We start from the raw sequence: 141,963 nt of genomic DNA on the forward strand, positions 1-141,963 counted from the left end.
TTTGCCAGCCCTTTCTTCTCACTCTGTCTTAGTCTGGAAGCTCTGCTGAAACCTGGACAGCATCACAGCAATACGCAAGCCTCCACTGACAGATGGATGATGGTCGTTCATGAGGTGCATTTGCTGGGACTTGAACCCAGGTCTCCCACATGGAAGGCAAGAATTCTAACACTGAACCACCAATGCCCTCTTCCAATATAGGGCTCCAGTATATGGATGAGTTCTCACACAGTGGAAGCACTGGGGTCACAAGAGGACATACAGGATGTGACCCAATTCTCTCATGAAACAATGACTTTACTGCCTGTATCCTTGGCTAAAGGCTATAATCTGTAAATTAGCACGCGAGTCTTGGATCTAGTGGCCGCCTCGCCCAGGATACTAGCTTAGGTGCTGAAGTCTCAGACCCCTGTCTCTTAGGTGCGGATGGATGATCTGCAATGAATTTTCTGCCCTTACTACTCTTCACACTAGCTCATATGCTACGTTTAAAATCTGTTTTTCCAGTTTGATAAATTTTTCTTGCAGGGGAAGCTTCATGTAAGTGACTTGTTAGTTTATTCGTTCAGTAGAAGTGCAACAATTTGTGGCAGATCCGTCAACAGACACGAGGATCCGCGGGCATGCCGTGGTGGAGGGCTGGCCCGGTGAGAGCTGCCCTACGGAGCCTCTCATCCAGGCATTCTGATGGGAGGCTAGGACTTTAAAGACCATTATTTGTTACATCACCTTTCCTTAAGTAACACTCAAAATATCATCTCGATTTTATAGAAAATTCATGTGAAGCCTGACAAGATCTTCAAATGAGTTTCTTGTCTTGGTAGTTTCATAGGTTGCAGAACTACTTTGATGGTATAATGATTTTGAACTAAAAAAAAAAAAAAAAAGTAATGAAAAATTAACCAAGAGGCATTCTGCTGTATGGTAGTCACTGTTACATGTTTATGAGAACAGAAATTCCTAGATTTAAGTATAATTTTACACCAGGTTACCAGTATAATAAGGAGTCCTTGGGTAGTGCAAATGGTTAAGTGTGCTCAACTACTAGCCAAAAGGTTGGCAGTTCAAACCCACCCAGAGGTGTCTCAGAAGACAGGGCTGGCGATCTGCTTCTGAAAGGTCACAGCCTCCAAGACCCTGTGGAGTGGTTCTACTCTGCACACATAGGACCACCACGAGTCGGAATCACCTCAACGGCAATTGACAACAGGTTGCAGAATTCCTAGGTGGTATAATGACCAGCGGAAACCCTGGTGGCTAGTGGTTAAGTGCTACGGCTGCTAACCGAAGGGTCAGCATTTTGAATCTGCCAGGCGCTCCTTGGAAACTCTATGGGGCAGTTCTACTCTGTCCTATAGGGTCGCTATGCGTCAGAATCGACTCGACGGCACTGGTTTTGGTTTTTTGGTTTATAATGACCAACACCTTGAACTAAAAAAAGAAAATCAACAAAGAAACATTCTCCTGTGTAGTAGTCACTATTATAGGTTTATGACAACAAACTTTCTAGATTTAAGGATAATTTTTGTACCAAACTACCAATAGAACATACATTTGTGTAATCACATATGTAAATTTGGGTACCCTTTTTTTCTCGGTGCCCTCAGTTCAAACACAAAGGGTATTTTTAGTTCGTATTTTTCCATCTTACCAAGCTTGATCAGTGAATGGGAAAGTCTTATCAATCATCTACTGTTGGAAAACATGGAGTTTTTGAACCACATAGTTCGTTTTAAAATTAGAAACACCCCACACTTAGGGACCCGTATCGAGACTTTCGGGAGGCCAGTTGTCACTAGATCTTAGGTTTGATGTGTGTGTTTGGGTAAAAGCAGCTAAGAATTGTTCCCGGAGATGTCGTGGGTGGAGAAAGCAATAGAAATAGTATTTCTATTTTTTTTTTTAACAAGTAAATTCCCGTTCCTATTTGCTAGAAAGCTATATAGCTGTTTCTCACTTGAAGCATTCCTCTTAAAATGTTCGCAAAACAAATCATACTTCCCCCACTGACAAATTCTAAAAGTACATCCTCAGGGGAAATGTTCTGTTGGCAGAAAACTATTTTTTTGCTAACATTGGTGCAGGGTTTTACTATCTGCTGGACACTGTGCTGAGGCCTTCACACAATTCTCTCATTCCATCCCCACAATGATTCTAAGAAGTAGTAATCCACTTTCACAGATAAGCAATCTCAGGAAACAGAGAGTTAAAATAACCAGCCTAAGGTCTTATGGTTGGGGTGGAGAATAGACACGGACTCAAGACCACCCTCTTAACCATTGCACTGTCTCTCCTAGGGGCAGGGACTGTGTAGTTTGGTAGTCTGTCGGACATTGAGATGAAAACCCACTATAAGTTGGATCAAGGGTTCTCCATCCTCATCCTTGGTATCAGCCTAGGAGCTTATTCACAATGGCCCTACTGTTTCTCTTGGCTTTAGACTCGAACATGGTAATCAGGGAATGTTAATTGCATGATAGAGATTTACTCATTAGTAGGGGTTATGCGTTAACATGCTCCCTCCCAGGAGCATTTGTAGAAATGGTAATTTAATATTAGTTTAATTGAGTTGAAAGCAGATATTATGGTTTTACCAGTGCTACTGAGGAACAGTTGCAGAGCTCAGTCAAATCAAGATTTTTTTAAAAATCTATTCCGTTAATGATAAAGCTGGATTAAAGAGGATGGCTTAATTGTGGCCACAGTCAGACTCCTAATGCTGTCCCCAAGTCTAAAGATTGTACATCTCACCCATCGAAGGGTTGGTTCTGCAGAACACATGCACTTACAAAACGGCCACATCTGCTGTGTCCCTACAGTGGAGCAAAGTGAGAGCTAGGCCTTGACACCTGCCCCCAGCAGCAGGTCTGGCCCTGGCCCCCTCATGATAGACACCCACAAGGAAAGGGTGAGCAAAACACACCCATCCTGTGACGTAGAGATTCAAAAAGAAAGGAGAAGAAAGGGCTGCATTAAACATGCTCAGTCCTTCCAATTTCTCCAAGCAGGTAGGCCACCACTTGTCCTTCAGGGAAGGGTAAACAGGGCTGAGAGAGGGGCTGGAGCTACTTTTCCCAATGCTTTCCGAAAGACTGAGTTTCTATTTGATGGTCCAAGGCAGAAACTCTAGGAAGGAGAGAGAAGATTCCTTCAAATGCCAGAAGTTGTATTGAACACACTGACATGTTGGTTGCTGCTTTGGCAGATAGTTCTGTTGCTGAACAGGAACACAGGTCTAATGCACGTGGCGTCTGAGTTCCTGCCTGAGTGGCTTCCTGTTCTTTGGAGCTTGACATTTGACCCCTTGTGAAGTAGAAGGAGATACGAATCCAGCTGGCAGCAGTGAGATGGCTGGGTATGCACCCACGATGGCATCCTGAGAACACTGCTGTCAAGGGGAGCAGCTTCCCATGTCTGAGAGGCAGCAGCAGCCTGTCTGAAAAAAGGATGCATCCCAGGTTTAGGGAGCCTTTAACTGATTCTGTATTATTCCCAATATTACTTTGGAAATTCAATAATGGAGTAACCCAACCAAGGACAACCAGTTGAAGATTAATTAGATTTGATTTTCCAAGTGTAAGGACAAAAATATATTAATGTAGGATTTACAACCATACTAAGAAAGATTGTTTCGGTTGCTCAGTTCCTACACCTTTGGTATGCCAGTCAAGGAAATGGGTAGAAAAGGGAATTGGGAAACAGTGAAGACAAGCAACTTGATCTCCATAGGAAAAGGTGCAGAGCCACCTGAGGTAGCCAAGAAAACACCCAGGATCTGAGAAGGGTGGCAGGAGAGAGGGCAGAAGGGAGTGACAGGAGAGGCAGCCTGCGCTGGAGGTTTTGGAAGAGAGGAGAGAGACTGCAGTGCCTGCCAAGAACTGAGGGCTATGAGAGTGAGAGGAATGGAAATGGGGGTTTGTAGCATGTTTACCAGAGGCATTTCTGAGTAACTCTCTTTTACTCACACTCAAGCAAAGCTTTATTAAAGATTTTCATCGCTCTCCAAGATTTTAGAGTGGGATTTATTTTTCTTTTGGATACATTATCATGAGGTGACATGCTTTAAGAAAGGGTGAGGAAGTGCAGATTTATTTGAATATATCTATGGATCTTTCTGGAGTCCTTGGGTGGTGCAAACAGTTAAAGTGCTTGGGTGCTACCCGAAAGGTTAGAGGTTCGAGTCCACCCAGAGGCACCTGAGGAGAAAGGCCTAATAATCTATTTCAAGAAAGTCAGCCAATGAAAACTCTAAGGAGCACTGTTCTACTCTGACACGTATTGTGTTGCCATGAGCCAGAGGCACTGGCACTGTTGTGTTATTGTTGTCATGTGTCATTGAGTTGGTTCTGACTCATAGTGACCCCACGTACAACAGAACGAAACACCTGCCCGGTCCTGCACCACCCTCACAATCATTGCTATGTTTGAGCCCATTGTTGCAGCCACTGTGCCAACCCATCTCACTGAGGGTCATCTTCTCTTTGTCTGATCTTCCACTTTACCAGGAATGATGTCCTTCCCCAGGGACTGTTCCCTCCTGATAACATGTCCAAAATGACGTGGGACGAAGTCTCACCATTCTGACTTCTAAGGAGCATTCTGGCTGCATTTCTTTCAAGACAGATTCATTTGTTTTTCTGGCAGTCCATGGTATATTCAGTGTTCTTCACCAACACCATAATTCAAAGGCATCAATTTTTCTTTCTTCCGTATTCATCGTCCAGCTTTCACATGTATATGAGGCGTTGGAAAATACCATGGCTTGGGTCAGGTACACCTTAGTCCTCAAAGTGACATCTTCACTTTTGAACATTTTAGAGAAGTCTTTTGAAGCAGATTTCCCCAATACAATATGTCATCTGCTTTGTTAACTACTGCTTCTATGGGCTTTGATTGTGAATCCAGGTAAAAAGAAATCCTTGACGACTTCAGTTTTTCTCCATTTATTGTGATGCTACTTATTGGCCCGGTTGTGAGGACTTTTTTTTTTTTTTTAATGTTGAGATGTAATCCACACTGCAGGCTATGGTCTTTGACCTTCATCAGTAAGTGCTTCAAGTCCTCTTTACTTTCAGCAAGCAAGGTTGTGTGATCTGCATATTGCAGATTGTTAACTAATCTTTCTCCAATCCTGATGCTGCATTCTTCGTCATATAGTCCAGTTTCAATATTTGCTCAGCATACAGACTGAATAAGTACGGTGAAAGGATACGACTCTGACACACACCGTTCCTGATCTTAAAGCATACAGTATCCCCTCCTTCTGTGTGAACGACTGCCTTTCGATCTATGTACAGATTCCTCATGAGCACAATTAAGTGCTTTGGAATTTCCATTCTTTGCAATGCTATCCATAATTTGTTACACTTCACACAGTCAAATGCCTTTGCATAGTCAATAAAACACAGGTAAACACCTTTCTGCTATTCTCCACTTTCAGCCAGGATCCACCTGACATCAGCAATGACAAACTCCTCATTCCACATTGTCTTCTGAATCTGGCTCGAATTTCTGGCAGTTCCCTCTTGATGTACTGCTGTAGCCCCACTGAAAGAGTTGCAGCAGTACTGGTGCTGTGCTTGCCCATAAAACATAAAGTGGTGACTGTAAAAAGATATGCTTGGGAGTTGGCCAGAGTGCATGGCAGGATGTGACAATGGCTCAAGAGCAGAGTGGTGACAGGGATATGTGACAGGGTGGCCCTCAACAGAAGCCAGAAACCCAAGGTGCAATCCATCAGTCACTCTTCTCCAACACTGCGTATCACTTAGAGGAGACAAAATTGTGAATGGTCTTTAACACGTTGTCTCTGGCCCTTCTATTGTGAAGGACGCTTGCTAGAGGATGGCCCTTCGTTGAGGTGAGACTCCAGCTGCTGGGCAGTGGGTCATGGGATGGCCCTGCCCTGGGAGTCAGAAGTGCAGGGCTCCAGGCTCAGTGCTGGTGCTGGCTAACTCTTCACCTGCTGGGCCTCAGTTCGCTTAGCTATAAGACAACCATCTTGGGAAGATGATATCAAAGATCCCTTCCAGCTCTAAAACTCCACGACACCTTCCCAGGAACTCCTTCCTCACCGCAGCTATTGGTGCCACTTTGTCCTGCCCTAGGAATGAGGCTAGCTCCCCTTCCCTACCCAGACGCTTACTGCATTCAGTCATGTCCCTCACAGTGGTTCCTAGCTGCGAGTGAGCAGGGACAGGGGGCCAGGGCCACAGCATCGAAGCTGCAGTTTTGGAATTATGAGCTCTGGCTGGCTGAAAGGAGCCCTAATGGTGCAATGGTTAAGAATTCGGCTGTTAACTGAATGGTTGGCAGTTGAAACCCACAGGTGGCTTTGTGGGAAAAAAGATCTGGTGATCAGCTCCTGTAAAGATTACAGCCTAGGAAACCCTATAGGGCAGTTTAACTCTCCTGCAGGGTTGCTATGCATTGGAATTGGTACACAACAACTGGCTGGCTGGAAGAAGGAGTGACCCAGGCCTTCTGAGAAGCACGGCTCCCACACACACACACACACACACACACACACACACAGACTGAGACAGTGCAACCTGTCCCTGGAGCACAGACAGCTTGCGTAGCAGAAGGTAGAGGCTTTGTTTTTCTCCAGACACTTCTCAGAGGCACTGAAACAGTGACTGGATAAAAATAGTAGGAGGATGACACATCAGCTCTGAGTGGATGTGTGTGCGTGAGCGTGTGTGCACAAAGGAGCCTGAAAGCTGCAGCCCGACACATGGCTCTCAACCTCCAGGAATCGACATGTAGGCTCCCAAAGCCAGAACATCCGAGCACGATGTGGTATCATCAAAGAAGCCTGGCAGGAGGGTGGGCTGAGACAGTAAGCTCAGCCATGTCCTCTTCTCCTCTGGGCATTCTAGGAGGCGCTGGCTGGGTTATATACATGCCGATTCACTGCAGTACACATGCGATCTTTCTGAATGAAATACTATCCCTGAAATCCTCCCAGGCTCTGTGGAAGCATCAGCTAAGTGGCATTTGAAGGTCCTACAAAATGAGTAGGGGAAACAGAGCAGGTGTTTTGCTCATTGTGAAAGGCAAAAGCTGATTTGGAAGATTTTGAGAAAGGGAACAAGAGCCAAACTCAGCACTGCCAATTTTTAATTACCAGCACAATTAGCAGCCTGGCTTAACAACGAGCCTGTTTTGTCAAGCTCTGTTTAAGGACCAGCAAATTGCAGCGATGGCACCAAACAGGTGAAGGCTAACCCTCTTCCAGTGGCAGTCACCATATCCCACTCTCTGCAAGCCGTGCTCTGCCAAGGCAGTCTTGGACTGAGAGCAGAATTGAGTCCTATCTTTCCAACCCCTGCCACCAGCAAATATCTGACACCCTCTTCTTGGTCTTGATTAAATTTTCATAAGGGCAGGGACTGCGTCTTGATAAGGCCATCTGCCCCGTGGTTGATCAACCCATATTAAGTGAAGAATATTAAATCATGTGATATGTATCAATCAACACTAACCTAATCTCTCTGTCCTCTTGTTTTCACCCCTAGTCATTACCGTCATTTGAAATATTTAATGTAAATGTATATGGCTCCTAAAGGTTGCTAAGTAGCGTCTCCCTGGGGACAGGATTTCTGTGCAAAGCCCCCTGTCGAAGCGTGTCCATCAGGCCTTAGAATGCTTTGGCATGAATCCCCTGGTAGACCTTGTGGCCTGGTTTAAGTTGTTACTCAGAACAGGCCTAAGAGATTCAGACAGGTCCAAAATGCTCCTCTGGGGTGTGCAAATTCTCTGAGGAAAAAGAAGAGCCCAGAAACAACAGCAGTGGACATTTGCAAGGGAAGGGGACTATGATGCTTTGGGCCTGAGTCAGAGAAGCAGAAACCACAGACTCTCATCAGCTCTCATTGAGTGTGCAGCCCTTTCATTCCTGGGGCAAGACAGGTGGTGACTGATTCTTCACCAGACCTAACCTTCGAGCAACAAAGGAACAAGATTCCTTTATGCAAGAAGGAACTTCAGACTCTTGAAGGAAGACCTGGGACACTCCCCACCTACTTTACGATTCTGAATTCAGTGCAGTATGCTCTGCCAGAGGACTGAAAATGGACTAGGTAGTGGTAGCTGCAGAATCCTAACTCCTTGCCCCAAAATACCATCTCCAAACAAAAATGAAACATATTGCCGTCGGGTCAACTCTAGTTCATGTCATACCCACATGTTTCAGAGTAAAACCACACTCCATAGGCTTTTCAATGGTTATAATTTATGGAAGTAGATAGCCAGGCTTTTCTTTCATGGCACCAAAGGGTGGATTAGAACCACCAACCTTCTGGTTAGTAGCAGAGCACATTAACCATTTGTACCTCTCAGGCACCTTAATATTGCCTCACCTGATGCCTAACTCTACCATTATAAATCCATTCATTAGAGAAAAGTGTTGCTGTTTGCCCTTCCCAGTTTTCTTTAACAACTGGCTTCTAGTTAGGCTAGGCCAAAGGAAGGCAATAACAGGATATCAGGGGGCAGGGCAAGGGAAGAAGTAGGGTATTTCCATCCCTCTCTCTGCTTTGGCCAGTGGCTCTGGCAGTATCCACATTCCCTCTGTGGTCCCAGCTGCCACCAGGCAGCCTCCTCCAGCATCCTCTGGGGGGTCCATGCTCCTTGCCTTTGGATATTCCAGCTCTAGCTGTTGCTAATCTGTGCCTGACCATCTCCTGTTGTCTCTTCAGCTCTTCCAACCTAGTTCTAGCTTGTTCCCTGTTAATTCTCTTTGTCAGACTACTTGACTTGAGCTCTGTTTTCTGATCTGGACCCTGACTTATTCAGACTGTTAGCACATAAGCATATTATAAATAAACTTAATGCTTATTTTTCTCTCTGGAAGACCTGCAGTAGCAAGGAAGCCCTGGGAAACTCAAGAAAGAAGGACTGAAAGGGGAGGAAAGGTGAAGAATTTTTCCCAGGACTTCTCTGCCCTACAAGAGGCCCCTCTGACTCTGAAGCTATGTGAGAAGGCAGAACCAAGCATCCCCGTTCCACCAGGCTGACTTGTTACTCTCTCTGGCTGTACACCGTGGAATCTGCCCCAGCTGAAATCTGTCTGCAGGTGCTCATGACCATGAGCTGTCAACTGCAGACCTTGGCACACCCATCCTCCTCCCCAGCAAGAGCATCTCTCCCACTCACCTCTCTGTCTACATGGCTCTCCCTCTCTGGCAGCTCTGCTCAAAGCCAGAAACCTGAGCTCCCTGTTACTGTTATATGTCCTTTCTGCAAGTTATGGATGCAATCTGAGCTTTCATGCCCTTGCACCATTTTATGTTTTTGGTTGTTTTGTTTGTTTGTTTGCCAGAGATCCTGTAGCTTTTATTACATGTGCTTTTCTATTTGACCAATAGGATTTTAAGATCTATATAGGTATGACATCATGTCTACAATTCGTTTTGTTGCCTGTTCCTACCCATCCCTTAGCCCCTCCAACATCCGGCAATTATAACATCTAGTACTGTTCCAGCATGTTCGACAAATATCGGTATGCCTCATAAACAGGCTCCCTCAATCTGTCCTTATTACTCCCTCAGCTAGGAAGATTAGGCTAAGATCTAAGATCAGGACAGCGTGCTTTCTGTGGGAACAACTCTGGTCTGAAAAACGTCAGGCCTGTTCTCCCTTTGACAGAACATCCCAAGCAGAACGCACAGGGTTTGCTCAGTCATTATTTTCATTCCTCCACGGGCCTTGTGTGTTTAAACTACATCTGCAATGTTGTTGTTTTTCCACCAGCACGAACCTCCTGAAGGGGATTCTAGCTGATGGCATCTGTGGCAGAGACGAGCTCATGCCTGGAGAGATAAATTATTTATGGTGAATGGCGCCTTAATGGATTGTGTGATTAATAATGCTTATAATAGTACAGCAGTGGACAAATTGCAAAGGGTTCAGACACGTGTCTACATCATTCGGAGAAGGCAGGGTCCACCAGATAGCAAGAGGGGAAAAGGGGGTCTCATGACGTCAGCCTCAAAACCGTTGTGAATGAGAAAGAAAATGCAGTATGCTTTTTTTAATTTACAGGGAAAAATCATGGAAGCACTGCACCAAAATGCCCCCAACATTATCCACTTACCAAAGGCCAGTTTAGCTGCTCTAATCTAATGCAGAGTTTCCAGGTATTTCAAAGCTTTCCCCAGTTGTTTTGCAGAGAAAAAGCTTGAATTTTTCCCTTGAGCTGGTAATACGGCCTGCCTGCAAGTAATGAAGACGCTAGTATCTGTTGCTTAGAGTGTTAATTGCTTCGTTGTAGCGCTTAGCTCCAGTTCTTAGGCAACACCCAGTGTCTCAACAGGCCTCTTTGTGCTGATATATGATCCCAAGTTTAAACTTTCTCCAGACTCGGCTCTTTTTGCCTGCTGGCAAACTCTTCTAGGATGTCCAACCAACTAGAATTTCAAACTCAACATGTCCAGGACCAGTTGCGTTATCTCCGTATCTCTCCTCCACTTCCTACCTGCTACCTCCCTCCTCCTCAAACAAAACTCTTTTCTTTCTTTCTTTTTAATAATATTTTATTGAGTTTTTGGTGAAAGTTTACACAGCAAGTTAGGTTCCCATGTGACAATTTCCACAGTGACATTAGTTACATATTTCACATTGTGTCAACATTCTCTAGTTTCCCTGCCCCCTTATCTTCTCATCTTTGCTTTTGAGTAATTGCTGACCTTTTGGTCTTACACTGATGGTTTTTAGGTAGGACATCAATCTTAGGGGTAATACCCTTTATTTTGCGTGCCACTCTGCTATTTTGCTACAAGGTGACCTCAGAGGATAGGCTCGGTTCCAGGTTTAAAGAGTATCTCAGGGCGATAGTCTCAGGAAGTCCTGTGTTCTCTACTGCTCCAGTTTGTCTGGCTTTTTCTTTTTTCTTTCTTAATAAGAATTTGAGTTCTGCTCCATATTTTTTACCGCATTCTATCTGGGACCAGCTGCTGTGACCCTGGTCAGAACGGGCAGTGGTGGTAGCTGGGCACTATCCAGTTTTTCTGTTCTCAGAGTTGGTGAAGTTGTGGCTCCTATACACTTCTTTCTTCTCTGAGCTTTTGATGACCTTCTTAATGTTTTGCTGCTGGAGAGTAGAGGCCCATAGTTGTGTCTTTATGCAAGCTTTTAAGACCCTCTAGACATTTTTTTTTTTTTTTGTGGACACTACCGACTTCACGAGGATGCAGATCACGATTTTTGCGAACTGTTAGGCCAGTTGGCTGCGTCGTCCCGGAGACTGTGGCGCTCGTCGGCTGCGTCGTCCCGGAGACTGTGGTGCTGAGCCTTTGACCCAGAAGGCCACCCTGGCCTGCTGTTTGTTTGTCTGAGGACTCTTCATATTTGTGTCTGCAATTAACATATATGCTTGCACCACGTGTTTCTTTGGAGCCCTGGTGGCGCAGTGGTTAAAGAGCTGGGCTGCTAACCAAAAAGTTGGCAGTTCGAACTCACCATCTGCTCCTTGGAAACCCTATGGGGCAGTTCTACTCTGCCCTACAGGGTCACTGTTAATCGGAATAGGCTTGACGGCAATAGGTTTGGTTTTGGTACAGATATTCCTACCTGTTCTCACCTATGTACACACCTGTATCTACCTGTATACCAATATGCCTATACCCATCCATATGTGCTCAAACACTCAAAAATATCTGCTTTTCCACTTGATCTACTGTCATCCTATCAATGGCCCGAGCGTCTATGGTTATCCACACCAGGAAGCCATACTCTTCCCTTAGAAGGCCCAGTTCAAATGCTACTTGCTCAGGAAGCCTCCTCTGAAGTCTGGACCCCCATGGCACTCGGTTTTCTCCCACAGTCCTCATCACATTCTAGTTATTTTTGTACATGTGCCATTTTTTCAAAATACAGAATGCATCCCTTTAGGGTATGAAACCAGTTAAGTAGCTGCTGTTAAGTCGATTCCAAGACTCATGACAACCTCATGTGTGTCAGAGTAGAACTGTACTCCATAGGGTTTTCAATGTCTGATTTTTTGGAAGTCGATCTCCAGGGTTTTCTTTCAAAGTACCTCTGGGTGGACTTGAACCTCCAACCTTTTGGTTAGTGTTGAACACGTAAACCATTTGCATCACTCAGGGACTCCTTAAGGTATGGACCATGTCTTAATCATATAGAACAGCACCTGGCCCATAGTCAATGCTCAATTAGTGTTTGATGAATGAAAGAATCAGTGAGTAAATGAATAAATGAATGGAAAGATCTACAAATGACAGGAGAGGTGGCACAGGCATTGTTTGTTTTGTTTCTCTGCTATACCCTTAAAGTGTGCAACAGAGAAGCATGGAAAGGGATTAAGCCAAATCCAAGGAATTCTAGATAAAGAGCCCCTAAACTCTGTTTCACTGGGCTGAGCTCCACTTTCGTTTTTTCTAGATTCTCTTAAAGATTTTATAAAGGCAGTAAGTAGCATTGCCCTTATTGCTTCTATCACTCTAGTTGAACTGTGGAACTTAGGAGACACACCTGTAGAAAGGGATAGGAATCTGGGGGTCTTGCAGGCTGGTTTAGATCTGGAGAAACTGTGCTGGACATTCCCAAGCCTCTAAAAGGCTGCAAAGGAAAGAAACAGATAGGGATCCCAGCCACAGGTACTGGGAAGCACTGAGGATCACTGTGACCAGCACATCTCTAGTCACACTTGGGCTCCAGGAGTCAGGCATGGTTAGTTGGCAGGACCATGCGGCCTGCATTTTCACTTCCACATATTCACATAGGCTGTGTTTTGTCTTTCTGAGTTTGTGGGGTTATCTTGGTAGAGACGAGTGTTGTTGCTGTTGTTGGGTGCCATTGAGTTGATTTTCGACTCCTGGCGATCCCATGCGATAGAGTAGAACTGCCCTGTAGGGTTTTCTTGGCTATAATCTTTATAGAAGCAAATTACCAGGTCTTTCTCCTGCAGAGCCACTGGGTGGGTTCAAACCGTCAACCTATCAGCAGCCGAGTGCTTAACTGTTGTGCCATGAGGGCTCCTTAGACAAGGGATAGGAGACAAAGAAAGACAAAATTGTTTTTAGATAAAATGTGTACACTTGCCTAGTAAGTAGTAGTACTGGCACATAGTAGACACTCGGTAAGTGGTAATTTCGCTCTTTCAGCACCTTGCACTGGACAATGCGCCCCTGGGAGTAGCTCTTAAGGTGAAGACTCTTTGCAAGATCTCTGAGGACCACTTTTCCTCAGGTTTTGGGAAAGAGGCAGTAATAGATTTGCCAGCAGCCCCCCAGTCTAGGTGTCAGGATCCTAGTCATATTTAATTCCAACACGTGTGGCATAATCTCTGCTTGTCACTAGGCACCGTAAGACTCAATTGTCGTTGCAGTGAGAACTTTAATTTTGTATTTTCTCACTTGGGTGCATTAAGTTTTCAAACATAAAATTGAGCTAATTTCATCTTTGAACATTCATTTACTTTTTTTTTCTTATAAAGGAAACCACCCTTGAATATATTTGCACAGTCAAATAAGGACAGATTTAAATATTCAACTGGGTGACTGCATCTACAATCTACTTTCATTACTGGCTTCCAACGCTATACATGGATAGGAACACCTACCTTGATAACCTCTCTTAATATTCACTTTGGGCTCTTGTCAATGACATAGGCATTACTTAGCTGATTTGTTTCCTTTTCCAGTCCTAGCAAATCACCTCATTATCATTGAGGACAATGTCCATTCTGGAGATACTATTCAGGATGACTTCAGGACTAGAAGTAGTATCCGGCTTATTTTTAGTACATTTTACCTAAGGGTTTTACTTACAAATGGAAGAATGAAAACCTGGGATAATCAACTGGCTTTGCATAGTCTTACATTGGTTCTATGCCCTTGTCAAACACCAAATCCATAATTCCTGATTATTCCTTCAATTCCTTCACTTCTTTGAAGGCAAGAACCAAAGAGGATCTAATTTCCTCAGTAACTTTTGACAGTGAGGATCTTCTGTATAGTTCATTTCCCGGGACATAGTAGGTCTCCACAATAACTCATTGTTGAAGGCAGTAAGGAATGAAATAAAATGAAGTGACAAAGACTCCTTTGACCTTCTTCTGTGGTCAGGAGGTACAATGACCTAGTCTCAATTTTGTAACCTAAAAAAAAAGGCAGCTGATTCAAACCATTATTTGAGAAATAAAAAGCATATTCCTTGTGCTTTCAGTAATTAGGCTGCTTTTTAGAAGCACAAATCTTCAGAAAAAGAATGATTATATAATTCCATGGCAGGTTGACAGCTTCCAGGAAAAAGTGTTTTGCATGTGCAGTTCAGTTATAACTATAACTTCACAATTGAGGCCTAGCTCTCATCTGATTTTCTAAAGTAGGGAGAATTAAGCTAGGATCCTACCAGAAGAAAGATTTTTCAAACCCCAGCCTGACTCCTGCAGGAAATAGTGTTGGTGACAGACTTCTGGGAGACACCTCAGTGTGGGAGCAACGTCCTGCATAATTGCCATCTCTGAGGCAAAAGCTACGATGAAGAGCTTGACCCTGTATGGTGAGTAAAAGGGTTTATGAGATTATATGGAGCAGTGAAGAGTTTGTTTGATCTAATATTTGTGAAGCCTATGAGTATAGAAGTGTCAGAGAGAAGACACTTCCGAATTTCATATACTGCATTCCCCTGACTCTGCAGAGATGAATTGAAGATGGATTATTTCTTAGCTGGAAGGCCCTAAGAAGGAAAATTCAATGCTTTACTGTTTTAGGACTTATTAGAAGTAAAACTAGAAGAACAACAGAGTTGCTGTTTCTACTGTTCATTTCTCATCAGATGCATTCATCCTTCTCTCCTAAAACTTCAGCTGTGCCCCCATCTGAAGATCCTAGGTAGGTTCTCTATCATTCTCCATGCTCAACTACTGCTCTTTGTTGAGGACTACCTTTCACCCTGAACCATGACGTAAATGCTCTTGCCTCTTTCCTGTAAGCTCATCTCATTGTGGCAAATGTCCCTTCTTCAGGCCCCCATGTTTAGAGGCATGTGTAATGTCAGAGGAGGACTGCCTAAATCAACCAGCTCCTCGAGCTTGGCCCATTGGTACAAACGTCATGTGGAAGAGGAGCCAGCCAGCTGTCCTAAGGTGGTGGTTCATTCCAGCAGAAGGCTGCTTGTATATACACACATGCATTTCAAGACAGGAAGTGAAGAGTATTTTATCTGAAATCACCAAGTTAATCCATTTTCTTAAAACCTCTGAGATGCTGAAGAGCAAAAGCAGAATTCCCACAAGAGCTGTTGACATTTTCTGCCTCGGAACAGCTTCTTTTAAATCAACAAAGTGAGTGCTTTACAGGACCTGTGCTTGGCTTGAGCAGTACATGAGAGACCAAAATACCTTCCATCAGAACCCTCCTGGCACAGATAGCCCTCCAGCCACACACTCAGTAGGTTTTAGTTCCTTCCCCGGACCATGTACCCAGCACAGCCACTCTGCTTTCTCTCCAGCACCATTCAGAGCCTTCTGTCAACACCCAGTGATGAGGCCGACATTCATTAGTGCTCGTTATTCATGTTAGTGCTTTCTGAGCTGGGGGTGGCGGCGCTGGGGAGCACCTGGAGGAGAAGCTAGGTTCTGCGAAGGCCTGTGCTTTTAAAGAAGCCTGTGAGCCTACCAGGGAATGTGCAGATGCAGGCTCCAGCCTTGCCTATCCATGCTTCCAAGGAGGGTGGACAAGACGAGGAAGGGGGAGCAGGAAGGAAGGAAAGATGAAGTTAGGAAGGCCAGGGAGAAGTGCAGTATCTCCCGGACACTCTGGTTCTTTGCTAAATAAAGCCTTAGTCACTTGGAGTCTCAAACAATTAGAGAATTTTGTTCACTAATACGGAACAGGGAGCCCTGGTGGTTCATTGGTTAAGAGCTCAGCTACTAACAAAAATGTCGGCAGTTCGAATCCACCAGCCACTCCTCAGAAACCGCATGGGGCAGTTCCACCCTGTCCTATAGGGTTGTTATAAGTCAGAAGCAACTTGACAGCAATGGGTTTGGATTTTTTGGTTTAACATGGCAGAGAGGCTGCTATGTGCTCACCAAACCTATTGCCTTTTCCTCCTGGAGGCGCAGTTGGATATGTGCCCCCTGCAAAAAAAAAAAAAAAAAACCATTGCCACCAAGTTGATTCCGACTCATAGCAATTCTATACGACAGAGCAGAACTGCTCCACAGAGTTTCCAAGGAGCATCTGGTGGATTCAAACTGCCGACCTTTTGGTTAGCAGCTGTAGCACTTAACCACTACACCACCAGGGTTTCTGGATATGTCCCAGCCCACTTTAATTTGATGGAGCCATGTGACTGAGTTCTAGCCAGTGAAAAATGAGAAGGAATGATGTGTCTTACCTCTAAGCCAAGCCCATAAGACCTCCTGCATGATCCTACACTCTCTCTTTTTCTTATTAGTGGGTTCGGTGTCAACACGAAGGGTGAACTTGGGAGCAATGCGTTCAAGACAGAGGCTGGGTGCCCAGATGGCTGTGGAGAACACTGGACTGTGGAGTGAGTGAGAAATAACCCTCTTTGTGTTAAGACACTGAGACTTTGAAGTTGCTGATGTAACAGCTAGCCTTACTTGCCCTGACTAATACAACCAGCTCCTTCCACACCAGTCCACAAATTGTGTGGCTGTTGCTCTAAATTTTTATATTAGAAATAAAGGCTCCAAACACAATAGATCTTAAAAGGCAAATGACGTTACAGTTCTAAGGGGGAGTGTCCAGATCCCCTAGCTGTCTTAAAATTCATTTGTATGCAATACTGCTCAAAGTAAGTAAACTCCACGATAAAGCTTTGCTATTTCTAGTTTAATCACAGATTTGAGCTGTCGTAACATTTGTTGATATAGACTCTGGCCAGTATTTTATTTAGCTTCTAACTTTAAGAAATTCTCACTGGCAGTTGAAGAGTCCTGATTCCTTGAAAGGAGAAAAGAAAAGAAAATATACATATATATAAAAGAATGTGGAAGTGATTATGAGCTATTTTTTCCCTTTGTAAATTCATATGACCCCTGACTTGGTATTTGTTCTTGTTGGGTGCCATCAAGCCGGTTCCGACTCCCAGCAGCCCCAGGTGACAGAGGAGAACTGCCCCATAGGATTTCCTAGGCTGTGATCTTGATTTCTAATCTTGAAGGATGCAGATCGCCAGGTCTTTCTTCTGTGGAGCTGCTGGGTGTATTCAAACCCCCAACCTTTCAGTTAGTGCTGAGCTCTTAACCTTTGCACCCCCAGGGCTCCTTAGTGTTTAGCATTATTACATTTATGGATATACGTCTCTTTTAGGCAGGGACTATGCTTTAGAGTATTTTACAGGAAAGTGCTTTATAGTGTTTTATAGTATTTCTCACAATGGCTAGCCGAGTGTTGTCAGTTTGCTGGATATTTTAAAATAAAAATCAACCCTTGCCTACCTTTTTCTTGCATACCTTGCATCATCCCTCTATTCACTCATTCTGCATTTTTGGCCTCAAGAAAAGAATGACACAGCAAAAATTAGAGAAAGGAAAGGAGTAGATGCTTGTCCATGGGGAGAAGGGGCATTGGAAGGAAGCCCCAAGAGTTTAGGGGCTGGCTGGTCCCTGAGAAAGGTTCCATCATCTTCGCTGCCCCTTTCCAGTGGCTGAGCTTGATGCAGGAGCGGGGAGGAGGGACAGGCCCCTGCCTGCTGAAGGAAAAAAAAAATAAGAGACCTGCAAATCAGTTCCCAGGCAGAATCCTGGGAAGCAACATGACCCCACAAAATATGGGCTGTTCTCATGCCCCAGCATTGTGTGGGGACACAGGCATGATTCATGAGAGTGGCAAGGAAGGGGGGAAGGTTTTTAGACAGCCTCTCAGAATTTTCTGAGGCCCAGAATTTTGTGGCAGAAACAGGTGACACTCATGTGCCCAACAGCGTCCTGGAAGTAGCTGAGAGAGAGCTGGATGAGAAGGAGTCTTGTGCTCAGGAACAAGGGATGACTCAGCAGCCACCTGGTGAACCAATAACTGAGGACCAGATGGCAAGGTGGACACCTCAGGGGATGCCAGCATGGATGTCGCATGATCCTGAGCACCATATGTCCCCTCCCAATACCTGACACTGTGTAAACCTCCAAAAATTAGATGCAATCCCAGGGAAAGGGGGAAGGGGAGAAGCCAAATTAATTGAAATTAAATTTCTGCAACCCCAGAGGAGCAGAAGCTTGAAAAAGAAAACAAACAAAAAATTCTATTTCTGGCACATTTGGATATGTGGAATGAAATTGATACCTATTATATGTGATCTAAGAAGTAAGGATTTCTATTAATGCAAAGAAAAGGATATTAAATTTGTAAATTCCATCATATTTGTATGTACTTGTGATAAGGAGCCCTGGTGGTACAGTGATTAAGTACTCAACTATTACCCAAAAGATTGGCGGTTCGAACCCACCAGTTGCTCCTCAGGAGAAAGATGTGGCAGCCTCTTCCCATAAAGATTATAACCTTGGAAACTCTATGGGGCAGTTCTACTTTGTCCTTAGGGTAACTAATTTGTTTGGTTTTTGTATGGTGACTTCAGGAACAATGAAAAGCCTCTCTCTCCCAGCTTCTCCATCACCTCTGTGCTGGGATATGAATTTCCACTATTTTAATGTATTTCTTTTGATTTGAGATTATCCTTTGAAAATGCATATGCTATTGAGGAGTGTTAAACTTATTAGTTACTTATTCCTTAATGTGAATCATTGTATCCCTCTTTTTTCTGACAGTAATTTTATTATAGAGAAGGGAGTAAGCAAAGAATGTTTCCTGGGTAAGAGAAGGAGGGAGAAAGAGGGGACAGGCAGGGAGACAGACAGACAGAGAATCGAGGGAGGGAGGGAAGGAGGGAGACAGGAGGAGAGAGAGAGAATGAATGAATCAAGGAACAAAATGTCCAAAAAAAAAAAGAGAGAGAGAGAGAGAGAAGGGTGGTACCTATGAATACAAACTTTGCCCACCTGCTAATTTTGAGTAGGAGCAGTCATAAGGATGAACTGTTGTTGTTTTGGTCAGTTGATTCCAACTCACAGAGACACCATATGACAGAGTAGAACTGCTCCATAGGGTTTCCTGTGGGGCAGTCTACTCTGTCCTATAGGGCCACTGTGAGTCGAAGTCAACTCGATGGCATACAACAACAGTCTTTATGGAAGCAGATCACTGGATCTTTCTCCCTTGGAGTCGCTGGGTGGGTTTGAACTGCTGGCCTTTTGGTTAGCAGCCAGGTGCTTTAACCATTGCACCCCCAGGGCTCCTTTAAGGACAGAACTACCCACTGCCGTCAAGTCGATTCCAACTCAGAGTGACAATATGACAGAGTAGAAGCGCCCCACAGGGTTTCCAAAGCTGTAAATCTGCACAGAGGCAGACTGCCGCATCTTTCTCCTGCGGAGCGGCTGGCAAGTTCGAACCACCACTGCACCACCTGGGCTTCTAAGGATGGAACTACCACTGTGTTATTAAAAGCTGCTCTGCGTCTCCTCACAGTGGCTGCCCTTCCCGGGAGGGCAGTGCCGTGTGTGACTCACCTCCAAGTGCTGCACGGGCTGTCAGCAGACTGACCACAGGGCCTCTGCACAGCCACCAGACCTCCTCCTCTGCAGCCGTTCCTTCGGACATTCTCCAAGAGCCTCACATGCGGTACTGAATTCATTACGCCCAGTACTGCACCTGTGGGCAGATACCTATTAAATGAATTAGGCACTGATGAGCACGATTCCTACACAGACGGTGCTCCTAACGGGCAGAAAATATGACTCAGAAAAGTCCCAGGGCTTGTGAGAGAATGGCTTTCCTTGAGGGGTTAACTCAGCTTTGTGCAGCGCGCTGCCGCAGGACAGGGCATAGAAAGCACGTGTTCGCTGTGACAGGAATCGGAAAAGCTAAGCCGGGGGAGAAACAGGTAAATAAACACGAGTGTGAGACCTAAATCCCACCCCAGGGCAGGGCAGGGAGAGTCACTCGGCGGCCACAGAAAGCTACACTTAGGGAGGAAAACAGTGTCCAGGCCTCTGTGTACAAGGAGAGGGAATTATCGTTGTTGTTTTTCTCGCCATGACCTTGTGATATTGAGCAGCCTCCCTTCAGACAATCAGTGTTGACAACAGCTACACGTTCAGATCAGTAGACATTTCGGAGGATGTCGAGAACCTGTGTTCTTAGAGGCAAAACAGGCAGCCTGCGCACCCTGCTCGCCCGCCGTGTCACCTGCTTACAGGGAGATTAGGGTGTGGATATGGGTCAGCGTCCTTCAGTGGTGTCTGTGCAGGAGGCTTTTCCCTGGCGCTTCAGGGATGAGCCAGCCTGCGGGTTACTTTCCACTAACCCAGGCACATGGCCATTCATTAAACCTGGAAATAAATCATGCACAGGGCCCCGGGGGAACTGTATTTGTTTTGCGTGGTTTTAATTCAGCACATCCAGCCAGAAAAGACAGCCACTCCACCCTCACCAGTTCTAAGAAAATAAATTGTTGCTGATGTTCAGCCGTTCTGCCGGTCTGGGATTTCTTAACAGCGTTTCTCAGAAAGAACATGCTCATTAGACCCATTTTGGATTTGGTCCTTGTGAATACAGATGCCAGTGGAGATTGTGAAGAGGCCCCACCATGCGCCTGCCACACTCAGGTACTGATTCACACCTTGGTGTGTGGAAACCCCTTCTCCTGTCGGAGGGTGAAGCCATGTGCCCAGGGCAGTGAGTTTGAAATTCTCATTTGCCTGAGAATCGCCCAGGGAACACGTTACAATGCATTTTCCTGGGCCTTACTCTCAAGGGCTCTGTTTAAATAGGCCGGTGGCAGGGACCCAGGAATGTGCATTTTTATAAGATCCTCAGGTGATTTTTACACAGGTGGTATTGGGATCACACTTTGAGAAATCTTGTCCTGAGCCACGTTCAGTCAGCAGGCAGGGCAACACGGAGGACAGGGCAGCACCTCCCCTCCCCTTTGGTCTCCTGTTCTCCCTGCTGTTCTTGCTGACTGTCAGCCCTTGCCCTCAGGATCCTTCCTGCCTGGACTTACTCTGCTTACACTTTGGCCTTGGACAGGCTGACTCTGATCATTGACTTTTTCTGGAGAACATGTGATTGTATGGTGGTAGTTAGGCCTTCGGTGATTTTTCTTTTCATAGCTCAGGCAACCAGGGTTTCCGTTTTCTAGTAATTCACCCTTACCTGCTGACTAAAGGTATCAGATATTTAAAAAAATAGTTGCTGTCGAGTCGATTCCAACTCATGACCATCCCACGTGTGTCAGAGTGGAACTGTGCTCCATAGGGTTTTTGAAGGGTAATTTTTCAGAATTAGATCACCAGGCTTTTCTTTCAAAGTGTCTCTGAGTCGACTTGAACCTCTAACCTTTTGGTTAGCAGGTGAGGGCATTAATTATTTGCATTACCCAGGGACTTCATATCAGATATAAGCTATTTCAAACTCCCATCCAATGTAAACCCACAAGGGAGGGATCATCATCATTACATTATAAGCATCTTTTTCAAGTAAGAAGGAAATATACTACTAAAATCTCCCAATTACCTGCACTAATGAAGAAAGCCAAGGCACGGATAATCCAATTATTTTTTACTTTGAAATTAATTGCATGGTTTCTTGACAGCAGAGATGCTTCCTAACCCTGCCTTGTTTTTACTGGTGTGTGGCTTATGTTTCCTAAGCCATATGTCTGCTGACTGCATGGCGAGGTGGGGTGTGTGGGATGACTGGGGGAAGTGAGTACGGGAACTGATTTCAAAGTTATTATGATAGCTACACTTAGGCAGTGTGTAACTCCTCAAGTCACAGGGCTTAGAAAATAGTACAGAGAAAACCTGAGACAACAAGTAAAGTGTGAGAGTCAAAGCAGGGCCAGTAACTACTCCTGGTTGTATCTAGATCACCAGAAAGGGAAGCAAATGTGATACCAGAATTGATATTGACAGCGTCACCAGGTCTGCATGCCTACACCACCATCGTCAACATTTCAGGTCATGTGGAGTTGGGTGAGCTGGCTTGTATAACCCCTTCTAACCTTGAAATTCCATGAATCTAGAACTTGGAACCAAGTCGTCGGATATGGACCTGGAGATGAAGGTGATCCTTCCTTAACGGCCTTCACTAGCCCAAAGAACAAGTCTGTCTCAGAAGAAGTACAGCCAGAGTGCTCCTTGGAAGCAAGGATGGTGAAACTTCACCTCACATACTTCGAAAATGTTGTCAGGAGGGACCAGACCCTGGAGAAGGACTGACTTCATGCTTGGTAAGGTAGAGGGTCAGCGAAAAAGAGGAAGACCCTTGATGAGATGAATTGACACAGTGTCTACAACAATGGGCTCAAACATAGCAATGATTGTGAGGATGGCACAGGACTGGGCAGTGTTTTGTTCTGTTGTACATAGGCTCACTATGAGTCAGAACTGACTCGATGGCACCTAACAACAACGACAAGCCCAAGAAACAGAACACAGGCCAATAAAACTTCGTGCTGTCAGTATTTGAAATCATTTCCTCCAAGTCTTTGACCAGGAGAATGCAACCAGTCAGTCAGTTAATTATCTTATACTCAGATAACCTCCAGAGCCCAACTCCCTTCCTGGCAATAGGTTTAGTAATTAGATAAAGAGGTGCATTCAGACATACAGGAAACTTTTATGTCTAGTCACACCCTGAAGCAATAATGTCTTAAATCAAGAATCACTTACTTTTCATCATGGGGCTTCCATGGGAGGGTAAGCTGATACTGACACTGCCCTCTTCAGGTTTTATTCTCCTTCCACACCCTCCTGCTCAGAGATGGAGCGAGTCACTAGGAAGTTAGGGAGAAACGAACAGTTCAAGTGAGGTCCGAAATACGTGTCTCAGACTGCCACTCTTAGCATTGCTTAGTGCTTTGCGAGCCATGGTAGTTACCACACCTGCCAGTGTGGGTTTTAGGCCCTGGTTATAGATGCCTCTGTTTTTAAGTATTTTGGACCCTAAATGGTCCTCTTTAAATTCTTTGCAACTTAACCAAAGGGGTAGAAGCTTATGACTGGATAGAAAAAGCTAAGTTAGGAACTAGCTTCTGGGGACTCTCACCCTAACTTTTCTACTGCTGGACTAGCTCTCCTTTCCTTCCTAAAGAGCTTCCAGAAGCTGGCCCTGATTTACTCTCCTCTTGGCGGCTGTGTCCATCAGCTGTCTGAGTGGGGTTGTTCTCCTGTTGTGGTGGCCATGGAGGTACTTTGTTTGCATACGTAGGACCTGCAGAGTTGATCGATAGCCTTTAGCTGCAGCACCTTTGAATTGACTGTGGCTTTCATGCCAGCCCATGTGTCCTCTGGGCTGCTTCCAGCCGATGACAGAGAGTGGTGCGAGTACTAGAGCCAGCTCATTCCTGCCTGATGTGGAATTTCCCTAAGGAAAAACTTTTGCTCAGAGCCCTCCCAGTGAATGGCCTGGCCAAGACTTTACAAGGACTGCCCTGTGGTCCACAGCTCTTCTATTTAATCCTTCTTTCCTTCTCTTCTTTCATAGATTTCAGACTTGCATTACAGCCTAAAGGCTCTCCTTGTCTACTTGTGCTCCTTCACCCTTTATTCTTTACAGACATTTACCCCAATAAATATCTTGCACATCTAAGCCTGTCTTGGTGTCTGCTGCTTGCTAGATTTGGGAGGTGCTGGATGGTCTGAGAAAACAGGTACTAACGTGAGGTTTTGGGACTGAGTTTCTCAGCATCTGGCTGACAAGGAGGACCCCATTCTGTGTGGTCTGCGGACAAGGAAATTGCCTGGTGCAAGGTGGTAGCCCGATTGTTGATGATTCCATGTGTGGTTATCTGTCTGGGAAAGCGTTCTAGTGGAGGGGAATGTCTTGCCTGTGCAATCATCCAGACATCTGAAATATATGGGGGGAATGATGCCTATAAGACAGTGGAGTTTGCTGACTGATATTAACTTATATTAATGGGCTACAGAGGAATAATGAGAAGAACCTGAGAGCAGTTAACATACAGATACAAACTAAATGTGGCAGTCAGAGAACCTCTTTGGTAGTTTACAAAGAGGCCCTTATCTCCTGCAGCAGAAGAACAGACAGAGCTGAGGAACAAACTCAGAATCTGATAGGGTTGTATAGATCAGCCAAGGCAGATCTGTTATGCTAAGATCAGAGCCCTGGCTGGGAAAACACGTGACCCTAAAAACTAGGATGGGGACATCTGGGTAGGTGTTCCCAATAATTCTGGTTCTCAGACTTCCCTGAACTCTCAGACCTTTCAGAGATGGCCCTACAGAATAAGAGCTAGCATCCCTCAGGAGCTTCCCCTATCTCCTAATATGTCAGGCCAATAACTAGGATTAAATTCCAGCATAATCCAGCTAGAGCTTTGTTGGACTTGTTAAGGAAAGAAAGAAATTACACCCCAAAGGAGCCACAAGAATCATCTAGCCTGAACCAGCAGGAGCCAGGGGAGTGCCCGTGGAATTAGATTTTGAGCACATTTGATCAAGGAGGTAGGACATAAGACTGTGGGCAAAACAGATGGTCAGCCAGTGAGGGTGTTGCTTAATATCTGCAGTCAGCAGAAGGTGGGAATGGAGGAGCAAGAGGCAGAAGACAGTCACTCCAATAAAAGCTCATGATCAGTCATTTAGTTCCCAGACCTGAGACAATGTTCAGATCTGGACCCCATTAACTGAAGAGGTGGTTAGATCCCTAGACGGAATGACCCTGCAAACCATGGCGAGCATGTACTTTAAGGATTACCCCAGTCCTTCCCCAAAGGAACTTGCTTACACTGAGGAAAGGAGACTATCCAGATATTTGGAGGACTATTGAAGCCAAGGCCTGAGTTGGCATTTATACCTGGAGACCCAAAGTGTCATCACAAACCTCCTATTAGAGCTGGAGCTCACAGGGCTAGATAATGAAGGGAATCCTGGCTGAAGCATGTTTTCTGGGTCCGTGGATCCACCCAGTAGTCATATCTCCAGTCCTGAGTGTATCACTGGAATTAATGCACTTGGCATTTGGCATAGCTGCCATATTAGGTCCTTGGCCTGTGGCTTAAGAGCTATCACAGTGGGAAAGGCCTGGTGAGAATTTGCATTCCCACCCCACCCCCAGTCAAGATAGTAGATCAAAAACAATATTGTATTCCAGAGGTGAAGAGTAGTGCCACCATTAAAGTCCTAAAGGATGCAGGAGTGGTGGTCTCCAACACATCTCTGCACAGTTTTCCAGTCTGGCCCCTGCCAGGTGGATCCTGAAGAATGGCTGTAGTCTATCACAGACATAACCACTTAATAATCCTGATCAAAGCAGCTGTGCAGACAAGCTTTCATTGCTAGAATAGATTAATAAACCTCAGGTACGCGATACGTGGCCATTGATTTGATGACTAAAAAACAGTATTCATTACAATTCAATTTTGCTCTAAGGCTTTGTTAATTTACTCACTCTGTCATAACATAGTCCCCCTGGACCATCTGTACGTCCTACAGAACATCACATTGATCCATTACGTTGATGACATCATGCTGGTTGGGCAGGATGTGTAAGAGGTTGCTGCACAGTGGAGACCTTGAGAAGACAAATGCACTCCAAAGGATGAGGTACATGGAGAATCATGGAGCTGCCACTGCTGTGAACTCTTTAGGTGTTCAGGGTAACCCCTTCTAAAGTAAAAGACATACGTCTTACATCCCCTACCACAAAGAACAAAGCACAGCACCCAATAGACTTCTTTGGCCTTTTTTGGAGACAACACGTTCCACACCCAGAAGACTGTTTTAGCCCATATACTGGATGACATGGAAGGCTGCCAGCTTTCAGTGGGGCCTGGGGCAAGAGTGGGCTCTGCAGCAGGTCCAGGCTTTAGGGCAAGCTGCCTTTTCTTTTGGCCATATAATCTGCAGACTTTATGGTGCTGGAAGTGTCAGTAATGGAAAAAGATCCAGTGTGGAGTTTATGGCAGGCACTGGTAAGAAAACCACAATCCAGGCTTCTGGGGCTCTGGAGCAAGGCTTCGCCGTATACGGCAAAATGAAATGCCTTTGAGAAAGCTCCTGCCAAGTTTATGGCCTTTTTTTTTTTTTTTTTTTAGTCCTTTTCTTTAAAAAGTAAGTTTTGTTGTTGTTGAGGATGTACATAGCAGAACATACACCAATTCAGCTGTTTCCTCATGTATAATTCAATGATATTCATTACATCCTTCAAGTTGTGCAACCATATGGGCATGTTTCTGATGGAATGCTTGACCATGGGATATCAAGTGACCATATACCCAGACTATCCACCGTGATCTGGGCTCCCTTGGAACTGCCAACTCATGAAGTCAGACAGGCTCAGCAGTAGTCTGTTGTAGGATGTAAATAAGTTGAGCTCAAGCAGGACCGGAATCTTTCCAGTGGGCAGAGCAGTGAGCAGTGCACTCGGTCATTTACTTTGTGACTCGAGGTGAGAGTCTATAGAGATTCCTGAGCTATGGCCAATGGCTTGGTAGGCTGGTCAGAGGCCTTGGAGTCAAAGAGCTGGAATAATGGTGAGGAGTTCTGAGACATAGGCTTGTAGATGGACGTACATGGGTTTGAACATGAAGTGTCAAGATTTTTGTATCACATTTTAATTAACATCTACTAAAAAGCATCCTTCAAGGAAGAGGTTTCCTTGGGCTGCCATGATAAAGTATCACAAACTGAGTGGCTTAAAACAACAAACATTTATTCTTTCACAGTTCTGAAGGCTAGTCTGAAACCAAAGTGTTGGAAGGGTTGATTCCTTCTGAAGGGTTCTGAGGGAGGGTCAGTTCCATGCCTCTCTCCTAGCTTCCAGTGGCTTCCCATAATCCTTGGTATTCCTTGGCTGGTAAATCCGTCATTCCAATCTCGCCTCCATCATCACATGGCAGTCTTTCCTGTGTGTCTTTCTCACTCTGAGTCTCTTCTTATAAAGACACCAGTCATATTGGATTAGGCTCCACCATATTCTAGCAAGACCTCATGTTGATGTAATTAATCACATCTGCAACCCCCTATTTCCAAATAAGGTCACATTCACAGGCACTGAGGATTAGACTTCAACATATCTTTTTGAAGAACATAATTCAACTCACAACAGAGCTGACCAACCAACTAGACAAAATGGCTCAGCCAGTTGACATTAACCAGCCTTTGTCATCTGCCATCTTAGAACTGTCATAATGAACACATGAATGAGGTGGCCACAGGGATAGAGAAAGTATGTATGGGCCCAACAGTATTGGCTTCCATTTAATAAGGCTGATCTAGCTACCACTGCCTTTGAATGTCCAGCAACGAAGATTAATATTGAGCCCCTGATATGGCACTATTATTCAAGGAGACCAACAGAGCGTTTGGTTTTAAGTCAACTACATCAGGACCCTACATCCTGGAAGGGTCAGCAGATTGTCCTCACGGGAATAGATACCTATTCTCAAAATGAATTTGTCATTACGTGCTGCCCACAAGTCTCAGCCAGCACCACTAGCCAGGGTTTATGGTGTGCTTGATCCACATTCTCAGAATCCCAAACAACATAGCATCCAACAGGGGACCAACTTCACAGTGAAGGAAGTGTGGGAGTGGACCCATTGGACTCACTCCATTGTCTACTGCACCATTCAAAAGCTGCCAGCCTCAGACTTCTGTAACTGCTTTTTAAAACTGCAGCTGATGTGTCATCTTTGAGGCAATACTCTGCAAAAAGGGGGTGCCATCCTTCAGAAGGTAGTATGTGCATTATTTCAGAGGTCCCTATATAGTTCCAGGTTCCTAACCAGAAAAATACATAGTTCTGGGAACCAAGGGATGGAAGGAGGAGTAATCCCACTTGCCATCACTCCCAGTGACTCACTGATCAGTTCTTGCATCCCATACCCACAATTCTGGGCTCCGCAAGTTCAGAGTCCTGGTCCCCAAAGGGGTTGCTCTCTTGCCAGGGGGCCCACCAAGCCACATGCTGTGTGTGCATGTTATGTGTGTGGTTTATGGAATGCGTGTGAGGCTATGCATGTGTGTGGTGTGTGTGTATGTGTGTGTGATGTGTATAGAGGTGTGAGGGATTTGCTACGTGTGTGGTATGTGAAATGTGTATGTGGTGTGTGCTGATGTGTGTGGTATGTGTTATGCATTTGTACATGGGGTATGTATACATGGTGGGGGTATATATGCATGTGGTGTGGGGTGGGTCTTTACATGAGGGGTGTGTACATGTGTGTGATGTTTGTATGTGTGTGTGCCATGAGTGCACATGTGGAACATGTGTGCATGAGTGTAATTGTGTGAGGTCTGTAATATGTGGTGTATGTATGTACGTAGGGTATATATTGTGTATATGTTACGGGTAAGCATATGTGGGTGTTGGGTTGTGTTTTGTGTGTGATGTGTGCTGTGTCTATATCTGGTATATATGCAATTGTGTGTGCTGTGTGTAGGGTGTATATAGTGTGTGTGTGGTGTACGTGTGTGGCATGTATATGTGTGTGTGAGTGTGGGAGAACTTATGTATGTGTGCGTTGTGTTTGTATTGTGAGCATAGTGTACGTGTAGTATATGGGAGTGTGTTTTTGAGTGTCTAGTGTCTGTGGTATGTTATGTGTGCTGTGCGTCTGGTGTATGCATGAGTGTAGTGTGGGTGTAGTGTGGACATTTGTGTGATGTGATATGTGGTGTATGTGTATATATGTGTGATATGTGTGGTGCGTTTGTGGTATCTATGTCCATATGTGGAATCTATGTCTACATTATGGTGTGTATAGAATAAGTGGGGGTATAGCGCATGTATGTTCATGCAGTGTAGTAGAGTGTGTGGGTGTGTATACATGTCTGTACATGTATATGAGGTGTGTGTAAGATGTGGGGAGATTTGTGTATATATGTGTGGTGTTTATGTATATCATGTGTGTATAAGGGTGTGCTATGTGTGGTATACATGTGGGTGGCATGTGAATGTGTGTGATGTGTGTCCATGAGTGTGATGTGTGTTTTGTGTGATATGAGGTGTATTTGTGTGTGTAGGTGTGGTTTCTGTGTGGTATGCATGTGTAACACGTATACATGCATGTGATATGCCTATACGTGAGATTTGTAGTATATTTATGTGTGTGGTGTGTGTATGATGTGTACATGTGTGTAGTGCGTATACATGTGTGCAGTGTGTGGTGTGTGCATGTATGTGGTGTATGATTGTGTGTGGTATATGCAGTGTGTGGTGTATGTACATGTATATGGTATTTGTATGTGTGTGATAGGTGGTTTATTTGTGTCCTGTGTGTGTGTGTGTTGCATGAACATCGTTGTGGGTATGTCGTGTGTGTGTGTGATCTTCGAGCTGAGCAGTAAGCTCTTTGGGGGAGCAGCTCATGTCTCTTCTTTCTCTCCCTTTCTCCCGAGAGTACCTCTTCACAAGTAAGATCTGAAGAGTCCTGTTGACTGAGGAGAGCCCATTTCCCAAGTAGGTGGAAGGCTGCGTGACTCCCATAGTCATCCTTGACAGCCGGCTCCACTGCGCTGCCTCCTGCATACATCACACCGCTCAGTGTTAGGCCCGGAACTAACCAACCGTGATATTGGCAGTCATGCTCGTGTGCTCAAACCACCCATGTGCACGTGAGGAGGGCCACGCGGGCACACACCACCCAATCTGGACTCTAAACAGCACTGCAATCTAAATGAGCAGGCTGGCTCATTAGATGGAAACGCAGTCTATAATTCCATGTTACGTCGCCTCTTGGCTCTGTTTTGTCTTTGCAGATAGCCGATCTCATCTGTTGGAAGCTGCATATGGCTTGTTAAAAGGACAGAGTTAGGGAAGGGCAGCAGCAGGGCTCACAGGCCAGATGCCACTGTCCCTTTCCACCCTCTTTTTTTTTTTTTTAGCTTCTCTCGGGTTAGCCTTTGCCCACCCACCCAGTAAAACCTGTGGACCTATAATAATGGCCATTTATCAAGCATCTACTCTGTGTCACGGAGTCCCTGGTTGGTGCAAATGGTTAAGCTCTTGGTGACTAGCTGAAAAGTTGGCAGTTTGAACCCAACCAGACGTGCCTCAGAAGACAGACCTGGTGATCTGCTTCCAAAAGGTCACAGCCCTGAAAACACTACAGAGTTCAGTTTCACTCTGCACGCAGAGAGTCGGCGTCAGGATGGACTCGAAGGCAACTAATGACAAGTCTGCGCCAAGTATAATTGTACATATTCTCTGATCCTCAGAACAATGCTGCAAGGTAAGCATTATTACCCCATCTCACAGATGAGGAGACTAAGTCTGGGGAGGCTAAAAGCCCTGCCTGTGGGGAGGAGCACGGGTGGAGACCCAGGTCTGTCTGACTCTTGCCATCGTGTCACTTAACCGTGAGGCTGCCTACATTTATTCTTGGTGCTTGCTGCTTAGTACTTTCTTGGCTCTTTGAATAGGGGAAGGGGTTTCTTCCCTACCTAACTTTTGAAGCAAGGGAAATGCTTCATTTTCACCTAAATTTCTCCTGAAATTTTGAAAATTTCTTTTCTTGCGTTAGCTGCTGTGGAGTCAGCCCCCGATGGTTGGAGACCCCATGTGTTACAGGGTAGAACTGCTCCATGGGCTTTTCTTGGCTGCAATCTTTATAGAAGCAGATAATCAGGCCTTTTCTTCCACAGAGCTGCTGGGTGGGTTTGCAACACCAACTTTTTGGTTAGTAGCTGATTGCAAATTGCTTGTACCACCCAGGCTCCTTTGAAAACCCCAATTCCATATTACTTCTCCTGGCATCACCATAGAAGCCCTTGTGGCACAGTGTTAAAAGAGCTTGGCTGCTAACCAAAAGGTCATCAGTTCAAATCCACCAGCTGCTCCTTGGGAACCCCGTTTGGCAGCTCTACTTTGTCCTGTAGAGTTGCTAATATTGACTAGATGGTAATGGTTTTTCTTTTTTTTTTTTCTTTTGGTTTGGTATCTCCTTAAGCCCAATGGCAAAAATAAAAATCTAGAGACACTCACGATATACCCCAGCTTTCTGCTACCCTAACCAAGAGTGCAGTGACCAAGAGCTGCTTTCCTGCCAGCTGCGCCATCATCAGCCTGTGTATTTGAGGAACTGGCCCCTTGGCCATTACTGAGCCACTGTAGCAGTAAGCCATGCCCCACATCAAATAAGTATACGCTCTCCATTTATTTCGCTTCCATCATCTGGGATTTTCAAAGACCTGTTTGTGGCAGAGGCGTGCTCTGTCACAATTTCCCTCCTATCATCTAAATTGGCTCATCTCTCCTTTGGCTCTTTAAGAAAAACCCATTTCCTGCTTGCAAGAAAGCCTGTGTTGTGAGGAGGCCAGGGAAGAAAAATAACGTAATGGCTAGGAACACAACTTTGGAGTAAGACCTCCAGGATTCAAATTCTGTTCACACCACCTAGAGACTTTGAGGCCTAGGCTAGTCGATTCAGCCCCCTGAGCCTCGGTTTCTTCATCTGTTGTCGTGAGGAAATTAATGTATGCAGAGCTCTCAACAGGATGTTTGGCGCACTGCGAAAGCGAAAGACGAAAGACGTTAACTATCATCGTTAGAGTCTTCAACTGGGCTGGATAGGAGGCTATGTTACATTTGCATGATTGTACTTTTACAGTAAGCCACTAATGATGTACTCATTTAGTTTCCTACTCTGAAAGAACATAGATTTGATTAATTAAAAACAAGAATTTAAAGTATTTCCATTATTCAGAAATAACCTACAGAGTCTGAGCTTGTCCCTCTTTCCTTCCTCCCTTTATTCCCAGGCTTTCCAGCCCGCCCCCCCAACCTTAGAGAGAAAGAGCAATTACATAGTCTGATTCATTGGCTCTTCCTCTCCCTGGTAACAGACTAAGGCTTAACCTTGATTAAGCAGCATTGTATCTGATCTAAGCGCTCTCCACTCTTCAACCAAGCCCCTACTTCCCCAGACTCAAGGTCATAGCCCTGCACTGGCCTTTCCCCCATTGCTTGGCATTTGAGCATTGCCTAGAGTAAAAAAAAAAAAAAAAATTAACCCCCCGTTGCCATCAAGTCGATTGTGACTCATGGCGACCCCAGGTATTACAGAATAGAACTGTGCTCCATAGGGTTTCCTTGGCTATGATCTTTATGGAAGCAGATTGCCATTCTTCTGCGATGCCACTGGGTGAGTTCGAACCACCAACCTTTATGTTAACAGTGGAGTGCAAACCGTTTGCACTACCCAGGGACCATAAGCTCCCAGAAAACTATTCTTTTAAAAATCCTCCTAGGCAAACATTGGACCATTTAATCTCTGCTGCAGGATTGTCCGGCACCTCAGGAAATGCTTGGCTTGGTAAGCTGTTTTAAAATGCATTTTAGTAGCAGGGTCCTGAATCCAGAGCCTGCCGGCCAATATCCCAGGCTGATCCCACTGACACCCCTTCACGGCTGGAAGTGATTCCCACCTGGGCTTGCTGTGAATGCAAGTAAAGCAACATGTCTTGACAGAGCAAATGAGGAGTAGTAGGTGGTTTTTTGGCACTTCCTGTGACTCATATCAAACCTATTTCTAGACTGTAAAGTACAAACAGAGAGAGAGATCAGGTTGACAAAATAGAAAATTGAGCATTGATAAATGGACGGCTTTCACCCAGTCTCTCCGCTTCTCTCTCTCTCTGTTTCTCTCTTACACACACACACACACACACACACACACACACACGCAAATCCCTTTAAAGTGTACCTATTTCCTGTTGATCATGCTTATGTTAATCTCAGTTCAAACACAGATACACTGAAGCATTCACAAAGCTTCAGATTCCACTAAATTATTAAACCAGACAATGGACTTCCAATTTTGTGCCCAGACCTAATCATTAATTGTGTGACCTCCTTGTCATGGCTGAGGATATATCTGATGCTAAATATGCTGCAAATGTTAACAGCATTCGATCACGAGACTGTAAATCACTGCATCCTACGTATATGAATAGCCTACTTTGGCTAAAAATGAGTTATGTCAGAGACAGATGCCTTTCACCCAAGGCCACACTCCTTTCACGTGAAGGTCATTTAGGTACAAATTGAATGAAATATAAACCTTTTTTTTCACACTCAGTTGTAGGTCCTGAACTGTCTTATGTCAAGAAATCTCAGGGTGTCCAACCTGTGTGATCAAGGTTGGTTTGATTCACCAATGATTTCCTTCAATCATAAGTGATATTAAATGGAATTCCAAAATTAAAGACTGGAAGGTTCAGAGGGACTTAAAAAAAAAAAAAAAAAAGCTTATAGTGTTATAGGAAAAAGCAATGGGAACCTTGACTCCATTTGCTTTCCTGTATCATAGAAATTTTGAGAACGGGAGAAATATGACTCACAGTGGGAACATTTGTCATGTCTACCCTAGGAGAGGTGATGTGGACAAACTTCTGTCATTTGGATCAATTGAGCAGCAGGTCTCTTCTCCTTTAGGATTCTTTGGCCTGGTCTCTATTGCCTACAAAGTTTAGAAAATTTGTCTTAATAAAATGGGTGGATCCCGTTTATAGTTTTCTTCTTAAATATTGATTTTACAGATTTTGCTAAAAATCGTGTTAGGATAGTTTTCGTTCCAAGATGCCCACTCCCTAACTTAGAAAAAAAAAAAAAAATTGGACGTGCTCAAAGGGAGAGAAAGTATTCAAAATTGTTTCCTGAACACTGGGCCCAATATAGAGGGGCTTGGAAAGAAGCTGACTTTTTCCACCCTCAGTTTTCCATTTCCCAAAACACAGGTGCCTCCAAATCAGGGTTGCCAGATAAAATATAGGATACCCGGTTAACCTTGAATTTCAGAAAAAGAGAAATAATTTTTAGTATAAGTACCCCCCAAATATTGCATATACTTTTTCTTTTGCTAAATCTGGCCACCTTAACCCAGAAGCCTTTAAGCAAACGTTCCACAGCTGTTCTGGGGAGTAGGCGCTTAAAACACTGATACGCTCCCAGCACCAAGAGCGGAGGCATTTAAAGGTCATTAAATCAGCCTTTCATTTCACAGGTGATGAAACAGAGGTCAAAGAGATTCAAATGCTTTTCTAAGAACGCACGAGGTGGCATTGGTGGTTCAGTGGTCTAATTCTCGCCTTCCACGCCAGAGACCCAGGTTCTAGCCCCAGCGAATGCACGTAATGTGCAGCCACCTCCCGTCTGTCAGCCGAGGCTTGTGTGTTGCTTTGATGCAGAATAGGTTTCAGCAGAGCTTCCAGACTAAGATGGACTAGGAAGAAAGGCTTAGGCATCTACTTCCAAAAATCAGCCAAGGAAAACTCTGTGGATCACAACAGTCCCATCCCATTGTGCAAGGGGCGCCAGTGGGAGAGGGGTGGGTCACAGCTCCACGCCACGTCAGCTAATAACGGCAACAACAACAACACACAGCTAACTACTGAGGAACCAGGAGCAAAGCTCAGCCCGTGTCCCAGGGCAGTGCTGCTCCCACTACGGTGCGCTTGAGGAGCTCAACTTTGATTTCAGAATTAGCACATAGGAACATATACCTCATTGCTATGTGCTTCTGTCAAATGAAGCAAGTACGCAGCACCAGTTCGTTCTATTGCCTCCCAGAGAAGAGAATAGGAACTGGCTACCTTCATGGAATGAGGGGTGGGAGGAGGCAGATTACAGAAAACAGAGCACAGATTAGCATCTCAATAAATTATCCTGCCACATAGGCTTTCACATGTCATGCTTTCTGAAAGCGGGACGGCACTCCTTTCAGTAATTTGTGATTACTGTGGTTGGCTCCGGAATCTTCCCCTGGAGACCTTTCAGAATTGTCCTTGTTAGCCACATTGCCGCCCTACCTGGAGGCCTGCAGGAGAATGCATTTGAGTGACTTCTCTAGAACTCTTCTGAACTTTGGACTCTGAAAACTTAAACGACGAATATTATAATGTTCAAATCTTAGACTGGAATAAATGCAAAAGTGGCTTGGTGTTATTATGAGTTTCAGTATTACTCAAGGCTTTACAGAATCAAGGAAAACCCCTCTAAAGGCCATTGGCATACCCTGGTTGCTCCCCTCAAACATCACAAGAAGGGCATAGCGTGTTTGGTTGAAGCATACTATTTATATGTATAGAGAACGCCCAATTTCCTTATCATTTGCAAGAGATCCTTCTAGAGAGCCCTCAGAACAGGAAAATGCACTGTTCACCTACGAGTGGGGATAACTAAGGTAAGCAATGAGGCACCGAGGCCGTGGTGGTTCAGGAGTAGAATTCTCGCCTTCCATGCAGGAGACCCGGGTTCCATTCCCAGCCAACGCACCTCCTGTGCAGCCACCTCGCATCCATCAGCAGAAGCTTGCGTGTTGCTATGATGCTAAACAGGTTTCAGCAGAGCTTCCAGATTCAGAAGGACTAGGAAGAAAGGCCTAGCCATCTACTTCCGAAAATCAGGCCTCCCAGTTTCCCAGAGATTCTCCACTTGGTTGGCTTCATTTCCTGCCCTCCCATTTCCCACTTCTCTCGCCTTCTGTAAGTAAGCTGATGAGGGAGGCAAATGAGGCTCTCCAGGTGCCCCCCTGCCCAAGTGGCCCTACGGTGGAGGCATGGGGAAGGCCATCAGCTCTCCAGCACCGGCTAGCAGAAGCTGTCTCTAGGATGAAGGGAAGGGGCAAGTTCTTGGGGACCCAGGGTGATAAAGAATAGGAATCAAAAGCAGGAAATAAAGCACTGCCTATGGAAGCTTCCCACATGACCCATACAACCAACAGTTGAAGCCATGAATGTTATAACTGGAATGGTTTCACAGAATACTGAATATGGGAGCTGGGAAGGGTTTGGGAGCTCAGCTTACCTAGTTTCACATTTTCATTTTACCAGTGAAGAAACCAGGGACTCATTACTAGAAATAATTTTTCAGCCTTTACTTTTAGGGGAGAACTCTTCTTCACCAGTCCCAATGAATCCCTCCAGGTAGAGGGAATCACATTAGCATAACAGTGCCCCAGGGAAAAAAGAGGGACTTGATATGGCCGTGGTGTTTGGAAGAAGCAGCTGCGTAAGTTGCTTAGCCTCTTCCTCCTCTCCTTTTCTTGGGAACAAGCTGTTCACGAGAAGCTTGCTCTGCTCACCCCCTCAGGGAAGGCTCCCTCCTTGCAGGGAGGGGACAGGCTTAGTGCTGTTAAGTGAGTAATTTAGTATAGGACCCCCGGTGGCTCAAGGGTTAAGACCTCAGCTGCTAACCAAAAGGTCAGTGGTTTGAACCCACCCGGCAACTCTGCAAGAGAAAAGACCAGACAATCTGCTCCAGTATTATAGCCTACGAAACACTATGAGGTAGTTCTGCCCTGTCACCTGGGGTCACTATGAGTCACACTTGACTCGATGTCACCTAACAACAATGGTGCTTAGTATTAGGAAGACCACTTGCCAAAAACTATAAGCCACATTCTTGAATATTAGCTTTTATAGTAATAAAGCTGCTAATCAAAGGGTCAGCAGTTTGAATCCGCCAGGCGCTCCTTGAAAACTCTACGGGGCAGTTCTACTCTGTCCTGTAGAGTCGCTATAAGTCAGAATTGACTCGACAGCACTGGGTCTGGTCTGGTCAGTAATAAAGGTGAAAACAGCCTCCATCTGGCTTAGTCTTTGGCGGTATTTCTCAATTGGTTCTGAATTCCAACAGATCTACTTTGTTGTTGTTGTTAGGTACCAAAGAGGCAGTTCTAACTCATAGTGACCATGTGTACAACAGAACGAAACACTGCCGGGTCCTGCACCATCTTCACAATTGTTGCTATGCTTCAGCACATTGTTGCAGCCACTGTGTCAATTCATCTCATTAAGGCTCTTCCTCTTTTCCACCAATCCTCTACTTTAGTAAGCATGATGCCCTTCTCCAGGGACTGGTCCCTCCTGACAACATGTCCAAATTATGTGAGACATAGTCTTGCCAGAATGCTTCTAAGGAGCATTCTGGCTATACTTCTTTCAAGACACACTTGTTTCTTCTTTTGGCAGTCTGTGGTATATTCAGTGTTCTTCACCAACACCAGAATTCAAAGGCATCAATTCTTCTTCGGTTTTCCTTATTCATTATCCAGCTTTTGTGTGCATATGAGCCGATTGAAAACACCACGGCTTGGATCAGATGCACCTTAGTCTTCAAGGTGACATCTTTGCTTTTTAACACTTTAAAGAGGTCTTTTGCAGCACATTTGCCCAATGCAGTGCAATCTACTGGGACCCCACACACCCTCTCATTGATGTCAGGGCTCCTTAAACATTCTCAGATCACAAACCACTTTGATGCTGTCACGTCTCCTGTCCCCAGAAAAATACATTCCCTGAAGCCCATATTTGGATCTCAGTTTAAACCCCTGATCCATTTTCATAATGAATTATATAAGTTAATATAGAGAGCAAATTAGAAAGACTTAATAAACTCTTTCTAGGAGTTTATAAAAACATTGGCATTTGACAATCGTCTGCCATCCCAACATTTAGTTATTTTGGACACACATGAATTTGACTTATTCCATTCATTAAATAAGCAATCACTGAGGGACTGCTATGTAGCAGGCTCTAGGCTAAACAGTAACGGGGACACAAGGAGGGGTAAGATAATATTCTTGACCCCAAGAATCCCAAAATCTAATGGGAAAACACAGTGGTAACTTCTGAAATACAATACAATGCAACTTGGTTGTTAGGTGCCGTCGAGTCGATTCCAGCTCATAGCAGCGCCGTGTGGCGGAGTCAGCTGCCCTCCAGGATTTCCTGGGCTATAACCTTCACAGAGAAGATCGCCAGGCGTCTGTCCCATGGGGCAGCTGGCTGGTGGGTTTAAACCGCCAACTTTCATTTAGCAACTAAGCGCTTAACAGTTGCATCACCAAGCCTTCTTCCTTGCAACTAGGTGTGGCCGTATGATTTAGTTCTTGCCAACAAAGTGAAATTGGAAGTGGTATGTGCAACTTCAAGGAGCCCTGTTGGCACAGTGGTTAAGCACTTGGCTGCTAACAGAAAGGTCAACAGTTTGAACCCACCAGCTGTTCTGAGGGAGAAGATGTGGCAGTCTGCTCCCAAAAAGATTAGAAACCCTATGAGGCAGTTCTACTCTCTCCTTATAGAGTCACTATGAGTTGGAATCCACTCTACAGCAATGGGTTTGGGTTTTCTTTGTTTTTTTTTTTTTTTACTGTGCAACATCTAGTTCATGTCCTTAAAGGAAACAACAAGCTCTCCCCTTCTCCTGGAGTCCCCGGGTGGTGCAAACAGTGAATATACTCAGCTGCTAACTGAAAGGTTGGAAGTTTGAGTCCACCGAGAGGCACCTCAGGAGAAAGGCCTGGTGATCTACTTTCAAAAAATGAGCCATTAAAAACCCTCTGGAGCACAGTTCTACTCTGACACGGATGGGGTCGCTATGAGCTGGAGTTGGCTCAGGGGCAGCTAGTCTGGTCTGGCCCCCTTCAACTCATTTCCTTCCCAGTGGTTAGAATGTGGTTGTATGGTGAAAGTGGGAACATCCACCTTGGACCCCAAAATGGAAGCTGTATGTTGAGAATGATAGAGCAAGAAGACAAGAAACCTGGGTTGCTGACATTGAGCTCACACGTCAGCCACAGAATGCTTACCTGGACGTTTCTGTGAGGGAAAAATAAGATTCTATCTTGTTTAGCACTGTATTTCTAGGTTTCTTTGTTACAGCAGCCAAGTTAATATCTAAAGTTTAAACTAATACAACCTGCAGAAGCACTGAATCATCAGAGAATGGCACTCAGTAGATGCGATCAGCCTGGTGGCAGCAGGTATTTCTATTTCGTGTTACAGACCTAGAAACCAAGGCAAATAAAATATATCTTCCATCAAATCAGAAAAGTATAGTTTTTCTCTTGTGTTTCCAAGTCTAATGCTTGCTCTACTTAGTGTGTCCAGCTTAAAAGGATAGTACCCTGAACCGCCAACCTTTCTGTTAGTACTCAAGTGCTTAGGTGTTTGTGCCTCTCAGGACTCCCACCTTAAACAAATCCATTAAAGAAATTCCAAGCTGTTGACCAGTGGCTACCGCATGCCAATCACTTTGCTGAGCACTGGGTATGAAATGCCAAGGAAAAATAAATTCCTGTTTTCATAGCCCGTATAGCTGGTGATAGATGGATGGATGGATGGATGGATGAATAGACAGGCAGATAGATGAACAAAAACAAACAAACAACAAAGAAAATCCATTGCCATCAAGTCGATTTCGACTCATAGCGACCCTATAGGACAGAGTAGAACTGTCCCATAGTTTCCAAGGAGCACATGGTAGATTTGAACTGCCAACCTTTTGGTTAGCAACAATAGCACTTAACCACTATGCCACCAGGGTTTCTGATAGGTAGGTAGGTAGATAGGTAGGTAGGTAGGCAGATAGGTAGGCAGGCAGGTAGGCAGGCAGGTAGGCTGGCAGGTAGGCTGGCAGGTAGGCTGGCAGGTAGGCTGGCAGGTAGATTGGTAGGCAGGTAAATAGATAGATAGACAGATAGCTGTCTTCAAGTTGATTCTGATTCTTGGCAGCCTTATATACAAGAAAATGAAATGTTGCCCAGTCCTGCATTATCCTCACAATTGCCATCATGTTTGAGTCTGTCATTGTGGCTATTGTGCCAGTTCATCTCACTAAGGTCTCCCTCACCCTTGCTGACTCTCTCTTTCACCAAACATCATGTCCTCCTCCAACGATTGATCCCACCTGATGATGTGTCCGTAGCAAGCAAGTCAGACAACGCTCTGTTGTGATCATAAAGTCTTCGTTGGTTAATTTTTGGAAGTAGATCCCCAGGCCTTTCTTCCTAGTCTATCTAGTCTAGAAGCTTCACTGAAACCTGTTCACTATGGGTGACCCTACTGGCATTTAAAAAACCAGTAGCGTAGCTTCTAGCTTCACAGAAACCTGAAAGCCACCACGGTATGACAAATTGACAGATGGGTGGTGGATAGTCGGTGATAGAGGTTACCAAAAATGAGTGTATTGTTACACAATCACATACATTCTCTTAAGGGAAGGAACATGAACTTAAAAGAGCATATCACAAAGGGGTCTGATCTGGAGGGCAGTCCCTGGGAAGACTTTCCTGAGGACATGATGTTTGAGCTGACTCTGAAGGAATAGAAGAATTTAACCAAGTGGAGAATGGGAGAGATGGAAATAATGTTCCAGATAGTACTAACAGCATGTGCAAAGGCCCTGTGGTGGGAGGAAGCATGGCAACTATGAGGACCTGGATGAAAACCTTGCCAAAGTGCAGAGAAACAGAGAAAAAGTGGTGTCATGAGGTGAAAAGGTGGACAGAGGCCAAACTACATGGGGTCTTAAGGATCATGTTAGGGATCTTGATCTTCAAACTCAGAGCACTTCATTCCCAGGGAAGGATTTAAGCAGAGAGTAGAGAGAAGAGAGTATTTGTGACATGGTCACATATGCAAGCTGAACACTGGCTCTGTCTGTATTTCGAAGAGCAGATGGGAACTGGGGTGCAAGGAGATCCTTGCAGTCAGTCGCCCAAGTAAGAAATGATGATCACTAGGACCAGTTATGTCAGGGAGTGGAGATGGTTGTTAGCTGGAGGTTAATTTCTTAGCATAAAGGAGAATTGATCACACCTTAGCCAACTAGACTTAGTTCACACAGATATCTCAAAAGAAATGAAAATGAAACCACAGAATTATGTAAACTGTGTGAATTGCAAACATGTCGAAGTTCCAGAAGCCCCTATGGCTTTTGTTAGAAGTTTTGTCACCTTTGCTTATTTACTTCTGTACTTGTTTTACCTTCTCCCTCTCCTTGGTAGTGAAAAAGCCAACAATTCTGTAATCATATAAGCTATATCCAGGATAATTCCCACTTGGGCCTTTCCCTGGAAACCAACACGCATTCTCTGTGTGTATAATATTTGTTCAATAACTAACACAGAAATCAGTGGCCATATACTCTCTAGATATGTCTCTACTGTTTCATTTTGTTTTAGGTTTTTTTTTTGTTTTGTTTTTATTCTGCTTTTCTACTAAAAATGGGGAAATAATGATCTCTTTGTCTGTCTAAAAATATCCCTTTGTAAATATTCTTCAAAAGCTCGTAAGCTACCTGAGTGAAACTATTTCCCTCTGTCTTCCACCAAAAGCACAAAGATAAGTTATTCCTGATGAAATGACCAACTACATGTCCCACGTGACTCCCTTCCATAGTAAGTAAATATTCCCTCAGTAACAATGGATGTGGAAGGCAAGGAAAGTGGAATAGCATGGAGAATGTGAATATTCTCAAAGATTTCATTAAAGATTTCCAAGAGGACCCAAGGAAGCTAGTTTTATGCAAAAGGCACTTGGTGACTCCCAACAGTCCCCCCAACCCTGTCCCCACAGTGGGAGGGGTCTGCAACCTAGTGGGGTGAGGACTCTGCCTAAAGATAACAGTTGCCGTCCAGTCGATCCCAACTTGTGGTGACCCCACATGTGTCAGAGTAAAACGATGCTCCACAGGGTTTCCGATGGCTAATTTTTAGAAGTAGATCGCAAGGCCTTTCTTCCAAGGTGCCTCTGGGTGGACTCGAACCTCTGATCTTTCGGTTAGCAGCCAAGTGCATTAGCCATTGGCACTGCCCAGGGACTCCTGCCTGCTTAGCCAGATAGTCATAGGCCAGAGACTGTGCCGAACTGTCTCTCTTTACATTCCAAAAATAGAAACCCTACTCTGAGAACTACAACCTTCAAGTTGCATTTCAAAATCTTATTAATTTAGACTAGCGGAAATAATACATTTTATAAAAGCTTAAGTGTAAAGAATCTGCATTTTAGACTAATCTTCAAGAAACATCTTTACAGTCGCGTTCGTATATCCAAAATCTCAAGCTAAGTTCACAAAAGTGGTCCTTAAAAGGCTTTAAAGAGGGGGAGAATGATAGTAATTAATATTTTTTGTTGTTGGTCTTTACGTGAGACTTCTAACTAGGCTGACCAATTGCCCTAGTTTGCCTGGGACTGAGGGGAATTCCTGGACACTGAACTTCCTGTTTTAAAACTGGGACAGTTCTGAGCAAACTGGGACAAGTCACCCTACCTCATATGTCTGGTTCTTTAACCTTCTGAAGGAGTTTAAACATCAATTGATCCATAAGTATTTATTAAGGTTGGTTTATTTCTGCACAGTGCTGTTCTGGGCACTGTCAGAGATACAGAAGGAAATTGCCTAAAATCCTGTGACTCTTTCATTGTTCCCTGAGAGTTTATAATCTAATTTCCCTAAAATCCTCCATGACTGCTTACAAAACATTACTGTGTTCCACTCTTGGGATGCAGAGATGAATGAGGGACTGAGTGTGGCCTCAGGAATGTATTGTCTTTTGGGGAAGAGGGACAAAGATAAAATACATCACAACTTGGTAAGGGTTACTGCGGAGCTGTTGACAAAGCACTGGGTGTGCACAACATAGCAGGACACAACCAACTGTGCCTGCAGGTGCGGGCAGGCACAACTATTGGACAAGGCAGCATGTGATAGGCTTCATGCAAGTAGCCTAGACTCAACAAGGGAGGAGAGCTTTATGTAGAAGATAAGAATGGGAAAAATAGATTAAGGTCAAATTACGAAGGGTCATGAATTGCTGCGAAGAGTGGAGTTCCTTCTATAAGCACTGGGGAGCCATTGGAGGCAGTCGAGCAAAGAAGTGGTATGGTGACCGGTATTTTAGGAAGCTTCATCTAATAAAAATCGTAAACCAGGGCTTGCATGATGTAGAGGAGATTCTGAATTAATGAATTAAAACCAAGGACGTTTCAGCACATATGGAAGAGAATATTAGAGACGGTCCTCCCCTTTTACTGCAGAATACACATACTGGCTGGAGGGGGCAGGCGCAGACCCTTGGCAGCGCGTTGAGAGGGTTGGGAAGTCGATGCACCTGCAGAGACAGGAAGTGGCGCCTCTTCTACGTGGAGAATCATGGCAGCCACGAACGAAAGGATTTGTAAGCTTTTTTTATCCATTAAGAGCCATTCTATGATGGAGGAAGTCGCCTGTAAGGAGGAACTGAGAAGACAAGATCTCACAGTTCCAATTTCAAAATTTAAACAAACAGCTAGGAAAACGGTTGCGCCCATGCCGTGTCTAGACTGAATCAAAACAAAGTTAACGAGAAAAAGCCTCTATATCATTCCATTGCATAGACTTTCCAATTCCTTTCTCATAATCTATTTCCATTTCCAATTCTACCTCTACAAAAGATAACCGTGTCTGCTTGTTCATATATTTACAAAGACAGTAGGATACATAGTAGCTTAGGAATTGCTTCTTTTCCCCATGATTTTAAATGTGCAACGAGGTTCTTTCTAAAACACATATTTGCAGATGTCACTTTAAACACTATTTTCTGAGATTATATTTTCCATAGAAAACAGATGTCTGCAATTATCCCTTTTTTGACCTCTGAGACTTATCAAAGTCAAATAGGTAATCATCCAATCAGACGGGCTATCATTATCAGAAGAAAAGTAATTATAATCTGAATATGTTTGAACATGATTATTACAAGCTTTAAACTGTTGCACTTCTGATTGGGGCAGAACTGGAAGACATTATCACTTCATAATTCAAATGATGTAACCTCGCTTGTTTTTGTCATTTAGAATGTGGAGAGCTAAATTTATTTAACAATATAATTCTTTAAACACGAACAAATTATGCAATAATCTCTTTAAAACCATGAGAATGCTTCTCAAAATCTTGACAGCAAAATTAGGGAAATTTTTTTTAACTAGAGCGAATCAGAGCTCAAAGCCGAGTCCCATCAGAGCAGAAAGCTTTAGGCAGACATGTTCATTTGACAGACATTTTGTGATCTGCTTGGTTCTTTTAAAGGGACCAGCTGTCTTCCTGCCTACCTGCAGGGGCCCTTACCTGGTAAGCCCCAAAACAAAAAGAGAACCAGGCCAAATACGGAAATGATGAGAGAGAGAGTGAAAAAAAAGAAAAAAGAGAGAGAGAGAAAAGGTACAAAGAAGAGGTGTAAATAGAAAAGTGAATTCAATTCCAAACCAGAACTGAGAATTCAGATTTAGGGAAAAAGGTGTTAAAAACCTAACAACTGATAAGTATGGAGTGAAACATCATTTTCCAACGAAAATCTTATAAACGCTTGATGATACAATTCTCTAGTCCAAATGTTTGGTTAGGTGCTTGCTTAATTTGGTTAGATGTCCTGATTTTTCTCCATCTTTTTCAAGATTCGTTCCTTTCATACTGTGTTTTCCAGGTGGCTGCTCACCTGCTCAGGAAGGAGGGGTGGAGATGGCAGGGCATTCCTGGGGCTGCTGCTGGGACCTAAGTTAGCACTGAACTGGGGAATGTGCACAAAAGTCGGCACATTGAGCCCCACTGGAGAATTCCTGTAGCTAAGGTGTGGTATGGTTAAGTGTTCTGCTGCTAACCGAAAGGTTGGCGATTCAAACCCACCCGGAGGCTCTGCGGAAGAAAGAGCTGGCAATCTGCTCCCGTACAGATTACAGCCTAGAACACCTGATAGGGCATTTCTACTCTGTCACATGGGGTCGGTATGAGTCAAAAATTGTCTTGACGGCACCAGGTAACAACAACTAGGAGTGTTTGGTATTTGTGTTCTCTGAATGCAGCATGGGCTAAGAGTTAGTAATAGCAAGAGAAGAGCCTTTACAGGATTTGAAAGGTGCTGAATGGTTATTTTTCCATAAGCACAGCGTTTCTTAGAACAGTGGTTTAAGAGCTGCCATTCAACGTATAATTCTAGCACATCAGAGTGAAGACCTGAGGCTGCCCCGCAAATATAGCAGACTTGGTAAAAGCCAAGTATGCACTTAATGCCTCTTATTGCAGTGCCTCCCTTGCTTAAATGCCTCTTTCTTTCTGTTGACTCATCTCCCTGTACTTCTTCCCTTCTCCTGCCTCTTCCATGCCTATGTGTACAATTTATTCATTCAGCAAAAAGTTTAATAAATGCCTAACATGGGCCAGACACTGTGAATATGTTGTTGTTAGGTGTCCTCCAGTCGACTTTTGACTCAGCAACCCCATGTGACAGGATTGCCCCATAGGGTTTTCTAGGCTGTATTTTTTTATGGGAGCAGATTGCCAGGTCTTTCTTTTGTGGAGCTGCTAGGTGAGTTTGAACCACAAACCTTTTTCTTAACAGCCAAGCACTTAACCTTTGCACCACCAACCCCAAGGCCGTTGCAGTCGAATCGATTCCAACTCATTGTGACCCTACAGGACAGAGTAGAACTGCCCCACAGGATTGCCAAGAAGAGGCTGGTGGATTCAAACTGCCGACCTTTTGGTAAGCAGCCTTAGCTCTTAACAACAGCACCACTAGGGCTCCATTGCACCACCAGGGCTCCTTAAACCTATTGCTGACGAGTCAATTCCAGCTCCGAGTGACCCTATAGAACAGAGTGGAACTGTCCCACAGGATTCCCAAGGCTGTAATCTTTATGGAAGCAGGCTGCCACATTTTTCTCCTTGGAGTGGCTGGTGGATTCCACCGCCGACCTTTCAGTTAGCAGCTGAGTGCTTTAACCACTGTGCAGCAGGGCTCCTTTTAGGGTGGTGCAGTGGTTAAGAGATATGGTTACTAACCAAAAAAGTCAGCAGTTTGAATCCATCAGCTGCTCCTTGGAAACTCTATGGGGCGGTTCTACTCTATCCTACAGGATCCCTATGAGTTGGAATCAACTCAACAGCAACGGGTTTTACTGTGGATATAGCAATGAAAAAAATATCTTTGCCCCTCCAGTGCTGACATTCTAGTTAAATTCTTGCTAACTCTGGCTGCTTAACTGTTAACCTATAACAAAGATATTAATGCAAATATCAAGGACTTAATATTTTTAAAAAAGAAAAAAACAAGCCCACTGCCCTAGAGTCGATTCCGACTCATAGCAACCCTGTAAGATAGAGTAGAACTGGCTCTCAGGGTTTCCAAGGCTATAAATTTTGCAGAAGCAGACTGCCACATCTTTCTGCAGCGGGGTCGCTGGGGGGTTTGCACCAACAACCTTTTGGTTATCAGCCAAGCACTTAACCACTGTGCCACCAGGACTTAAGATATAAACCAAAAAAAACCAAACCAAACCCATTGCAGTCAAGTCGATTCTGACGCATAGCAACCCTATAGGACAGAGTACAACTGCCCCATAGAGTTTCCCAGGAGCAGCTGGTAGATTCGAACTGCCAACCTTTTGGTCAGCAGTCGTAGCTCTTAACCACTGTGCCACCAGGACTTAAGATGGTGTTCTTTTAGCACCCAGAGAATCAGCATCTCTGGGGGTAGTGCCCAGGAATGTGAATATTAAACTCCCCTGGTGATCGGGACCCTCCCGAAGTGTGAGAACGATGATGTAAGCTGTGATAAGATGGTGGAGACTTGCAGACTGAGCCATAGGAGGGTTGATCTGTGCTTCCAGGATCTTTGTTGATGCCACCTGGAACTTCACCACATAGATGCGTGCCCATTCGTCACGCACCTCCCACCCCCAGCACCAAGGCTGGGCTGTGCAGAAGCCTCCTCCGCTGTCTAGTGCTGTGGACACTGAGCTCACTATTTTGTTAGTCCTTCAAAGGCAGAGATTGTTTGTTTAACATGATTAATGGTTTATAACTCATGTCATCAACACAAGGGCAGCGGTGGTTCAGTGATAGAATTACCACCTTCCATGAAGGAGACCCGGGTTTGGTTCCTGATAAACGCACCTCGAGCGCGGCCACCACTTGTCTGTCAGTGAAGGTCTGTGTATTCCACTGATGTGCTGAGCGGATTTCATCAGAGTCTTCCAGACTAAGACAATCTAACAAGAAAGGCCTGGTGACCTCCTTCCGAAAAATCAGCCAGTGAAAACCCTGTGGATCACAAAGGTCTGATCCAGTTGTGCACGGGGTTGCCATGAGTCCAAGGCTGACGCAACGGCAGCTGACGGCAGTGGCTTAGCACAGTGCCCGGCACGGTCTGGGCACTCAGGGACACCTCCGTGAATGAATGGATGGCCGTCAGTTTCAGTTACCAAGATCTTTGAGGCTCTGTTCAGTCTGAGCAGAAAGGATCTCTGTTTTCATGGTCCCTGCTGATCACAGGCTTTCTCAGACTAGTATATTATTTCACAAGATATTATATTAGAAATTTCCACCTTGATTCTTCCTCTAAATTTCATCCAGCATAGGCATTTAGGCTATGGTACTACTTTTAGATGGAGATTTTTTTTTTCCTTGATACTTAGCCCATCATGCCTAGTATTTTGTACATTTATGCTCTACTTCTGATGGATTTAGCTTATCAAAGTGGTTGGCATCCAGCTGCCTCCCCATTTTTTTCTCCTTTCTTCTAATCTATTTTGAAGTGATTAAACAAACAAAGAAACAAAACAACCAAACCCCAAAACTCAGTGGCTTAAAATAACAACCATTTTATTATAGTTCATGATTCTGTAGGTCAGGAATTCAGGCAGAGTTCAACTGGGTAGTCTTCTGTTTCAGGAGGCATTGGTGGCGGTTACTCAATGGCGTGAAGCTGGTGGATGGGCTTGCTTGGAGGACCTAAGACAGATTCATTCACGTGTCAGACACCTTGTTGGAGATAACTTGACGGTTGAGCTCAGCTGGGACTGTCAGCTGGAGCTCCTCCATCTGGTCTTTCCAGCACAGTGACCTTAGGGTAGTCAGACCCCTTACACGGCAGCTTAGGGCTCTAAGAAAGAGTGTTGCAGCTAACAAGGCAGAAGCAGCATGGCCTTTTATGGCCTGGCCCCAGAAGTCCCATTTTGTCCCTCTGTGGTACATGGAAACACTCACAAGCTCACCCAGACACCAGGGTAGGAGATATGGATCACACATCTCGATGGGAGGAGTGTCAAGGAATTTGTGGGCCACGTTTTAAACTGCCACAGACTATTCGGTCACAGCCCTGTTTCTAGGGAAGGGGGTTAAAACAAATGAGCAAATGGCCCTGGGACTTGATTATTTCACTCCGTGATTCTCCACTACTCTCTTCATCATACGATAGTGACTTGGAATAAGTACGCATATAAATGTCAGAGTGGCCTAATGTAGTAAAACTCTCAATGGAATGCCTTTCTCTATTGCAAGTTCATTACACAGTATGAAAATTGGCATCCCCCAAGGACACAATCCCTAAAGGCATTTCTCTCTCCCGTTGTAATCAGCAGTGCCTGTGATACAAGCATGCTCCTTGTCCCTGTCCCCAGGCCCCCAGAGTGGGGACGGGACCCTGTTCAGCTAGACTGAAGCGTGATGCCCTGTGTCTCTGAGTGGAGGCACCGGCCATCTGAACGACATCTCCTCTCGTGCCTCCAGGGCTGTTCTCCCTCTGAGCTCCCGGGCTCTCTGACCGGCTCATTGTGTCAGCAGGAGCAGCAGTCAAGGTTTATTTTGGTTGCATTCCTCTATGCAATTATCCAAAAAGGAAAACACAAAGGCGTTGAAAAATGCAGCTTGTGCTCTTCCAGAACGACAAGCGTTCTCCTGGAAATCTTTTATTTTAAAAATGACATTATACTGCTATGTTTTTGCTCAGTTTTCATTACTTTTATCAAAATTTCTTAGCAGAGGCCCAAGTGGCTTGGCTAAGGTAAGGCGGGAAAGTTACGACGATTCATTTGTATACATTTGTCCTGGTGGGAATTTGATGAGGTGGAAAAATTATAGAAATATTAAATTAGAAGTGCCTATGACATTATTTTCTGTTCTATTTGGAGCCAGACACAAGGTACAAATATTAAACGGCAATTCAGTGAGTCATGAGCCCCCACCGAAGCACCTTGGTTATTTGTAAACTGAGGTGACATAAGCTTTCTCTTGCCTCTGGTATCCTTGGTACCTCAATTTTGACGAATTCCTTAGCTCACCCCCCAATCCTGTTCTTCCATTAAAATCCCTCCCTTAAAGCAACAGTGCATATGGCTCCGGAAAGGAAGGGGCCAGACAAGCCACACACTCGACTGTCCTGAAGGCCCCTTGCTTTCCAACAAACCTCTTCCAGCAAGATGCCCCCCAGCCTGGGCCCTTAGCAGCACTCGCCCTGAATCAGAGCTGGTGAGGCCAGTTTATCAGTAAGGATCTAACCAGGAAACAGAAACCACTGGAGTACTGAAAACAGAAGGGCTTTGATGCAGGGATCGATTACACAAGGGATGGAAGAGCTAAGAGGCCAGCCAGGAGGCAGTGAGGAATCCAGGAACTACAGAGACAGGAAGCTGACTCTGCCGGAGGGCAGAAGGAAGAGGAGCGGGGTTCCTGGGGCTCAGGACCGGTGTCACCTGGTGGAGGCTGGGATGGACCTGCCTGGCAACAACTGGAGCCAGAGAAGATGTGCAGCTGCTGAAGCGGAAGGGAAGAAGTACCTGATTTCTTTCTCCCTGTCCCCGCCCTCCAATTTCCCAGCCGTGCCTCCTCTTGGCCAGCTGACACCCGAGCCTGGGGAAGCACCCCACGGGGCCACCACCACCACCACCGGCTGCCATTGAGTCGATTCCAATTCATGGTGACCCCATGTGTGTCAGAGTAGAACTGAGCTCCATAAGGCTTTCAGCAGCTGATTTTTCTAAAAGTAGCCAGGACTTTCTTCCAAAGTACCTCTGGGTAGACTATAACCTTCAACCTTTTGGGTAACAGCTGAGAACATTAATTGTTTGCACCACCCACGGATTCCTCTACAGATGTCAGACCCCTTCCATTCAGAACAGGGTAGGAAAGGGTAAGAAACAGATCCAGGATACACACCAGTAACCCCACCAAACTATTCTCATTCAGGTCTCTGTGGTTGCTCCAGGAACTTGTACATGTCCACCATGTAGCCCAAGGTCACTGTCAGCTGCGCAAAGGTCTCATCCACTGACATCAATTCTGACAACCTTGATGTGAACTTGTCCAGTAACAGCCTTTCTCATTAAAGCCTCATCCCTGGTCAAATTTCTAACCTTGGTCTACCTGTTCCTTCAGTCTCCCACCCAGAGCTTTTTCTCCTTACTTATACCTTGCTGCCTTCTAGCTCACTGTTGTTCTCACTGACTCTCCAGTATCTTGACCAATTAGACATGCTCACAGGTCCATTTTTGTAAGCTGACTCCAGCTCTAGTGGCTATGGCCTGAGTTTTGTATCAACTAATCCTCTTTCTCACCATAGAAATAGTCTAGCTTTTTCTCTGCTCCAGGAGAAGAAAGAATAGGCCATCACAGAATTTCGCTCTCAAGAAGAGCCCAGATTCAAGGGGAAGGGAGTTAGACCTTACCTCCTGGGTGAAATGTGCCGAGGTCACACTGCGGAAGGGCTTCTAGGGTGGGAGATACTGTTGGGGCCAACTTTTGAAATACAACCAGCCCAGGCAGGGACTCTATAGACTCCTCAATCCTAATTAATGATGTTTCTCAAAGATCTCTTCCTTTCCTTCCTCCCTTCCTGTTCTTTCCTTCCTTCCCTCCATGCATCCCAGTCTTCCTTCTCTTTTATTTTCTTATACTACCTAGAGACCAAACCCACTAAACCAAACCCACTGCTGTTGAGTTAATTCCTACTCTTGTTCTTGTTGTTGTTAGGTGCCATCAAGTCGGTTCTGACTCATAGTGACCCTATGCACAACAGAACGAAACACTGCCTGGTCCTGTGCCATCCTTACAATCGTTGTTATGCTTGAGCTCATTGTTGCAGCCACTGTGTCAATCCACCTTGTTGAGGGTCTTCCTCTTTTCCACTGACCCTGTGCTCTGCCAAGCAAGATGTCCTTCTCCCGGGACTGATCCCTCCTGACAACATGTCTAAAGTATGTAAGACACAGTCTTGCCATCCTTGCCTCTAAGGAGCATTCTGGCCGCACTTCTTCCAAGACAGATTTGTTCGTTCTTTTTGCAGTCCATTCAATATCCTTCGCCAACACCACAACTCAAAGGTGTCAGCTCTTCTTCGGTCTTCCTTATTCATTGTCCAGCTTTCACATGCATATGATGTGATTGAAAATACCATGGCTTGGGTCAGGCTCACCTTAGTCTTCAGGGTGACATCTTTGCTCTTCAACACTTTGAAGAGGTCCTTTGCAGCAGATTTGCCCAATGCAATGCGTCTTTTGATTTCTTGACTGCTGCTTCCATGGCTGTTGATGTGGATCCAAGGAAAATGAAACCCTCGGCAACTTCAATCTTTTCTCCGTTTATCATGATGTTGCTCATTGGTCCAGTTGTGAGGATTTTTGTTTTCTTTATGTTGAGGTGTAATCCATACTGAAGGCTGTGGTCTTTGATCTTCATTAGTAAGTGCTTCAAGTCCTCTTCACTTTCAGCAAGCAAGGTTGTGTCATCTGCATAACACAGGTTGTTAATGAGTCTTCCTCCAATCCTGATGCCCCGTTCTTCTTCATATAGTCCAGCTTCTCGTATTATTTGTTCAGCATACAGATTAAATAGGTATGGTGAAAGAATACAACCCTGATGCACACCTTTCCTGACTTTAAACCAATCAGTTTCCCCTTGTTCTGTCTGAACAACTGCCTCTTGATCTATGTAAAGGTTCCTCATGAGCACAATTAAGTGTTCTGGAATTCCCATTCTTCGCAGTGTTATCCATAGTTTGTTATGATCCACACAGTCGAATGCCTTTGCATAATCAATAAAACACAGGTAAACATCGTTCTGGTATTCTCTGCTTTCAGCCAGGATCCATCTGACATCAGCAATGATATCCCTGGCTCCACGTCCTCTTCTGAAACTGGCCTGAATTTCTGGCAGTTCCCTGTTGATATATTGCTGCAGCCGTTTTTGAATGATCTTTAGCAAAATTTTGCTTGCGTGTGATATTAATGATATTGTTCTATAATTTCCACATTTGGTTGGATCACCTTTCTTGGGATAGGCATAAATATGGATCTCTTCCAGTTAGTTGGCCAGGAAGCTGTCTTCCATATTTCTTGGTATAGACGAGTGAGCACCTCCAGTGCTGCATCTGTTCGTTGAAACACCTCAACTGATATTCCATCAATTCCTGGAGCCTTGTTTTTTGCCAATGCCTTCAGAGCAGCTTGGACTTCTTCCTTCAGTACCATCGGTTCCTGATCATATGCTACTTCTTGAAATGGTTGGACATTGACTAATTCTTTTTGGTATAATGACTCTGTGTATTCCTTCCATCTTCTTTTGATGCTTCCTGCGTCATTTAATATTTTCCCCCATGGAATCCTTCACTATTGGAACTCGAGGCTTGAATTTTTTCTTCAGTTCTTTCAGCTTGAGAAACGCCGAGCGTGTTCTTCCCTTTTGGTTTCCCATCTCCAGCTCTTTGCACATGTCATTATAATACTTTGTCTTCTCGAATTCCTACTCTTAGCGACCGTATAAGACAGAGTAGAACTGCTCCATAGGGTTTGCAAGGCTGTAATCTTTACAGGAGCAGACTGCCACGTTTTTTTCCCATGAAGTGGCTGATGGCTTCAAGCCACCAACCTTTCAGTTAGCAGCCAAGTGCTTTAACCACTGTGCCACCAGGATTCCTTCTACTCAAAGATAAAAAAAAAATATATATAGGAAAACTTAATCTTTGGGAAACAGTGAATTTCTACATCCAGCTCAATCCCACATTAAACCTTAAAAGATTTAGTAGCAATTTGTCTTGATTTTGCCAGACTAAATAATAATACCCTCCTCATTAACATATTTTAATATATTAATAGAGAGAGACTGAACTGAAGACCTGCACCCAGGAAGCTGGCTCTACTTGCCATCTTCCCCATTACTGTCAGGCAACATAACACCTTCCAGGTGTTAAACATTCTCAACCACAGAGCCTTTCTGCAATTGCTCCTTTCTTCTTTGTGCTCTTGGCAGGGGCTACACTGATCCACTCCTTCCATCAATAACAGGATTAAATCACAGCTAAAGACCAGCTGCTGTAGGGTCGCCTCTGAGTCCTGGCAACTCCACGTATGTCAGAGTAGAACTGTGCTCCAAAGGGTTTCTATAGGTTATTTTCAGAAGTAGGTAGCCAGGTCTTTCTTCCGACATGCTTCTGGGTAGACTTAAACTGCCAACCTTTTGATTAGCAGTGAGTGCATAAACATTGGCACCACCCGGGGAATCAAGACAGAGATAGGGTCAGTCTCAGAATTAATTCTTCAAAACCCAACAGGAAGAGGTGCCACTGAGATTGTGGTTCAGGCACGAGTAGCCCTTGATTAAGCAGGAAGCACCACAGTGAGAGGGGCCATCCTGCCCAGCTGCCTTATCTTCCCACAGGGAAGGAGGACAGAAAGCTTAGAAAAAGTGGCTTTTTCTGCAGTTATCTAGCTTCTATGGAAAAAGTAGACAGGTGTTCACACGCAGAAAAGAGAAGGTGGTCTTCCCACTTGATGTTAAGTATTCTTCGAAGATTGTTTTATTTTCTTTTATAGTGATGCTAACTTTGGCTAACCGTAGAGACAAAGACTTAATAGACTGATACATCCTAATCATGAACTCTGCCACCCATCCGTCAATTTGTCATACCGTGTTGCCTTGTGTGTTGCTATGATACTGGAAGCTATGCCATTGTTTTTCCAGGATAGCAAGGTCACCCACGATGGACAGGTTTCAGTGGAGCTTTCAGACTAGGGAAGACTAGGAAGAAAGGCCTGGTGATCTGCTTTTGAAAATTCCTCAATGAGAACCTCATAGATCACAACAGAACAAATTCAACTCGCTTGCTTTGGATGGAGCCCTGGTGGCACAGTGGTTAAGTGTTCGGTTGCTAACCAAAAAGCTAGCAGTTCAAATACAACAGCCGCTCCTTGGAAACCCTATAGGGCAGTTCTACCCTGTCCTATAGGGTTGCTATGAGTCAGAATCAACTGAATAGCATGGGTTTGTCTTGGTTTTTGGGTTTTGTTTCAGACAAGTCATCAGGAGTGATCAATCACTAGAGGAGGACATCATATTTGGTGAAGTGGAAGGCCGGTGAGGGGAAGGGAGACCCCAGTGAGATGGATTGGCACCATAGCTGTGCAATAGAATCAAACATGCTGGCAATTGTGAGGATGACCCAGGACCAGGCAACATTTCGTTCTGTTGTACATAAGGTCACCGTGAGTTGAAGTCGACTTGACGGCAGCTGGGAACAACAATCATGAACTAGATTTCAAGATCCTTGAGGGCAGGTATAGGCAATACACCAAAATGCTCAAACTACCAAATAAATATTTAAATACTTAAGATATTACAGAGGTAAATTTAAACCAGTGGAACACCTCTTTTGAGTTCTTATTTCCTTGTCTCAGGGGCCAATTTCTGGAAAATATAGTTATGTTTCCGTTGAGCTTGGCACTAAAAACCCGTGGTTTTCAAACCTATCAGGGTCAACACCTCCTTTTATATGGAATATTCGTAATGTCCCTTTAATATCGTGAATAAAACTAATACATATAACTTGTCCTCATACATTTCAAAATCAATGCAATTCCCTAACTAATTTAAGAGAGAGATCAAAAAGTTGCCGATGGTAAAATGATGTGCAATTCAAAATGTCAACGCTCAGGCACGGCACTAGGAGACACAATCAAGCAGTGAGATGCCTCACCTGTGTGGAGAGGTACCATGAACATAATAGTTACAAATGCAGCCCATACATGTGGTTGTGTTTGCCATCAGTGACATGATTTTATGAGATACTTAAAAACTCTTTAGAACCCTCTGAACAAAACAGAGTGTAATCTTTATTTATATGGCAGTGGAAAATCAGTATACATTAAAAACAACAACAACAGCAACAAACAAAACCTGTTGCCATGGAGTTAATTCTGACTAGTTAAGAGCTACGGCTGCTAACCAAAAGGTCAGCAGTTCAAATCCACCAGCCACTCCTTGGAAACCCTATGGGGCAGTTCTACTCTGTCTAATAGGGTCGGTATGAGTCAGTATACATTAAAACAATGCAAAAATATCTTGTTATGAAATTTTAAAACTGAGTTAGGGTCTAAGGTCAAATAAAATTAATCAGGTTTTTCACCTACAGAAAAATTTTTCACCTACAGAAGTATCCAGTAAAACACTTAAAAGTCATGTGGAATGCAGGATAATTTTTTGTTGGTGGTAGACTCCAACCACTCAATACCAATAGTATCTCCTACCCTTGTGACAAACAAAAAAAAATCCCCAAATTTTTCAAAATACCTTTAAGGGCATTGAAAACCACAGCTCTAAAATGTTTATTATCATCATCACCAGCATCCACATGGCTAACTTTTTTGGGTTTTCTGAGTGCTAGAAACAGTTCTAAGAGCTTTATATGCATTAAGTCATGGGTACAGTTATGATTTCCTTATCACATATGAGGAAGCTGAGACACAAAGAGGTTAAGTAATCTCCCCAAGGTCATGGAGCAAGGACATGGTAGAGCTGGGAGTCAAACTTAAGGAGTTGAGAATTCCATTACCTCTACTTCTCTTTGCTTCTCTGCTTGTGAGAGTTTTTTTTCCCCCAACCTGTTCCGGCCTGAAAGGTCTAGGCTTTCATAATATGGAAAAGACCTTCAGATAACCACAGAAAACTCTATTTATTCTGCCTTGTTTCTCTTTCTAGGCATAAAAATCTAGCAGCAAGATCTCAAGTGGCCCTCAAAAGAGCCCTCAGAGCTCAGCTCTTAACTTACCGTCTTGACCTTTTCTGATCTTGCTTTTCATCCATGGGCTGCTGACCTAGTTCATCCATTCTTGCCATATGATAACTTAACCTAGTGAAAGAGTCATAATTTACTGCCTACCTCTTGCTTTTCCAATTATCCCGTTTGAGCTTCGCTAATCTTCTCTTCACCTCTCCTCACCTCACGGAGCTTTTCCGTTTGCTCTGTCAGACCACTGGGTATAGCTATGATAACCGGCTTTGACTCCCGATGTCATCTCAAACAAAGGTCCGCTCCACCAGATGGGGTGTTCCAGAAGCGATTAGCTCACCCCTCACCCACAGTTGCTCAGCTTGTGGCTCGGTGAGGGTTTCCCAGAGCAGACCTGGAATGTGGAGTTCCCTTGCTCATTGCTAACCCCTCTTTCAGCTCTTCATTAGCAAATTCTTCTTGGTTTCTGTGCAAGCTGATTATAGGCTCTCTAACACTGACACTTCTAAATTAAGTTGTGCAAGACAAGGTCTCCTTTTTCTGTGTGGAACGTGATGTCATATAAAGAAGCATAAGTCCCCTGGTCCTTGAAAACCTACCGGTTACTCTAGCAGTGACCTCCACCAGGACCTCCCCTGAGGGCGGCATCCGGTGGTGTGAGATATTTTGAAGAGACACAGATGCATTTGAATAGGATTATGCACATGATTCTAATTTGCATGTGACTATAATGGTTACTCTAAGGGAATTTTGACATCAACTCTTTGCTGTTATTCCCTCCCTCCTTTCTCTGTTCCTATTCAAGTAGCCACTATCATTAAGCCCAATACTCTATAACAGAAAGGAAGAAAGAGAAAGAGCTAAGTAAAAAGGCAAGAAAAGAGAGAACTGTGGGAGCAGTTCTGAGATTTTGGTTGAACCCAGCAGGCCATTTCCAGCTATTTGAACCCTGAGAGAAAATCCAGACTTCTAGAGAGCATATCTAACTCCAGTCAAATCACAATCAGGATCGGTGATGTTTTCCTCCATCATCGTGTAGAACAAGTATCCAAAAAAACCAAACCCATGGCTGTTAAGTCAATTCTGACTCATAATGACCCTTTAGGACAGAATAGAATTGCCCCATAGGGTTTCCAAGGCTGTAATCTTTATGGAAGCAGAAAACCACCAGCCTTTTGGTTAACAGCCGAGAGCTTTAACCACTGCACCACCAGGGCAGCTCCTTTCCTTTCTTCTGTTTTCCCTTCCCCTTTCTCCCGACTAAAACAAACACAAAGACATTAATATGGTACTAAGAAGACCTTCTCTCACAAGTCTTGTAGAGATGAGGACCAACCTACATGGAAACATTTTAAGCTCATCTAACAAGAAACACAAGGGAAATATAAAAAGTACTTTGTTATACCAGCAGATAAAATACCATTCTAATTCATCTTCCAGACTTTACAAATTCAAGCTCTCAGTGATTCAATTGCTGTCTAATACAAAAGCAATATGGTATTTCTGAGTCATCTCTTATGAGTTTTAATTCCTCTTCTCCTGCCTGCAGGGCTCTTCTGTCAATAGAACACAGCCTTGTAGCTTCAAACACCACCAATACCTCTTGCCTTTACCTCTTTCCAAGCTCTGGTCAGACTTTCTAACTACTAGCTGGCCATCTTCAGCAGAATGTTCCTCAACATCCCTAACTTGCCTCTCCTAGGCACAAGTACTCCTCGTTCCCCATCCATTCCATGGCCCAAACTTCCATCATCCCAATCCTGCCTGGAAGTAAGCCAATGGTATATTTGCTCATATTCTATGTTGTGCTATGGTATTTACGTACACATGGTGTATCTCTACATCAGACTTCAAACTCCTTAAGAGTAGGATTTGTGATTGATTCGTCTTTATATTCATCACATCACTTAGCCAGTGCGTTACACACTGGAGCACTCATGAAATATTTATTTCAAGAATTGAGAGGGGATTCAGCCTTCCGAGTTGGGGGCAGTGAAATCAAAAGGATTCAAATGATCAGAGAAGGACTATAACACTATTATGGCAAAGTCCAGGGCATGGAGAAGGGGAGCGTTGTCCTCTTCAGATGCCTTACTGAGTGCTCGTCATTCTCAACATTCAATAAGGCGTGGTTGACTGGCTGACTAATGCTCATCTCCTTTGGAAAACTGTTAGAGTGGTGGGACAATGGCATTTTCTTTTCATTAGCCCTAAGGCACAAACTCAGTAGCCAGAACATGTTACGTAGATACTTTCTGCTTAGTGTCACGGGCAACTGACCACAAGTCCCTGCCCCTGCTGCACTGCCACAAACATGTATAATGTCTAAGAACTTTGGCTGAAAGGTGGTAGGTTGTTACCATTATCATCATAGTTTTTCATCTTTCGCACTAAACTATGAGGTAGGATGAGGATCTACCTTATTACATAGCTTATTCATCTTTATACCGATGAGGTTCTACTTTATTACATACCTTACTCATCTTTGTAGCTATGAATATCCGGCCCACTGATGCTTAATAAATATGTTGAACATCAAGTGTTTCTTAGCGCTTGATATGTTGTTGTGTGCCGTCCAGTTGATTTTGACTCATTGTGACCCTACAGAGCAAAGTAGAACTGCCCCCATAGGGTTCCCCAGGCTGTAATCTTTACGGGAACAGATCAACAAGTCTCTTCTCTTGCAGAATGACTGGTGATTTCAAGCTGCCAATCTTTGAGTTAACAGCTGAGTGCTTATAAGTGAGATTAAAAATACTCATGTAGGGGCACAAAATTATTAAGAAAAACTACTAAACAGCTGTTTTTTAATGTTCACAAAAATGGTCCTAGAATTAATATGCTTAAGTTTTTAAAATTCAATTAAAGCAATTTTTTCCCCTCAGAGTGTGTTCTATACACCACTACATCAGAGTTACCTGGGAGATAGACAGGTAGGCAGATAGGTAGATAGATAGATGATAGATAGACAGGTAGATAGGTAGATAGATAGATGATAGATAGATAGACAGGTAGACAGGTAGATAGATAGATGATAGATAGATAGACAGGTAGATAGGTAGATAGATAGATGATAGATAGATAGACAGGTAGACAGGTAGATAGATAGATGATAGATAGATAGACAGGTAGATAGATAGATAGATAGATAGATAGATAGATAGATAGATAGATAGATAGATAGATAGATAGATAGATAGATAGATAGATAGATAGATATAGACAGACACAAAGATAGACACATAGATAGAGAGACAGTTATTTCCCACTGTGATAGGGTCTGGGGGCCTACATTTTTAACAAGCACCATAGGGGTTTCTAGAGTAAACTAAAATTTCAGGGTATTGATCTAGAGTGACGAAGGAGAGAACAGTCATGGGAAGAGTTGACGCACCCTGAAACTTAATTCTTCAAAGGATCCAAGGAATTCTGTCCTTAAGACACACAACAGATCACTTTCATCTTGGATGGCTTAAATCCAGGAAATGGGGAAAGACCTCACGGAATTCTTTCTAATGCTATATTACGAAACACAGACTCGCCATCATCTCTTTAAACTTGACATACACAAGAGCGAAACACTGGGTCAGTCATTTCTCTGCTGGCAATGAAGCAAGCTTGACTAGCTTGTCCTCCTTTTTAGTGTTTTTTTATTCTGTTAAATAAATCCAATATTCTTAAATATCTACTTAGTGAAATACACACACGATGTGCTTTGGGAGTAACTTGGAATACAAATCAACCATATGCAAGGAGATCATCACCCAGGACGTGTGACCAGAGGTGAGCGTATGAAAGTGAGGAAGTAATTCAGAACACTAAAGAAAGGTTACGGGGCAGTGTTTGTTGAATGCATGAAATGAATCATATAAGAAATAACATCTGGGTGTTTTGAGGAGAGCGAACATTTCAAGCTGGGAGTGGTATTTGAGCTGAATCTCAAAGAATGGAGAAGATCTGGAAAGGTAGACAGGAATAAGAAGTGTATAGCCAGAAGCTGGAATGACATGAGGAAATTTTATATGACGAAGGATAAATCTGTTTGACAGGAGTGGAGGTTTAATCAAGAAAGGTGATAACAACCGATGACTGCCCTGACAGGGAGCACAACAGAGAACCCCTGAGGGAGCAGGAGAACAGTGGGATGCAGACCCCAAATTCTCACAAAATGACCAGACGTAATGGTCTGACTAAGACTAGAGGAATCCTTGCGGTCATGGTCCCCAAACCTTGTGTTGGCCCAGGACAGGAACCATTCCCGAAGACAACTCATCAGACATGGAAGGGACTGGACAACGGGCTGGAGAGAGATGCTGATGAAGAGTGAGCTGCTTGTATCAGGTGGACACTTGAGACTATGTTGGCATCTCTTGTCTAGAGGGGAGATGGGAGGGCGGATGGGGTTAGAAACTTGAAGTAATGAGGTCAAATGGCATGTCATTGGCCTTCCGTCCTAGACTGGAAGGAAGGGAGTGGGCTGACTCATTAGGGGAACAGTAAGTGGGAGTATGTAGTAAGGTGTATATAAGTTTATATGTGAGAGACTGACTTGATTTGTAAACTTTCACTTAAAGTACAATAAAAATTATTTTAAAAAGGTGGGAAACAGAAGAGTTAGTTGCAGATCTGTTTTATTTCCGTACCAAGAGAATTTGAGACATTTTCCTGTAAGGATTTGGATCCATAAGATTTGAAAAAAAGGAGTGTCATGGATTGAATTGTCCCCCCAAAATATCTGTCAATGTGCCTAGGTCACGATTCCCAGTACTGTATGATTGTCTACCATTTTATCATCTGATGTGATTTCTCGATTGCTATGATGTAATAAAGTGGATTAGCAGCAGTTATATTGCTGAGATCTATAAGATTAGGTAGTGTCTTAAACCAGTCTCTTTGGGGTTATGAAACAGAGAAGTGAGCAGAGAGACATGGGGACCTCATACCACCAAGAAAGCAGTGCCAGGAGCAGAGCACATCCTTTGGACCTGAGGTTCCTGTGCTGAGATGCTCCCAGACCAAGGGAAGACTGATGACAAGGACCTTCCTCCGGAGCCTACAGAGAAAGCTTTCCCCTGGAGCCTGAATTTGGACTTCTAGCCTACTGGACTGTGAGAGAATAAACTTCTCTTTGTTAGAGCCATCCACTTGTAGTATTTCTGTTACAGCAGCACTGGATGACTAAGACAAGGAGTATTTCAGGAAGATTAATCAGATGGCAGTTTAGGATGGTCTTTAAAAAGAAAAAAAAATGTGAAGTGGGTGGACCAGTTAGGAAGCTATCGCAATGTGCCAAGCATGAGATAAAAAGACTTCAACTAGGCTTAGAGTTTAGTAGGAATGAAAAGAAAGACAGAAATGCAAAAGATATTGCAAAGTGAAGAAAGGACTGACACAAGTCAGTGACCAAGTGGAGACGGGTGTGAAAGAGAGAGAGAGAGCAATCAAAGATGGGCATCCTTTTTAATCTTGTAAGTATTGATCACTGGTTGGCTGTATCCAACCTTTGTAGACAAAGTCATTTCCTTTGTGTCAGAGCCCTGCTGATGCATTTTCTGTTGACTAATATCAGCTTCGGTTATAACCTTGTCTGTGTGCATATTCAGGCATTTCTCTTTTGGATTCTAATGCAAGATGTTACCAGAGGTGTCTGATTATACTTGTTGAGGGCAAACAGAGAGTCTGGCAAAAGCCAGGCCTTTGTATAAGTGATAACTCATATCTTAGCCCATCTGCCTTTTAGTGAAAGTATTCTGGGTCAGACATAAGCAAATAAACTGGGGGAAAAAAACCCAAAACAAAAAACTCACGTTTCTATGACAGATGACAGATAGATGACAGGCAGGTGGGCAGGCAGGCTGATAAACAGAAGAATCGTGATTAGGAGAGAATGGTCAGCACATACTATGTGCCAAAATTTCAAAAAACTGAACTGTAGTTCCCAGGCTGTATTTAGTTTCCAAGGGAGGAAAATGAAAGCTATTCTTGAGGCTTCCTCAACTCAGAAAGAGAAGAGAAAGCAGACCCTGAGGCTTTTGAGGGAGGTTCATTGTGTTCCAACTCAGACATCATCTAAAAGTAGTTCTTCCGCTTCAATGATGAATGTGTGATAAAGGTTGAAAATAAGGAACTTGAAGTAATGAGGTCAAATGGCATGTCATTGGCCTTCCATCCTAGAGACAAGGGCAAATGCTTCGTTGTGTCTTATCTGGAGGGGGACAGAAAATTATCTTAACAATCCCCTTAATGAAAAATCAGATGTTTGCTGCTTCTTCCTGAGAAAACACCAAATGGCAGATGACGCGAGTACAGCGGGAGGGCCTGAAGGCCCTGGGGCCCGGGAATGGGAACTTTCGGTGGCTTCTGTAGAGGCTTCGGAAGTGGCCTGTGGGGTCAGGGTTGCAGACGTGGTAGGATTGGGGCCGAGACCAGGGCTGAGGAGCTCGTGGAGGCAAAGCCGAGGACAAGGAGTGGCTCCCCTTCACCAAGCTAGACTGCCTGATCAAGGACATAAGGATCAATCTCTTCTCCCTGGAGGAGATCTATCTCTTCTCCCTCTCCATCAAAGAGTCTGGGATCATTACCTTCTTCCTGGGAATGGCCCTAAAGAATGAGGTTTTGAAAATCATGCCTATGCAGAAGCAGGCACGCAGTGGCCAGCAAACCAGGGTCAAGGCATTCAATGCCATCGGGGACTACAACGGCCATCTCGGCCTCCACATTAAGTGCTCCAAGGAGGTGGCCATGCCATCGTGGGACCATTATCCTGGCCAAGCTCTCCATCATCCCCATGTGGTGAGGCTACTGGGGGGACAAGACTGGCAAGCCCCATAGTGTTCCCTGCAAGGTAACCAGCCGTTTGGCCTCAAAGCTGGTGTGCCTCATCCCCCACCCAGAGGCACTGGCATAGTCTCAGCCCCTGTGACCAAGAAGCTTCTGCTGATGGCCAGTATTGATGGCTGCTACACCTCGGCCAGGGGCTACACTCTCTCCCTGGACAACTTCACTAAAGCTACCTTCGATGCCATCTCCAAGACATACAGCTATCTCACCCCCGACCTCTGGAAAGAGACCATGTCCACCAAGTCTCCCTACCAGGAATTCACTGGCCATCTCGTAAAGACCCAGACCAGAGTCTCGGTGCAGAGGACCCAGGCTCCAGCTGTGGCCACCGCATAGTGGTTTTTATACAAGAAAAATAAAGTGAGTTAATTAAGCCCCCCCCAAAAAACCAGATGTTTGATGGAGATGGGAAGTTATCCTTGAGAGGTGGAAGCAGAAGATAGCCTCAAGGAGAACCAAGGAACACTGCAGGAAGTGGTTAATGAGCATGTACTTCTGGGCAAAGGGATGCAATGAAACTTCAGTTCAGACATGGGTAAAAGCTGGTGAGAAGCAACTTGTTAATAAGGAAAACGGGGTAATGTCCACACCTGAGCCTGGGCCTTCTCTGGCTGTGTGGCCAAAAAGAAAGAACCTGTGGAGGCTCAAGTACTTGGCAGAGGGCAGAGAAGGGGCATCTGTGCCAAGTCCTTATGTGTGGTGGGTGCGGCAGGCTGAGAGCGGAGCACCTTGACGACGTGTGTGAGAAGTGGTACTCACCAGCGGAGGGCGGAGGCAGAAGCCATCTGAGGTCCCGGTTCTTGCCTGGGATCCAAATTACCACCACCTTATCACCAATTCTACCTGTGCCTCTTCCCTGCCCAATGGGCAGAGGCTGATGTAAAGAGTCAAGGAGGTGCAAAAACAGCAATGGTGCATGGATTCTTTAGGCAGCTCTAAGGAACTGCCAGGACAGAAGTCTGCCATGTAGGAACAGAAGGATAGATTCTGTAATGACGATGGTGCTGGGTGGCACTAGTCGTTAGGTGCCAACTTGTGGCAACCCCATGCATGAGGGAACGAAAAGTTGCTCCGTCCTGCACCATCTTCATAATCGGTTGTGGACCACTGTGATCCATAGGGTTTTCATTAGCTGATTTTGGAAGTAGGTTTCCAGACCTTTCTTTCTAGTCTGTCTTAGTCTGGAAGTTCTGCTGAAACCTGTTCTGCTTCATAACAATACAGAAGCCTCCACTGACAAGACAAGTGGTGGCTATGATTGAGGTGCATTGGCTGGGAATCGAACCCAGGTCTCCTGCGTGGAAGACAAGAATTCTACCACTGGACTACCAATGCCCTCTGTGGCTGGCACTTAGTGAATGCTTATTAGGTCCAGGTGCTATACTAGGCCCTTCACATCTTCTGTTGCTTTACACCCTCACAGTGATTTAGGAGGTACCAGTATGATCACCATTTCACAAATGAGACGATAGAGGTGCAGAGAAATCAAATAACTTGCCAATATTTATACAGCCTGGGTTCCTAATCACTGCTAGATGGCTCTCCCCCACTTCTGAGTCCCAAGAAGAAACTCACTAAAGGACTGGAAACACAGATTAACTGACTCTCCCCCAGACTAAAGGCCTTTCCCATAAGTGTTTACACTCACCAGCAGATGTTTTGAACAAAGCCCACACGCAGCTAAGTGAACATCTTTTACTTAACTTCCTGATGCAGGTGAAGGGAAGAAATAAATTTGCCCCATCCTAGGCAATGGCATCTCTGTAATGATGAAAAGCACTGTAATTTTAACCTTGTTATTAGATTGAGCAAAATTTATGCTGGCAATGAAAAAAAAAAGGAAAAGATTTATGAGATAGAAAATAGAAAGATAAACTCTTGTCCCTTAGTGGCTATTAGAAACATTGTGAAAATACCATAAATGTGTGAAAGATGACATGATTATTTTGCATTTCCACTGGGCATTTCCTACTTTGCAAGGATTTACAGGGGCAGAAGTGCATAGTGAAGATGGTGGAGCAAGTAGCAACACGCTGCAGTCCTTCTCCACAGCCCAGGCCCACTGACAAAGCCCCAGTCTGGACTGGAAATTGGGCAGGTGGGTTTGGCACAGAGAGCACGCCCACTGCCTAAGGTACAGCAGCTCCCAGCACTCTCTTTACTCCCTGTCTGCTAGCCATCTGCTCCTGGGGCAGTTTTAGTGGCAATACCCTATCCCATGTTTCTTGAGAATTTGGTGGCAGGTCTATTTGAGTCTTCTGGTCTACCACAGATTCTGGAAAATGAGAGGGCAGTCAAGGAGGCACAAGGAGAACCAGCTGAGGTTCTTCTACCCACCCCACAAAGCTACATAAACACAAGCTTCCAATAGGTTGGTGCTACCAAGCTGGCCCCAAGGAGCTGTGGGAGGTTTTACAAAAGAAAAAAGGGAATAAAAGACCAGAATGTGGTTTAATGGAAACCAACTTAAAATAATTCTTGCAGCCAGCCAGTACTTTTGAAGGCCCATTCCCAAGGAGTTAGTCATGGCTCAGGCTGCTGAGTCAGACCCAGGATGCAGGTCATACAAACGTCTGGGGTTAAATCAGGCAATGAGTCCAAAGCCCCCAGACCAAGCAGCTAGTCTCATGAGCAGTAGGTAAAATCGGGTTTCGACCTCTGGAGAAACATGACGGCAAGCTTGGTTTTAATAGGATAGGACAGAAACTACTGGGGAAACTGGAGTTCCAAGATTTGCGCATCCTTTAGTGACATCAGTCATTCTTCTTCTTGTGCTGCCTCTTGTAGGGTTATGCGCCCCATAGAGAAGCACTATAAAAACCAGCCAGCTAGGTTAGGTGTTTACTCTCTGCAAACTGAATATCATTTCAATGGAACCATACTCTCCAATACATATAGCAAGAGAATTAGTTCTGTAACACTTGCCAATCACTTTGGGAGGCCCTGGGTGGCACAAACGGTTAAGTGCTCAGCTGCTAGCCTAAAGGTTGGTAGTTCAAACCCATTCGGAAGTGCCTGAGAAGAGAAGCCTGGTGCTCTGCTTCTGAAAGGTCACAGTCCTGAATACACTACGGAACACAGTTCTGCTTTACAGGACAGGAGGTTACCACGAGTCGGAATCAAATGGAAGGAAACCCGTTAAAGGAGGTACTACTTACGTAAATGGATGGGTACACAAATTGTCTCGTGACGTACTTTTAGTGATGTGGAGTCCCTAAATATATTAAAATGAAGGCCACACACCAGAAATACTGGGTTGAACAGGACTCACTATCACGACTCCTGTATTTGACTGAGAGAGGGTTTGGGTTCCTGTAATCCATATTTAAATTTAGGCTGCAAATGGAAAAAGTTTTTACAACTCCAAACACACTTGCTACTACAGAGAATGGTGACGGAAGCAAAAGTAAAAATAGCTGCTCGCACCACCGTTTGGGAAAATCTAAATCTGAAAATGATCGTTTCTATTTGCATGCTACCAAATAAGGCCCTTAGGGGAGCCATGAGTTGCCAGACTTCTAGCGGCTACCTGATTCCAACATGATATGGGGGCATTCTTAAGAAGGAGATTTGGATATTCTAAAACTTACCCCTGATGTGTGACCTTAAGTTCCTTATCTGAAAAATGGGCCTAATGGCAACTGTACAGAACACTTATGGCTCTGTTCCAATTCATGAGTTCCGTGCTTTGAACATCTCAAGTTTATGGGAAGAATCCCTCACCTCTGAAGAGGAACTTTGGCTTTTAGAAGTACTTTCACCTACATCATCTCATTTGATCACCTTTGATCCTCACATATCCTCAAGGGAAGGTATTTCTAAATTGTGTGATTGTCATTCAGAATATCATTGAACCGTGGGCCTTTTTGTAGAGACAGAATGAGTCACTACTGGGTAGGGAAAAAAGGAACAAACAAATGAAGACTAAGAGATTTAAAGACTAAGCTCTCTGTGTACATGTCACGTGGCCCTGTGTATACCGATACCCTTCAAGTGCCAACACCCACTAGAAAGGTTTAGGAGTTGCTGGCAGCTCAGGTGTGTTTCTTCTTCTCGGTGTTTTTAGAAGACAGTGTAAAGAGAGTTAGGGAATCTTCTGACCTTTTGTTGTGAAATTTCCTCTGCTTATTGTCTAGTTGTCTACTTACTGGGAGATGGGTCTGTTTGCCTTAAACAGACGGCGCAACCTTTAAAATAAGCAGACTTCTGTGACAGGTTGACTTATTTTGGATGTGCAAAGATGTTTACCAAGCTTCTCATCTAAGATTTGAGAATTCTTCTGTCTCCATTACGGTGACACAGTGAGAGTTTAAAGAGCAGCACCGTCTGCTATGGTATGCTTCAGAAGGTGGCATGAGAAAAGCTGTGCCCAGAGACCACTAGACACAATTTCCAAAGATGGAAGACATTCCCTCTATGCTCCTTGTATCCAGAGTAGCACTGGGTCAGAGGGAGAGCGTAAGCCCTGCATTTCAGGCAAAGCCTTTTCTGGAGAGTTGTGGGTAATTGCAAAGTTGTTGTTAGGTGCCGTCAATTTCGACTCATAGTGACCCCGTGTGACAGAGTAAAATGGACTCATCAGGTTTTCTAGGATGTAATATGGGAAGGTGCCCTGGTGGCTTGGTGGTTAAGCCTCAGGTGCTAACCAAAAGGTCAGGGGTTCGAACTCACCCGCTGTTCCACAGAAGAAAGATGTGGCAATCTGCTTTTACAAAGATTACAGCCTAGAAAACCCTATGGGACAGGTCTTCTACTCTGTCCTATAAGGGTCTGTATGCGTGGGAGCTGATTCCACAGTGACGGATAATCTTTACAGGAGCAGATCGCCAGGTCTTTCTCCCACGGAGCTGCTGGCTGGGCTCAAATGACCAGCTTTTCCAGCACTTACCCATTGTGCCACCGGGGCTCCTTATAAATGCAATAGGTTTTAGATATTAACTTATCATAGCAAAATAACAAAATAAATAAATGGAGATGATGTCTACATTGTCCCCCTCCTTTACTGTACAGAGGGGATGGAGTGAAAAAGGGGAGTCAAAGGGGCTATCACCAAGCCAGGCGGCTCACCCGTCTGCCTCTGACCCCCATTCAGGTACCTCTGGGGAGCAGGACATCAAACAGCAGGTCAAAGGGACAAGGGGGCAGGAAACAAGGATTCTGGTCCTGCCTCCATCTCTAATTATTTCTGTGACTTTTTCGAGCTCTTTCATCTGTAAAATGAGGAGGTTGGATTTTTTAAGGTCCCTAACGGCTACTAAAAATTAGGATTTTTTAGTAAAGAACGTGTAGGGAGCTTGTGAAGCGAACCATGATTATCCCTGGTGAGAAAATAATCCACAAGGATTCCTTGTGATGGGTTGAAAAACCATACAGAAACGTAGAATTGTATGTAGTATGTAACATGAGCGGAGATACACGAAGCAACATAAAATGGAACACGTGTAAGAAAGCCCAAATCCTAAAGCAGAAAACTCAGGCTTTTGAACAGAAGCTGTGCCCCACTCCGTTCCACAGTCTCTCCCCATGAAAATGTAGCACCTTGCGCACACAATTAAATGCCAGCCACAGACAGCATTTTCCTTGGCTTTGTTGTTCCAGAACTGGGTCCTTTTGTCTTCAATATAATGGATATGCAGAAATAATGATAGAACAGAGATTTTTTTTCTAAAGCGATGACAAACACACTGCCGCTTCCTCCCTCCCTCCTTCCTCCTTATCCTCACTCCTCCCCGCCCCGCCCCGAAAAATAAATCATTGTTAAAAAAAAAAAAAACACCATTGTCTGTTGTCCACGGAGATCAAGATCCGCGTAGGAACAGCTCTGGAGGGCGCCGCAGAGGCCTCGAGCAGCCGGTAGGTGGCGCACGAAGGCAGCGCAGGCCGAAGAGCGGGCCGATCCGGGAGGAAGGGGCTTCTCGCGCCGCCCGCCCCCCACCGCCCGCCGCCGTCTTCCACCCCCTCCTCGCGTGCTAATTGCTGGATACTCTACTGGGACTTCGGTTAGGGGAAAGAAAAGCGGGAATGGGAGGCGGGGAAAGGAGGTGGGGAATCCGGTTCCGAACACACAAAGCCCCCAGGGCCTCGGCGGCACTGGAGCAGGGCGACCCCTCCCTCCTTTCTTTCCTTCCTCTCTCCCGGGGTTGCTGAGGCTCCGCCAGCCCCGGGCCCGGCAGGAGAAGCAGACCGCGGAGAGAAAAATGGGGACCCAGGTGCAGGGGCACCTCCCTCCCCAGCTCATCCATCCGGGACATCGGAGCCCAAGCTCACCCCAAATGCTGTTCAGAGAGGCGTGGGGTTGCCCTTGGGCTCGGGAAATGCCAAGATGAGCGAGGGGAGACGTGACCTGCTCGCGGTCCAGGTCCCCACGCAGCAGGGTCGGGCTGCGCCCTAGAGCGGGTGGGTTGCCAAGTGGATGCCTAGGCCTGGCTGGCGCGTCAGCAAGCCTCATTCCAGCAGGACCCACGAATCCCTCCCCTTCTGTGTCGGGGGCTGGAGCTGTCAGTTCGTGAGAAGATGAACGGGCCACGCGGTCGTCAGACCTCTGTCTGATATAACATAGTGCTAAGAGTCTTGATGGCCCTAAAGTCAGAGGCCTGGGTTAAAACGTGAGCACTGACACTTGGGGCTTTGTGATTTGGCGATGGCCCTAAACTCCCCAAGCCTCTGTCTCTCAGCTATATCAAAAAAAAAATTTTTTTTTTTTTTTGCAGCAATAATACTTGCCTCATAGGAATGTTGTGAAGATTTTTTAAAAAGTGGTGCTTAACTTAGCACAGGCCTGGTATAGAGTAGCTATTATTATTAACAGCCTGGACTGTCCTTGCAGGGGGAGGGGAATGCACAATTTGCAGTCCTTGAGACATCTGGCCTCACTGTTGCTAGACAGAGAAGAAAGCCTTCCAAGAGGAGAGCAAGGGAACATCCTGGAATGGTTGCTTCTAACACAAGATCCTGTCTGTCTTGCCCTGCCACTGTGGTTGTGGTAGGTCCAACCTCCCTTCCCCCTTCTCCTTGGATGTACATTCTCAAGCCTTTATGCCCCCTCCTCGTTTGGAGAACTTTGGAAGCGCAATATCACATGGATTTCACATGGACTTTGGCGTCAGACACACCCAGTTGCCATCCTGGCTCTGACATTTAGTGGCTGGGACTGAAATTGGGCAAGTCACTTAACCTCGAAGAACTTCACCTGGCTTGTCTATAAATGGTGGTCATGATACCTACCTCACACGATTCTCCTGAGGACAAACGGAGATAACACGTATAAAGTGCTTGACACTTACTATCTCTTTAGTAAATTTTAAAGCTTGCGGTTGAAATTAGTTTCCATCATCTTGCAGAAGATAATGGAAGTTCACTGGAATTTCTGCAGACATCTACCAAAGGTGAACCCAGATAACTTGTGACAATTATCTTCTCTACACCTGTCCACAAGGCTTATTTCCCTTCCAGGAAAAGAGCGGAAATCCAGCGAGGGCACATTCTTCCCAGAGCGCTACAGGTATAACTCAGACACTTAAATAGGCTAATTAACTCGTTTGGGTCACCATTTTAGAGCAGTACTCCAGTCAGAGGTTCTCTGGGGATGGACCTCACTTTAGAGTTGCATTCTAAACTGTGGTGTGAGCCTGGCTGATTGAGGACTCTTTCTTAGCACTCCCCACATACAAGATGCTACCCAGAGAGAGGTGTAGTGGTTGGGGCATGACCCTGAGCTACCATCCACCTAAGGCAGACTGGAGGTTGGGAGCTGTTGGACCTTCTCTAAAAAGACATTCCATTTCCATGACCATAGAATTTGTGTATTTTTGGGAGAAGCTCAGGCATTGAGCAGACAGATTTCCATGAACAGCAGGAGGACCAACAGGAAGCTGGGTAGCCACCTTCCACAATGGCTCTGGATGGTCCTTGCCTCCTGGTACACCCTTGTATAGTACCCTCCCATATCAATGGGGCTGACCTATAAAAGCAACAGAATACTGTGAAATGACAGGGTGTAACTTCGAAGGCTAGCACATAGAAGACATTGTGGCTTCTACCCTGACCTCACTCACTCTGGAGGAAACTAGTCACCGTGTCATGAGAACACTCAAGCAGTCCTACAGAGGGATCCATGGAGCAAGGAACTTAGGTCTCCTGCCATTAGCCAGCACCAACTAGCCAGCCATGCGAGAGAGTCATCTTGGAAGTGGATCCTCTAACCCCAGTCAAGCCTTCAGATGACTGCAGCCCCTGCTGACATCTTGGCCTCATGAGAGGCCCAGAGCCAAAATCAAGCAGCTAACAATCATGAATTTCTGACCCACAGAAACCATGTGAGGTAATAAATATTATTGTTTTAAGCCTCTTAGGGCCATGGGACTTCCATTGGCCAAAGTTGGGCTGATACCGAGGGCCTGAGCCCCTCACTTGGCCAGGTCTGCTGGTTCCATAAACGCTTCTGGGGTCTAAAAGTCCCTTCTTGTTGCCGTGCAGCCTGCGGGTCCGGTAGGAGGAGACAGGTCACTGTGAACTGAAGGCTGTAGAGCCAGGGTATGGGTAGGGTGAAAGCTACGATGGCCAGGCCACTTTGCTTTTTTCTGAAGTTTCCCTGGGCATTTATAGAACCGGTCATCTATAGATAGGAATGTGTGACTGAGCCCATGGCCCTAAATGGCGAGCTGACTCTTGTATACCAACTGTCACTGGTAGGGGTCTCACACGGTATTGAGAATTATGTATTTAATTCAAACAGAGTAAATTAAAATGCTCATTGTTGTTGTTCTTAGTTGCCGTCGAGTTGATGCCCGTGTGTACGGGTTAGAACTCTGCATGAGGTTTTCAAGCCTGTGACCTTTCAGAAGCAGATCACCTGCCCTTTCTTCCGAGTTGCTTCTGAGTGGGTTCAAACCACCAACCTTTAGGCCAGGGCCTTTGGGTTAGCAGCTGAGTGCTTAACCCTTTGTGCCACTAGGTGCTCCTAATTAAAATGCTAGGGGAGTAAAATGAATTATTAGATAATAGTCTTGGGCTCGAGCCCTGGTGGCACAGTAGTTAAGAGCTCGGCTGCTAACTGAAAGGTCTGCGGTTCAAATCCACCAGCTGCTCTTTGGAAACCCTGTGGGGCAATTCGACTCTTATATGGTCACTGTGAGTCAGAATCGACTTGACGGCAATGGGTTTGGTATTTTTTTAGTCTTGGGCTGACCAAATACTACTTGAAATCCTGTAGTTTGATAAAATGTTTGCCAATGAGTGTAGTGTATTAATTCATTTTTTGTTAAGTTTAAAAAATCTGAGTGTTTTTTTTATACCATTCCGCTGGAATTGTGGGGCTGACTGTTTTCTATAGCCTGTTGGTTGCCCCTAGGCCAAGGGCTATAACAGAGTTGGCTCCTCAGGAAAACACAACCTCTTGAAAACCATCCTGATCCCCAAAACTCCATTTCTTATTTTTGATGTGATACTAAGTTTCAGCTTTTTATTTTTTTCAGAAAGTTTTATTCCTGCTATATTTTTAGATTAAAAAGTCTTTATTTAAGGTGAACAAATAATATAGGATGTACAACTGCTGGGACTGCTTTTTAATTGAGAACAAAAAGGGAATACCTAGGACGAGAATGTGCAATTACCACATTTATTGTTTTCAGTGAATTTTTGTCAGGTTTGTTTATGTTACTGTTAATGTGATGATACAGCAATCCTTGGGAAAAGAATAACACTTGAGTTAAAAAACAAATTTCGATAAAAATGGAAAACAGTTAGCCACAACCCACAAAGGCCTTCTTTGGGAAGAACTCTTGAAGAAAAACCGACTGGAGCTTCACAGAAGAATATGGCACTGTCATTTTTCTCTTTATAGTGCCAGAGTGTTCCCGAACAAAGGCCTTAAGGCATTATCAACTAGTCATCTATTTTTTGATGTGATTTCTATTTTCAGGACCTTGATTTCCTCCCCCTTTGTTCCTGGTGCATCTGCTCATGGGCGCCTTCCACTTTGTTGCAATCATATTCAATGTGACCAGCCCTACCTAGAGAGTTCACCATGTGGGCCACAAATCAGACAGGCAGGTGTTTGCCCACCAGAGGAAGACCTCAAGGATCCACCTACTCGAGGCAGATATGCTAGTGGGTATGTGGAGTCTAAAGGATTACAGGTTATTCTGAATGATCCAAAAAGGTAGTGATAGACTTATCAGTGATGTGCCTAAGCCCTGAATATTATTTAAAAAACAAAACAACATTTTTTTTTCGTTTACTGGGATTTTTGATGGTACACAATGCACAAGTCCCATTGTGGAGCCTAATCAAAAATAGCTATATTGTGGTTAGAAATGTGACTGGCTCAACCATCAATTTTATGGAGTAAGGAAAAGAAGAAACTGAGGGTACTTACACTTCATTGGTAAATGATGTCTCTAAACATATCTTCCAGTTCAAAAATTCTGCAGCTTAGATTCTATAAATGGCTTTCAAATGATTATAATATTAATTAATTCAGTCAGGCCTCCAGCAATTATTCAAGTGCCTATTATGTGCTAAGCACAGATATACGTTGTTGAATAAAACACATGGCTCCCTGCTTACAGTCTACAGACAACCAACCCCAAAACAAGTGTAGATAGACTTAAAAACTGTGTACAATTTGGGAAATACATTAAATGGATTCCGAGATAGACAATAAAACAGTGTGTCTACATAAAAGGGACCAGGAATGGCCTCTTTAAGCAGAAAACAGATCAACATCTGAACGATAGTGAGGAGTCAAGGCCAGCCCGTGTGTAAAGGTGGGGAGTCTAGTTGCTCTGGGGGAAGAATGCAGCATGGGCAACGACCCTGAGAAGGAAAAAATGTACTCTGCTTAAAGAGTAGAACTTTACAGATACAGGCCTTTGCAGACTAGAGAACATGCTAGAATCACAGCCTGTCACAGTTTTATTGGACAGCCTAGTCTGCCCACCTATCTGGTTTTTAAATCCCCTTCACAATATGTGCTTGAGTCTCTTCAGCGAGAGGAAATGCACTACGTCTTGACATGTGAAATCGTTCCAACTTAAGGAAGCTGGAATTAGAATCATGAACCATCATCGCAGAAGCTACTTAGATAGCAATATTTACCATTCTTTATTATGTGGTATGCCAAGGACACAGAGCAGGATTTCAAGTTCGTCATCCTTTTCCAGGGGAAAAAAAAAAATATGATAACCATAAAACAGCTCTCACAAATGCTCCCTGTTTTTCTATTGTAGCGAAACTCAGATCAGTCGCCTGGCAAGCCAGCTACTGCAAAATAAGGTCATTTGTACCCTTGCAAGACAGCCGTTGTGTTTGGGCTGCCGTGGTGAGGTGGGAGTGACTTCCCTGTGGGACTTGTGGTGCATCACGTAGAGGAAGTGCCCTGTAGCCACCAGTTTTACAAAAGCCTTTGGTAATGTGAGTTGGCTTGCCCACGGTCAGCTATTGACCTGACTAAGGAAGCTCAATGGGATCCCAAGAAGATTCTGCCAGTTATTTGCTGGTGTCCTCCACTGCCAGTAAACACCACTGATAGTTTGAGGCCAGCTTAAGTATTCTTTTGTTCCACAGTATATCAGGGTTTTTTTTTTTTTTTTTTTAAGTTTCCAGTTCTTGGGGAGGCATTTTCAACTTCCCAACCTTGGACCATTCTCTAAGGTCATTTATGAACTACTGTATGGTGATTGTCGAACCACTCTTTTTGAAACGGCCTCCAAAGGATTCAAGGCCATCTTATGGACTTATAAAACTGTGCAGAATGTAAAAAGTCAAAAGCTGACCGAGATTAAATGCTAACCCCCACAACAAAAATTCTATTGGCAGCCAAACAATTTTACCACTGAAACACAAGTAAAAATCTCCATTAAATTTGGTTCCTCAGATGGCAGTAATGCTCTGAAAATATCAAAGCAATAGAAGAATAAAGCAAAAAATCAGAATATCTCAATAAGACTGGCAAATGGAGTCCAGTGCCAATGTGACATCTGGTGCTAGGCCGAAATATTAAAAAACTACAAAACCAGTGCCACAAATATCACAGTCAACTTATTTGAGCTAGTTCATGAAAATTGCTTGTTAGACCTGCTTCACATTAAAGGATAAGACAGGTTCACCAACATGCTGTGGAATGCAGCCAGCCCACCAGGGCTGAAGGGATGTCCACTGGGCTGACCAAATGTCAAGAAGGAATGTCAACAGAATGCTCTTGAAGTTGTCCTGTGGTGAGCTGAGGTGGGACAACTCCAAGGAGTGGACCAAAGGACCCCTTTCAAGACTTACTCAAGCATGACTTCTTGTGATGACTTCTCACTGTGGCTGCTTCGCAGAGAGAGCAACCAATAGACCTTGCTGGCCAGCAGCAAGGAGAAATGGAGAAATGGAGCAGATCCTTCTGACCAGAGGCATTCAAAGGCCAGCGCTGTGAGAGAGGGCCCATCTGGAAAGAGCAACAGGCCCTGTGAGCAAGGATTGGAACTGTAAGCCACAGGTTAGTCCTTACCTTTCATAAAACATAGACACCACAGTTAAGTGCGCGTCGTATGGTATAGTGGTTTGGCATCCACGGTCTAGAGTCAAACTCCCTGAGCTCAAATCCTGACTTCAGCATTTACTAGTTGGGTGACCTGAGAGTTGCTGAACCTCTCCAAGCTCATTTCTTTACCTATAAAATGGGGATAATAATATACCTACCTTATATTCAACAATTCACTCTCTGTTAGTTGTTATACAAGTGCCTGGCACGTAGTAGGTACTCAATAAATGTTAGCTATATATTGTTATCAGTCTTCATGGCTCCTCACAGGGAATAGAACTCGTAGTATAGTTTGTGTGTATTCGTATTTCTGCCATTTACTACAGAACACTGAGAGAAAATTATTAAGAAATTTTAATTTCAGTTTTCTCCTCTGTCAAATCCAAATAATAATACTTCATGGTTTTTATGAGGATGAATTAGATGATTAGCATAAAACACCAACAATGGGGACTGGTACATTGTTGGGACTCAATATGTAATTTTTATTGGGTCCTGATTGCCTAGCACCTGGCAGCACTGCCCGAGATGAGTTTCTGCGATGAGGAAAACATTCATCTGTACTATCCATTGTGGTAGCCACTGGCTACTTGTGGTTATTGAACACTTGAAATGTGGCTAATACTCAACTTTTAGTTTTATTTAACTTTAATTTAAATCACTTTTAATTTAAATAGCCATCTGTGGCCTGTGGCTAAGGTATTGAACAGCACAAGCTGGGTTGTTTAGGGCCCATCCTATTCTCTCCATGCCCACTAGTACCTCTACCAAGGGGTTGGCCAAGAGCGAAGAGAGGATGTAAAACTGGATTTTGGCAGGTTGGTGTTGTGGTATAACGGAGAGAAGAAAAGTCAGCAAGTTTATAGAAACCTACAGTCTAGTCCTAGCTCTGCGCACTATTTTTGGGCAAGTCATTTCACCTTATCTTCAGAAGGAGAGTTTGATGCTGAGATGACTTCAAAGGTCCCACCCATCATGTGATAACTAAGATGTAAATTATTTTTTAAGTACCATGAGTTGCATTTGGCTATGTTTAAAACAAACACAAACCAGTTGCTGCAGAATAGATTCCAACTCATGGCAACCCCATGTGTGTCAGAGTATAACTGAGTTCCACAGATTTTCAATGGCTGATTTTTCAGAAGTAGATAACCAGGCCTTTCCTTCAAGGCAGCTCTGGGTGGACTCAAACCTTCAGCCTTTTGGTTAGCAGCCAAGTAGGCTGACCATTCACACCACCCAGTGACTCCTGTTGCCGTCAAGTCAATTCCGACTCATAGCGACCCTATGGACAGAGTAGAACTGCCCCATAAGGTTTCCAAGGAGCAGCTAGTGAATTCAAACTGCTGAACTTTTGGTTAGCAGCCAAGCTCTTAACCACTGTGCCACCAGGGCTCCTTAGCTATGTTTCAAAAAAAAGTGAGGCCTGTTGCCATCAGTTCCAACTCAAAGTGACTCTATAGGACAGAGTAGAACTGTCCCATAGAGTTTCTAAGGAGCGCCTAGTGGATTCGAGCTGCCAACCTTTTGGTTAGCAGCCATAGCTCTTAACCACTACACCAGCAGGGTTTCCTAGGTATGTTTAGTGTCTCCTAAATTTAAGGGTGAGTGTATGTAAGTGTTGGTGTACAAACTATTGTAAATGAATAAGCACAGATATAAATAAATAATTGAAGCCAATGAGATATCAACCTTGGGGCAAAGAAAAAGGACTTTGATGAACATCTGTTCTGTGTGAGCAGAGTCTCCTGGCGCATCCCCCCTGCCCCCCTGCAGATGTACAGCTTTGCAACAGTGTGGAGAGAGTGGAGTGTGGGGGAATGTTTGACTGATAAAGACCTTGGACACCCATAATGTGATTTATTGTCTCCAGCTGAGTACAAAGCCCAAAGGAAATTCCACAAAACAGTAGATCTCCAAGAATCCACCCTGGGTAGAAGGAGCACTGGCAAGGAGCCTACAGGCCCATGTTCTGTCCCTGGGTCCCTGGCTAACCAGCTGGGTGACCCATACTTAGCCTGTAACTTCTCTGGGCCACAATTTAGTCATTTGTACAATGAATTAGTTGCCCTGTGCTCCTGAAAGTTGAAAAATCTGGTGATTATGCTTAGAGCTCAAGAAATTTCCAAGATGCTTTTCTTTGCCAGGAGCCTGAAGTGTGAGAAATTACAGCAGCTGAAATTAGGTAACAACCCCCTCACCCCCCCGCCCCACACACATGGAGGCACATATTTTCTGTTAATCCTAATGTAGAGGGAGGCCACCCCTTATTGACATGACCCCTTGGTCTCTGTCAAAAGCAACTTAGGAACCTAGGGGATGGGATCCCACTTGTTTATGAGCATGATTTGGACTGATTAGCCTTGAGAATACCCGAAGAGCTCTCTAGATCTTTTTTAAAAGGCATTTTTGAAAAAGCAACTCTTTAAGCCATCAGGCTGTTGATACTAGTGGTGGTGATGGTGGTGGTGGTGATGGTAGGGTGTGTGTGTGTGTGTTAACCCAAAGTGAGAAACGTCACCACCCACCTCTATAAATGGTGAAATATAATACACACTGTTGTCATTTGCCATCAGCTGATTCATAGCAGGAAAAAACAACAGTGGCTTTCGGAATAGAAAAATCAGTGGCTAAAGAAAACTGTCCCAGATAATTGAGTTTATTAATCTATTTGGCTTTAAATCATCTTTCTTCCACCATTTTTATTAAAGTCTCTAAGTCCACAAATTGTTTTGAACATCAGCCCCTCCTCCACTGCTTCTCCCAAGGCTGCCGTATGATAAATAGCTGTCCCTGCCCTCCCTCCTCTCCGCCCTGGTTCTTCTCACATTCTTCTCCATCCTTGTCCATCCTTCCAGAGAGGAGGGTCAGAGTCTCTACTCAACTGTCCGCACTTGCCTGGACCAGGGCCCTAACAACAGAAAGTCCTGGTTTTAGAGAACGCCTGGTTGTGATTCCCACAGGTGCGCATGCACACACACACACATTTTTCAGACCAGGAAGTCCCTTTGAGGCAGTGCTGGCTGGACCTTGAACCCCAATAAGATCAGGATGAAAGTTAAAGAGGCTGTAAAGCCAGCCAAATCCGTTCTCTGTGTGAGTCGGTGCTGCCTCTCAGCCCCACAGTCCCCTCCAGCCCCAGGCACAGGAGCAATTGTCCTGCAGTTTCTACTTCCTGGTGACAGCCTGCCACACTGACCTGCCTGTCAGGAGAGGATCTTTCTCCTTTGTTGGCACCTTTACAACTAAATTTATGGTTCATTCATTAGGTTGTCAGGTGCTTTAAGCACGGAAGGAAAAGAAGTGACGTGGTTTGCGTAGTTTCAGTTTGGAAAACAAGGAAGTAGAAGAATTTATCCACAGTCATTTTCTGCTAAAAGGTTGCAACATTTTTCAGGCACCATTGAAAAGTGACGCAGTCTTCTTCCTGGTTCAAGTGGTAGGGAAGGGGGCCTAGAGAGAGAGGTGGTTCAACAACATGCCCAAGATGTCACACAGCTCTTTAGTAGAGCCCCAGAACTAAAGCCTGGATCAGCTGGTTTCCTGGATCTCACCCCCAGCTTCTTTTCTCTCTCTTTCTCTGTCTCACTCTCTCTTTCCTTATCTTCAAAGCAGACTTTTTGGGGGGACCTAGGAAGAAATGACACACATGGGGCCCCGCTTAAGTCAGAATCCACTTGATGCAACTGGCTTGATGCAAGATACCAGGTCGCTGGATGGTGCAAATGATTTGTACTCTACTGCTAATCTAAAAGTTTGAACCCACCCAGCAGCACCATGAAAGAAAGGCCTGGCAATCTGCTTCCGTGAAAGTTACAGCCAAGATAACCCTACAGAGCAGTCCTAGTCTGTAACACATGGGATCGCCATGAGTTGGAACTGACTCAACTGTAATGGGTTTGTTTCTGTTTTTGGTTTGTGAAGAAAAGGTAAATATCCAGAAGGAAGAAAGAGGGCTGGCAGCCTGTTTGCTAGCTTCTGTCTCTTTCCTTCATGATAGCCAGTATTCTGGAATTACCTGGGAAACAAAGAGGAACGGATGTCTTAAAAAAGAAAAGTACTTGCTAGTGCGTGTGTGTGTGTGTGTGTGTAACCAAGGCCATATATCTTCTCAGAGTAAACAGCCTTCCTAATGAGTGGAACATGTAGAATAATGACCTTTGCCCATCATAGCCCTTAAAATCCCTTAGAAATCAGGGTAGGGGCAAATGGTTCCCTTTTACGGCAGACACTGGGTCTCTGCTCTTCCCCTGCAAAATCGCCCCATTTCCTTTGGTTGTCTTTCTCCTGGCTCTCCCCTAACTCATCCCTTCCCTTGCCAAGTCATCTCTCTTCCATTATTAGTCATTCTAATAAACACTTCTAATAAACGCAAACCCTGTAACCAATCAAGGATGCTACTTTTGGCTCCTATGCTGCCTTTAGAAAGACTGATACCTGCATTAATTCTGTCATCTGTCCTGGAGAAACCCAGCTGAGATCTCCAACATATTCTGCAGCCAGCTGCAATATAATGGGCATATTTAGTGTACATTCTCTTGTTAAATGGAATCTGCATTCCGGGGTGAATTAAAACTGCTTAATTATTAATATGTCCCCCAGGGATTGATGACATTTGGGATAATTTTACCATGCTGTAGATCTTTAACAGCACAACATGTGTGGAGGTATAAAATTCAACCTCTTTAGTCTGAAAGAACACTCCTCTGCAAATTCATTTTGGCTCAAATGCTGTGTGGATTAGTCCATGAACATTCAGACCCCAAGTGGAGGGGAAGTTTCTAAAGAACAGGAGGGTATTAAAGCTGGGGCTACTGTGCAGGGAAGGTTATGAAGACACACCACAGAGCCGCCTCCTAGGAGTTGGCATTGACTTGGAATATACTGCAAGCCAGATGCTTTTGTTGAGGTGAAGGAAATAGCAACAGCAGGGAAGAGTTTATCATGAAACTAGAATCAGGGTGCCATGCTATCAGCTCTGCACCAGTTTGCTGTGTGACTCTGAGCAAATTACTTAGCCTCTCTGAGACAGAGTTTTCTCAAATATATGAGGGGCAATTATATCTTCCTTTTTTTTAGCTATAGGGTTGCTATGAGTCAGAATCAACTCGATGGCAAAGAGTTTGGCTTGGTTTTTTTTTTAAGTTACCTTATAGAATTGTGTGCAATGTATATAAAAGTGCTTCCAAGAATTAATGCACTTTATAAAGAATCTATTCAGGTGGAGAAGGAAATAGTACTTACGGATCACCTTTTCTGTGCCAGGTACTGTGTTCAATACTTTTACAAACATGGAGTCAATTGATTATTGCAAAAAAAATCTGATATAGGCCTGATTGCCCCTATTTCAAGTGGAGGAAACTGAAGCTCAGACTCTACCAAAGACCACAAAACTAGTGAGTGGCAGAGGCCACCTGGAAAGGATAAGGTATGTATTTGAGGTGACAACATGTAGAAGGAAAAAGGGCCACAACCTTAATTTTTAAATAGAAACCTTCAGTCAACCTAAGCATTTGGTTGACTTATATGCAATGATATGCAGTATCACAACATGAAATTTTAATTGTTTTTTTCATCAGTCTGCACAGTTCTCTGCACTGTTCTGATAGGAAGGAAGGAAAACCTCTAAGTATAGTGTCAAACAAAGATTTTCAACAAAGTAAATGTTTAGGAAGCCCTGCCATCAGGCTTACCTGATTTTGATCTATTAGTGGTATTGAATGAGCTTTTACACTCAATCCCTCCTCATTTCTGCAATTTCATTTTGAGACTGGCTTTTGAGGGAGTTTCTGGCTCTAATGTCAAGAGTTGTTTCTTTCTCCTCTGTGTCTGTTCAGGATCCAGTGTTTTACCCCAGAATAGTGAAGATCCCGTTTGCACTCAGATGCTTTGCACATCCCGGTGCCTGGTTTACAGTGTGTGACCTGGAGATGAAGTTATTGATGGCTGTTTATAAGAAAGACAAAGTAGAGCAGGGTTTGGAGCAGGAGACCAGAAGCCAGTCCATCACCTGCTCCCTCGGTGACCTCACTTCACCTCTTCATGCTTCAGTTTCTCCATCTGTTTGTGGAAAGAGTGATGCACGATATCTTGCCCTCAGAGTGTCATGAACATCTTTGTAAAGCACTGAACGATGCTAGACAGGGCCGCGAAGACTTCATGTTACCCTTTATGTGTACAATGAAACCTCGTCTGATGGTTTGAAAATTACAGAACATCTATTTTTAAAAATAAGATGATCTTATGCGTGAACAGGTACTTGCATTTCTTTATTCATTGGTTTGTGGTTTTCTGTTAAACTCACGTCAACGGCTGGACCTAATGCTTCATTTGTGTAATAAGCAAAGAAGCACACAGATGTTGTTATTACTGATAATTGACTTTTCTGCTCTAAAATGCATTTCTCTGCTTCTTTCATTTTTTATTGTTGTAAAAACATACATAACATGACATTTGCCAGTTTGTCACTTTTCAGGGTACCAATTCAGTGACATCAACTACATTCACCGTGTTGTACAACCGTCACCCATGTACGCTTCTTTACTTTATTGTTGCAAGTACTTATCTAACAAAATGTTTGCCATTTCGGCATTCTGTACTACTTCAAACATTTTTAATGTGCTTCCTCTCTCTCTCTCTCCACACACACACACGCACACACATATGCACACCCATGGTAGAATTTCAGAAACGGTATCATCACCTCTATTTTATAGATGAGAAAACTTAAGTCAGGAGAATTCAGAGAATTGCCAAGTCCATGTGGATAATTAGGCAGAGTTGGGAAAATATTCTGTCTCCTGTCTCAAAATTCAATGCTCATCCCTCTCAGCTTCATTTTTTATAATCCTGGTTTCTTTTTCTGTTATTATGCTTCTTTTTTTCTCCACTTGCTGCTCTAATGGGGCTAGAGGTGCCCTCTCTACTTCCCTTCTCTAGGGAATGGAGCCGTCTAAACCGACACCCTCATCCCTGATGTCCTCAAGTAACGTTTGCAGCAAAGCGAGAGAGCTCAGACATGACTGTTGGCTTGTTAAGCTTGCTCCTCATTGCAAGCTTGAAGAAAAACCTGCCAAAAATCACATTACTGAGTCACTGGGACCTCCAAACTGCTCTAAGTGGAGGAGCCAGTCAAGCTGCACCAGTAATATTCAGCCTGAAAAAGCTGTGTCGTGATGCTCTTACAGATAGGCGTTTGATTTGTATGTGCTCCTAAAGTGTATCCAGGCTTAAGAGTCAGAGGGAAAGGATGGGTTGAACACCAAAAGAGCACTTTAAACTGGTATGCTTTTTCTGAAGGGAATTAAATTGCAAAGATTAGCAGAGGCTGATGAAGGAGCTCAGAAAATTGCAACTGAATGAGACGCGAACTCCATTGTTTACACATATTCAACATAGACTTTAGTTTTCTGTATTGCCCTGGGCCAACCCAGGTTGCTTTTACAATTCCTTTCAAGCAAGTACCCCTCTGCCCACTAAGACTCAGCAAAAAAAAAAAGTTCTACTAAGAAATAAAGATGGCTGCAAAGGGGAAACCCAACAAGACAGACGGCAAATAACAAATTATGGATAACATTGCGAAGAATGGGAATTCCAGAACACTTGATTGTGCGGGTGAGGAATCTGTTCATAGACTAAGAGGCTGTCGTTTGAACAGAACAAAGGGATAGTGCATCATTTAAAATCAGGAAAGGCATGCATCAGGGTTGTATCCTTTCACCATACTTATTCAATCTGTATGCTGAACAAATAATCCAAGAAGCTGGACTATATGAAGAAGAACACAACATCAGGATTGGAGGAAGACTCATTAACAATCTGTAGCATGCAGATGACGCAACCTCGCTTGCTGAAATGAAAAGGTCTTGAAGCACTTACTAATGAAGATCAAAGACTACAGCCTTCAGTATGGATTACACCTCAACATAAAGAAAACAAAAATCCTCGCAACTGGACCAATAAGCAACATCGTGATAAATGGAGAAAAGATTGAAGTTGTCAAGGATTTTATTTTACTGGGATCCATAATCAATGCCCATAGAAGCAGCAATCAAGAAATCCAACGATGTATCTTATTGGGTAAATCTGTTGCAAAGGACCTCTTTAAAGTGTTAAAAATCAAAGATGTCACTTTGAGGACTAACGTATACCTGACCCAAGTCATGATCTTTTGAATCGCCTCATACGCAAGCAAAAACTGGACAATAAATAGGGAAGACCGAAGAAGAATTGACACCTTTGAATTACGGCATTGGCAAAGAATATTGCATATACCATGGACTGCCAGAAGAACAAACAAATCTGTCTTGGAAGAAGTACAGCCAGAACGCTCCTTGGCAAGACTTCATCTTACTTACTTTGGACATGTTATCAGGAGAGACCAGTCCCTGGAGAAGGACATCAGGTTTGGTAAAGTAGAGGCTCAGCAAAAAAGATGAAGACCTTGAAAAGAGATGGATTGACACAGTGGCTGCAATGATGGACTCAAACACAGCAATGATTGTGAAGATGGTGCAGGACCAGGCAGCATTTGGTTCTGTTGTGCATAGGGTTGCTGTGAGTCGGAACTGACTTGATGGCACCTAACAAAAACAAGTTTCCTTGCCCTCTTATCTTCTCATCTTTGCTTTTGAGTAATGGTTGACCTTTTGGTCTCATACTTACGGTTTTTACATAGGGCACCGATCTTTTGGATAATATCCTTTATTTTGTGTGCCACTCTGCTATTTTGCTAAAAGGTGATCTCAGGGGATAGGCTTGGTTCTAGGTTTAAAGAGTATCTCAGGGTGACAGTCGTATGGAGTCCTCTGATCTCTACTGTTCCAGTTTGTCTGGCTTTTTTTTTTTTTTTAATAAAAATTTGAGTTCTGCTCCACATTTTTCTCCCAGTCTATCCAGAACCAATTATTGTGACCCCAGTCAGGATGGTCAGTTATGGTAGCCAGGCACCATGTAGTTCTTCCGTTGTCATGGTAGACGAGGTTGTGGCTCGTGTACACTTGTTTCTTCTCGGAGCTTTTGGTACCTTCTTACTGTTTTGCTCCTGGTGAGTAGAGACCTGTGGTTGTGTCTTAGATAGCCGCTCGCAAGCTTTTAAGATCCCAGATGTTACTCACTTCACTATTGCCTTCACTTATGCAGCTCTGGCTTGATGGGGTAGGTGAACTGAGGGGTGGGTGCCCTTCCCAAGCTTGCCAATCTCCCCTCTTCTTCCTGAATACTGCCCTGCACCTTCACCCACCCTAAAGCCTGCCTGGAAACAGAACGAGAATGCTGTTGCCTGCCCTTCCCCCCCAGGAGACAGCAGGGCCAGGTCTGGCCCACAGCCAAGTTCTGAAGAAACAGCATAGGATAGTGAGCGGTGGTGGGTGGGGCAGGGAGCCTTGTGTTACCACTCAGAGCTTGATTTTGAATCAGTCTTACTTGTAGCCTATCCTGAAATATCACTGAGGGCCCAAAGTGAACCCACAGCTCTAAGGTGGGGTGTGAAGGATTCTCGGCTCCCTTGCCCACATGCTGCTCTCCTGAGGGAGCTTAGTTGGGCTTGCTTGGATTCCAACTGCTATTTTTAAAGCAACATTCATTGTCATTTAGCCTTATCTAGCTGAGGACAGTGCACATGTCCTCCTCCAGTCCCTCTGTACACGGTCACAAAGTGCCTCAGCTAAGATGCTGACCAGAACCTGGGGTCCCTACTGCTGTTGCCCCTGAGGCCAAGGACACACTCTGCGGTCCTGGTGGCACCAGCACAGGACAATAGGACAGTCAGGCAGGGGAGCTGCTGGTGACAGAGAAGGCACCTTCCCGTTAACAATAAAAACAACTCTTTCTGACAAGGAAAAGCCCCTGTGTGATCAGCAGAGGAGAGAGATCAGACAGGCACTGGCTTCTCTGAGACACCGAGAGAGAAGGGCTGCTCCCTCTTCTTACAAGGGTGTGGGCACTTCCTTCAGAGAATTTGCTCCTGCCAAGAGCAGGCTGTTGGCTCCCTGGAACTCCGGGGATCAGGATGCTAGTTTGCAGAGCCGGCCAGCCCGCAGCCGGAGCAGCTGGGTGTAATTATGCCGCTTCGGAGGAAGTTGCTGGCCGCTGAGAGTGTGCTGGGCCTGGCTGCATGTTGGCTGCTGGGCTTAAGGGAACAATGGAGATAGAAACCAGTGGCAGCAGGGGAAGGGGAGGAGGAGGAGGAGGAGGAGGAGGAGGGTGAAGACTGGCAGAAAGAAAGGGTGAGAGCTGCTCCCAGGGCTGAAAAAAAGGATGGAAAAATCCCGTGTCCACACTCCAAGGATCCCTGTTCTTGTCTCCAGACTTGAAAACAAAGTCCGTGTCCCTCTGTGAACAGCCCCCTGACTTTTTTTTCAAGCTGTACCTGCGGAACAGTGTATTTAGAGAAGTGTGCCTGGCTGACATATTGACTAGCACTCCTCTGCCTGTTTAATCTAAACGGACTTCATCTTCGTAGCAGCTGGCCAGGGGGAAAAATAAAAGAATTCATGATGAAAAAGGCAAATCTCCATTGACTAGAAAGAACTGTAGCCCCAGCAGCAGCAGCAGCTAAACATTTCAGTGCCTTGCTAAATGCTGCACCCAGATGCGTACATCAGGAGGGAAAGAAAAGAGACAACTTCACGGAAGTGAAATGTGAGTTAATTAACAAGTTGGTTTTTTTTTTTTTTTTTTAACCTGGATGGAGAAAAACTTATTAATGTCTGCTGCTTTATACTTTCCAGAATTTCTTCTGTGTCTCCTAATTAGAACATAGCAGGAAGATGAACATGGGGGCAGGGTGGCAGAATAGGGGCTGAGGAGAATGTTTTCCCCTTGCCGCCGTGTTTTGGAACCCCCACCCCTCACAACAGCAGGGACTTTTATGCATATATATGGAGAGTCATGTTTCTCTGTGGTTCTTTCCTCCTTTCCATCAAGACATGGGCTGCAGCACCTACAGGGCTTGAGTAGGCAGACCCCATGTTTTGCCAGCTCAGGAAACGATTCCAGGCCCCAAATCAATCGAGTGGGCAGGTCTGAGGCTCCTGTGGCCTCTCGATGACCCCTCTCCATGTGTACAACTCCTGATTTATGTCACTTTAAAAGGGTGGGTGTCCTACTTGGTATTGGGCACACTTGATGTATAAAATTGACGGCCAACACAATGACACGCTATTGGCTTGGGCTGGTAAATGAGGAGGCAATTTCATTACCTTTCCCTCTTGTCCACTGCCTTGTACAAGATTACTTGAAATGCTATCAATCAGTGGGTGTGAATGCAGAGAAGTGCCCAGACTACACATGGGCATGGTGGCTTTGCTCTCTAATGATTAATGAAAATAAATGATGGTGCTGTTGTCTTTAAAACTGATTGCTGGGATCACCTTATTGCCTGGGTAGAGAGATTATGGTTACAGGTTGAAAGGATTTGGGCAGTAGGATAAAAGTGGGCAATTTTTTTCTTCCTTTTCCTTCTCTTTCCTCCAACTTAGGTCCTAGATTTTCTAAACACACACACACACACAACCACCCATGTATACATACATAGATGACTCCTAGAACAGTGCTTCCCAATACAGTAGACACCAGCCACTTATGGCTATTTAAATGAACTAAAATTAAATAAAATTAAAAATTCAGTTCTTCAATCATGCTAACCATATTTCGAGTGCTCAGTAGCCACATGTGGCTAGTGGCCACCGTATTGTACAGCACAGAATCACAGAACATTTCTGTCACTGCAGGAAGTTCTATTAGACAGCCCTTTCCTAGAGTGTCTATTTGTTTTGATGTCTCGGGGCTCCTGTTCCTTTTAGAATGCTCTACCTGTAATTTTTATAAAGGTAAAACATGGTTTCTTTTTCTTTAACCATAACTTAAATCAAAACTATTAGCGTCCTCCCAACTCCTAAGGGAAAGTTGCCTTAATTCCTCAGCTGCTCTGCTGGTGGGACATCCTGGGACACTTTAGTCAAGCTGCGGTATAGTAAAAAAAAAAAAAATTTTTTTTTTTTTGTATAGTAGGCACCATAAAATAAGGACAGAAAGTCAGCAAGCCTAGTTTCAAACTGACCCTAACCCGTTCCTTTACATAATTTTCCTAGACAGTTCTTAATAATAGCTAGAAGGGGCCACTTTCAGGCTAAGTGGTGTGTCAAGAAAGATCCTGGAGTATCTCCATAAAAATTTGCACAAATAATAGCTCCTTTAGAACTACATGGAATACCGCACTACAGATTCCTGCCGGGAGGCTTTGAAGTTGGGCAGAGATGCACAGAGCACTGAAGCACTTTGATGCAGCTGGAAGCACCTTCAAAGCTTCCAGGGGGAGAGATTAAAACAACTACCTGTAACCAATTGTTCAAGTCCTTTGTGTGTATGCTGGTGGGGGTAGGGGCTGGGCCACACAAAAATTAAACAAATACACCAAAAGTTGCTCTGGAAGCGCTGTACGCAAACCAACCACAACAGGAGGAAACAAAGGGTAGGACATTTAATTTAACGCTTTTTGCTGGAAAAAAAAAATTACACCAAAACTTTTATTTTATTTCCAGCTTAAAACAGAATCTTCCTGGCTTGTAATATACATTTTTAATGTTATTAACTTTGTCATTTCAAGCTTCTTTTGCAAATCTTCCAACTCTTGCTTCGTTCTTACCTTCTGTGTGAATAACATACCAAAACCAAAAATCAAAGCCCCTGCTGTCAAGTCAGTTCCTATAGGACACAGTAGAGCTGCCCCATAGGGCTTCCAAGGCTGTCATTCTTTACCGAAGCAGACTGCCACATCTTTCTCCCATGGAGTAGCTGGTGGGTTCCAACCACTGACCTTTTCGTTAGCAGCTGAGCGCTTTAACCACTGCACCGCCAGGGCTTCTCAGAAATAAGATTAAAAAAACCAAACCCATTGCCGTGGAGTAGATTCTGACTCATAAGAACCCTAGGGGACAGAGTAGAACTACCCCATAGAGTTTCCAAGGAGCAGCTGGTGGATTCGAACTGCTGACGTTTTGGTTAACAGCATGCACCACCAGGGTTTCCCGGGAACAAGATAAGCAACTATATATTTTATTAACGAGGTAGACAATATGAATGCGAACTTTATCCTGAACCTCCCACAGTTTAATTCAAAATGAAAGTGTTCAAAGTGCAGGCTCCATGACGACGTTGTTACGCATGAGTTCTCTTGAACTTTCACTCTCCTCCACTGTGGGCAGGACGTTGGTAGGTGGCCGTGCATTCCAGGAAGCAGGTAAACAGGATATTGCCAAAGTTGCTTTCTTAGTCAGAGTTACTTTCTCTATCACAAAGCAGCTGTTATGTGTCGCAGCCACAAACCTGGACTATCAACTGGTCTGATTTTGCCATTTTTCAAGGAATAAAATAAAGGCCTCAACTTTGTTTGAAAGTGAGACTGAATCAGGAAGGGAGAGTAGGAAAGAGACAGGACTAGTCAAGTTCAGCTGGGAAAGTTTCCAGGGTAGGCATCAGAAACCCTCTCCAGTAAAGGACCCCAGTCTCTTCCTCTCTGACCAGCAGTGGGGTTTGTGGGGAGGGGATGGGGAGAAGGAGGGTTGTTGCCGAATGTGCCCTGTGAAGCATTTCAGGAAAGCAAATGAGGATGTTTTCATAAGCAGTAAAGCAGAAGATAGAGGCTGCTGGTTTGAGTACCAATAAAATTTGGTCCCTTTTCAAACTTTCTCATGCCTTGGGCTGCAGACCCCCTTTCTGGGGCAAGCAGCTCAGGTCCAAGCAATACCTCTGATAGGCTGACTTGGCAGGTTTGAGAGTCACTATACCTATACCTCCTAAGGAGCCCTGGTGGTGCCGTGGTTAAACATTCGGCTGCTAACCAAAACGTCAGCAGTTTGAATCCACCAGCTGCTCCTTGGAAACCCCATAAGGCAGTTCTACCCTGTCCTGTAGGGTCGCTACCAGTCAAAATCGACTTGATGGCAACAGGTTTTGGTCTACCCCCTGAAAGAAGACCTGATTGTACAATGGTTAAGCTCTCAGCTGCTAACTGAAATGTTGGTTGTTCGAACCCACCCAGCGGCTCCACAGGAGAAAGACCTGGTGATCTGTTCCTATACAGATCGCAGCCTAGAAAACCCTATGGGGCAGTTCTACCCTGGTGCATGAGGTTGCTATGAGTCAAAATCAACTTCATGGCACCTAACAACAACAACTAACCTCCTGAGGCAGCTGAAGACCACAGAATCTCTTGCTAAAGCCGATCTGTTCTGTTTTTAAATTGCCAGTTGTGGTTGAGTCAGTTTCGACTCAAGGCAACCACATGTGTGTCAGAGTAGAACTGTGCTCTGTGGGGTTTCAGTGGCAGATTTGGGGAAGTAGATTGCAAGGCCTTTCTTGCGAGGTACCTCTGGGCTGATTGGAACCACCAGCTGGTTAGAGCCTGAGCACGTTAACCATTTGCACCACTCAGGGACTCACTCCCTTATTAAATTAGAAGTATCCTTATTTAAGCAGAGAATGGGGCAAATGGGCAGAAGAGGAGCCAGAGAGCATCCTCTGGTCCATCGCTGGCTGTGGGAGACTCACGGTTTCACTTGGAGTGCAAGCAAGAAAGGAACAAATGGCACCATGATCCTCTGTTAACAAATCCTCTGAACACGAAGCTCCTTCGTAATGAAGCTGGCTGTTTTCTTTTTCTTCAAGTCTTCATAAATCATATGCAGCAGTGTTGGCATGAGTCATATGGCTCGACACCAAAGCTCCTGCTAAGCCACACAGCTGCACAGGACAAAAATACATTGGTGAATAGAGCTTGTTTGTCCTGCATGGTTTATGGCAGAAATAAGAAATCAGCAAAATTTAGGGGTTCCCCAGCCTCTCATTTCTGAGTTTCCTAATCCCTTGGCTGCCTCCTCTCTCCCTTCAGCTGCCCAGTGACAACCTATTCTTTACCCCCTTGCTATTGTCAAGAAAGAAAAGGACCTGATAAGGGTCATGTTCGTGTACCGATTGTCTGATTCATTGACGAACGACACTTTAGTCTAAGCAAGTTTTAGTCAATGTGGAAATTCAACCAGATCAATGTCCTTGGTCCTTTAATGTTAATGGAATGATGGAAGACATTCCCCCTTACTGAAGGACTTTCAAATGGCTGGGTGATGTGGAAATCAATGAAATCATATAAGGGTAACTCCAACCCGAATGTTGTTGTTGGGTTTGGGGCATCCTGAGAGGCCAGAGGTGCCGTCTCTCTTCTCTGGAGAGTCTGTCTTTGCAGAGATGGGCCTGGGCCGGGCCCGGCTCCAGCTGCTTGCAGCCTGTTCTGGGGGCCACTGGGGTGACTGATCAGGTTGAGACCATTCCCCTCCAGTCCAGGTTACCAGTGAGCTTTCTGTCCCTGGTGGATCCCCGTTTCTCCTGAGATTTCTGCTTCCTCTTAATCCTATGTATCTCATAACTTCCAGATCCGTGTTTTCTGGTGGCCCACTTGATGTTATTTTGGTTAATATTTGGTAATCCCATACTGTACCCACTTCTTCTCTGTCCTCCTTGGATGGGTCCTTAGGACTTTTATAATATTGCTTCATCGGATAATGAAGTTTCTGACACTGAAGTGTGCCATTGGAATGCATTTGCCTCATTAATGGAGGTATTGCTGTGTATGTATGTGTGTGGGTCACTTAATATCTGTTAGGTGGCATATCTCATTTACCTTCAGATTAGAGTATCACCTAATATGCATTTAGGGCTTTGGTTTTAAGAGATGTATTTTTTAAATTAAATACATATTTTGAGTCCAGGCATCATATCGCATGTTTTGCTTATATATAAAGTGTTTATATAATTTGCCTATCTAAGTTCGGTGAAGTATAAAACACCCTAATGAGTGATAGTAAATCATTCTACAAATATAAACCTCTGCTTGTTTGCTGCTGGACTAGAAACAGTCTTTTTCTAATGTTCCAAGTGGATTTTGGATTTGCCTTTCTCAATACACGAGATGAATCCTGCCTGCGATGATGATTTAGAACAATTTTGCAGCCACATTTCTGATCGGGGCTTTAGGTGTGGAAAACCAAGGAGAAAGGTAGGAGACGAGACTTTGTCTTTTGTCTCTGAACCCAGATCCCGGCTTCCCAGGTCCTTCCTGATGTGGAGAGAGGGCGGACTTCAATGTCAGAGGGGACTGGATTTGAATTGACTAGCTTGTGACCCTGAACACGTTGCTTGACTTTCTAAGCCTCATGGTTCTCATTTTTAAAAAGTAGATAATGGTACATACTTCCTGAGTTGGTTATGAAATTAAGGAACCTATTCCAGTCTCTTTCTAGAATGGTATTTACAGTAAACACCAACTCTCTTCCTCTCCCTAACCTTACTTAGATGTCAGTGTCTGGCAACCATATTTAGAAGAAAATATGAGGAAGTATTTTTCTTCTAGACCCATTGCCATGAAAGGTAAATAAGATAAATTGTCAATTAGAATATGCATCTAGAAAGTTATACTGTCTCACACTTTGTGTGTGTCGGAGCACCAAGCCACTGTCAGAACCTCTTTGGTCTATTCACCATCGAGTGGCTAGATGGGATCGGTCCTGTGGGGAGTGGGCAACAAGAGTCCCAGCCAGGCTCCAGGATGGAGGAGGACTGGGTGCGGAGCACACCTACTTCAAAGTACAAGCTCCATTCTGGGTTGAAGGCCACGGAGTACTGCCTGCCACCCACCCACACATCCATCCTGAAGATTCATTCCTTTCATTTAAGATTTATACATGCATGTTAGCTTGTCAGTGTCCAACATACAACAAACTAAATTTCTTTGAAAAAAGGGAATGTATTGGCTCATGTACTTAGAAGATTAAGAAGGTGACACTGACTTCAGATATCCCTGGGTCCTATGTCCACCCACCAAACCAGTCATTATGGTTGGGGACAGACAGTAATTTCATTGGCTAGACCTGAGTCACAAGCCTGCTCCTACAACAAAGAGTGGAGTCGGTCCTATCTAAACCTCAGGAGCAGAGAGAGGGTTTCAGGACAGACAAATGCAACTGATGTAGACTCACAGAAGAGAAAACACTGTGGGTATGTTCACATATTAATCCAGACTGTCAGCTGGCATATCAAACAGGGTCCAATCAGAAGGCAAAAACTATACCAGTTATTTTTAAAAACACAATTTTGTATAAAGAATTCATAACTAGGTACAAAGTTGTTGACTAGTGTTATAGATTGAATTTGTCTTCTAAAAAGATAGGTTGAAGTCCTAATCCCTGTACCTGTGAATGTGACCCTACTTGGAAATAAAGTGTTTGAAGATGTTATCAGTTTGGTTAACATGAGGTTTTACCAGAGTAGGGTGGGTCCTAATCCTATATGACTGGTGTCCTTTTAAAAGAAAAGAGACAGAGAGACAGAGGAATGATACCATGTGATGCTACGGCTGCAAGTCAAGGGATTCCTGGAGCTACCAGAAGCTAGGAGAGAGGCATGGGACAGTTTCTCTCTCAGAGCCTTCAGAAGGAATCGAAACGGCTGGTGCCCTGATATGGACTTCTAGCCTCCAGAAGTGTGAGACAATAAATTTCTGTTGTTTAAAACCACCCTACTTTGTGGTATATTTGTTATGAAAGCCCTAGAAAACCGATACAACTAGGTGATTAAAAGTGTAAAAAGAGATATTAACTTACCATGGAGGTCACACCTGCAGGAAGTAGCTAGAACCACTTGGGCTGGAAGATGAAAGGAAGAGGTTGGAATTATTAAAACCTAGACACTTGGAGACCCTGGTGGCGTGGTGGTTAAGAGTTCAGCTGCTAACCAAAAGGACAGCAGTTTGAATCTGCCAGGTGCTCCTTGGAAACCCTGTGGGGCAGTTCTACTCTGTCCTATAGTGTTGCTAGGAGTCAGAATCGACTCCGTGGCAGGAGCTGACTTAGAGGATGGAGTCCCTGGGTGGCACGAGCGGTTAAGCATTTGACTACTAGTCAAAAGTTGGTGGCTTGACCCTACTCAGAGGCACCTCGGAAGACAGGCCAGGCGATCTGCTTGCAAAGAGTCACAGCCTTGAAAACCCTATGGAGCAGTGCTGCTGTTTTGCTACTATGCACACGTTGGTGGATGGGGGAGGGGGGCGGTTGCCATGAGTCAGAATCAACTTGACAGCAACTAACAACAAAACAACAAGATGCTCAGAGGAGATGCCCTACAGAGCCAAAACTCAGACTTCTGGGTGGGTGGGGGGCAGCTGCTTGGCTGGCACTGGAAACCGAGGGGCACAACAAAGCTGGTCCTGCCAGTGCTGGCAAAACTAAATACTGGGTTCACTCGCTGCTGTGGAAATGAACTGCTTCTACTGGAATAAAGGAGTGTACCTGGGCTCCTAACAGGAAACGCATGCAGACGTTAAGGCAATAGGAGCTTCCAGACTTGCAGGCTCCCTCTCATGCCCTCTATTTTCAGAGCCTAACATGGAGCTGCTGGCAAAGGAGAAATATGGTTTGCCAAGTCTCAGCTCCAGCATTATAAAGCAGAGCTTATGGGGATGGGTGTGGAGGTCAGAGACAATGACTTAAGAACTGGGAGGTCATCATACTTTAGTGGGCATTGATTGCTTCCTTAAAGGTTAGCAGAGGGTAAGTGTACTAAACAAAGAGACGTTCAAATGGCGTTGAACAATGCATGGAGATCAGAATAACGATTCTCTCCTACCTTCAAAGTTTCTTCTTCATTAGGCAGAGCAGATCTGATATCAGGGAGGCCTATCCTAGGTAAAGGAGCCCTGGTGGCACAGTGGTTAAGCATTCGGCTGCTAACCAAAAGGTTGGCAGTTCGAAACCACCAGCCGCTCCTTGGAAACCCTATAAGGCATTTCTACTCTGTCCTATAGGGTTGGTATGGGTCAGAATTGACTTGATGGCAATGGGTTTGGTTTGGTTTTGGTATCCTAGGTTAAGAAGCCCTGGTGGAGCAATGGTTAAGCACTCAGCTGCTTAATTGGAAAGTCGGCAGTTCAAACCCACCAGCTGCTCTGTGGAAGAAAGATGTGGCAGTCTGTTTCCATAAAGATTTACAACCTTGGAAATCCTATGGGGGCAGTTCTGCTCTGTCTTATAAGGTCACTATGAGTCAGAATCCACTCTACAGCAATGGTTTTTTTGTTTGTTTGTCTTATCCTAGGTGTGACTATGAAGTGAAGAGATAGAATCCCCAAGGAAAGCGTTTCATTAACTTGTATTATCCTTTCAGGTGCCTGTGCTACAAGTAGGTCAAGCTTTCCCTTTTCTATCTCAGTAATTACCAAGCCATGTTGATCAAAGTACAGCTGAAACTTTCTCAGTGAGTAAGCGTAAGCTAGGAGCCCTGGTGGCACAGTGGTTAAGCACTCAGCTGTTAACTGAGAGGTTGGCAGTTTGAGCACACTGGCTGCCCCGTGGGAGAAAGATGTGGCAGTCTGCTTCCATAAAGACTGCAGCCTTGGAAACCCTATCCCAAAACCCAATGCCATCGAAACCCTATAGAGCAGTTCTGCTCTGTCCAGGGGCCCTGGTGGAGCAGTGGTTAAGTGCTCAGCTGCTGACTGAAAGGTCAGTGGTTTGAATCCACCAGCAGCTCCGCAGGAGAAAGATGTGGTCGTGTTCTTCCGTAATGATTACAGCCTTAGAAACCCTAAGGGGCAGTTCTACTCTGTCCTATAGGGTCGCTATGATTTGGAATCAACTCAACAGCAATGGGTTAAGCACAAACAACCTTGTCAGGGGAAAGAGCCAGTGAGTTTAAACAAAATGTTTGTCCTTTTCCTAAGGTAAGGCGTCTTCTCTTGGTCAAAACTTCTCAGCAATTCTGTCACTTGAGATTAGCTTCTGAAGTCCTAAAGATTCAGACAAATTTAACTTCTCTAGTTATTTTAGTCATACTGGTACGATCACTTTGATCAAAGCAAGTTGTGTGTGAGAGTGTTTATAAGGCCAGGTGAAAAACACATACTCTGTGTAACAATAAATGTCAGAACACCAAGTACCATTTGGTGAACTTTAGAAGAACTGTTAAGCAATGCAGCCCTTCTCTTTGCTCCAACAAATCCTGAAGACTCGACTTTTCAAAACAGGGGAAAAGCTGAACAGTCCAATTAAACCATGAGTCCTTTTTTGGTTTATTGTTAGCAACAGGCTGTCAGCAAAACTTACTTCATGCCTATTAATAAATGAGTAATAAATAACAATTGTTCTAAATAAGAATAAACTTTTAGAGAAAACAATAGCGACACAGAAATCATCAGAAGTGACTCTGGGTACCTTATAAAAAATTTAATTCATTTAAACTAAAGGTTTATAGTTTTTAAAATATTTTCACCTCTATCTTCTCATTCAGACCTCAAAGGAACTGGGTAAGGTAGGTTAAGATTTATTATGCCAACGTTGCAGACTAAAACACCAAAAAGCTGAGGTTCAGAGGAGCTTAAGCAGTTTGCTTAAGTTGTGAATGGTGGAGCTGGCCTTCTGAATCCCACCACCCTCTTTCAATTGTTACTTCTTTAACTTACTCCACCAGCAGATTTCATAAAATGGAACGGATCGTGGTTAATGTTAATTCATTCACTCACCACGAATGTTTTAAATAGTTACTATCTTGCATTTTATATATGCAGGTTTATATGGCCTGCTATTTCCCACATATATGAAGTAGTAAGATTTATCCTTTTAGACAGTTCATCTGAAACGTAACTCACAAATACTTGGGAAGCAAGCTTTGGAACTTGACAATAATAGTACCAACAAGAATAATAACGTTATTGTTGTGTGCCATTGAGTTGATTCTAACTCCTAGCAACCCTATAGGACAGAGTAGGCCTACCCCATAGGTTTTCCTAGGCTGTAAGTCTTTACGGGAGCAGGTTACCAAGCCTTTTCTCGTGCACAGCCACTGGTGGATTCAAATTGAAATTTAGATTAGCCTCAGAGCACTTAACCACTGCACCACCAGACCTCCTTTAATAATAATAATAATAGCTAATGTTTATCAAATGTTACTACGGACCAGACTTTCTTCTTTATGCAACCCCTAACAATTACTCATGAGGTCTATACTTCTTTTAGCCCCATTTTACAGATGAAGAAACAGAGGCTCAGATAACTTTCCGAAGTCACTTAACCAACAAGATGCAGAACAAGAACTGAATCCAGGTTTGTCTGATCCAGAACCCAGACCCTTCCATGTAGGGTTCAGCCACCAGTAGAACTGTCCCAGCCGTGAACACCGACCTGTCCCGTTCTCCCAGACCTGCCCAAATGCGACTCTAAATAGAGAGGATAAGGACAAAAATACACCTGGTAAAACCCTTCTTCACTGCTTCATTTGTTGGCAAGAAATGACAATGTCAAGGCCACCCCAAATGTCATGTACCTCTGATTTACTTCCATTAAAGCTTGATGACTGAATGAAGGCTCTTTGATAAGAAAAGTCAAACTTTTCCCCTGATTTTGTTAATATCCTAGAATGAAAGATGCCACACAGATTCCAGTGATTACCTAATTAACTGGAGTGGATAATAGTTTTCATACTGTAGGCCTAAAGGCAGGCAGAAATCAGAATTCCATGCCGACATAAGGAGAAGTGTTTTTCGAAATATTCACACACAATACGACACATTTCTCCACAGCAGTTCCGTCTTTACTAGCTTTTTGTCGTCTTCAGAACATACCACAGGCATTAATCCATATTACGGACTTAGCACTTTCTTTTTTTCTGCTTACACTCTGACTTATTTTCGAGTTAGAAAATAAGTTTTTAGAAAACTTAAAAGTGCCTGAAACCGCAAAACTTCTTCTTTTTTTGGCACTCATCACTGAAAAGAGCTGAATTTTTTCCCAAGATTTTTATAAGGAATTTGCTCTTAGGCTGATGCTTGTTAACTGGAGTTTTTTTTTTTTTTTTTCCTGACCAACTTCTAATTTCCTGAAAATTGAGGCTTATGATATGGTGAATGCCCTAACAAATCGTAATCTGGGATAATGAGCTAGATGGGTAAATGAGTAGATGGCTACTGCTAGACGATTAGAACGTCTACAGACTTTTCTTTTTTTACCTCCCAGTTAAGTATAGATGTGATTATCTGACTATGCAGACACTTTCCTTTAGTAATTGCGCTAGACTGTCTCAATTTATTTTATGTAATATTCTTTTTAATAACAATGTCTATTAAAGACATCTGTCGAAAGTCTGCCATGCTTATTTCATGGATAGATGGAATAAGAGAACCATTTAAGAATTCTGTTTTCAGTTTGATGTTATGGGCTGTTAAGGAGAAGGGTTATGGCTGTAACATTATTAGTTGGAACTTGACTCAAATTGAAATCAGGTCCAAGAATTTACTTATCCGTAATATCCTGAAGGGCCTTTTAAAACATTAAAAAGTTTAACTAAACAAGAATATTAGCCTAATGTAATGTTTTACCTAGGCTTCCCAAGGCCATTCAGCACACTTTCTAATCACCAGATTCATATGTTAGCCTGTTTCTCTTTCCCATCCTACAACATTTTTAAAAATCAGGGATTTATTATATCAGGTCTGTATTTTAACTGCAAGAGGAAAACAAACAAACCAAACCCGTCGCTGCTGAGTCGATTCTGACTCATAGGAAGAGGGGTATGTATTTGCTGAATTATTTCACTATAAATGTAAAAGAAAAAAATCCCATGTGCCATGCACCCTTTGTTAGGAGTCAAGATGCCAGCTGAACCACGGGGATGGTGATAGAACAGTGAGGCACAGGGGCCCAAGACTAGGTTTGGCCTGGATCAGCCACCATAGTTGCACCATAAAAAAAAAAAAAAAAAAAAAATTTAATGCACCGTAGCCAAGTAGAAATGAATCACCCCACCCAACGGCTGGGCTTAGCGTTTCTGTAATTTCATTTTAAAACCCCAATGGTTGAGATTAAAAGAAAGCAAAAAAAAAAAATGTCAAATTTCTACTTCTGCAGCTTGAAGAGCTCCCCACTCCCCATGCCTGTGGCCTTGACGCTGCCTTTGGCATTGCTGCCTTTGGCATTGCTGCTAGTGACGTGAGGAATAATTCGCCTCCGTCAGGGAGTTTGGCTGTTTCGTCACTGACGTAAGAGACCTGCATAACTCCACGGTGAGTGCTGTCTGGGTGAGTCATGTGGCTCCTTCACGCACTTTTTGACTGAACAGTGATAACTCAGATAATGTATTACCCTGTGCCCCTTTTCTAAGAGGAATCTGCTGTTTTTTCCTACAGAGGAGTGAAAGAAAGACCTCATAGAGGCATTTAAAGTGACATCACCATGCCAATCCCAATTAATTTTAACCAGGAAGATGCAATTGCTAGGGCAGATTAAATATAATAAAGGTAAATCTCAGTGACAACGCTGTCTCTTGTTTACAACTGGTGCTAATTGGTCATCAAGTTCTCAGAAAAGAGTAGATGAAACAACACCCAAAATGTAGCTGGTAAAATTTATAATATCACAGTCCTACCTGCCGGTGGGAATCCGTTGGCTTTGCCGTGCACTCACTGGCTCGTCCATTCTATACATATTGCTGCGTGCCTGCTAGGTGCCTGGGCTAAATACAGTGACTCAACAGTGAGCAAATATGGCCCTCGCCCTCCTAGGACTTGCAGTCATTGGGAAAACAGAATTTGAGTAAGTATTTACCAGTGTGATGAATATTTGGAGGAGACATGCAGGATACTCTGGAAGCTGGTCACAGGAGAAACCTAACCTGGTCGGAGGAGTCAAGAAGACTTTCTAAAAGAAAGGGTGGTTAAACCGAGACCTAAAGGAAGAGGGGTTGGGGAGGGAACACCTTTAGGGAGAGGGAACAACAGGCACGGAGTCCCTCAGGCAGGCAGAAAACTCAGGGCAATGGTGAGAAACTATGAGAAGCCCACAATGGCTGGCACATAGTGAGGGGGAGAGTGGTGCAAGATGAGGCTTACTGACCGGCCAAGGGAGAAGCTCCAGATGCTGAATGTCATGTGGAGAACACAGCATTTAAACTCTCCTCTATCTATTTAAGTCAAGCCACCAAATGAACAACAAACCAAGAAAAAGAAAAAAAAAGAATTATATCGATAAGGCTATATTATAGTATGATTCCTGAGGCATGGAGGATCTGTAAAAAAATGTACTGTGAAGTATATCTCATATACTGAGGAATATGTATATATGTAATATACATATACATTGTTGTTGTTGTGGGCCGCTGAGTCAGTTTTCACTTATAACTACCCCATCTGACAGAGTAGATCTGCCCCATAGGGTTGCCTAGGCTGTAATCTTATGGTGCAGTGGTTAAGCACTAGGCCGCTAATTGAAAGGCCAGCAGTTCAAAGCCACCAGCCGCTTGTCAGGGGAAAGATATGGTAGTCTGCTTCCATTAAGATTTCCAGCCTTGAGGCAATTCTATTCTGTCCTATAGGGTCACTAAGAGTCGGAATTGACTCAACGGCAATGGGTTGTTGGTAACCTTTACAGGAGCAGTTTGTCAGGTCTTTCTCCCCTGAAGTCACTGGGTGGGTTGGAACTGCCAACTTTTTGATTAGCAACCGAGCCCAACAGGGCTCCATAAAAAACCCCAAAATGGTTTTTTTAGAGATAGAAAAAAAAAAGTATATAGTTTAAATAACTATATTTTTATTAAGAATTATATTCTTGAACTATTATTATATAAACTATGGTTTAAATAATAATGGAAACCCTGGTGGCATAGTGGTTAAGAGCTATGACTGCGAACCAAAAGGTCAGCAGTTCCCATCCAGCAGGTGATCCTTGGAAACCCTATGGGGCAGTTCTACCTTGTCCTGTAGGGTTGCTATGAGTCGGAATCAACTTAACGGAATTGGGTGTTGTTTTTTTTTTTTTAATAATAATAATAAAATGATCACACAGTTGTTACCCCTTAGCCACATTTTCACTTTTGCCAGGTTTCAGTTTCCTGCCATCAGCCACAGTTCGGAACATTAAATGGGTATGTAGTACACCATCTTGCTCTGTCGTTCACACAACTTTTATTATAATATATTGTTATAATTGTTCTATTTTATATTAGTTATGTTGTTATTCTCTTACTGTGCCTAATTTATAAATTGAACTTTAGCATAGATATGTACGTATAGGACAAAACATAGTATATACAGGGTTTTGTACTCTTGAAGGTTTCAGGCATCCATGGGTGGTCTTGGAACCTATCCCCAGTGGATAAGGGGGGACAACTTTGCTTGTACCCAATACCCAGCTTAATGTATCATCATTACTTTTAAGACACCATTTCTGTCCTCCCCCACATAGTCCCTCTCCCTCATTTTTATTTGTGATTATACCACGTAAGTACATATTACTAAGCAGCTTGTTTGTGGTTGTACATGTTTCCCTGAATTTTATATGAATGAAATTATACTCTCTATATTTTTATGAGGCTTCCTTTTCTGTACAAAACATGTTGTGATTCATCCATGTTGATATGTAAACATTTCCTTTTCATGGCAGTAGAACAGAGCTTCAATTTATAGCTAAGACTCAATTATTTATGGTGAGAGACGCAAAATAGTATGCATTTGCAAAATCCAGAGGCAAATCCCCAAATTTCATTTCATTCCTTAATATCTCTGAGTTTCTGCTTTCACCTTTGTACCAGAATCATTGACAAGCAGTAGTGGAGCTGGCAATGAATGATAATTTTCCAAATAATACCTGATACTTGCAAAGACCTTGTACTTTATGTCCTGCAAGCGCGTCATTACATTTAATCCTCACCACAGGTAGAAGGTAGGTATGCCCCACATCTCCAGCTTGACAGATGAGCGAATTGAGGTTTAGAGAGATTAGGTGACTTTGCTAGGGCCCCTTTATGTGTCAAAGCAAAAAACTAAACCCATTGCCTTCAAGTCGATTCCAACTTATAGTGACCCCATAGGGCAGAGTAGAAGTGCCCCATAGGGTTTCTGAGGATCAGCTGATGAATTTGAACTACCAGCCTTTTCGTTAACAGCTGAATCCTTAACCATGGTGCCACCAGGGCTCCTTCATGTGTCAGAGAGGTACAAAACCCAGTGCTTTCCCTCTGCAATGCCTAGTACTGGGTAATGAGAAAGAGAAGGAACTAAAGCATTGGATGATTTGAAAACTTTGTGAACAGTTTTTCCTGATATTTCATCAACAGCACAGTCTCAGGACTTAGCTTCACCGTGCTTCCGGCCTCCTAAGACTTTAGAAAAAGGCGACATCACAAACTGCTGCATTGGTCACATGAAAAGCCAAGTTTAGAACCTAGATTCTGTGACTTTGGAGTGCAGAGGAACTTTTAGTGATCAGGTGAATTTACCATAAATACCTTACATTTTAAAGTTTTCAAGGTGCTTCTATACTCTTTATTTTCATTTAGTTCTCACAACTCAGTAGGCCTCACAGGTAGCATTGGCCCCAAGGTGAACCTGGACTTGGCAGGAGCTCAGAGAGGTGAGGTAGTCAGGAGCTCAATTCTTATCAGAACAGAGATTTTCTCACTCCTGGTCCAGAATTTTTCATTTTTGCATGCTGTCTACACCTGAGTGTATATTCAATTACGGCACCGCCTGAAATGAGCTCTGAGGTCCTGAATCTCACTGAACAGCTGAGCTCAACCTCGGGCTGGCCCCAGAGTGGAAACAGTTTTCTGGGGGCTCCTCCTTGCAGAATGTGAATTTCCCAGGCTAGTTCTGCAGTCCTGAGGTTGTGTCATAACTGGATCAGCTGTAGGGGCCTTGGAGATTATGTGAAACATCAAGTCAAAGTAGTGGTGTTCACCTTACATGCCAATTTTATATCCTCTGTATTTTTATCATCACCCTTCCCCCCCCGATGGAAAATCCTGTATTTTGAAATATTTTATGGAACAAACCACATATAGGTCTCATGGCCTTGTTGTTGTTGTTGTTAGGTGCCATTGAGTGAGCTCCGACTCATAGCTATCCTATGTGTGACAGAACGAAACATAGTCCGGTCCTGTGCCATCCTCACAATCATTGCTATGCCTGAGTCTGTTGTTGTAGCCACTGTGCCAGTTCATCTCATTGAGGGTCTTCTTCTTTTCACTGATCCCTTACCAAGCATGATGTCTTCTTCCAGGGACTGGTCCCTCCTGGTAACATGTCCAAAGTAAATGAGACGAAGTCTCACCATCCTTGCTTCTAAGGAGCATTCTGGCTGTACTTCTTCCAAGACAGGCTTGTTAGTTCTTCTGACAGTCCATGGTATATTTAATATTCTTTACCAACAGCATAATTCAAAGACATCAGTTCTTCACAATGAAGTTATAGCCTTACCTGTCATGGATTGAATTGTGTCCCCACCAAAATATCTATCCATGTGGCTAGGCCGTGATTCCCAGTACTGTGTTATTGTCCACCATTTTGTCATCTGATATGATTTCTCTATGTGTTTTAAATCCTATCTCTACGATGTTAGTGAGATGGGATTAATGGCAGTTTCGTTGATGAGACTCAATCTACAGGGTTATGTTGTGTCTTAAACCAGTCTCTTTTGAGATATAAAAGACAGAAGTGAGCAGAGAGACAGGGGGACCTCATAACACCAAGAAACAAGAGCCAGGTGAATAGCACATCCTTTGGACCTGTGGTTCCTGCGCTGAGAAGCTCCTCAGCTGGGGAAGATTGATAACAAGGACCTTGCCCCAGAGCCGACAGAGAGAAAAAGGCTTTCCCTGAAGCTAGTGCCCTGAATTTGGACTTCTAGCCTACAAGACTGTGAGAGAATAAACTTCTGTTTGTTAAAGCCATCCACTTGTGGTATTTCTGTTGTAGCAGTGCTAGACAAATAAGACACCTTGCATAAGTGAATGCACTGTTTGGTTTTAATATTGAAATAGCTCATGTATCCCTTTCATACTTCCGAAAACTGCTAAGTGTTTTTAGCACAGGTCCCTGAGACCTACACGTTGTGGGCATTTGAAGACTTTGAATTCACTGCTCGAATTACTCCAGAGAGACCCTGAGGGCCCCTGACCTGTACTGATTTGTAATTTAGCTGAGACAAATTTGACTAAACCAAGCTGCAATGTTGGAGAGTAGACACCCAGATACTTTAGCTGATGAATAAACCTGGTCAAGTCCTCATGATCTGAGTCTTGGAGTAGCTTTATTGTTCTCTCTTCATTTTCAACACAAATTATGGGAGACATTATATAATAAAGTGGTATTTGCCTATTCAGGAATTTACAAAGTTCTTGGGTATCCTTCTTAAATGTCAGCAGTCTTCTCTAGTCATCCACAACATTCTTTATTAGGTTGAATGAAAAAAAAAAAAGGGATGTATGTATAAATATACTTATGCTTATTCCCAAGAAAGATAATTCAACCAAATTTGGAAATTATCGAATGATGTCATTAATATCACACACAAGTAAAATTTTGCTGAAGATCATTCAAAACTGGTTGCAGTAGTGTATCAATAGGGAACTACCAGAAGTTCAAGCCAAATTCAGAAGAGGACGTGGAATATCGTTGCTGTTGTCAGGTGGATCCTGGCTGAAACAGAGAACACCAAAAGGATGTTTACCTGTGTTTTATTGACAATGCAAAAGCATTCAACTGTGTGGATCATAAATTATGGATAACATTGCAAATAATGGGAATTCCAGAACACTTAATTGTGCTCATGAGGAACAGAATTTGGTACTGAGAGAGTGGGGTGCTGCTCTAACAGATACCTAAAATGTGGAAGCGATTTTGAAACTGTGAATGGATAGAGGACTGGCATCGGCAGAGAATTGGCAGCAGCAGAGGACCAGTGGCAGCAGAGAAGTGGCAGCAGCAGAACCTGGACACCACCTCCAGACAGCGCTGGAGCTGACCCACTCAGAGAACTGAGTGCCTGTGTGCAGGAGGCTTCCTGGAGGAGTAGGGTGCCTCTGGGGACTTAATGGTGAATCTAGGCTTGCCTACCCATGGAGCAAGAAAGCTGAGTGTCTTCTGGCCAAAGTTTACTGGCAGAAGGGGGTGCCTCCAGGCACTTGTCAGTGGAGCTACAGAGCTTTGAAACACTTGCCCCAGCAGGGCAGGCGTGGGTGCGAGGTCTGAGGAGCCAAGAGGCGAAGAAACCAGGAAGCAGAAGCTGAAGAGACAAGGAATACAGGAAGCCAAGCTGCCTTCCTCTCAAGAGGTATGGCCAGGACCTCTGGGATTTCAAAGGGTGGAGCCATGGGCTCTGGTGTTTCTAAGGGTGGAGTCACCACTCAGATGGACTAGGAGAATGGTGTGCCTAAAGCCGAGGGAGCCAAGTTACCATCCCAGTAGGCCTGGAAGATGGAGCTGAAGCCTAGGGCTGAGGGGGCTCCGCTCAGAAACTGGAGACTATGGCCAATACCTAGAGTCTGGAAGACAGGGCCATTGTGTAAATGGTCTCAGAGGACAGAGGATTATTTTCAAAGACTTGAGGGCTAATGTAGTGTGTTCTGCTGACTTGTTTGGTGCCTGTTATTCCCTTTTTCCCTCCAGTTTCTCGCATTTGTAAAGGAAACGTCTAGCTTGTGCCTGTTCTGCCATTGTACTTTTGGAAGCGGATAACTTGTATTCTAGATTTCACAGCTAAAGAGGAATTTTTGGATTTTGGACCTAGAATTGAGTTAAGACCTCTGCTATGATATGATGGGGTGAATATGTTGTACATGTGACAAGGACATGAATTTTAGGGACCAAAGGGTGGAATGTCATGGATTGAATTGTGTCCCCCCAAAACATCTAGGTCACGATTCCCTTGTGTGCTTGTATAATTGTCTGCCATTTTATCATCTGATATGATTTCCCTGTGTGTTGTAAATTCTATCACTATTATATAATAAGATGGATTAGCGGCAGTTATACTGATGAGATCTACAAGATTAGATAGTGTCTTAAGCCAATCTCTTTTGGCATATAAAAGAGAGAAGTGAGCAGAGAGACATGGGGGCCTCATACCACCAAGAAAGCAGTTCTGGGAGCAGAGCATGACCTATGGACCTGGGGTTCCTGCACGGAGATGCTCCTAGTCTGGGGGAAGATTGACATGAAGGCCAACAGAGAGAGAAAGCCATCTCCTACAACTAACACCCTGAATTGAGACTTTTACTGTGAAGAAATAAGTTTCTGTTTGTTAAAGCCATCCACTTGTGGTATTTCTGTTATAGCAGCACTAGATACCTAAGACAGAATTTGGAACAAAGAGGCAGCCATTCAAACAGAACAAGGGTATATTGGGTGGTTTAAAGTCAGGAAAGGTGTGAATCAGGGTTGTATCCTTTCACTACACTTATTTAATCTGTATGCTGAGCAAATAATCCAAGAAGCTGGACCATATGAAGAGCAGGGCATCAAGATTTGGAGGAGGACTCATTAACAACCTGCAATATGCAAATGACACAACCTTGCTTGCTGAAAGTGAAGAGGACTTGAAGCACTTACTGATGAAGATCAAAGACCACAGCCTTCAGTATGGATTGCACCTCAACATAAAGAAAACAAAAATCCTCACAACTGGACCAATAAGCAACATCATGATGAACAGAGAAAAGATCGAGGTTGTCAAGAATTTCGTTTTACACACTTCTGCAAGAAACCAAAAGGGACTTACATAAGTGGAAAAACATACCTTGCTCATGGATAGGAAGGCTTAACATTATAACAATGTCTATTCTACCAAAAGCGATCTATACATTTAATGCAATTCTGTTCCAAATCCCAACGACATTCTTTAATGAGATGGAAAAACAAATGACCAACTTCATATGGAAGGGAAAGAGGTCCCGGATAAGTAAGGCATTACTGAAAAAGAAGAACAAAATGGGAGGCCTTTTACTTTACCTGATTTTAGAACCTATTATTACCGCCACAGTAGTCAAAACAGCCTTTTACTGGCACAACAACAGATACATACACGAATGGAACAGAAATGAGAATCCAGACATAAATCCATCCACATATGAGCAGTTGATATTTGACAAAGGCCCCAAAACAGTTAAATGGGGGAAAAGACAGTCTTTTTAACAAATGGTGCTGGCATAACTAGATATCCATCTGCAAAAAAATGAAACAAGACCCATACCTCACTCCATGCACAAAAACGAGCTCAAAATGGATTAAAGACCTGAATATAAAATCTAAAATGATAAAGATCATGGAAGAAAAAATAGGGACAATGTTAGGAGCCCTAATACATGGCATAAACAATATACAAAACATTATTAAGAATGCAGAAGAAAAACTAGATAACTGAGAGCTCCTAAAAATCAAACACCTATGCCCATCCAAAGACTTCACCAAAAGAGTAAAAAGACTACCTACAGACTGGGAAAAAGTTTTTAGCTATGACATTTCCAGTCAGTGCTTGATCTCTAGAATCTACATGATACTGCAAAAACTCAACTGCAAAAAGACAAATAACCCAATTAAAAAATGGGCAAAAGATATGAATAGACACTTCACTAAAGAAGACATTCAGGTAGCTAACAGATACATGAGGAAATGCTCACGATCATTAACCATTAGAGAAATGCAAATCAAAACTAAAATGAGATTCCATCTCACTCCAACAAAAAACACAGAATAAATGTTGGAGAGGCTGTGGAGAGATTGGAACACTTAGAGACTGCTGGTGGGAAAGTAAAATGGTACTACCACTTTGGAAATCGATTTGGGGTTCCTGAAAAAGCTAGAAATAGAACTACCATATGACCCAGCAATCCCACTCCTCAGAATATATCCTAGAGAAATAAGAGTCTTTACATGAACAGATATATGCACACCCATGTTCATTGCAGCACTGTTTATAATAGCAAAAAGACGGAAGCAACCAAGGTGCCCATCAATGGATGAGTGGATAAATAAATTTCGTATATTCACACAAAGGAATACTACGCATCGATAAAGAACAGTGACGAATCTGTGAAACATTTCATAACATGGAGGAACCTGGAAGTCATTATGCTGAGTGAAATTAGTCAGATGCAAAAGGACAAATATTGTATAAGACCACTATTATAAGAACTTGAGAAATAGTTTAAACTGAGAAGAAAACACTCTTTTGTGGTTATGAGGGGGGGGGAGGGAGGGAGGGTGGGAGAGGGGTATTCACTAATTAGATAGTAGATAAGAACTACTTTAGGTGAAGGGAAAGACAGCACACAATATAGGAGAGGTCAGCACAACTGGACTAAACTAAAAACAAAGAAGTTTCCTGAATAAACTGAATGCTTCGAAGGCCAGCATAGCAGGGGCAGGGGTCTGGGGACCATGGTTTCAGGGGACATCTAAGTCAATTGGCATAATAAAATCTATTAAGAAAACATTCTGCATCCCACTTTGAAGAGTGGTGTCTGGGGTGTTAAATGCTAGCAAGCGGCCGTCTAATATGCGTCAATGAGTCTCAACCCACCTGGATCAAAGGAGAATGAAGAACACCAAGGACATAATGTAATTACAAGCCCGAGAGACAGCAAGGGCCACATGAACCAGCGACTACATCATCCTGAGACCAAAGGAGCTAGATGGTGCCTGGCTACAACCGATGACTGCCCTAAAAGGGAACACAACAGAGAACCCCTGAGGGAGCAGGAGAGCAGTGGGATGCAGACCCCAAATTCTCAAAGACCAGACTTCATGGTCTGACTGAGACTAGAAGAACCCTGGTGGTCATTGCCCCAGACCTTCTGTTGCCACAGGACAGGAACCATTCCCGAAGCCAACTCTTCAGACATGGTTTGGACTGGACAATGGGTTGGAGAGGGAAGCTGGTGAGGAGTGAGCTTCTTGGATCAGGTGGGCGCTTGAGACTGCATTGGTATCTCCTGCCTGGAGGGGAGATGAGAGGGTAGAGGGGGTTAGAAGCTGGCAAAATGGATACAAAAAGAGAGAGTAGAAGGAGGGGGCGGGCTGTCTTATTAGGGGGAGAGTAATTGGGAGTATGTAGCAAGGTGTATATAAGTTTTTGTGTGAGAGACTGACTTAATTTGTAAACTTTCACTTAAAGCACAATAAAAATTCTTTAAAAAAAAAAAAGAATTTCATTTTACTTGGATCCACAATCAATGCCCATGGAAGCAGTAGTCAAGAAATCAAAAGATGCATTGCATTAGGCAAATATGCTTTAAAAGACCTCTTTAGAATGTCGAAAAGCAATGATGTCACCTTGAAGACTAAGGTGTGCCTGACCCAATCATTGGTGTTTTCAGTCGTCTCATATGCATGCAAAAGCTGGATGATGAATAAGGAAGACCGAAGAAGAACTGGTGCCTTTGAATTGTGATGTTGGCAAAGAATATTGACTATACCACGGATTGCCAAAAGAATGAACACATCTGTCTTGGAATAAGTACTACCAGAATGCCTCTTAGAAACAAGGATGGCGAGATTGCATGTCATACTTTGGATATGTTATCAGGGGGGACCAGTCCTTGGAAAACATCATGCTTGGCAAAGTCGAGGGTCAGTGAAAAAAGAGGAAAACCCTCAACAAGATGGGTTGGCGCAGTGGCTGCAACATTGGGTTCAAGCATAACAATGATCGTGTGGATGGCGCAGGACTGGGCAGTGTTTTGTTCTGTTGTGCACAGGGTCGCTTTGAGTCGGAACCAACTCGACGGCACTGAACAACAATACATGTATGTATACATATACATATACGTATAAATATACGTACACATATACGTACACATATACGTATACCGTATGAAACAGACTGCAGTGGACTACTCAATATGAAAGAATTGGATTTAGGCAGTACACTTACAGTGGTGGTTCTCAACTAAGGATGATTTTGCCCTCAGGGGCTTTTGGCAATGTCTGGAGACATTTTTCATTGTCACAACTGGGATAAGGGAGTGCTACTGTATCTAGTGGGAAGAGACCAAAGATGCTGCTAGACATCCTACCATGCCCAGGACAGCCCGGACAACAAATAATTATCTGGTCCAAAATGTCAATAGTACCAGGTTGAGAAGCACATATTAGAGTAATCTTTTTGCTATTGCTCCAAAATTGTATGAAATTTTTGTAATATGTACATTATTACATAATATCATTGTATTTAGTTTCCCTTTTTGTCATACTAAAATCAAACCATTACCATCCTTACTCTCTGGAGAATTTTCTTTATGATTTAAGTCATTCCCTCAAGCAAAATGTGAGCCCTCTGCATTTTTGGTAAGTCTACAATTAAGGGCATAGTTCACAAGATTACTAAATTCACCTTGTACAAAGATGCTCTCAAAATAAATTTCTCTTAGAGCTAAGGGCCAGGAAAAGTTGATCTCTCTTGGTGAACTTTTTTTTTTTTTTTTAATTTGGGGGTGATAAGTTTTTTTAAGTACAATGTGTTTCTCTATTTGCCTTAGTTACTAAGAAGCACAGTGCTAAGTTTTTTCTCCCACCTCCCCCATCATTTTTACTTTTTTATTCTCCTTCTCCTGTCTTTGTTGTTTCTCTATCCACAGTACTTTTACAGTTAATTAACTAAATAACTAAAAATGTCCCCTCCTCCTATGTCATTTTCTTCCCTTCCATTAATTTTTTGTGTCCCCCCATAAACCTGTTCCCACTGAGCTGATTTCAACTCACAGCAACCCTATAAGACAGAGTAGAACTGCCCCATATGGTTTCCAAAGAGCAGCTGGTAGTTTTGGACTGCTGACCTCTAAGTTAGGAGCTGAGCTCTTAACTGCTGCCATAAGATTCCTTTATTTCCTTAAGGTTTCTATTCCACACTTTATGATAGTTTTTAATGTAGTTCATTTATTATTTTTTTTCAGATTGTTGTATTATCTCATGTTTCTACTGACTTATTTTTTCACAGTGCATTGAGTGATTTGTAATTTTTGTGCATGAGTTTATCTTCAATGGGGATTATTATTTGTTTTATATGATTGTTTTTCTCCCTTAACAGAATCCTATACACCATGTTTAGATGAGAAGTGAGTCATATATTCCTTTTGAAAAGTGATTAGTAGTATTTTTAAATACATATTTATGCTATAATGAGCATTAAAATGTAATACAATAGCAGTATAAAAATTATCTGAAATTCTTATCACATCATTATGTAAATATTTATGGAATGAACATGCTGTCATATAGCTGGGAACTGTTAAATCAAAGCATATAAAATGTTAAAATATGAAAGATGAGTCTATGATTTGAAAAAACAAATCCTTCCCTAGAAGTAACACATCAATTGTGTTCAGATTCCCGTGCAACCATTCTCACGGCCACATTTAGATACAAAGAAAGGTGTCTGTTGCCCCTGGCTGAACAACTGCTTCTCTGCTATGAGGGGAGAGTGAATTTTGGTGGTCAGCTAGCCATCTGTACCACCAAAGGCCCAATACTGATGTAAAGGTCTCTCTCCTATCTCTCGCCTAGTCTCTCCCATCGCAGCCTTTACCCTACACTTGCTGCTTCTCTAAAGATGGTATTAGGAGTTTGGAAAAATACCTGTGTGTGCATCACCTGTTAATGAAGCCAGTTCTTTGCTAATCCTGGATAATGAGGGTGACAAGCTCTATTCCATCCACAGAGGTCCACAAGAAAGTTAATGCCATGGAGGTAGGGATTCTGTTTTGTTCACCACTGCATTGTCAGTATCTGAAGAGTGCCTGGCACAAAATAGCTGCTCATAAATACTTTCTGAATAAATGAATGACTCAATAAATACATATGTTTCTCTATCTTCTTTTCCACTTGGAAGAAGTAGAAAATCCCTCTGGCCCTTTCACCTACTCTGCTAGACTTTGTTTCTCACTGAACACCCACCTGCTCCACCTACAGTTATGCCGATTTTTTTCTATTTGCCCATTCATCATTCCATTCTTTTTAACTCTCCCATTTCTGCCCCATTCTGCTCCTCTTGTCTCCTGTCTTCTGCAACAAACCTCAGTCTTTTTATTATGCTCATCAGTGTCCAGACCTTCCTCCCTTCCTTGAAGCCCACTTTATTCTTCTTTAATGAAGTTCGAAGAAGTAATGTTTTTTCCCTAATAATTCCTCCTTTCCTTGAAGCCCCCTTTATTCTTCTTTAATGAAGTTACTTTTGAATAAATATATTAGACAATGACCTGCAAATGTCTATTTGCATCCTCTGATTTACGTGGTGTCTGGAGGAGCCTTTGCTGGGGGAGAAAAAAACAACAACAGCACTTGACGTCTTCTCCCAAGACTGGATAATCTTCTTTCTGCTTGACAGGGTAAAACAGGTTGAGCCACGCAACTTGAAGTCGTAACAATGCTTCCAGTTTCTCAAAAGGCAGCTGTTTGATACCCCATGTACTGTCTCCTGCCCTGAGAGGCTCCAGCCTGCTTCTTTTTTGGACAGAATCTCTGGCCTCTGCCCTTTGCGCTCAGTCTGACCATTGGAGAGCAGAGCTTAGTATTCCTTAAGTGTTCCTCTCATTCCTTAAGCCCACCCTCCCCCATTCCCACTGTTTTATATGAGCTAAGGCCAGGTGGGAAACCCTGGTGGCGTAGTGGTGAAGTGCTACAGCTGCTAACCGAGAGGTCAACAGCTCAAATCCGCCAGGCGCTCCTTGGAAACTCTATGGGGCAGTTCTACTCTGTCCTATAGAGTCGCTATGAGTCAGAATAGACTCGATGGCAGTGGGTGGGTTTTTTAAGGCCAGGTGGCTACTAACTGCCATGTGTTCTAATACTTCCAGAGCATAGTACCTAGGATCACAAATCCAACTCAAACAACTTCAAGCAAAAAAATAAATTCGTGGGAAGGATACTGTGGAATCTTGTGATAGCCAAGGAAGAGGTCCCACAAAAAAAACCCGTATCCACACGTGGTGCACAGCAGGGTTTCTGCTTGTTTCTCTTGGCACATCTGTGGCATGTCCATGTGATAAACTCGCGTCCTTTGCCCCTTGGCCCACAAGGCAGAAGACAGTCTGGAAAATGTTACTAGTTACAGTTTCAGCCACCCAGGGCATGGCTAACCCAATTCTCTGTCAGCCTCAAGTCAGAATTATTAGGGAAAAAGCTCATTGGCTTAACTTGGGTCAGGATGTCACCCTTAAGTCAGTTAAATCTGGTCAGGGGACAAGGCCAGAGTATAAAATGTCTGCTGCTACTGCAGCCATTCATTCTATCAACAAATATTTTGAGCATCTACTGGGTGCAAAAACACTGTGCTAGGCAGCGAGGCTATAACTGGGAAAGAGAGACTTAGTCCCTGCTCCCATGGAACCTACCTTCTAGTAGGGAAGACCGATAATAAACATATGACACATTATTAAATTCAGAGATTCCAGATCGTGATAGTGCTGTGTGGCAGCCGTGAAAATGGGCTGCTGAGATCTCCTACTGCAGGGAGCATAACTGACTAATGGCTCCAGCTTTTGCTCCTCTGAATCCACCACGATATTTTACAGAGACCCACCCCTTCATAGTGTGCAGGACCCTAAGAAGGCTGACCCCCAATGAGTCATGCCCTTGTAGGACCTTTTTCTCTTGAGTGCAGGAAGAACTGTAACTTGCTTCTAGCCAGTAGAATATGGCAGCTATAAGGGAGTTTTACACATGTCATTAAGTTCCCAAATCAGTTGACTTTGAGTTACTCAAAAGAGGGATTATCTTGGTTGGAACTGACTTAATCAGGTGAAAATGCTTAAGAGAGGGATTGGGACCTTCCTTGATGCCAGAGAGGTTCTCTGGCCTTGAAGAAGCAAGTTGCCATGCTGTGAAAGGGCCTGTGAGTTGCCACATGACAAGGAACTTCAGGATCCTCTAGCTGGGACCTCAGTCCGACAACCACAAAGTTGTTAGTATACCAGCAACCACATGAACATGGATAAAGACCCTGAGCACCAGAAAGAAACACAGACCAGCCAACATCTTAATTGCCACCTTTTGACGCCCTGAGCAGAGCACCCAGCTAAGTCATGCTCAGACTCCTGATCCACTGAACCTGTGAGATAATAAACGGATGTGTTAAACAACTACGGTCACAGTAATTTGTTCTGGAGGGATAGAAATCTAATACACCTAGTGAAAGCCAGCACTTTCCCTGCAGTGCCTCATTCCCAGGAGCAACAAGTAACCCCCATCCTGGTTCCAGGTTCATAACTGGATTGACATCCCAGCAGAACCTGGCTAGAAATGTGTTGAGCCTGATAAGGGAAGGAAGAGATTATATGCCGAAGGTGTTGGAAGAATCACCTAGTATGTATCAGGAGGAGCCAGAGGAGTGCCCTGGGATGGATTTTGAGGGTGCTTGCTCAACAGGGGACTCCCTGGGTGGTCCAAACAGTTAACATGCTCAACTGCTAACCAAAAGATTGGTGGTTCTAGTCCACCCAGAGAGGCTGCAGAAGAAAACCCCAGTGATGCACCTCCAGATAATCAGCCATTGAAAAGCCCATGGAGCGCATGGGACCACAACTGCGCTGGGCGGTCCCACACGCTGGGCTTCCGTGAGTCTGAGTCTCCTTGACAGCAACTGTTGTTTGTTTGTTTGTTGTTTATCAGCAGGGTCAGAATGTAAGACAGGAGAGGCCAGAATCCATCACCCTAGGGGCATTTTCTCAGGACAAGAGCTTCACACTCCAGTGATGATCCCAGGAGCAGGGTGACTCGTAAAGGCTTGGAGAAAGCACTGTATATAAAATTCTAGGTTAAACTATGTTTTATTCAACACTTAACAGATGCCACTCTGGTTTGCATTTTCCTCACAAGAGTTTGCAATAATTCTTATCTTTGTTTTCTGCATGCAATGTCTTTTTACTTTTCCTGCTTTAAAATTTCTCTTTATCACTGCTTTTAAACAAATTGGTTATAAATAGTCATGATTTAGTTTACTTCATATTTTATGTTTTGGGTGGGGGGTTTATTGAGCTGCTTGGAGCTATGAGTTTATAGGTTTCATCAAATATGGAAAAATTTTAGCTATTATTTCTTCAAATATTTTGTCTACTTCCCTTCTGTCTCCTCTGTCCTTCAAAGACCCCAGGTACATTTATATTAGCCCATTGTTATTAAGTCGATTTTGACTCATAGCGACCCTGTAGGGCAGAGTAGAGCTACCCCATAGGGTTTTCAAGGAGCAGCTGGTGGATTCGAACTGCTGAACTTTTGGTTAGCAGCCGAACTCTTAGCCACTGCACCACCAGGTCTCCATGTTTACATTAGGTTGCTTGAAATTCTCCCAGAGCTCACTGATGCTCTGTTTTTTTTTTTTTTTTTCCAATCATCTTTCTGTTTCATCTTCACTGGATTCTATTGATATGTCTTCAGATTTTCTTCTGCAATGTCTAGTCCATCGTTAATCCTGTCCCATGCATCTTTGTCTCAGGTATCCTTTGCTTGATCCGTGAAAGTTTAATTTGTCTCTCCTTAAGGTCTATGCTTTCCTTGACCTTCTTGAATATATGGAACTCTATAGTTACAATTATCGTCTTAATGTTTTTGTCTGCTAGTTCTATCATCTGTATCATTTCTGAGTGATGCCAATTGATTTTTCTCCTCACGTTGGGTTGTAGTTTTCTGATTCTTTGCATGTCTAATAATCCTTATTGTATGCTAGGCATTGTGAATTTTACCTTGTTAAGTACTGGATATTCTTGCATTATTTTAATGTTCTTGAGCTTTGTTCTGGGACAGTTTGATGCTTTCAAGTCTTGCTTTTTAAGGATATGCTAGAGCCACCTTTAATCTAAAGTGAATTTTGTCCCACTATTGAGGGGCCCTGGTAGCACAGTGGTTAAGCATTTGGCTGCTAACCAAAATGCTGGTAGTGCAAATCCATCAGCCATTCCTTGGAAACACTATGGGACAGTTCTACTCAGAATTGACTTGACAACAGAGAGTTTATTGAAACAATACCATCTGAGTACTCTACCCAATATCCCAGGTACTATGAGGTTTTTCTACAGTAGCTGGTGGGAACGCACTATTACTGCCCCTTTGTCATCTCAGCAAAGGGATAGTTTTGCAGTCTTTGGGTGGTTCTTTCCCCAGTCTTAAGTTATTTCCTCACGTAATCATAATTACCAATTGTGTTTACACTCTGCGGATCTCTGAGATTCTCTGTCTGTGTAGTTGTCTTCTTTCTCCCATTCTGCCCAATGAATTCTAGCCATCTTGGCCTTCCTGAACTCCCAGCTCCAATCTCCTCAATTTAGGAATACTGCCCGGCTCTGCCTGGGTTCACCTTCTCTTACTGTGACTTGAAAACTCTATCCAGGCGGTAAACTGGGGGCAATTGTAGGAATCACCTCTTTTTTTCCCCCTTTCAATGATCAGTGTTCTATACTGCTTGTTGTCCAATGTCTGAAAACAATTGCTTCACATATTATTCACATATCCACATTTTTCACTTGTTTAAGATGAGAAAGTAAATAGGTTCCTTGTTAATCCTTCTTGGCCAGAAGCAGAAATCCCTCCTGCATTTCTGTTAGTGTTGACTAAGACTGCGTTGACATTTTCTTAGAAGCCAAGTTTTACTGAGTTTGAAGTCTATCACAACTTATAGGGTTCTTTTTAACTTTAAAATTCATGATAAGTGAGGTCTGCCTGATCTTTTATTTGTGTGATTGGTTTTTCTTCAGCTTAAACTCAGATATCTATTCTGTTAAAATTCTTCATATTAATTTTTGTCCCTTTGACTCTTGCTTCTGCTATCCATTCTATTGTGCAGCCTTCAATCATTTAATCAACAAATATGTATCAGTGCCAATTGTGTACCTGGCACTGTTCTAGGTGCTGGGATACAAACAGTTTCCTCCTGGAGCTGACATTTCTGGGAAGGTGGGACTAGGCGATAAGTATATAGCAACAGATACACAAATGAATGATTTTAGATAGTGCACATGCTATAAGAAAAGTTACTAATGTAACAAAGAATAAGCAGGGTAGGGGATTAACTACTTTTCAGGCAAGTTCTTTGTAAAAGTCCTTTTTTGTAAACAAGCAAAAACAACTCTGCTTAGCTTAAGCAGAGAAGACATTTTTTGAAAGGGTTCCAGGTACTTAATAGCATTGGTACATAGGCTGCAGAACCTGTTCTTGGTAGGACCCAAGAACAGCCAAGATGAAGAAACTTGGTAGACTGCTCTCCAGCTCAACCAGCCACTACCACCACTCGCCCCACCAGCACTGAAAAATCATCACTGTGATGAACTCTGCCAGCTTTACATACATATCAGTGTTCCACTGGACTGTCCATGACACCAGAGCTGCCATGAAAACTGTTACTGTCCTGGCCTCTGGGTATCTCTCTTTTGAGATTCAAAGCCCTGGAGTCAATTGGCTGCATTTGAGTGTCCATGTCCTAGTTGCCACAGGCAGGGAAAAAGAATATCTGCCCTTCATAAGTTTCCACGGGAAACCCTGGTTGCATAGCGGTTAAGTGCTACGGCTGCTAACCAAAGGGTCAGCAGTTCGAATCCGCCAGGTGCTCCTTGGAAACTTTATGGGGCAGTTCTACTCTGTCCTATAGGGTCACTATGAGTCGGAATCGGGTTTTGGTTATAGGTTTCCGTAGTGGGAGCCAGAGAGGTTCAGTTGTTGGACAGACAATAGACAATGTTTCCTCAACCTCTCTAAAAAGGTGACATTTAATAATGAGAAAAGGTAGTCATATGAAGATCTGGAGGAAACACATTCTAGACCAAAAAAACAGCAGGAGCAGAGGCAGGAATAAGCCTAGTGTTTTCAAGGGACACAAACTCCCTGGGTGGCTGGATCATAGTGCAAAGAGAATCAAGAAACGAGGTCCAAAATGTGGTAGAGGTCAGACATGTAGACTATGGAAAGGAATTTGGATAGATTTTTTTCCTCAGGTTTTTTTTTTTTTTAAATATAATTTTATTTTTTGTTGTTGTTGCAAATATACACAGCAAAACGTACACTAATTCAACAGTTTATACATGTACCATGTAGTGACATTATGTTCTTTGAGTTGTGTAACCATTCCCAACCTCCTTTTCTAGTTATTCCTCCACCATTAACATAAATTCACTGACCCCTAAGGTTTCTACCTTATCTTTTGAGTAGCTATTGTCAATATAGATAGATCTTAAAAGAGCACAATACTCAAGGCAGACATTTTTTTACTAGTTAAGGAAAACTGCAGTGGTTTTAAGGCTTGAGGTGATATTTTTGGTGTAAGTTTTAAAGATTATCTCAGGGCAATAGTTTCAGGGGTTCATCTAAACTTCATGTCTCCAGAAAGTCTAGAGTCCATGAGAATTTGAAATTCTGTGCTGCATTTTCCCCCATTTTGACCAGGATTCTTCTATGGTATCTTTGACCAAAATATTCGGTAATGGTAACTGGGCACCATCCAGTTCTTCTGATCTCATGGCAAAGGAGGCAGCTGTTCATGGAGGCAATTAGCCACACATTGCATACCCTCCTCCTATTCCTAACTCTTTCTTCCTCTGTTGTTCCAGCAAATAGGGAACAATTGTTGTGCCTTGGATGGCTGCCTGCAAGCTTTTAAGACCCCGGGCACTACGCATTGAACTAGGAGGTAGAACAGAGGCACTAAACATATTATTTGCCCAGTTAACTGAAATGTCCTGTGAAACCATGACCCTGAACCTCCAAACCAAAAAACCAAATCCCATGAGGTTTTGGGTTGTACCTAACCATCCTCAGCAGCTACTCTCCTTTTTTTGGTCCTTATTGTAAATATATCTAGCACATAATTTTTGCCAATTCAACTTTTTACAGGTGCACAACTTATTGAGAGCAATTACAATAATTGGCTGGGCAACCCTACCCTTAATCAATGTGCTATTTCCATCAAGGTTAACCCCTCCTTTCCTCTTCCCTCCCACCGCTGATAACTAATAAACTTTGTTCTCTATACATTTGTCTCTGTACATTAGTCTTGGTTATCTAGTGCTGCTACTATAACAGAAATACCACAAGTGGATGGCTTCAACAAGCAGAAGTTTATTCCCTCACATTCTAGTAGGCTATAAGTCCAAATTCAGGGAATCAGCTCCAGAGGAATGTTTTCTCTTGGCTCTGGAAGAAGGTCCTTATCATCAATCTTCCCCTGGACTAGGAGTTTCTCTGTGCAGGAATCCCAGGTCCAAAGGATGTGTTCTGCTCCTGGTGCTACTTGGCAGTATGGGGTCCTCATGTCTTATCTGCTTGCTTCTCTCTTTTATATCCCAAAAATCATTGGCCCAAGACACAATCTAAGCTTGCAGATTGAGTCCTGCCTCATCAACATAACTGCCACTAATCCCATCTCATTAACATCATAGAGATAGGATTTACAACACGTAGAAAAATCACATCAGATGACAAAATGGTGGACATTCACACAATACTGGGAATCATGGCCTAGCCAAATTGATACACATACTTTTGGGGGACAAAATTCAATCCACGACAGTAAATGAAGTCATACAATATTTATCCTTTTGTGATTGACTTATTTCACTCAACATAATGTCTTTCAGCTCCATCCATATTGTAGCATGTATCGAGACTTCATTTCTCCTACTGGCTGAGTACTATTCCATTGTATGTATGTACCACATTTTGTTCACCCATTCATCTATTGACGGGCATTTAGGTTGTTTCCACCATTTTGGCTACCAGGAACAGTGCTGCAATAAACGTTGGTGTACAAGTCTCTGTTTGAGTGCCTATTTTCAAATCTTTGGAGTGTTTAACTAGGAGTGAAATTGCTACGAACTGGGAGGATATCTTCAGAAACCATATGTCTGACAGGAACCTAATAACCAAAATATATATATATTCAACTTTGACAACTTAGCAACAAAAAGACAAATATCTCAATCATAAAATGGGCAAATGAATAATACTTCACCAGAGGGGATATTCAAACGGCCACCAAACACATGAAAGGATGCTTGGTATCATTAGCCATCAGAGAGGTGCAAATCAAAACCACAATGAGATACCATTAAGAGTTCAGCTGCTAACCAAAAGGTCAGCAGTTCAAATACACCAACCACTCCTTGGAAACCCTATGAGGCAGTTCTACTCTGTCCTATAGGGTCACTATGAGTCAGAAACGACTTGACAGCAATGGGTTAAGGATGGCTTAAAAAAAAATCAGTAAATGTTGGTGAGGGTATGGTGAAAATGGAACTGTTACAGCAACATTAAAGAAATTTAAGTGAAAATAACTTAAAATCCCGTTTTTTGATATTATTTTCATTTTTGCATATTCTCGTTAAATTGTGTATGTATGAATACGTATTTTTATGTTGTTGCCCATTGTACATAAACTTTTATATTTTATTCTTTTTACTCATGTTATACATTTTTCAATGTTAGGGATAATGCTGAATTGGAAATTTGCTTCCACAAACTTTCTTTAGGATGAACATTTAGGAGCAGGATTACTGGGTCACAGAGTATAAAGTTTTATTTGAAAGGTAATACATATTGCCATAGAGCTTTCTGAAAGAGTTACATTGGTTTATAATGTTACCAAAGTCCATGAGTATATTAGTTTCACCACAGTTAAGTAACTTTGCTGATTTTGCGGATGTAATATGGTCAAGGTTGCTTTGATTTTCATTTCTTTGATTTCATTTCCTCAAGGCTACAAGGAAGCAGTGGGATGAGGGCCAAGGACATGCAAGAAGTGAGAAAATACTTCTCTCTGGCCCATCCTCCAGCCCTGAAATTGTAAAACCACAGCCTCACATGCCACCCTGCTTCTCTCCGGGGTCTCCTGAAGTGTCCCACTGGTTCCTGCAAACGGCTCCTTTGATGGTTGCTCTGGAGTCAGCCATCATGTCAGCCGCCCCCTCCCCATCCACAACCTCCACGCACCCTCTGCCTTGTTTGAGAGGTAGCTGCTTTTCTCTTCTGTGCTTCCGGAGTCAGCATGCTGAAGTGAGGAAAGTTCCCACCAATCGTATATTCACTAGCTTTGCTGCAAAAAATACTTCTTTGCGATGGCACTTTTCTTAGACATTCAGAGTCATTCATTCATTCATTCAACAAATCATTATTTTGTCAGAATCCCAGCAGGAAACAGATGGCACACTCAAAGTGGGTAACTGAAGCAAGTTTAAGAAAGGGACTACTTACAAATGTGGGCGGGGTTTAGGAAACCAAAAAAGGATGATGTAATACTCTAGTACTAGGAGCTAGCTCTCCTCTGGCCTTCTGGTATCCTGCCACAGCCTGCCATTGGCTGAATCCAACCGGATGTCCATAATGCAAAGGGAGCCTCTTAAAGGAGTCTGCAGTGGGAGGACACGCTGGCAACATCACTACTCATGTGGATAAGAGGCCTGGGAATGAAGGATGTCCTGGATGTCCTACACATCTCGTGATGGTTGACGTACACAGGAATAAAGACCGCGATGGGATTGGTCTTGAAGGTCCCAAGGCAAATACTGCCAGTGGAGCTGCCAGTGTTTGCAGTGGGTGCAGGGAAGGGCAAGAAGTATGCAAAGTTCTGGTGCCAACTCCGCTCTTCCCAGTGATGAGGAGATGTCTGCAGAGGGACAGTGTTTTCCTGAATCCAGGAGCCCCAAGGTCTGATCTCAGACTCACGCCATGGAGGTGTGGAGACCAGGCCTTATTTTTATTAACTCTTCGTTTTGCTCAACTTGCCCTGTGATTTCCCATGACCTACTGTCCCTGGAAAAAGCATGTGTTGCTGCTGGTTGCAGTTGAGTTAATTCCAACTCATGGCGACCCCACGTGTGCAGAGTAGAGCCGTTCCATAGGGTTTTCAGGATTTTTCAGAAGTAGATTGCCAAACCTATCTTCTGAGGTGCGTCTGGGTAGGTTCGAACATTTCAGCTGGTAGTCAAGAGCTTAACTGTTTGTGCCATCCAGAGTGACCTATAAAGAATGTGCTTGCCACTTATTTCATAATTAACAATGAACAGGTAATGTGCTGGCTTCTGGGACTATAAAGATACATGTTACGGTTCTTTTACTCAAAAGGATTCCAGTCTAGTGGGGAAGATGGACATATAAACGTATAATTACAGCACAAAGTAGTAAGCACAGTGAGAGAAATACACAAGGATATTGTGAGACCATAAAGGACAAGCATTTACTCATGGGGGCAGGTATGGATGTCAGGGAAGGTGTCCTGGGGAGGTGACCATCTCTTCTGTTGGCAGAGTTCTTTCATGAGAGCCCTCTGTCCCTTATGCAGAAAGACTTTTGGTTGGATGATGACACCCAGATGCCTCTCTAAGACTTTCACTGCTCTGCAAAGTATGAACCGTTGTTTCTGTGCCTTTTAACAGTATGTATTTCCTCTTCTGTGAAGTGTTATTTGTATTCATCATGTTTTTTTCTCTTATAAATTTAAATGCTATTTTTACGTATCATAAACAGTATTCTGTCATGTTTGGTGCAAATCTTTCACAGACTGGTTATTTCCTTTTAATTTAATGATGTTACTTTGCATTATATGGATATTTTAAAATTTCCCTTATTCAGACCTGTCATTTGTCAGTCTTTTCTGTTTTGATTGTCATGTTGCTTTATAGCTGAGAATATTAGCATTCCTCCACAGATTTACAAAAATTGTATTTTATTTTCTGCTAGGCTTTCATATAATTTTGAATTTTTTTTTTTAGTTTTTTTTTACAGCGTTAATGAGATATAATTCATATGCCATACGATTCAATCATTTAAAGTATACGGTTCAGTGGGTTTTAGTATATTCACAGATATGTGAAACTACCACCGCAGTCAATTTTAGAACATTTTCATTACCCCAGAGAGAAACCCCATTTCCCTTAGTTGTCATCCCCAACCCTCCCCACTCCCAGTGCTAGGCAACCACTAACCTACTTTCTATCTCTATAGATTTCCCTATTCTGGACATTTCATATAAATAGAATTCTAGAATATGTTGTCCACTGTGATTGGCTTCTTTCGCTTAGCATAAGGTTTTCAAGGTGCATCCATGTTGTAGCATGTATCAGTACATTTATTGCCAAATGATATTCCATTGTATGGATATTATTTATTTATTTATTTAATGGATATACAATTTTGTTTATCCATTTATCAGTTCGTGGATATTTGTGTTGTTTGCACTTTGGGGCAATTATAAATAATATTGCTATGAACATTTATGTCTAAGTTTTTGTGTAGGCATAGGTTTTCATCTCTCTTGGGTATATATCTAAGAGTGGAATTGCTGGGTTTTTTATGGTAAGTCTATGTCTAACTCTTTGAGGAGCTGCCAGACCAGTCACCAAAGTGACTGCACCATTTTACATTCCCACCAGCTGTGTATGGGGGTCCTAATTTTGCCACATTCTCACTAACACTTGTTATTGTCTATCTTTTTTATTATAGTTAAGCCAGTGGATGTAAAGTGGTATCTCATCGTGGTTTTGATTTGCATTTCCCTGATGGCTGATTATGCTAAGCATCCTTTGTGCTTTTGTTTTTTTTTTTAATTGTACTTTAGATGAGGGTTTACAAAACAAACTAGCTTATCATTAAACAGTACACATATTGCTTTGTGACATTGGTCGCCAACCCCCTGACGAAATTTTTTTTTAAGAACTTACAATCTATTTGAGAATGATCTTGCATGTTAGTTAACATATGAGCATAAATTAATTTTCCCCTAATATAAAATAATACTTTATAAATTATCATCCATCTTACTGGTAATCTGTGGGAAAGTCTTATTGGTCTTTATTCGGCTGGAACAAAATAAAAAGAAGGAAACCCAAGAATCAGAGAGAGAGAACTGGACTACAGAACTTATTGTCTACATGAATAACTGCCTCCTCCACCTTGAGACTAGAACTAGATGGTGCCCATCTACCACTACAGAACATTCTGATAGGAGCACAATAGATGCATCCTAATTAAAATGGAGAAAAATGTGGGACAGAACTTCAAATTCTTAAAGAATCCAGACTTGCTGGACCTACTGAAGCTGGAGGAGTCCTTGACACCATGGCCCTGAGTTGCTCTTCAAACTTTGAACTGAAACTATCCCCTAAAGTCAGTTTTAAACTAAGTAACAGGTTAGCCCAAAGAGTAAATATTGTCACCTTTGAGTATTACGTTTTAAAAAAATTATCTATATAAGACCAAAAGGTCAATAGCTCTTTTAAGACATAGATTAGGAGATTGGGGGGTAAGGATTTAAGTAAATCAGAGTGAAACAACTGAAACAGAAATAATGAGAATGTTGACACAATACGAAGAATGTAACCAATATTACTGTCATTATGTCTAGAAACTGGAATGAGAACAAGTTTTATGTGTATATTTAAAAAAAAAAAAAAAACCTGTGGGAAAGTCCAGAGCCAAAGACAGTCTGCTATCCAAACAAACAGAAGCTTCCTTTTTGGAATTATGCTAATCCATTCATCAATATTATTGGTGATTCCCTGTGGATCAGCGATAATATTGTGCGCATTTTGTATGGTTCTTGTCACATTCCTGCCATAGATGGTTTCATAAAGGTTGTTGTTGTTAGGTGCCGTCTGGCCGGTTCTGACTCATAGTGACCGTATGCACAACGACAGAATGGAACAGTGCTAGGTCCTGCACCACCCTCACAATCATTGCTATGCTTGAGCCCATCGTTGCAGCCACTGTGCCAATCCATCTGTTTGAGGGTTTTCTTCTCTTCGACTGACCTTCTACTTTACCAGGCATGATGTCCTTCTCCAGGGACTTTTCTCTCCTGATAACATGTCCAAATTACTTGAGACAAAGCCTCACCAATCTGGCTTCTAAGGAACATTATGGCTATACTTCTTCCAAGACAAATTTGTTCGTTCTTCTGGCAGTCCATGGTACATTCAATATTCTTTGCCAACACCACAATTCAAAAGCATCTATTCTTCTTCAGCCTTCTTTATTCATTGTCCAACTTCCCCATATATATGAAGCAACTGAAAACACCATGGCTTGGATCAGTCACACCTTAGTCCTCAGAGTAACATCTTTGCTTTTTAACGCTTTAAAAATATCTTTTGCAGCAGGTTTGCCCAACGCAACACGTCCTTTGATTTCTTGACTGCTGCTTCCATGGGCGTCGGTTATGGGTCCCAGTAAAATGAAATCCTTGACAAGGCCAATCTTCTCTCCATTTATCATGATGTTGCTTATTGGTCCAGTTGTGAGATTTTTTTGTTTTCTTTATGTTGAGGCATAATCCATGATCTTCATCAGTAATCTTTGATCTTCATCAGTAAGTGCTTGAAGTCCTCTTCACTTTCAACAAGCAAGGTTGTATCGTCTGCATATTGCAGGTTGTTAATGAGTCTTTCTCCAGTCCTGATGCCACATTCTTCTTCATATAGTCCAACTTTTGGGATTATTTGCTCAGCACACAGTTTGAATAAGTATGTTGAAAAGATATAACTGTGACACACACCTTTCCTGGTTTTAAACCACCCAGTATTCCCTTGTCCTGTTTGAATGGCTGCCTCTTGGTCTATGTACAGGTTCCTCAAGAACACAGTTCAGTGTTCTGGAATTCCCATTCTTTGCAATGTTAACCATAATTTGTTATGATCCACAGAGTTGAATGCCTTTGCATAATCACTAAAATACAGGTAAACGTCTTTCTGGTATTCTCTGCTTTCAGCCAAGATCCATAAAGGTAAGGTTCATGTATTCATCCCCATCACCTAACAGATTGCCTTACACATTGTTTATTTGGCACTATAAACATTTGTTGAATAAATGAATAAGAAAGAAAGGGGGGAGGAAGGGAGGGAGGGAGAGAGGAAGGAAGGATTAAGTATCAGAGAATCTACCCACTATTTTATTATTCATCTTCCTGTAAGTCCACAAGGATAATGTGAAAGGCTCTCAAATGCTGCTTAAGCCACCTGATTTGTATTATTTCCTTGATCCTCTAGTCTAGTAACCTTATCAAAAGAGAAAATTATGTTAGGCTCAATGCTTTTCCCTAGTGGGCTCACACTGACTCCCAGTAATCACTGCTCTCTTGCCTAAGTCCTCACAAAACATCTGCTTAATAATCTCTTCTGGAACTGTCTGAAATCATCAGTAATCTTACTGATTTCCAGAATTCATTCCCACCTTGCCCTTGCCCCTTCCGAAAACAAGGACAGGGACCTTTTCTTATTTGACTTGGTATCCTCTTTGCTCAGCTCTGTTCTGAAAAATAAAAAGTAGCTGTTTAATAAATGTTTAAAGAATGAATGATTGACTTTAAAATAACTTATAATTATCTAACAAAGACTTCTAGACAGCTCAAGTGAAATTATCCAAATATTGTGGGTTGAGTTGTATGCCCCAAAAAGGCATATTAAATTCCTAATCCTCAGTAAATACGCATGTGATCTTATTTGCAAATAAGGTCTTTGCAGATGTAATCAATAATCAATAATCAAGTTAAAATGAAGTCAGACTGGACTTCCGGGTGGGCCTGAAATCCCATGACTGGTTTTCTTATAAGAAGACCATGAGTGACACAGAGACGCATAGACACACACAGAGGGAAGACGGCCAGTGAAGACACAAAGACAAAGACATAGACACAGGGAAAAAGGCCATGTGAAGATGGAGGCAGAAATTGGAGTGAAGCAGCTATAAGCCAAGAACCATCAAGGATTGCTGGTAACCACCAGAAGCTAGGAAGAGGCAAAGAATGATTGTACTCTAACGCCTTCAAAGGGAACAAAGCCCTGCCAACACCTTGATTCAGACTTACAGCCTCCAGAACTATGAGAGAATAAATTTCTGTTGTTTTAAGCCACCCAGCACGTGGTGCTTTGTTCCGGGGGCAGATAGCAAATAAACATGTGAAGTTGGATGAGGCCTGCCAACACATCAGCTCTGTTCCTTTCTCCTTCCACATGTGCTGGGGAGGCTGCCCTGAAAGTGCATTAAAAGGATTTGCAGCAGAGCAAAAACAATGAGCTTGTCCCTGAAGGGGGTCCTGACAGCAGGTGAAAGTGCTGCCTGGTCAATGTGGCAGTCCCCAAGTTTAGAGCCTCTGAGCAAAACATGACACAGGCTGGAAAATCTTTGCAGAGATACGTCTTCAATCCCAATTTGCTATGGTTTGAAAGGCCTTTAATTTTATTCCTTTATCATTAAAACAGGAAAGAAAGAAGGCTTGGTGTGCCACAATTTCGTCTCAGGCCTGGTGACTTGTACAAGATTCAAATTCAGTCACTGGTCTTTGGGTGTGCAGGAAGAATACCTTTAAAATGAAATAAGCTGCATTAGTACTGAGTCATCTGCCTTGGAATATTTAACTTAATTCTTTTAAGTTATTGCACACTGATGGTGTTTAGCATCATTTGTCATAAAGCAGAATAAAGCTAATCTTACTGAAGGTCATGCTGAAGGTATTCCAGTTAATGAAGCATCGATATGAAATTGAAACAAGTAAATTTGCATTAGGAGAATCTGATAAGCCATGCCCAGCCTAGGAAGAGAAAAGAATATAAGGCCAACTAAGGTGTATGGAATGTAAGGCTACTTTCTCTAATGCTGTGTTCTAACCAAAGGCTACCAGGCCCCTCTGTGGACCGGAGACCTTCTGGTACAGATGAAGAGAAAGTCAGTACTCAGAGTGAGCCCATCACTCCACAGGTGAACAGCAGCAGCAGCCAAGAGAGAACCTCACTCCATGACACATCTCTCTGCAGGACTCATGTGACAGCCCCCAAGGTCATCTCGCTCCTGGCAGGACCCGTGCCCTCCCTGGTCACAGCTTCTCCACCACTGTCGACTCTGAGTCTATAAGATTTGAGCTCATCACACACTTTATTACTGCTTGTGTCAGCCCCACAAGAAGACCAGGACTCCAGGGCATCTCCTCCACTGGCAGGCTCTCCTCCCCAGACAGTGTCTTAGGTTGCTGTGTTTCTTACCCCTCCTTGTCTCCTGAAACTGTGGTCCTCTGAACTCCAGATCAATCACCGATAAAATTCTCCTATGTCAGGGGTTGCTAAATTTTTTCTGTAAAGGGCCAGATAGTAAACAATTCAGGATTGGGGGGGCCATATGATCTCTGTTGCAATTATCCAGCTCTGCCTTTACAGTGACAAAGCAGCCATAAAAACCAAACCAAACCCATTACCGTCAATTCTGACTCATAGTGACCCTATCGGACAGAGTAGAACTGCCCCATAGGGTTTCCAAGGAGCAGTTGGTGGATTCGAACTGCCGACCTTTTGGTTAGCAGCCAAGCTTTAACCACTGCACCACCAGGGCTCCATAAATGAGTGGGCTTGGCTGTGTTTCAACAAAATTTTATTTACAAAAGCAGACAGTACATGGACTGTAGTTTGCTGACCAAAAAACAGTTGCCATGGAGCCCAAATTCAGGTGAATCCATGTGTGTCAAAGTAAAACTGTGCTCTATAGGGTTTTCAATGGCTGTTTTTTCAAAAACAGATCACTGAGGCACCCTTGAGTTGAGGCCGACCTCCACACTTTTGGTTCGCAGCCAAGAGTGTTAACCGTTTGTACTGCCAGGGACTCTGCCCTGTATTTTCAACCTCTTCCAAGAACGTTCTTTCACCTTTCTCTGACTGACACCTTGCTCTACCCTGAGGATGTTTCTTCCCCTGCAACCCTGTCAGGTGGTCTGGTAGCTATTTATTCTTTCATACCATAGAGCCAGAGAAGGAATAAGTGTTCTCTATGTTCCTCACTGTTGATTCGAGACCATCCTTCCTCTCCTCTTCCTAAAAACACTCAGCTTTGAATCTCACTCTTCAGACTCTACCACCCACCACACCGCTGAGTTTCAGCCATCTACTGACCCTTAGGCTACTACCTTTTACTCCTCAAAGATTTGAGCAACCAACTCATTATCACTCTCACCAAAACCAGTCCAGCCATTATTTGTGTAACTTCAATAAGCAAATGTTATTTCCAATAACCTGCCTGGCAAGTTCCTTAATTGCCTTTCTCCAATGACCTTGTCCTCTTCTTGATCTCTGCAACTCTCTTCTACGGTTATACCATTGATCTTTTTATTGTTAACAATTTCAACACCTCCCAAATCCCAATTCCAGATATTTTACTCTCTTACCCACACCTATTGACTTTCCAGCTTGTTCCCTCTGCTACTCCAACAAAATCTTTCTACACCATCAGAGCTTTATTCCAGTGACCCTATCACTGCCTCACTGTTCTACCCACTCCCCGTGACATCCTCTCTCCCCTCCCTAAAAAAAAGAAACAAAAAACCCGTTGCCATCGAGTTGATTCCGACTCATAGCTAACCTATAGGACAGGGCAGAACTGTCCCATAGAGTTTCCAAGGAAAGCCTGGTGGATTTGAACTGCTGACCTCTTTGTTAGCAGCCACAGCACTTAACCACTACACCACCAGGGTTTCCTTCCCCTCCCTATCCACTTTAAATTCCAGGGTCTATCTTTATAATCATTTCCTTACATAGACTCTTGACTCCCTTGCCTCTCTCCTTTGTACTGGCTTGGCTAAACCAAAACCCTAGTTAAATGCCAGCTCTCTGTCTCCTGGTTGCTTGTGCCCTCAGAGCTAAACATGCTGGCTGGTTTCATTTTAAATTCATGCCACTAACTTCAAGTGGCCTTCAATACTGCCTGACATACATGCTGTATTTTCCTAGTTCAATCAGTTTGCCAGGCTGCTAGGCAACTGGTTTTTATCTTCTCCCAGCTCCTCAAACTGCCTACATCTCCTCATCTCCTCTCCCATCTTTGCCGTCTCTGCTGATGGTGTTGCTTCCTATTTCACTGAGAAAATAGAAGTAATTCTTCCCAAACCACATCTACGCACTGCTTACCTGTGCCCAGGGAGTCTACCTACTCTCCTGTTACTACAGGTGAATTGTCCGTGCTTCCAGTGACTCCCATACTTTTTGTCTGCTCAAGGACATTACTCTAGCAAGTGTTCCCTTTCTCTTCTGCATCATCAACTGTCCCCTCTCTACTGGATAATTCCCATTTTAAAAACCTTGTCTTGACTCCACTGTACCCCCTTAATCTCTTTCCCTTGACATCAAAACTTGGGAAAAGAATCGTCTATTCTCACTGTTTTTAATTTCTCTTCTCTCATTCTCCCTTAAGTCCACCCCAGTCAGGCTTGCCCACCCACCACTCCACCAAAACTGCTCTTCCCTGGTCACCAATGACTCCGCATTGCCCAGCTCCAACGGGCAGTGCTTAGTCCTCCTTTACTTGATCTATCAGCACCTTTTCCATCTCTGTAAGCCTGGAGATTCCATAATACTCTGTGCTTCTGAAAAATGGGGGTGGGGTTCTGCTTTTAGGAAATTAAATGTATGGGATATGAACAAACCAATCTATAAGAATATGTCTTATAGCTGCTCACCCGTCTACCTTCTCGGTGTTAACAATGATTTATGACACAGCAGTAGTAAGGAATGTTAATTATAGATTTCTTGCCACGGACTCTGGATTGATAAAGGAAAAGTTTAAGGCACACCGAAATTTTTGTTTTTCAACTGAAACAGTTCTTCCACTCTTCTCTCTCTCTCAATATTCACAATCACAAAGTAATGTAGACTTGGAAGGTACCTTATAAAACAACTAACGAAACCCTTAATTTGACAGACAAGGAGCCCATTCGTCCAGAGAGGCATCCCAAAGTCTCATAGCCAGTTGGTGACCCATTTGAGAATAGAACCTGAGCTTCTCACACCAAGTCAAATATTCTTTCTACAATACAATTCTGACAGGCTTCCTAATGATTGTCCCAGTATCTACATTCTGTAGTGATATATTTAATTCATTTTTCAAGGAATCCTTTTATTCTCCTGAACTGTGTAGGATCTTTAAGTCCGGCATCCTTTCCAACACGCTGGCCATTGATAGGCTTTCTAACAGTCCTTTCAGTGTCTGAATTCTTTATCATGAATTTCCTTCACTTTACGAGGAGTTCCATTGTCCTCCTGAACGGGTTGGGCTCTTTGGTTCCATCAAGGAACATACTTGAGTTATCAGGGCTATATCTGACATTGGCTTTGATTTGTTGCTTTGCCCCAAGTTGTAAGGGAGATATGCTTTGCAGAATCTCAGACTGCATTCCAGAGTCAAGTACTTAAAGATGTTCTCAATTGTGCAACATTTGAAAATACCCTTTTAACGTAAAATTCAGGGCTTGCTACTGCTCATACTTGGGGGAGCCCACTGGCCTCTGAACCTGCCCTGCACCTCATGACAGTATCCTGAGCCCTGCACAAGGTATTTTGTAATTAAGTTGTTTTTGTATTTATCTGTAATCAGGACAATGGGAACAGAAATGAGATCCTCCTCCCAACACACAAATGACAGACATCTTAGGGCAAAGAAAGCAAAGATACCTTAAAAAGATAAACTGGTTCCAAGAACAGAATGAAACTTGCTGAAAGATAATGCTGTTTTGTTAAGCGCCATCCACTCAGTTCCCCCTCATGCTACCCCGTGTACAATAGGCCCAGTCCTGCGTCATCCTCACAAGTGTTGCTTGATTGAGCCCATTGTTGCAGCCACTATGTCAGTCCATCTCATTGACTGTCTTCCTCTCTTTCGCTGACCCTCTACTTTATCGAGCATGATGTCCTTCTCCAGGGACTGGTCCCTCCTGATAACATGTCCAAAGTATGAGAGACAAGTTCTCACCATCCTTGCTTCTAAGGAGCATTCTAGCTGTCCTTCTTCCAAGATAGATTTGTTTTTTCTTCTGCTATATTCAATATTCTTTGTCAACACCACAATCCAAAGGCATCAATTCTTCCTTCATCATTGTCCAGCTTTCACATGCATATGAGGCAGTTGAAAAGACCATGGCTTGGGTCAGGTGCACCTTACTCCTCAAAGTGATGCCTTTGCTTTTTAACACTTTAGAAAGGTCTTTTTTCAGCAGGGTTGTCCGACACAATACATCCTTTGATTTCTTGACTTCTGCTTCCATGGGCATTGATTGCGGATCAAGTAAAATGAAATCCTTTACAACTTTAAGTTTTTCTCCATTATCATGATGTCGCTTATTGGTCCAGTTGTGAGGATTTTTATTTTCCCTATGTTGAGCTGTAACCCATACTGAAGGCTGTGGTCTTTGATCTTCATCAGTAAGTCTTCAAGCCCTCTTCACTTTCAGCAAGCAAGGTTGTGTCATCTGCATAATGCAGATTGTTAATGAGTCTCCCTTCAATCCTGATGCTCCATTCTTCATATAGCTTGGCTTCTCAAATTATTTGCTCAGCATACAGATTAAGTAAGTATGGTGAAAAAATACATCCCTGACACACACCTTTCCTACTTTTAAACCACGCAGTATCCCATTGTTCTGTTCGAATGACTGTCTCTTGGTCTGTGTACAGGTTCCTCATGAGCACAATTAAGTGTTCTGGAATTCCCATTCTTCGAAATGTTAGCCATAATTTGTTACGATCCACACAGTTGAACGCCTTTGCATAGTCAATAAAACACAGGTAAACATCTTTCTGGTATTCTCTGCTTTCAGTCAAGGTCCACCTGACATCAGCAATGATATCCCTCATTCCACGCCCTCTTTTGAATACGACTTGAATTTCTGGCTACAACCACTTTTGAATTATCTTCAGCAAAATTTTACTTTCATGGAATATTAACGACATCATTTGATGATTTCGACATTCTGTTGGGTCACCTTTCTTTGGAGGGGGCCCAAATATGGATCTCTTCCAGTCGGTTGGCCAGGTAGCTGTCTTCCAAATTTTTTGGCATAGATGAGTGAGTACCTCCAGCACTGCATCACTTGTTGAAACATCTCAATTTGTTTTCTGTTGATTCCTAGAGCCTTGTTCATTGCAGCTTGGATTTCTTCCTTCCGAACCATCAGTTCTTGATCATATGCTACTTCTTGAAATGGTTGAACGTCAACCAATTCTTTTTGGTACAGTAACTCTGTCTATTTCTTCCATCTTCTTTTGATACTTCCTGCATCATTCAATATTTTGCCTATAAAATCCTTCGTTATTGCAACTAGAGGCTTGAATTTTTTTCTTCAGCTCTTTTAGTTTAAGAAATGCTGCTCTTCTTCGTTCCTTTTGGTTTTCTAACTCCAGGTCTTTGCACATGTCATTATAATACTTTGTCTTCTCAAGCCAACCTTTGAAATCTTCTGCTTAGCTCATTACTTCATCATTTCTTCCTTTCACTTTAGCTGCTCTACATTCAAGAAAAGTTTCAAAGTATCTTCTGACATCCATTTTGTTTTTTTCTTTCTTTTCTGTCAAAAAGCAATAACCTTTCACTTTCTTCATGTATAATGTCCTTGATGTCATCCCACAACTTGTCTGGTCTTCGATCATTAGCGTTCAGTGCATCAAATCTATTCTTGAAATGGTCTCTAAATTCAAATGGGATATACTCAAGGCCATACTTTGGCTCTAGTGGACTTGTTTTAATTTTCTTCAGCTTCAGCTTGAACTTGCATAGGAGCAATTGATTGTCTGTTCCACAGTTGGCCCCTGGCCTTGTTCTGACTGATGATATTGAGCTTCTTCATTCTCTCTTTCCACAGGTGGAGTCGATTTGACTCCTGTGTATTCCATCTGGGGAGGACCACATCTATACTTGCCATTTATGTGGTTGAAGAAAGATATTTGCAACGAATAAATTGTTGGTCTTTCAAATTCTATCATGTGATCTCCACATCCTTTCTATCATCAAGGCCATACTTGAAGAAAGACTGTGTCAACTCAGAAGGGGATTCTTAATAGCAGCTATAATGATAACAAATTTCCACCTTCCATGCAGGAGACCCAGGTTCAATTCCTGGCCAATGGACCTCATATGCAGGGACCACCTGACCATCAGCTGAGGCTTGTGTGTTGTTATGATGGCAAACAGGTTTCAGTGGAGATTCCAGACTAGATGGAATAGGAAGAAAGGCCTAGCAATCCAACAGGAAGCCTATGGTTGTGATAGGGGTCGCCATGAGTCGGGGGCTGACTGGACGGCAGCTAACAACAACAGCCACTATATGCCAAATACTGTTCTGGACTGTTGTATGTATTAACACTTAATCCTCGCAATAACCCTATAAAATAGGTACTATTTATGGATAATTGGTAGAATATTTTGAACTCTGTAATAGAGACCTCAAAATATGTGTGGAGTAAATCTGTTGATATTTCTGGAATAACCTCTGATGTTTTATTATCCTATTATCTCTTCTGTGGATAGATCATCAGTGATAAAACATGTATCAACAACAGCAAGTGTTTTCAAAACACCGTTCCCTTCTCTGCTCTGTCTCTCTTCATGGAGTTTGAGACTGTGCCAGAGTTAAGGCAGATAGCAGGCATGATTCATTGACAGCCGGCTAGGCAGGCTGGCCTTTAAGACTCTTAGTGCAGTAGCTGAGGACACAGACACAGGAGAGGAATGAAAGAAACCAGCTGAGGTGTAAAGACTGACGCCCCCACCTAGGGGCCCAGTTTTACTCCCTGCAAAAATGTTTCTTTGCTGTTTCATAGACAACACCTTAGTAACTCCAGCTCAGTAAAAGACAGCTCAGAAAAACTTTGATTGGTGTCTTCTGATATTTAGCAAACACAAGGCAGAGTTTAGTCTGTTTGTTTTTGGCTTTGTTTTTTACCTGAAAGGAAAGCTATACCAGCTGCTATTGAGTCATTTCCAACTCACGGTGACCCCATGTGGGTCAGAGTAGAACTGTGCTCCATAGGGTTTTCAGTGGCTGATTTTTCATAGATTGCCAGGCCTTTCTTCCAAGGCGCCTCTGGGTAGACTCTAGCCTCCACATTTTGGTTAGCAGCTGAGCCCATTAACCATTTGCTCTACCCAGGGACTCTATAGTTTTTTTTCAAAGATCTCTCTAAAGTCAGTCAATCAGTCATTATTAAGCACACCTAGAATACAAACTTAGCAACAAGTTATTTTCCTCAAAAACTTTAGAGTCCAATAGCAGAATTTACCAGTCTAATTCTTGAGTCGGACTAAAGGTCCCCGCTCTCCACTGTCATGGCTCACAGGACTCTCAAAACCAGCGGTAACTTCCTGAGGATATTTGCCACTTGTGCTCTCTCCTGGGGGATAGTACAGTAAGTGTCCAGACAGGCCTTAACTCTGAAGCTCGGGGAAGTGGCGCTGGAGAGACTCTCGACACAGATCACCTGTGAAGACCCTCCCTTTTGATGGGATGAGGTAGCCCGTCTGTGAGGAAGTAATTGTGCTTTAGCCACTATTGATTAAACGTTGAGAAACGTGCTTAGGTTGCATTTGCTGTCCGCCGAACCAGCGATGGACCTGGGGCTTCCTGTACAGTCTTCATTTCCAGCTGGGCTTTTTTGTGGTTTAGTATTAAAAATAGTCACTTCCTAATTAGACAGATCTCTGTCATGAGGATCAATTTGAGAACTTCTGTGGTATTTTCATATTACATAGCTCTTCACAAATCAGCCCCGTGCTCTCCAGTTTTTCAAAACCGTAACTCACTGAATAGCTCCTTAAGCAGGCAACAGCCACATAACTAGTAATTAGTGTCCTGTCAGCTGATATCAGCAGCATTAGTTTTCAGCTGCTGACATCAGCAAGTCCATCACATATTTAAAGCTATAGCTACTCATAATTGTGAAGAACGCATCTGAAATATCCAATTAATAAGATCTTAAAAAAAAAAAAAAGAAAATCATGTTTGGGTGAAAGCATATAAAGCAAATTAAAATAAGAATTTCAAGCCCAATTTCGTTGCAAAAACAAGTGTATAAGAAGCCAGAGTCTCAGACAGTCCTCGGAGCTCTGGCACAGACATCTATCATAAATCCACGAACAAGTCTGCTCCTTCCTGATTAGAGGATGGAGTTGTTTGGTCAAGGTTACGGAGAACAGCTGTTTTCGTGACAGGAGTCAGTGGAGGAGCACCACTTTGAGCTTTTCCATTTTTTATTCACTGATCGCTCTTAAAAGCGTCACTGGCTTTTTTTTTTTTTTAATATATTCTGATATAAAGAAAAATAAATAATGGACTTCAATTTTGAAGAAAAAAATACCACATAAAGCTTATATTTATTTAAAAATCCAAAAACCAAAATTTCAGATTCCCAAACCAAACCCACCGCTGTAGGGTAGATTCCGACTCACAGCGACCGGGTAGGACAGAGCTGAACTGCCGCATAGGGTTTCCAGGTCATCTTTAGGCCAGCAGACCGCCGCATCTTTCTCCCTCAGAGCGGCTGATGGGTTTGAAGCGCCGGCCTTCTGGTTAGCAGCCAAGCACTTTAACAGCTGCACAACTAGTGCCCCTCAATTTCAGATGAAGTTAGTATTATTTGACCAATAGCTATACAGCTTTTCAAAGGAGTTGTAAATTGATATGACCATAATACAGAATAGCAAAAATAAAATAATTCTAAAGAAATCATATATGAAGAAAAATACTTTGTTATAAAGGCCATTTCATCAGGAAATCACCAGGGAAATAATTTTTTTTTAAAGAAATTCTTTAAGAGATTTATTTCTCTTGTTATTTCACGTCTTCTACCCCTGCAAAATGCTATCAAATTGACATCTATTTTTAGACTTTGTTCTGAGGTTTTGCACCAAATGGATGATTGGTACACCTGCAAAGCCTTACCTATCAAATTGAGTTAACACGAACTATATCACAATTGCAAGTAAACGTATCAACCTTCAGGAAATTCAGCCTGCTGCCACCAAAAACAAGAGCTAAGATTTAATAAAAGATTCCTAAACAGGTAACATTTTTCTTTCTCCACCATTTGAGACAGTGTTTGTTCATGTAGAAATGGCAAATATGCATGTTGAGAATTCAGAAAACAAATATGTCAGAAAGCATTTTAGGCATCATTGAAAATTATATTTAAACAGTTCTCCAGTTATAAATTAAAGAAAGGAGAAATTATGTGCCCAAGCTTTCACAAATGTCATATACCAAATGCAGAGGAATTAATAAATACAAATCAAGTACAATTTATCTTTTTTTCATTAAGTATAACAGTAATTCACCAGGTCCAAATGAAAGTTACAAACACTAACACACTGGTAAAGAGAACAACAATACGGTATTACCAGAAATGTTGGTAACACATTAGATATGTTTCCTCAAATGGCCAGGAATATATTAGAAATTGCATGTATTTTCCATGACATATTGATAGTTTTTCTTCCTTGTTATTCCACCCCTCTTTCTCATAGTTATAACCCTTCCCCTGGGGTAACAAATGCTATCAGCTCCTGCCACAAACCAGTTCAGGACAATGCAATGGCTAATAAACCTGGGACAATGGATAATAAGGAATAGTTATATACCTGGGCAAGACTGGGAATGAAGTGCTGATCCTTCACTAGATTTTCTTGTTTGTTGACCTGCACAGCCCTTCAACCCTGCATATATTTTTAAAAGAAAGTCTGGGCAAAGGGCAATCTATAATGGTGGTTGATTTGTAATTACCTGTGGCAGACTCTTACCCAAGGATCGGTGGGCTCTGTGGCTTGGTGCTGACTGGGCTGGAAAGAGGGACAGAGGTGAGGGTTATTTTGTTTATTAAAAGTAGCTTTCTCAGATCATCAAATAATCTGACTTCTCAGAGGTAATCATTGTTAAATTTTGGTATGTTTCTTTCTGATCTTAAATATACTGATAGGTAGACAGATAGATGATAGACAGAGGTAGGTAAGTAGGTAGGTAGGTAGGTAAGTAGGTAGGTAGGCAGACAGAAAGACAGATAGATGGATAGACAGACAGGTAGACAAGACAGGTAGAGATCCTGGCTGGTGCAAATGGTTAATGCTCTCAGCTGCTAACCGAAAGGTTGGAGGCTCGAGTCCACCCAGAGGCACCTTGTAGGAGAGTCCTCTTGATCTACTTCCAAAAAGTCAGCCATTAAAAACCCTATGGAGTGCAATTCTACTCTGACACCCATGGGGTCACCAAGAGTTGGAGTTGACCCGACAATTAGTTTTACATATATATATATATATACACTAAATATATGCACACAATATGAAGTATATCATATCCTACTTTTATTTGTAGGTATCTTCCATCTTATCAGATATTGCTCAAACACAGGCTTGTTTTCGGCTATGTAGTGTTTTATTTCATATGTGCCATCATTTATTGGACTCATCCCATGTTGCTGGACATCTAGGTGGTTTCCAGTTCTCTAATGCTGTAACTAAAAAATCCTTGCTTGTAAATCCTTGTGCATATCTTTGAATATTTCCTTGGAATAAGTTCCCTAAAGTAAGAATACTTTAGGGAAGGACAGATTGCCACCTTTGTTACATATTGCCAAATTGCTTTCAGAAAATGTGATGCTGATTCACATGGCTAACAGTCGTGATTGAAGGTAAATTTAATTGCAGCCTGGCCAGCACTCAATATTATAAATGGAAAAGTATTTAAATAAGTGAAAATTGGTATTTCTTTTTCATTTTAATTCATATTTCTATGATAGGTGAGTCTTAAGATCTACTTCAATAGCTTAATTACTTTTGTAAAATATGAATAATCATTAAAAAAAATAGAGAAAATAGCAAAGAAAATCTACTCTCCAGAGATAACCATTTAAAGGTTTTTATTTAAAATTTTCTGATATATACATGCACCTTATGTACACATAAAATCATACCTTACATAATTGAAACTTTTGTATTCAACAAATTGTTTAAATATCTTTCCATAGCATATAAATATAAGCTATTATTTTTAATATTTGCATAGTAGTTCACTATGTTCTGGAGCCCTAGTGCCACAGTGGTTAAGAGCTACAGCAAGCTACGGCTGCTAACCAAAAGGTCAGCAGTTTGAATTCACCAGCCACTCCTTGGAAGATCTATGGGGGCAGTTCTACTCTGTCCTATGGGGTCGCTATGACTCAGCATCAACTCAATGGCAACAGGTGTGGTTTTTATGGGTTAACTATGTTCTAACATTTGCTTAACCAATTGTTTTTGCTTAATTCTATTGATGGACATTTAGGTGATTTTTAGGAGACTGAACGTTTTGATGAGTGTGAGGGTTAAGGTTGTGTGTCAACTTGGCTGAGCCATGATTCTCAGGAATTTGTCAGTTATGTAATGATGTAAATTTGGCAGCTGTGACTATATCCTTCAGGATGTGGTCTGATGTAACCAGCCAATCAGTTATAAGGGGAGTTTCCTCATGGGTGTGGCCTGCATTCCATATATATATATATATATATATATATATATATATATATATATATATATATATATATATATATATATAAACGTTCTGGCAAAGCTCACTTGCTTGCTCTGGATCCTGCATCTGGCTCATCATCATCTGACCTTTGGTTCTTGGAACTTGAGCCAGTGTCCTGCCATATTGCCTGCCGATCTTGGGATTCATCAGCCTTAGCATCGTGTGAGCAAGTAGGCTGCCATCTTACCTGCTGATCTTGGATTCATCAGCCTCTGCGGCCCATGAGCCAGTAGTCTGCTGCCTGATCTGCCAAATTTGGGCTCATCAGCCCCTGAAGCTATGTGAATCATGATAAGCCTCTAGCCTGACACCTGACCCATAAACTTGGGACTTGCCAGCCTCTACAACTGGGTGAGCCATTTTCTTAAGATAAATTTCTCTCTCTCTCTCTGTATCTGCTTCACTGGCTTTGTTCCTCTACAGAACACAGCCTAAGACATGAGTCTTCTTTTTCTTGATTTTTTAAATAAAAATTTTAAATTATAAACATTATAGATAAAATATTTCAAACATACACAAAACTGAAGAGAATAATATAATGAATGCTTCTATGCCTAGCACTGAATTTTAAGAAATTCCAACATTTTTCCATAATTAGGTTTTTTTTAAGAGATATTAAACAATATAAATATGGTTAAAGCCTCCTGTGTACTGCTTTCTAATCACATTCCCTTTATTCCCTCCCTAAAGGCAAATTTCCCCACAGGTCTGTCAGTTTGTTGTACTGTGGGGACTTGCATGTTGCTGTGATGCTGGAAGCTATGCCACTGGTATTCAGATACCACCAGCAGGGTCATCCCTGGTGGACAGGTTTCAACTGAGCTCCCAGACTTAGACAGACTAGGAAGAAGGATCCAGTGGTCTACTTCTGAAAGGAAGTAGCCATTGAAAACCTTATGAATAGCAGTAGAACATGGATATAGTGCCAAAAGATGAGCCTCTCAGGTTGGAAGGCATTTAAAAGAACTGGGGAAGAGCAGCCTCCTCAAAGTAGAGTCAGCCTTAATGACAAGTTTTCAGGACCTTCATTTGCTGACGTGGCATGACTCAAAATGAGAAGAAACAGCTGCAAACATCCATTAATAATTGCAACCTGGACTGTATGAAGTATGACTCTAGGAAAATTGGAAATCATCAAAAATGAAATGGAACTCATCAACATCGATATCCTAGGCGTTAGCTGAAACAAACTGGCATTGGCCATTTTGAATCGGGCTGTCATGCAATCTACTATGCCAGGGATGACAAACCGAAGAGTAATGGTGTTGCATTTATCGTCAAAAAGAACATTTCAAGATCTGTCCTGAAGTATAATGCTGTCAGTGATAGGATAATATCCATATATCAATAAGGAAGACTTTTGACAAATTTACTAACCAACCACCAAGACCAAAGATGAAGAAACTGAAGACTTTGACCAACTTCTACAGTCTGAGATTGATCAGACATGCAATCAGGGTGAACTGATAATTACAGTGCATTGATTGGAATGTCAAAGTTGGTAGCAAAGAAGAAGGATTGGTAGTTGGAAAACATGGCCTTGATGATAGAAACAATGCCAAAGATCACGTGATAGAATTTTGTAAGACCAATGACTTCTTCATCGCAAATACCTTTTTTCACCAACTTAAATGATGCCTATACAAGTGGACCTCACCAGATGGAATACACAGGAATAAAACCAAACACACCTGTGGAAAGAGACAATGGAAAAGCTCAATATCATCAGTCAGAACAAAGCTAGGGGCTGACTATGGAACAGACCATCAATTGCTCCTATGCAAGTTCGAGTTGAAACTGAAGAAAATTTGAACAAGTCCACAAGAGCCAAAGTATGACCTTGAGCATATCCCACCTAAATTTAGAGACCGTCTCAAGAATAGATTTGAGGAGTTAAATGCTAATAACTGAAGACCCGATGAGTTGTGGAATGACATCAAGGACATCATCCATGAAGAAAGCAAGAGGTCATTAAAAAGACAGAAAAGAAAGAAAAGACCTAAATGGGTGTCAGAAGAAACTCTGAAACTTGCTTCTGAATGCCGAGTGGCTAAAACGAAAGGAAGAAATGATGAAGTAAAAGAGCTGAAAAGAAGATTTTAAAGGGTAGGTCAAGAAGACAAAATAAAGTATTATAATGACATGTGCAAAGACCTGGACGTAGACAACCAAAAGGGAAGAACATGCTCAGCATTTCTCAAGCTGAAAGAACTGAAGAAAAAAATTCAAGTCTTGAGTTGCAGCAGTGAAGGATTCCATGGGAAAAATATTAAACGATGCTGGAAGCATCAAAAGATGGAAGGAGTACACAGAGTCACTACACCAAAAAGAATTGGTCAGTGTTCAACCATTTCAGGAGGCAGCATATGATCAGGAATCAATGGTACTGAAGGAAGAAGTCCAAGCTGCACTGAAGGCATTCGCAAAAAACAAGGCTCCAGGAATTGACGGAATACCAATCAATATGTTTCAACAAACGGATGTAGCGCTGGCAGTGCTCACTCATCTATGCCAGGGAATTTGGAAGAGAGCTACCTGGCCAACTGACTGGAAGAGATCCATTTTTATACCTGTTCCCAAGAAAGGTGATCCAACTGAATGCGGAAATTATCAAACAATATTGTTAAGATCACATGAAAGTAAAATTTTGCTGAAGGTCATTCAAAAGTGGTTGCAGCAGTGTATCTACAGGGAACTGCCAGAAATTCAAGCCAGACTCAGAAGAGGACGTGGAACCAGGGATATCATTGCTGATGTCAGATGGATCCTGGCTGAAAGCAGAGAATACCAGAAAGATGTTTACCTGTGTTTTATTGACTATGCAAAGGCATTTGACTGTGTGGACATAATCAATTATGGATAACATTGCGAAGAATGGGAATTCCAGAACACTTAATTGTTCTCATGAGGGGCCTGTACATAGATCAAGAGGCAGTAGTTCAAAAAGAACAAGGGGATACTGCGTGATTTAAAATTAGGAAAGGTGTGTGTCAGGGTGTATCTTTTCACCATTCCTGTTCAATCTGTATGCTGAGCAAATAACTCTAGAAGCTGGACTATATGAAGAAGAACAGTGCATTAGGACTGGAGGGGGACTTACTAACAATCTGCAATATGCAGATGACACAACCTTGCTTGCTGAAAGCGATGAGTACTTGATGCACTTACTGATGAAGATCAAAGACCACAGCCTTCAGTATGGGTTTACAGCTCAACATAAGGAAAGCAAAAATCCTCACAACTGGACCAATAAGCAACATCATGATAAATGGAGACAAGACTGAGGTCGTCAAGGATTTCAGTTTACTCACATCCGCCATCAACACTCTTGCAAGGAGCAGTCAGGAAATCAAAAGACACATTGCATTGGGCAAATCTGCTGCAAAAGACCTCTTTAAAGTGTTAAAAAGCAAAGATGTCACCTTGAAGACTAAGGTGCACCTGACCCAAGCCATGGTCTTTTCAGTCACCTCATGTACATGTGAAAGCTGGATGATGAATAAGGAAGACCAAAGAAGAATTGGTGCCTTTGAATTCCAGTGTTGGCAAGAATACTGAATGTACCATGACTGCCAAAAAACGAACAAATCTGTCTTGGAAGAAGTGTGACTAGGATGCTCTTTGGAAGCGAGGATGGCGAGACTATGCCTCGCATACTCTGGGCATGTTGTCAGGAGGGATCAATCCCTGGAGAAGGACATCATGCTTGGTAAAGTAGAGGGTCAACGAAAAAGAGGAAGACCCTCAACAAGATGGATTGACACAGTGGCTGCAACAAAGGGCTTAAGCGTAACGACTGTGAGGATGGCGCAGGACTGGGCAGTGTTTCATTCTGCTGTACACAGGATT

General features: G+C 43.2%; 1 long non-coding RNA gene, 1 other non-coding gene and 1 pseudogene across 4 annotated transcripts; 2 read left to right on the top strand and 1 right to left on the bottom strand.

The window, feature by feature from the left end:
• The first annotated feature begins 61,904 nt into the window (after positions 1-61,904).
• On the top strand, positions 61,905-62,793 carry LOC126077487 (40S ribosomal protein S2-like; annotated as a pseudogene).
• A 928-nt stretch (positions 62,794-63,721) lies between these two features.
• TRNAG-UCC (transfer RNA glycine (anticodon UCC)) lies at positions 63,722-63,792 on the bottom strand. The gene has a single exon. It is a non-coding gene; the product is annotated as a tRNA-Gly (tRNA).
• A 20,830-nt stretch (positions 63,793-84,622) lies between these two features.
• LOC126076690 (uncharacterized) lies at positions 84,623-121,271 on the top strand. Of its 3 annotated transcripts, XR_007517592.1 has the most exons (5): positions 84,623-85,624; positions 96,043-96,129; positions 97,930-98,084; positions 99,897-99,940; positions 119,523-121,271. It is a non-coding gene; the product is annotated as an uncharacterized LOC126076690 (long non-coding RNA). The 3 variants fall into 3 exon arrangements; XR_007517591.1 differs by lacking the exon at positions 99,897-99,940; XR_007517590.1 differs by lacking the exon at positions 119,523-121,271 and having other exon boundaries at positions 99,897-100,353.
• The last annotated feature ends 20,692 nt before the right edge of the window (positions 121,272-141,963 follow it).

Source organism: Elephas maximus, chromosome 5 (genome assembly GCF_024166365.1).
Source record: "Elephas maximus indicus isolate mEleMax1 chromosome 5, mEleMax1 primary haplotype, whole genome shotgun sequence".
In the NCBI taxonomy this organism is placed as follows: domain Eukaryota; kingdom Metazoa; phylum Chordata; class Mammalia; order Proboscidea; family Elephantidae; genus Elephas; species Elephas maximus.